This window comes from Miscanthus floridulus, chromosome 3, assembly GCF_019320115.1.
Source record: "Miscanthus floridulus cultivar M001 chromosome 3, ASM1932011v1, whole genome shotgun sequence".
In the NCBI taxonomy this organism is placed as follows: domain Eukaryota; kingdom Viridiplantae; phylum Streptophyta; class Magnoliopsida; order Poales; family Poaceae; genus Miscanthus; species Miscanthus floridulus.
The window spans coordinates 108987594-109131772 of record NC_089582.1 but is presented as its reverse complement, the minus strand read 5'-3'; the positions used below and the strand labels follow the sequence as shown (position 1 = coordinate 109131772).

Genomic DNA, 144179 nt, shown 5'->3' with positions numbered 1-144179 from the left:
ACCATTTCACTGATGTTGGGCCGGCCCGAGGAAATGGCAGCCCAAGAACACGCGCTGGCGTGGCCCAGACAACGGCGCGGCCCACGCTGGGCTCCCGCTTCAGCCGCGGCGCTGACAAGAGGGACCCGCGCGTCAGCGAGACAGGGCAGGGGAGAAGGAACGGCCGGTGGCGCAGTTCGTCGCCGGTGGCTTCTCCGGCGAAGGCAAAGGTGCCAACATGTTCACCTCACCTAAGCGGACCTAGGGGAACCTTCTATTGCAGCTACTGACGCTGCTAGCGGGGGTGGCGATGGCCACGGCGGCGCTCGGCCATGGCACGGCCGGCTCCGGCGAGGCTACGGCGCTACGTCTAGAACGGAAGGCGCTACGAACATCAGCAGTGCACCTAGGATCTAGCGTAAGGCAAAGGAGGGGATGGGAGGGCCATGGTGGCGGTTGTCCGCATGGAGCGACAACGCCGGCGAGGTCCTGCCATGGCTGCGGTGGGGGAAAACGGCGAATACGCCCTTACCGAGGCACGATCGACTCGACGGTGAGGTGGAGATGGTAAAGGGAATCACGGCGAAGCTCTAGGTGAACGGGGCAACGCGTTTTTGCAATGGCATGGAAGCTAGGTGAAGGCGAAGGTGCGGCTGGCAATGGCGGATGGTTGCTTGCTTGGCGCAACGCGCGGTGGAGGCGAAGAAAGGTGAACTGGAGCAGTTGAGTGCGTCGGGCAGGCGCGCGGGGTGCTCAAGACGCGGCTGGCCATGCCAGGGCGTCCACGGCGCGTGGCCAGCATGCTCAGGCGAGCGGCAACGCGCGGCACACACGCGTCATCGCCTTTCTGAACCGGTCGGCCATGATCACTGAAGGTTTTCTGAAAACGCGATTCAGAGTTCATCCAGTCCGACTGACAGGCGAACATTGACACCGATTAACTCCTAAACCGTGACATTTTAGAGGAAACAATGAACATGAAAGTTGTAGCCCGTACTTCCATCTTCAATTTCTATTTAAGTGCCAAGGACTAATTCCTAATGGATACAGAGTAAAATCGAGCCAAAGTCAGCTCCTTCAAACTGTAATTGCAATCAATACTTAGAAAAATTCTTAAGTGAAGAATCAGCCCTGATTTCTAGCTTGTGGGTCCAAATTGAACATGTTGTGCACATTTTCATGAGATGGCCATAAAATAACTTTTGTTCCTTACATAATTCTCTACATCTTTGCTTTAGGTTGCTCTGACATGCAAACATCCTAAACCACACTTTTTAAACAATCAAACAAAAGGGTTCAGGGGTCAAATTTGGTCAACCATGACTTTGGAAACCTAATTAGTCAAAGTGACCAACATGAACAATGTTCCAAAAGACATTTTATGTGTAACTAAGTTACTTACAAGCATTTCTAGCCACACCACGCATTGGTCACACAAGAATCAATCAAGGTATGTACTGAAACAATGAAAAACACAAGAAATGTTACAAATGTTTCATAGTCATGTTTCACACGTTTCATGATCTCGTTGCATAGTATTAACTAACCTTGTTTCACTAAGTGAGTGGCACATGTTGCACTTAAGTGTTGCACACTTTACATTTCATAAAAGAACAACACACATGAAATATACAACATGTTGCAATGTTTCGAAATTATGTTTCATGTGCTATAAGTTCACGAAGGGATGCATGATGCTCATGTTCATGAAATGTAGTGCAAATGTGGAAGCTAAACACCAGGGGTGTTACACCTCGTGGGCTACAGTGGTGCGTGACTTACCAGTGAGAGGAACCCTCGCGACGGGCGCATCGCGAAGGGGGTCAAACCACCGCTCCTTAGCTTTGCCTCCACCGTCTCCCTCACCCGACGAAGAATTTCCTCGTCGGAAAGACCGGAAGCAGACATCCGGATGCCCTCGATTGACTCATCCGGCCTCATCTTGAACAGGCGCCGCTACCGAGCCATCAGCGGCAACACCCTCCGGCGGTGGAAGGCAGCCACGACCACAGCCACAGTAAGGCCATGGTCCCACAGCCTCTCTAGCCCCTCCAGGAGCGGCTGCAGCTTGGGCTGATCCTCCCTCGGGATGCCATACTTCCACCTCTCTGGGCAGCTCCCCATGATCCGCCTGGTGTAGGGGGGAAGTCCACCATCGTCGTTGCGAAGATAGAACCAGCTCGTGTACCATCGACGATTGGTTGACGTGAGTTGGGCCGGGATATAGAGGTGCTGACGGTCCTAGCGCACTTGGAGAGTGCAGCCGCCGACCCTCACCGCCTTCCTCGTGCCCGATGTACCCATCAGCTTGGTGGTATGCCCCGCCTAGAAGAGGTGGAGCCACAGCTCCCAATGGGGAGCAATTCCCAGATACCCCTCGCAGACGGCGACGAAGATGGCCACCTGCACGATGGAATTGGGGTTGAAGTTGTGGAGCTCCACGCCGTAGTAGTGCGGGAGCGCCCGCATGAACTGGTCTGCCAGAAGGCCGAGGCCGCGCTCATGAAAAGACACGAAGCTCACGACATAACCGTCGCGGGGCCTCGGCTCTGGCTCGCCCAACGGAGCGATCCACTCTGGCCTGTTAGGGTCGGTAACCGGACGAAGAAGTCCGCCATCGACGAGCAACTGAAGCATCTCCACGGTGACGTCAGACAGACCCCAAGGGTCTGCCTCGATGATAACGACGTTGCCAGCCATGAGCACGGTGGAGAATTTGACTACGACGATGAGTCTCTCCCCCTCTCTCTCCTTCTATGCCTCGCCCTTCTCCCTTCCTCTTCCCGGTTCTCTCTGCTCTAGCGATGGCTCAAGGGCGGCAAAGGCTAATGCAGGCAAGGTAAGGGGGGGAGGGGCGAGGCTCATCGTGTATTTATGCAGGAAGAGGGTGAAATGGACGGGCGACGAAATCGAGGAAGTTCCCCTCAGATTCGGCGTAGTTAATCTAGATCCGATTTTACCGCCCACGTGCCCACCTTTTCCTCATTAATCATGTGAACAGTTATGTTCCATTCGCTGACACGATGTCATGTCCAACCGCTGTAGCGGCAGGCGTCGTTCTGCCTCCCCGAGAAAATCACCTCAAAAGGTGCGCCTGCCATTGTCGAGCCAATGGGGGAGATATCCCCCCACCCTATTCCTTTCAGACAAAGGAACTAGGCGCCGAGCCTATTACAGTCTAGGGGTTCGAAGGCTAGGTCCCTAAGGGTTTCGACAGCTGCCCCAGGGCAACAGAGTCAGGGATGACCGCGAGTGAGCCCACACGGGGCCAAGGCCCAAGCAAGCGAAACGCTTGGGACGCCCTAAGTCGTGTCCGAGACCAGCAGGGAGGTCTCCGAATGGGATCCCACCGTAGGGAGGCACCGAGCCACTGGGGCCTAGCGAACGGCCCTAGCACCCACTAGAGAAACCCTCTGGTACTCTTGGAGTGCGTCTCTAGACCGCTAGCCAACCTCTAGCAAATGGGGCACGGGCCTCCACTCGGACTTACCCGATAACAGCTCACCGGAAGTGCCACTGCTCGCGCCCATCGAGGGTAGCCTGGTATATTCCAACCCTCCTTCCAAGCAAAAAGGAAGCGCAAGGGTCGTACAAAAAGCCAGGGGAACCTCTGACGGCCCTCTTGCTCCGTGCAGAGGCTAAGGGGCTCTTCCTGCAACCTTGCTGAGACCTTGCGACCTAGGCTCGCACTCGAGGGGGCTCGGCAAAACAACCCCTCCTTTTGAGCAAAAAGGACGCGCGAGGGTCATACAAAAAGCCAGGGGAACTTCTGACGGCCCTCTCGCTCCGTGCAGAGGCTAGGGGGCTCTTCCTGCATATATGCCAAGACCCCGTGACCTAGGCTCGCACCTGAGGGGGGCTCGGCAAACAAACCCTCACGCGCGAGGGGCGTACAAAAATCCAGGGGAACTCCTGATCACCTTCTTGCTTCGTGCAAAGGCTCGGGGGCTCTCCCTGCAATTTTGTCGAGACCCAGTGACCTAGGCTCGCACACGAGTGGGCTCGGCAAACAACCCCTCCATCCGAACGAAAAGGATGTGCGAGGGTCGAACAAAAAAGTCCGGGGGACCCCTGACCGCCCTCTCGCTCCATGCGGAGGCTCAGGGGCTCCTCCTGCACCCAAGACAAAGACAAGCGACCCAAGCCCGCACTTGAAGACTCGAACAAACGCGATAAAGGGCATCGAGCCCGTTACGGTCCAGGGGTTCGAAGGCTGGGCCCCTAAGGGTTTCGACAGCCGCCCCAGGGTAATAGAGTCAGGGACGACTATGGGCGAGCACGTACAGGGCCAAGGCCCAAGCAAGCGAAACACTTGGGATGTCCTAAGTCGTGTCCGAGATTGGCAGGGAGGTCTCCGAATGGGATCCCACCGTAGGGAGGCACCAAGCCACCAGGGCCCAGCGAACGGCCCCGACACCCACTAGAGAAACTCTCTGGTACTCTTGGAGTGTGTCTCTAGACCGCTAGCTGACCCCTAGCGAATGAGGCACGGGCCTCTACTCGGACTTACCCGATAACAGCTCACCGGAAGTGTCATCGCTCGCGCCCACCGAGGGTAGCCTGGCATATTCCACCCCTCCTTCTGAGCGAAAAGGAAGCACGAGGGTCACACAAAAAGTCAGGAGGACTCCTGATCGCCCTCTCGCTCCGTGTAGAGGCTCGGGGGTTCCTGCAATTTTGCCGAGACCCCGCGACCCGAACTCACACTTGTGGGCTCGGCAAATACGATAACATCCCTCGGTCAACATGAGAAAAGACCCTAGAGGAATGAATCCACTTCTCCAGGGCCTCGGGGGCTACACCCGGCGGGTGCGCTCGCACGCACCCACCGAGGCCTCGAAGTACAAAACACTATTCCGCCAGGAGCTACCGCAAGTCAAGCCTCGTCAAAACCTCAAGAAGAGCACTCACGCTCTCCCTGAGGCTCGGGGGCTACTGTCGGGTACCATGAAACGGGGTACCCCAAACGTTTACCGAAAGAATCACTTAAGCCCTATCAAAGACAAAGCCAAAAGGTAAACCATCGGTTGACCTCAGGCATTGGCCGAGCCCACCGGCTCTCTGCCTCACACGGGAGGCCTCGACAGCCTACCAAATCTCCGCCTCACGTGAGGCCTCGCATGGGAGGCCTCAACGAGGAACCAATTCTCCGTCTCGCCCGAGGCCCCGCGCGTAAAGCCTCGAATGAGACAGCGATTCTCCGTATCGCTCGAGGCTGGCTCGGCAACAACCCGTCGCTTCCACCTCGACCAGTCTCCCCGACAGCGCGTCGCATCCCATTAATGCGCCAACTACTCCCGTGATATCAGTCGAACGACAGCTCAACACTGCAGAGTGGCCGATGAGACAAGAAGTCGCATCAATGCCATACCGACCTAGACAGGGCGCGACGGGGATTGCCGGCCACTATGCTCTGGTGCTGTGCCCACGATCAGTGCCTGCACTACACTGTGCCACCTAATCCCCGCCCTAGAGACAACGTGGCATGGGGAGTCAAGTCCGGGTCACCATAGCCTCGGAATCAGCGTATGAGACCAACTACTCCCTCCAAGCCTCGGCAATCTACTTCAGGGTCTCGGCAACCCTAGGATTCACGTCTGCCGAGCCTCCCATGATGGCTCGGCCTCGGCACCAACTGAGCCTCGGCTTCTCACGTAGTCAACACACAGTGACCAGCACGCCGACCGCCACGCCCGCTTCGAGATAACACTGGAGCTCCCACGACGCATAGGATCGGATGTGATCGGCGCGTCGCCCCAGTACTTCAAGGACGAGACCACTCCGTCGCCCATGCCACCACAGTAACAGGCTACAGGGCTCAGACATGCCGCCTTCGTTCGCACGACGCCATGTAGCTAGCGCATGTATCACCCTTGTCTCCCCTTCAACTATAAAAGGGAGGGACCAGGGCCGTTTCTAGGATCGAACACTTACGATTAGGCCTACGCCCACGCGACGAACTCACGCATAAACGCACGGACGAACACACGAGCTTCCCCGCTGCTTAAGATCAACATCTCAAGCAATCCACGCCGCTCCACACGGAGACCTGGGACAAGCTCCCTCTCTCGCCCTGCTTGTAACCCCCTACTACGAGCATTTTGGTGCAAGGAATATAAGATCGAACTCTCAGACTGGACGTAGGGCACCTATTGCCCAAACCAGTATAAACCTTGTGTCTCTTTGCATCACCATCCGGGATTGGAAACACGCAGTACAAATTTACTAGTTGGTTGAGGGCCCGCCGGTCCGAAACACCGGCACATACGTTTGAAGTAGATGAAACGTTAGGAACATACACTTAAAACATACGTGTATAGCCATTGCAACATGTGCAACATCTCGATCTACCTTTGCAACATCCACAGGAAACACATGCAATGTACCTCTAAAATATTTGAAACATTTGAAAGATACATCTGCAACATGTGACGTATCCTGATGTGGCCTCCTCCGCCGTCTGCAGTGGGGCGCCACAGCCATAGCAGATGCGTGAGATGGAGGGCTTCCACGCTAGGGCCTGGTGCTTCTCCTTACATCGGCGGTGCCTGTCAGCGTCGTCGGGCGCAAGCATGCGCGCGACGGCCTCGATGGCCAGCTGGCAGCCGAGGAAGAGGTTCCCAGACGTGGGCACGTCGGTGCCCGAACCGTCAGGTGGAGTGGGCGGGTGAGGAGGAGCAGCAGCAAGGGAGGTCCGGCTGGCATGGGGGCATGAGCAGTGGAGATGGTAGCGGTATATATAGTTTTGGGGAATGAAAGGAAGGGAAAGCCTTGGACGATGGACGACGCAGAGCACGGGAGGTCTCCTTTTCTTATCCTTATTCGACCAATGCACGGTAATAAGAAACTGGTTGGTCCACAGGCCATGCAGTGCAGTTGCAGGCCCAGGAAGCTAGGTCTGTCCGAATGGCCGAACGCCCTGCACACAGCACTACCATTAATTTATGCAGCAGTCCACAGTTAGATCGATGGTTATTTATGTATGGACACATGTCATGAATCCACGGTAGATGCCCACAAATGCATCGTGGGGATAGTCTCCACCCAATTTTCCCCCCAACTCCTGTGAACATCCTCGAGAGTCTGGGCCGTTGAATCTCAAGATGATCCATTTAATCAAACACTTTTAAGGATAATCCCAATCCATGGTATAATATATACTTGGATATCCAAGTTGTCTCGTCTTAAGAAGACTATTACAATATTATTAGAAAAAAAACAACGTACTTCTACGCTGCATGATATCATGTCACTTTATTATATCATCCAATGCTATGACAGTAATTAATTAGTAGCTAGGAGTATTTCATATGTTGTATGTCTAAAAAAGTGGATCGAGACTAAGAGATTGAAATTAATGTTGAATTTTTGCATCTCAGACCAAAGCTGCAACACCATGGTGTCATAGCTTCATTGTCTCTCTTAATTATTTCTTTTTTAGAATTACATGGTACGCATGCACACTAACTCTTGTAAGCACAGGTACACAAATCCTATCTTTATAAGCATCTTCGAAGGAACTGAGCTGATAGATCTCGAGATTCGCGAAGTCACCATGGGCACCCTACCAAGTTGAGAACTTTGAATCTGAGTGGGCAGATTCCACCATAAGAAACCCAACCAGCTAATCTTTGATCTATTCGTCTCTCTTTATTATTTCATTGCCAACTAAACTAAACATCCTACATATATAGCATCTAATAAATGTGTATGGTATAACCTATTGGAAGCAGCCTAGTTACTTTCCCGTCCGTGAATGTGGCTGTCAAGCCGATGACGATGTAATTAATAATAATAATAGTAAAGATTGGAGTACGCTCTACACCACTACCGACTTTACCGTCGTCACACAGCAATAACATAGTGTACAAAAACCATAAAAAAACCTCCGGCTGCTAATAGCAGAGAGTATAAACATATAGTAGTACAATATATATATATATGGGAGAGTATATTTGGTAGCCAATTATAAAATAAGTTATTCTGTAGCCACCTCATTTTACAATAATTTTATATACTAATTTACGATATTGTCAATGCATATTTACGATAGTTGGGTTACTCTACCACATGAGGATATTTACCATAACAATTTCGTAAATTAACATATATATGGCCATGTTCGGCTTGCTAAATCTTGGTTGAAACTGGCTAAAAAACACTGTTCTGATTGAATTATTGTGAAAGAAAAATACTGTTCCGATTGAAAAAACAAGTCGAACAAATCAAATATGAGGTAAGCCAAACGGGCCTATAATAATTATCGTAACTCAACTATATATCGCTTGACCATGAGGAGCCCGTGTCAAACACGGCTCTCAAGTTGGATTTGTCCTCCCAGTATTTAAAGGAAGGATAGCCAATAATCGAGACGACGTTCACCACGTATAGGGGCGGGTGTAGACTATTTATCAAGACAGTTTGGTTAGCTGTCTCTATCCAATCATCGCTATGAATCATATATTTATAAGAGTGGTTGGTATTATCAGCTGCTCTTACAAATTGATTTGTAGAGGTGGTTAGATATTGAGCCATCCCTATAAATCAATTTCTAGAAATCACGAAAAAGAAGAAAAAAAATAGCAATTTTTGCACACTTTACATCGGCCAGCATTCGAACCTACAATCTCTCTCTCACGCGCCATCTACTCTACCACTGCACCTCACATTCACTTGTGTCTATAATCCATTTTGGTTCCCCACATATTATACAAAACAGAGCATACATTGATTGTTTGAGGCTCTAAACTAATTCAAATGAAAAAGTTGTCAACTACAAAGTTTTATAACTTTTCGAGATCTACAACTTTCATTTTGGTAGTTTCTCCATCCGAGGTCACTTATAAAATTTGAATTTTAAATTTGAGAAATTCGAACGTAGTTTTCCATGACAAGATGATTTCAAATGAGAAAGTTATTAACTACAAAGTTTCATAACTTTTCAAGATCTACAACTTTCATTTTTACTGTTTGTCCATCTGAGGTCGTTTAAAAAATTAAAATTTTAAATTTTTGGAAATTCAAACGTAGTTTTACTTGACAAGATGATTTCAAATTAAAAAGTTGTCAACTACCAAATTTTATAACTTTTCGAGATCTACAAGTTTTATTTTGGTTGTTTCTCTCTCCGAGATCGTTTACAAAATTTAATTTTTAGTGTTTAATTTTTAATGGATCTGTCTGCTTCATACCAAGTATTTTAGAAGCGCGTGACAACCAGCATGCATACATGGGTATAGGGGCTAGCTGATGTGACAGGGGTGCATGCACCTGCACCATGCACCGACCGCCTACAGGGCTGCACCTGGACCGGGTCAGACACACAGCGGTAGTACAGGCACCATACTCGCGCGACGTATACAGCTTTTTCGATTTTTAATAACGGGCGTGTATTTATAGGAACGGTTCAATATTGAGCCGCTTTACAAATCTTATTTATAAGGACGATCGGATATAGAGTTACTCCTATAAATCAAGTTATTTATAAGAGCGGCTGATAATACCAGTCATCTCTATAAACTTATTTATAAGGACAACTTATTTGACAACCATCTATAAAGACGGCTCGACCCGTCGCCGTAAAGAAAGAAAACGTTGCCGCAAATCGTTTTTTTAGCAAAGGTTCTCGTCCCGATCTCGATCGATGAGCTAGCTACTAGCTACAGAGTTACACTGTGCCCGGCGTAATCCGTGACATCGTTAATTATTTGGCCTGGCCTGGTGCATGGCCCCGTTTGCGTGCGCTCAAATTCGGATCTGTTTATTTTTTTATTTAGAATAGTTTTTTTTTTCACAAATTTCTTCAGCATTCCTTTAAATTATTCAGATTTCTCCAAAATTCAGACAAACAAACAGACAAAAAGAAGCATACAAGATTGAAATAATTCATTTTTTTCTCCATCCGTTATATATCCACCCCCGCCCCGCCGGTAGCGATGCAAATGCTCGATCCTCAATGGACACTAGTGTCCCTCGTTATGCGCCGGCAGTTGGTCGCTGCCGGCTGTTGCATGCGGCTGCTACGACCGTGGTACGCACCACCACCTGCAGGAGTCGGCACTAGAGCAAGCACAGTAAGGCCTCGTACAGATGCGTATGTATTCATCTTAATTTACGTGTGTTAAAATGAATCGGGGTGAAACTAAACTAAATTCTACTTTATCAAGCACAGTAAGGCCTCATATGGATGCGTATGTATTCATCTTAATTTACGTGTGTTGAAATGAATCGGGGTGAAACTAAACTAAATTCTACTTTATTTCACTATAACACATATAGATTGAGATGGATACACATGTATCTGAACATGGCCTAAAAGTAAAAGGGTGTGGATAGTGAAGAGAAGAAATAGATGTACTCCCTCCATGTCCATAAAGAAAGCCGTTTTGCACGTTGACATGGTCTCAAAAAAAACTTTGATCACTGATTTTTGCTAAAAAAATATTTATAGAATATAGTCAATATATAGTTTTATAGAACTACATTTTAAGATGAATCTACTTACACCACTTTCATATTTTTAAATTTAACCCAAAAGAATTTATTTATAGTCAAAGTTAAAAACATTTGACTTAAAGACAACCTCAAAATGACTTTCTTTATAAACATGGAGGGAGTAGGTTTATATCCGATTTGGGCACAAGAATCAAAATTTTTTATGAAAAATATAAATGAACTATATATTAATAGTGAAGAAGTAACTAATATATATATATATATATATATATATATATATATATATATATATATATATATATATATATATATATGTGTGTGTGTGTGTGTGTGTGTGTGTGTGTGTGAGAGAGAGAGAGAGAGAGAGAGAGAGCGAGCTGAGAGGTACACTATAAAGAATCGTACAGCCAGCGTCCGGCTATTAACGTAGCCTTGATCTTGTATACGCCACCGCTCACTGCCTTGTTACGAGCCTTGCTCTTGTATACGCCACCGCTCACTGCCTCGTGCCTTGTTATGAGCCTTGCTCTTGTATACCCCACCGCTCTCTGCCTTGTTATGACTTGTGTGGCTCGTGCCATCCAATAGCTAGCGTCATACATAGCGTTCCATAGTTTATTATATATTATAATACTATACAAGAGCTGCCTTGTCTTGTCGGTGTGTGTCAGCAGCGAGCCAATGACACACGACCCATCGGCTTTATATGCGCCACCGCGCGCTCATCTATGGCCTCGTTTAGATTGCGAAAAAATTTCAACCCGATAAATAGTACAACTTTCGTCTTATTTGGCAAATATTGTCCAATCGTGCACCAACTAGGCTCAAAAGATTCATCTCGTGATTTCCAACTAAACTGTGTAATTAGTTATTTTTTTACCTACATTTAATACTTCATACAAACGGCTAAAAATTGATGTGATGGAGAGAGAGTGAAAAAACTTGGAATTTGGATGGCATCTAAACAAGGCCTATCTATCTATCAGTACTGAAATCCTGCCCTGGCTCCGGGGAGTGGGGACACCGAAATGGAGAGGCTGTTCGCCACGGAGAAGCACGGAGGCAGGGCGCTCTACAGGCTCCACGCCATCACGGTGTTCCTGGGGATATGCCTGCTGCTCTGCTACAGGGCGGCGCACGTCCCGGCGGCCGGCACCGGCAGGGCGGCGTGGCTGGGGATGCTCGCGGCGGAGCTGTGGTTCGCCTTCTACTGGGTCATCACGCAGTCCGTGCGCTGGTGCCCCATCCGCCGCCGCACCTTCGTGGACAGGCTCGCCGCCAGGTTTGTGTGCATGCATGCATCATATATCATGATCCATGCATATACATATATACTTTCTGTGGATATATGTATCAATATAAGTATCATTGTTGCACGTCCAAGCATTTCTCAGAAGATTAGGAACTTCTTGATGCATCGGTTCATATGTATACACGTACTCCAACAACCAACATGCTGTTTGTGTTAACAAAGGGGGCGTTTAATTAGATCGTTGAGCTAAAAGTAAATTAACCCTCTTGTGACAGTGGATTGAATTAATATAGACCAATCATGGGCTAAAAATTGGTGGACTCTTGACCACGACGTACTAGCTCCATTAGCTCTTATTGTACACTCCGTATTAAGCTAATTGAGTTGATAATGTTTAGACGTCCAAAGTCCATCGATAGTGCTAGGGCGTTGTTGCTGATGTCCTTGCGAACGTACGTGAGAATGATTGCTAACTCGCCATTTGAAAACACTACTAAAAAAACGATTTGTAGCAACACCATCCTTTCTTTGCAGGGGCGGCTTTATATTGAGCCGTCCCTATAAATGATTGCCACATGAGGCGCCCTTACAAATAGATTTATAGGGGCGGCCGATGTTATCAGCCGTCCCTAGAAATGGCCCGATTTGTAGGGGCGGCTCAATATTGAAGTGCCTCTACAAATAGACGCCGAGTATTAAAAATTAAGCACTAAAAATTATTTTTTGCAAACGACTTCGGATGGAGAAACAACCAAAATAAAAGTTGTAGATCTCGAAAAGTTATGAAATTTGTAGTTGACAACTTTTTTATTTGAAATCATCTTGTCAAGCAAAACTACATTTGAATTTTCAAAAATTTGAAATTTGAATTTTTTTTAAACGACCTCGGATGGATAAACAGTAAAAATGAAAGTTGTAGATCTTGAAAAGTTATGAAACTTTGTAATTGATAACTTTCTCATTTGAAATCATCTTGTCATGGAAAACTACGTTCGAATTTCTCAAATTTGAAATTCAAATTTTATAAGTGACCTCGGATGGAGAAACTACCAAAATGAAAGTTGTAGATCTAGAAAAGTTATAAAACTTTGTAGTTGACAACTTTTTCATTTGAATTAGTTAAGGCCTCAAATAATCAATTTATGCTCAATTTTGTATAATATGTGGGGAACCAAAATGAAACGTAGACACAAGTGACCGTGAGATGCAGTGGTAGAGGAGTTTACGTGCGAGCGAGAGGTTATGGGTCTGAAACCCGGCACACGCAAAGTGTGCAAAAATCATGAAAAAATACTACAACGGTAGAGTGAGGGTGTGTGTGGCTGCCGATGGGGATCTCCTCGGATTAAAAAATTACTATTTTTTCTCCTTTTTCGTGATTTTTGAAAATTGATTTGTAGGAACGGCTCAATATCTAGCCGCCCCTACAAACCGCTCCTATAAATCAGTGATTTATAGCCACCCCTTCATAGGAACGGCCGGCAAAACCACCCCTACAAAAGTTACGAGCCATCCCTAAAAAATATTTTCTACATAGTGAAAGTTTGTACCAGAGCATAGCAACAGCTTACCTTGAGTAGTACTTGCTCCGTCGTCCTAAAAACAAATATAACTTTAGGTTTCAACTAAGTCAAAGTTTTTTTTTAAATTGACTAGCTCTGTAAAAAATAATATTAATTTTTATATATCTAAATAGATTCACTATATGAAGTTTATGTACACTCCCTTTGTTTGACTTTGTTTTTCATCGGTCTCTTGCATCTCTAGGACCTAGTATATAACACGTCGAACATATATTAGCGCACATGTTAGTATTGATTGAGTTTTTATCATCTCACCAAAACTTATGCTAAATCATGTATAAGGGCACATGATCCTTACACGTGCATTCTCGTTTCTTGTGGATCCAAACCCGTGACAGTGTGACCCCAAGCCTCGCACAAGCCTTCTACGTGCCACTACATGCATGTTTCTAAATTCTAAGGCGTTGTTTGGCACCCCTCCGAGCGGCTCCGGCTCCACGTGCATACACACTGTGCAACACTAGGGTGAAGCAAAATAGCTCCGACAAAATATAAATGGAAAAGTGGAGAAGCCAAAGGAGCAAGTGTTTTGAGGCTCCAACGACTCCGCTACAACATTATGATGGAGCCGGCCGGGGCCCTTTCAAACATGGCCTAACTGCAGTAGAAAAATTTGCCCTCTATTTTTATTGGAACTATTTCGAAAGACAAGTCTCTTTATGACCTGTCTATAGAAATCATTTTTAGAAGCAGACCTCTATATAAATTATAAACATCAAAAACTCACTTTTAAAAAAATGTTTGGGAGCTTGTAACGAATATAAATGAGCCTAACGAAAATGTTACCAACTATAAAGTTTTAGATTCCACAAAGTTGTATATAATTTAGATATAAAGTTTTGTCCTCATCCAGCTCCATTTGAAAACAAAATATATATGAATTTATTTTAACGGCACATATTTCTAGAGACATGTCGTCCTATGAATTGTCCTAAAATCGATTTCAAAGGATGGTTCAAAAGGTGAAAAAATGAGTGGGGACTATCCCAACCATGTACCCGTGGGTATCCACTATGGATTCATGTCATGTGCCCATACATCCATTTTTTCCTCAGAAGGTGACCGATCTCTATAAATCTCCTATTTCTTTTTTTTATGGGCTATAAATCTCCTATTTCTATTCCAAGGGCAGCTAGAAATTGCGACAGGGTGTGGAAAAACAAATCTGAGGCCCCTCAGAAAACCGTTTACATGTAGTAAAGTTTTTTTTACGCATGTATAGTAAAGTTTGAAACCGTGCTACAGATTGCAGACCACAGGCACCCAGGACCAGATAAGAATAGATAGACCAGGGGCGATTCGATGACATATGCATCAGATTTTTTTGGGTCCATTTTGGTCCTTTGTGCATCATGCGTTGCGTGTACAGCCTATTGAAACGGTTACGATGGCATGGGTTCTACTAACCGAACCAGACCTGTTTGTTTTTTCTTTAAAAAAAAAGAACTGTGCGTTTGTTGTGAATCATGCCATCGTTGGAAGAAAGTAAACAAAGCTATTACTGAACCTTAACACCCGTATCATGTCAATTGGAGCAGATTTGGAGAACGGCTACCCTGTGTGGACATCTTCGTATGCACAGCGGACCCGCAATCGGAGCCACCAAGCCTTGTCGTGGCCACAGTCCTGTCACTCATGGCATACAACTACCCACCTGAGAAGCTACGCGTGTACCTCTCAGACGACGGGGGCTCCATTCTCACTTTCTACGGCATGTGGGAGATCTCCGCCTTCGCAAAGCACTGGCTTCCATTCTGCAGGAGATACAACATTGAGCCACGCTCACCGGCCGCCTACTTTGCGGCGTCGGATAAGCCTCATGATCCACACGCCTTAGAAGAGTGGTCATTGGTCAAAGTATGTGTATTTTTTGAAATTAAACACTTGTATACAGATGACTAGTAGGCAGTAGGAATACATTGGCACTCACACATGTTCGCCATGGCAACTGGTATTCTTTTGGGCAGGACCTCTATGAAGAAATGACAGAGCGAATCGATTCCGCGGCTAGGTTGGGCAAGGTTCCTAAAGAAATCAAAGTAAAACATAAAGGATTTTCAGAGTGGAATACAGGTATTACCTCAAAAGATCACCACCCAATTGTTCAGGTACCATTCCCATCCCTCCTAATTTCGCATTGTTCAGGACGCCAGGCTTTTTATTAAAAAAAACTGTTCCTTTTGCTAGATTCTGATAGATGGGAAGAACAGCAATGCAGTTGACAATGAAGGAAATGTACTGCCAACACTGGTGTACATGGCACGAGAGAAGAGGCCTCAATACCACCATAACTTCAAAGCTGGGGCAATGAACGCTCTGGTATGTTCACTAATCTTACTACATCACTCCATCATCTTAGGTCTAACTTAGCAAATATGCTGTGAACTCCATGCTTCACATTAGCACATACATGTTTGCTTATAATTGCTACTTGAAACAAGTTTGTCGAAACAATTATGATTTTCATTATCACAAATTTTCTAGCTATGATGAAAGTAGCATAAAGGTCAGGACATGCTATCAGCTATCATTGATTCATCTCCTTATTAGGAGAAAAATCATAACATAGAGTTTGTGAATGTGCAATTCAGATCTGTTGGTCCTACTCCTACATATATGGCTATATGAGAACCTACTCATGACGGCCACCAGATATCATAAAGTACAGACTAGGGATTGGAGTCTGACAATTCCCGTAAACAACACAGTGCATATTTCTAAGCTGTGAGCTTTTCATTTGAAATGCAGATAAGGGTGTCATCAGTGATAAGCAATAGCCCTATCATCATGAATGTGGACTGCGATATGTATTCAAACAATAGCGATTCAATTAGAGATGCTATGTGCTTCTTCCTTGATGAAGAAATGGGTCACAAAATCGCATTTGTGCAGTACCCTCAGAACTACAACAATATGACCAAGAACAACATATATGGTAACTCCCTCGATGTCATCAATGAGGTCAGAAAAATATATATATTTCAATACAGTTCTCACATGGCAGAATATGCAGTCATTATGCATGCATTGACTCTAACACTGGTGTTAAATCTTAAGGTGGAGTTGAGCGGTCTGGACACTTGGGGTGGCCCATTATATATTGGCACTGGATGCTTCCATAGAAGGGAGACCCTATGCGGCAGGAGGTTCACCAAAGACTACAAGGAAGACTGGGACAGAGGAATCAAGACAGAGCACTGCATAGACAAGACTGAAGAGAAAGCAAAGTCGTTAGCAACTTGCACCTACGAACATAACACGCAGTGGGGAGATGAGATGGGATTGAAATATGGCTGTCCAGTGGAAGATGTCATCACCGGACTGGCAATACATTGCAGAGGATGGAAGTCGGTCTATAGCAATCCCCCAAGAGCAGGATTTATCGGTGTAGGGCCAACAACACTTGCTCAGACAATACTGCAACACAAGCGATGGAGCGAGGGTAATTTCACTATTTTTGTTTCAAAGTACTGCCCCTTCTTGTTTGGGCATGGAAAAACCAAGTTACCACATCAAATGGGCTACTCAATCTACGGTTTATGGGCACCAAACTCACTGCCTACGTTGTATTATGCTGTCATCCCTTCACTATGCCTACTCAAGGGCACCCCCTTGTTCCCTGAGGTATGTTAATTACATATAACAAGTATTAGTGTATTACTTCAGTTCATGTGAATTTGCATTGAAACTAACATGATCCTCTTAATTATGTATTTCAGATAATGAGCCCGTGGATCGCACCTTTCATATATGTCTCAGTTGTGAAGAATATCTACAGCGCATATGAGGCATTATCATGTGGAGAAACATTGAGAGGATGGTGGAATGGACAAAGGATGTGGATGGTCAAAAGAATAACCTCGTACCTCTACGGCGTCATTGACACCATCAGGAAGGTGTTAGGACTGTCAAAGATGGGGTTTGTAGTTTCACCAAAGGTAAGCGATGAAGATGAATCCAAAAGGTATGAGCAAGAAATCATGGAATTCGGAACGTCGTCGTCGGAATACGTGATCATCGCAACCATTGCACTCCTCAACCTTGTGTGCCTGGTGGGAGGACTATATCAAATCCTGGCAAGTGGCGAGAGTAAAATGGCATTGCATGTATTTTTCCTCCAGGTCATTCTCTGTGGGGTGCTAGTGATCATCAACGTCCCAATCTATGAAGCAATGTTTCTCAGGAAGGACAGAGGGAGAATACCGTTCTCAGTCACACTAGCCTCCATTGGCTTTGTGATGTTGGCCCTCTTTGTGCCATTCTTTTGATTTTGGGGTCCTAAAAAAGGTACAGAGGATATTGATACTACACGATGCAAAAATGTATGCTTGCAGTACGCAAAAACGATGCCTTCAGCTAGCTGTGTCGTGTAAATACTACTCAAACAGATAGAGAGCTCCCAACCGTGTGTGAACATGTATGGGTCAAGACTGAAATGCCCCCAGTCGGATGAACTTTCATCCTACTGATATGATGATCATTAATGACACATATTCACCTCACCGTACCATATATTCTTCGGAAAAGGTGAGCGAGCTACCATGTCGATCGTCAGCACTCACCAACTACGTAGGGCATGTATATAGCAATTGGCAACACCCGTGTAAGAACAAGTATATCAATTGTCTTATAGTCAAACTAGTCGGTAATTTTTACTTATGTGAAGAAAAGAGATAAGAGCTCAGCTTTCATACGAGCAAAACACGAAAACATAAACACTGATGGGTCTGGATAGAAATGCATATGATGAGGAATATATATGAAACAAAATGTAACACATGATATCATATAATAAAAAAACTGTTTATAGATACATAAAAGTTAATTATTATATAGCTTAGCTCTTATAACTTGACTTATAATTAAACACTTGATTTTATTATTGACTTATACCAAGACTCCATTCTCCAAGTGATGCGTTCCTGACTGCTTGTTAGCCCCTTTCGCGCGTCATGCAGGGCGGGCACGGGCGGACGACGAGCAAGCTTACTCCTATGTCCTAACTCCTATGCCCGAACGCTCAGTTGGTGGGCTGTAACGTCAGCCTAACTACCCCCTTCTATCCGCTCAAGAGTGTCTCAAAAAAAATCTCTCATCTAGTCGATCATATCTGTTCGTCTACTCGCTCTTATCCGCTCAGCGCGAGGCACCCGTAGCGTTCTCCACCGCCCAGGTGCGGAGCGGCACAGCCTGCCGCCACCGAGGCGCAGCGCTCGGCCTTGCCAGGCGCGGTGCGTGGCTGCCCTCTCCTAGTCGTGCGGCCACGGCCTCCCAGCTGCGTCATGGAGCCACCGCCGCTGCCGGGCCGTTGCGTCCGATGAACTCCGCACAACAATGAGCCTCCAATCTCCTAAGCACCAAGGAGATGTTGCGCTAAAAGCGCATGTTGTAAATGTTGTATTTGGATGTTTCAAAAGTAGATCGAGAATTGCATACGGGATGCGCGTGGGAAGTAGGAGGGAGCGTGAGCGGTCCCTGCGCGGGCGACGTCCAAGCAGCGCAGGCTCCGATGTGGGCGCATGAAACATAGGCGCGGACGGACTATATCCGAGCAGTGCGGGCCCCATGTGGACATGCGAAACAATGGCGCAGAAACGGACTACAGGCATGGGCGTCCGTTTAGACGTGCCGAGTATATATATCAGTCAGCGACACACGGTCACACGGACCATGACTAGTAGTCCAATCAAGTGGCGAGGCGATTACTACACGGGTGTTCCTCCTCGTCTCTAGCTAGCTTTCCGTTCAATGCGACTGTGTGAGCGAATCTTCCCGTCCAACCGCAGCCGGCGGCCTTGCTCGATCATGACGCTTTTCATTTTCTTTTTCTTTAAATGGCGGGTCCTATATAATGTATGAGCTGATAGTGATATGATAGTGTCATATATACTGCAATAAGACGCCAAACAAGATAAGCATCAGCAATCGAGTGGAGTGGGATCTGTGTATGAACCTCACAGTCACAGTGGACACTATCTTCTTCACCGTCGTTTTCCAAGAAGACGAGTAGTTCGTCTTCTACGCCCCGGCGGCTCGGCCCCCGGCTGCTAACGGTGAAAGGCTTCAGGATAACAGCGATTTCTCTCATGGAAATAGGCGGCTGACGACGCCCTCGGAAGGCAGCGACGCTACTGATTAAAGGGACATTTGGAATAAATATAGAAAGATCATAGTAATTTTAGAGGTATTTTTAATCCTAAAGGAAAATTTCCTTGTCTCTTTGCAACAAAGGATCAAATAAACCCTAAGAAATTCGTTTGGATTCAATGGTATGGAATTTTGGAAAAAAAAAATAGCATGTGGTTCGACCTCAAAGAAACTTTTCTTTGGTCTATCCCTCTTTTGAAATCCCTGTTCGTTTCTTGTGTCGTATCTAAATACCACATTAGAAACTGTCCTATATTTTTAAAATCTTGTATGACTGTAAGTTCCATGCACCTTCAGTTCTACGTATGTTTTTTCTCTCTCTGTGTTTCGAAAATGCTACGTTATAGAGAGCCGCTAAACATGCAAGCAACTATATAAGTCCATAAAACTATGAGTATCTGTTTGCATCTCATTCTCATATTGAAATTCTAAATTCGAGATAGTGAAGGTAGAATCTGAATTCTGTTGGCCCCGGATCTCCCGTACGGGTGAGCCGACCACTCACCGATATTGCCGACCACATATTATGGCTAGAGGTAGAAGAAGAAATGGAGAACAGCCCGCACGCACACACAACCCAAGCATCAGCGTTGGTCGGAGCTCTGCAGAGAAGATGGCAAAACTGAACTCGCTCTCTTTACTGAGTTGCAGTGGAAAGCTATAAATACAACTGTACCCATCTAATCCTAGTACACAGACATGTCAGGCTGCTACAGTAACTAGATGTGACAGCAGGGCTGACTTTGGCGCCTGCTCTGCAGCAGATTACTTTAGAATTCTTCTCCTAATCCTGCTACTAACCCTAAAACCTCCACCATGCCGATCATCTTCTTCAGCTCCATGAACCGAAGACGGTCGAGTGGCTTGGTGAGGACGTCCACGAGTTGCCGACCAGTTTTGATGAACTCGATGACGATCTGTCCTCCATCGACACAGTCCCTGTGGAAGTGAAACTTGATGTCGATGTGCTTGCTTCGGTCGTGGAGAACCGGATTCTTCGCGAGGGTGATGGCGGGCTAGTTGTCCATCATGAGTGCTGGTGGGTGAGCTTTTGCACCGGTCAGCTCGCCTAGTAGCCGATGCAGCCACACAGCTTGGCACGCCGCTGTGGCCGCCGCCACGTACTCTGCCTCGCACGTGGACTTAATTATGGGTTTTGGTGATAATGACCACGCAATTAGAGAACTAATGGGATTTATCGAGATGATAAGCAGGGAATTTATATTCGAGGACGCTACATGAAACGGAGGAGCCCCCAATTATAAATATAGATGGCTTCAAACTCAAAAAAGGTTTAAGATTTTTTTTATATCTTGAATTTGAGTATAGGAAAAGCCGTACTATAAAGGTGGACACAATGCTTAAGCTAATATATGCTAACAAGTGCTTAAACAACCACAAGCATCCTCAGATTCACAGCCAAGACAATCTACACTTCACTATTACCCTTGCTATCTTGCGTCGAGCGGCACTGTCGCACTTAAAGAGAGGCACTAACGCACTTGAGTCGTGGCACAAGGAAGTTAGCGCCCACGCTGACTTCCCCAGATGGCTCGAGACGTATTAAATGGTCTCGTCCGACCCCTTGGTGCGGGCTCCGTCTCGCCCGACCCCAAGATCGTGGGATCCGTCTCGCCCGACCCCAAGATCACAGGATCCGTCTCGCCCGCCCCCTTAGCGCGGGATCCGTCTCGCCCGACCACAAAGTCGCGGGCTCCATCTCGCCCAACCTCAAGGCCGCGAGCTTCGTCTCGTCCGACCCCTTGGGTGCGGTGACCGTTGAGGGTTGGGGTATATATACCTTTCCCTTTCCTCCCCAACGTCTATCTATGATTTAAGTGGCCGTTGGGGGCTAGGGTATATATATATCTTTCCCCTTCCTTCCCAAGTGGAACCTGCCTCTTCTTCCTCACTTGAGCACGTCTAAAGCAGAGCAGGAGCTCTCTCTCTCTCTCATCCTCCATTGTTGACCACAAGCCCTCAGACAAATCCATTGATTTTCCCATCAATCCTTGAGGAAAAAGGGTCTCAAACTCGATTAGAGAGCAGCTCCATTGATTTCCCAACTCTAAAGAGCACTTGGTTCATGTTTTGGCTAGCGGTTGTGCTTGTTACTCTTGGAGCTTGGCTTCTAGCCGGCTAGAGCGTCGCCCGTGGAGCTTATCAACTTGTGTGGCAGCCCTAGGAGTTTTGTAACCATCTCTTGAAGCTAGTAAACTCACCCATCATCTCAAGAGTTAAGTCTCTTGACTTGAGAACGAGGAAGGGTTGGAAAGCTCTAAGCCTTAGTGGCTAACCTCAACAACCTAGAGGTAGGCAAGCCTGGGTGGCGAGCCAAACCATGGGATAAATCATTGTGTCACTTGTGCTTGATTTACATTACTTGCATGACATATTGTCGTTGAGGTGTTTTCTAGGTTTTTTAGTTGATCTACTTGTGTGTTATGTTTCTACCACTTCTAGCTCTTGATCCGTGATTGTCATACTTGCAGTAAGCCAGAAAATTTCTCTCATCTAAGTTTTTCTTTATGGATTTTGAACTGTGACTCAAAGTTGTCTGCAGGTGCGACAGTGCCGCTGTTCTGGTCCGGTAGTGCTGCAGTCCGATAGTGTCACCCTCTAGAGTGGCAGTGCCGTAGGGTGAATTTGATAAAAAGTTTGAGTGTTTGTTTTGACAGGCCTATTCACCTCCCTCTAGGCCAACCAGAGATCCTACAAGTGGTATCAGAGCCGGTTACCTCGTGTGCGCTTCACCACATGAGGCATGGAGCTTGGGGGAGGATCCGGTGTTGTGAATCCCATCAACGTCGATCCAAAGGATGTTGGGCTGCATGACACCAACAGCAGTGAGCTTAGCGCCTCTACAGTGAGCAACTCCATGCTCCCGTAGCTAGAGGCAACCGATGCCAAAAAATCTCAAAATAAAGAAGAAAGGAGAAGAAGAAGGATAGCTAGAAAAGAGAAAAGAGAAGCAAGAGAGAATAAGAGGAAGGAGCAGCAGTGGTTAGAAGAGAAGAAAGGAAGAAAAGAAGAAAGAAGACTCAAGAGAGAAGCTAGAAGAAAAAGAAGAGAAGCAAGAAAGAAGAAGGAACAATAAGCAAAAGCCTCCAATGCATCTTCAAGTGAGCTATGTAGCAGCTCCGAAGATAGTGATGATGATGAGTCCTACCAAGTGCATAGCAAGAAGGACAAGAAAGGGAAGGGCAAGAAGAATGACGACAACAAATATGCCGCCGTATCCTTTAACTATTCTTCTATGTCTATGACTAACCATGATCGCAAGTCTTTCATCAATATGCCCACGGGCAAGTTACCTCATTTTGATAGGACTAACTTTGCCAAGTGGAAGCACTTGATGAGAGCCTATCTTATAGGTCTTCATCCCGACATTTGGGAGGTTGTTTGCAATGGATTTGAGCCACCGGTTGATCCCAAGAATCCAACCATGGAAGAAATGAGAATCATCCACCTCAATAGTCAAGCTACTAGTGTGCTACTTAGTGCCTTGGATGGTGATGAGTACGATAGAGTGATTGGTGTGGATGTTGCCAAGCAAATTTGGGATACTTTGCATCTTGCACATGAAGGGGTTGACAAAGTGAGAAAGGCAAGAATTGATTTATTGATATCCAAGTTCAACCAATTTGTTATCTTGGATGGAGAAGGGCCACAAGAGATGTTTGATAGGTTGATGACAATGGTGGGCAAGATTATAGTCTATGGTTGTGATGAGCTAGATGATCATAAAGTTGTCAAGATTATGTTGGAAGCTTATTCATCTAGAAATGAGACCATACTCACTCTAGTTAGAGACAAGAAAAAGTTTGAGTACTTCACACCAAATAATGTACTTGGGAGGATCTTGACCTTTGACATGCAAAGAGAAGAATCAAATGAGAGGAAGAAACTTAGAGAATTATAAGCAAAGTTAGAGGGCATCAAGATCAAAGATGTAGCTCTCAAGGCCAACAAATCAAGCAAGCAAGGCTCTACAAGCAAGTCCAAGATCAACCAACAAGCTTCAACTAGCAAGCCCAAAGCAAGCAAGCAAGTTCAAGAAAGAGTAGAGACCACATTATCTTCAAGTAAAAGTGAAAATGATGATGATCAATATGAGAAAGTGGATGATGTTGCTCTCTTTATAAAGAGGTATCACAAGGGGCTAAAGAAGCAAGGCTACAAGGTAGTGAAGAGAAGCTTCCCAAATAAGAAAAAGAGGACATGCTACAATTGTGGAAGCACTGATCACTTTATTGCCAAGTGTCCATATGAGATCAAGGACAACTAATACAAGAAGGATAAAAAAGAGGAGAAGACCGACCATAGAAAGAGCAAGAAGTACATAGAAGAGGCTCACATTGGGCATGAATGGGGCTCAACTAAAGAAAGCACAAGTGAAGAGGATGAGAAGGTTGCAACTATTGCTATTCACAAGTCATCCCCTACACCAAGGCTCTTCAATGACATGTCTGATGATGACTACTACTCCCCTCACATTTGTCTCATGGCAAAGGGTGAGAAGGTAAAATCCAAATCGAAGGCCAAATCTCCTCCACCTCCTAGTGATATCTCTAGTAGTGATATTAGTGATAGCTCTAGTGACGATGAATCTAGTGATGAAGAAATAAACATGATAACTAAAAATTTGGATGGAAAGACCAAGTTATTCATCACTAAGCTAATTGAGGATCTAGAGAGTTTCCAAGCCGAGCTATAATCTAGAGAAGAGACTCTTATCCCTTAAGAGGATCTCTACATTGCTAGCAAAGAAGCTCTTGCATTAGAGAGAAGTGAGATGGAATCCTTGCACAAGGCTTTGGCCAAAGAGCAAGAGGACCATGCTATCACAAAGAAAGTAAATAATGCTCTCAAGAAAAAGTATTGTGACTTAGATGAAAAGCACAAAGAACTTGAGATGCAATATAGCATTCTTTGGGATGGCAACTCATATCTCACTAAGGCAAAGGAAACCTCTACTCCCTCCACTAGTCAAGGTTGTGGAAAATGTTTTAATCTTGATTTGAATGCCTATTCCACTAACCTTGCAAACATGGAAGCTATGAGAAAGGAGATTGCTAGGCTCAATGAAGTCATTGGAAAAGAGTGGATAAGTGTGACCCAATCCAATGACAAGAAGGTTGATGAATCAAAAGGGCCACAATTCAAGCAAGGAAGGCATCCCTTAATCAAGCATGGGCTTGGACACACAAAAGGAGCTAAGACAAATGGAAGAAGGATAGTGAATAGCTATGAGTGTGTGCAGTTTGAGAGGAAGGGAAAAATTGGTACATATTAGCCTGCATAGACCATGGCAGTGCAATGTTCTCGAGCAGCAGTGCCGTACCCCGCAAAAATGGGAAGGCTACCAATTTTGTTCCTGATCAAATTAAGCCCAAGAAGAAGGTGTACCAGGAGGAATAGGTTTTCCAGAAGCCTAAGGAACCAGTGTGGGCCTCCAAGAATAAGTATGCCTATCAACCAAAGACTTATGCACCTCGACAAAGCTTGACATCATGATTTGTTTTGAGGAACAACAATAGTGGGAAATTGGTTGCAAAATATGTTGGAAAGAAAATCAACATATATAAGAATACTTCTATTTGGGTTTCTAAGATTCTTGTGACTAACATGCAAGGCCCCAAGTCAAATTGAGGACCTAAATCTAGCAACTAAACTTGTTTTGTAGGCATACTCCTCTGATGGATCAAGTTGGGTGCTTGATAGTGGATGTACAAATCATATGACCGGAGAAAGGAGTATGTTCTCATTATATTCCTTGATGACGCACTCAAATGAAAATATTATCTTTGGAGATAATTCAAAGGGGGATGTGATTAGTCTTAGTAAAGTTGCTATAACCCTTGAGCATTCAATTACAAATGTATTACACGTTGATTTGTTGAGTTACAATTTGTTGTCTGTTTCTCAATTATGTGAGATAGGCTACAATTGTCTCTTTTCGGATAAGTGTGTGGAAGTCTTTAGAAAGGAGGATTCCTATATTATCTTTATGGGTCAATTAAAGAACAAACTTTACTTAGTTGATTTCAACAAAAGTAAAGCTAAGCTTGAGACTTGTTTAGTGGCAAAATCTAGCATGGGTTGGCTTTGGCATCGCCGACTAGCCTATGTTGGGATGAGGAACTTAGCCAAACTTATAAAAGATGAACACATTCTTAGACTAACAAATGTTCACTTTGAGAAAGATAGGATTTGTAATGTTTGTCAAGCCGAAAAGCAAGTTGGAGCACCTCATCCACCAAAGAGCATCATGACCACCAATCGACCATTGGAGCTAATACATATGGATCTCTTTGGACCGGTCGCCTACCTAATTATCGAGGGTAACAAATATGGTCTTATTATTGTTGATGACTATTCCCGTTTCACTTGGGTATTTTTCTTGCATGACAAGTGCCAAGTTCAAGAGAAGGTGAAGATATTTATTAGAAGAGCTCAAAAGGAGTTTAGTCTTCCCATCAAGAAAGTGAGAAGCGACAATGGAACCGAATTCAAGAATACTCTAGTTGAGGAATTTCTTGATGAAGAGGGCATCAAGCATGAGTTTTCAACTCCATACACCCATCAACAAAATGGTGTAGTAGAGAGGAAGAACCGTACACTCATTGAAATGGCAAGGACAATGCTAGATGAGTACAAGACGTCGGACATCTTTTGGTGTGACGCCGTCAACACCGCTTGCCATGCCATCAACCGCCTCTATGTACACAAGAAGTTGAAGAAAGCTTCATATGAGCTTCTAACCAGTAACAAGCCTAAGGTGTCTTACTTTAGAGTGTTTGGGTACAAGTGTTTCATATTTAACAAGAAACCCAAAATCTCTAAGTTTGCACCTAAAGTTGATGAAGGTTTTCTTCTTGGTTATGGATCAAATGAGCATGCCTACCATGTCTTCAACAAAACCTTTGGGAGAGTTGAGGTTGCGGTAGATGTGATATTTGATGAATCTAATGGCTCTCAAGTGGAGGAAGTTGATTCAAGTGTTGTAGTAAAGGAGGATCCACCATGTGAAGCAATCAAGCAATTGGCTATTGGTGATATTAGACCACAAGAAGATAAAGTCACTGAAGTGGTGGTTCCTCAAGTTGCTGCTGACATACCTAATGCTACACTATTGCAAACACCTGCTACAACTCCAGAGCACAGCAATGCCACACTTGAGGGCAGTAGTGCTGCACCTACACAGTCAGTAGCAGCTGATTCGACTCCAGCCCATGGACAAAACTTACAACCCATATTTGAGCAAGATGATGATGAAGATCTAGAAGATGAACAAGAGGCCATTGAGCATCCAAGGCTGAGGCAAATAATACAACATGATCATCCCGTTGATAACATCCTTGGGAGTCATCAAAAAGGGGTAGCAAACTTTTATCAATATTACTCGTTTGTTTCCTCTTTAGAGCCTCTTAAGGTAGAACAAGCACTTGGAGACCTGGATTGGGTGATGGCCATGCAAGAAGAGCTTAATAACTGAAAAAGAAACCAAGTGTGGACTTTGGTGGAACAACCCAATACCAATGTCATTGGTACCAAGTGGGTCTTCCGCAACAAGCAAGATGAGAATGGAGTGGTGACAAGGAACAAGGCAAGGTTGGTTGCTCAAGGTTTCACTCAAGTAGAGAGCTTGGACTTTGAAGAAACATATGCACCAGTGGCAAGACTTGAAGCAATTAGAATGCTTCTAGCCTATGCCGCTCATCACAACTTCAAGCTATATCACATGGATGTGAAGAGTGCATTTCTCAACGGCCCTATTCAAGAACTTATCTATGTTGAGCAAACACCAGGCTTTGAAGATCATAAGTTCCCCAACCACGTCTACAAACTCCAAAAGGCGCTCTATGGGCTTAAGCAAGCACCAAGAGTATGGTATGAACGCCTTAAGGAATTCTTGCTCAAACAAGGCTTTGAAATAGGCAAAGCCGACCCTACCCTTTTCACTCACAAAGTTGGTAAAGATATATTTGTGTGCCAAATATATATCGATGACATAATATTTGGTAGTACTAATCATACTTTTTGTGAGAAATTTAGTAGGATCATGATGAAGAGATTTGAGATGTCCATGATGGGTGAGTTGAAGTTCTTCCTCAGATTTCAAATCAAGCAGGTAAAGGATGGAACTTTTTTAGTCAAATGAAGTACACCCATGATATGCTCAAGAAGTTTGACATGGTGAATGCCAAGCCTATCAAAACTCTCACGCCAACCAATAGACATCTTGATCTCAAAATTGAAGGGAAAGCCATGGATATCAAGGTATATCATTCCATGATCGGCTCTCTACTTTATTTGTGTGCATCTAGGCCCGATATTATACTTAGTGTGTGCATATGTGCTAGATTTCAAGCTAACCCGAAAGAGTGTCACTTGGTGGCCATTAAGAGAATCTTGTGATATTTAGTACACACTCCTAACCTTGGTCTGTGGTATCCTAAGGGCTCTAAGTTTGATCTACTTGGGTATTCGGATTCTGATTACGCCAGTTGCAAAGTAGATAAAAAAGCACTTCGGGGACATGTCAATTCCTTGGACAATCCCTAGTGTCTTAGAGTTCTAAAAAGCAAAATTGTGTAGCCCTTTCCACTGCCGAGGTCGAGTATGTTGCGACCAGTGCATGTTGTGCCCAACTACTTTGGATGAGGCAAACTCGGCAAACTCTTTGTGATTTCGGATATCATTCTACCAAAATCCCATTATTATATGACAAAGAGAGTGCCATTAAGCTTGCAAACAATCCCGTAAGCCACTCTAGAACCAAGCACATAGACATCCGTCATCATTTCTTGAGAGACCATGAAACCAAAGGAGATATCGAAATTCACCATGTGAGCACCGAAAAGCAACTAGCAGATATCTTCACAAAGCCCCTCGATGAGTCAAGATTTTGTGCTTTGTGTAGTGAGCTAAATATACTTGATTCTCGTAACATGGTTTGAATTTAGCATGCCTCTGTTTGATAAACTAGTATCTAGGCAAAAGAGTTGAAAATTTTCATATTGTGCATGAAAATGATTTATAAAAGGCAACTTATGTATCATGATCATGGTCTATATTGATTATTTATTTCTGGTCATGGTATATAGGTGATATGTGTCCATATCTTATACAGAGAGAGTAATATAGATTATAGCTAACTCCCACTATTTTAGGGAGTGCGGTAGTGCCGTGCCTGCCGTGCAGCAGTGCCGCTCTACGGCAGTGCTGGGCTAGGCATGCGGCAGTGCCGCACTTTGAATTTCAATTGAGATTTGACCCAAACGGTTTTACTATGAGGCCCATTTATTCTTCCTCTTATCCTCAGGTCCACGGTAACTTCTCTCCCTCTCTCTTCCCCCCAACGCCGACGCCCGCACCTCTCTCTCCTCTCACGCCCGCGCCATCACCGTCACTTGGCCATGCGTTGCCAGTCTCTAGTAGTGCCACGATAGCTGCTAGCCCTCCCTCAACATCACTGACGGCTGCTACTACCCCTGGCCTGAGTAGTTTTTTCTCTCTCCTCTCCTATCCTTGTTTGAGAAGATGGAGCATGGAGATAATGACTAAAGGGGGAAAAGAAAGATGAATGAGCAAATAGACAAGGATCCACCTCGCCGTGGTCAAGGGAGGTCAATAGTAGCAGGCAGTAGTGCAGCTCCAAGGGGACTTGGTGATAGGGGGAGGCGCGAGCAATACATTGAAGATGAGGAGAGGCTGGAGATGATAGGTTGTACCATTGATGCCATTCCTAACACCCCACAATATCTCTCTGAGTTTGATGGCAGATACATGAGAGATTTTGAGGGTGAGGTCATCATGAGACCTCCAGATGACTCCCACCAGCATGCAGTTGTCAACTATTCCAAGAGTTGGAAACTAGTGGAAGAGGCAAGGGGGATCAATCCCTATGCAGTGCGTAAGGATTTGGGCATTGATTATAGATTCTGGAATGAGTTTCATTCCAACTTTTATGCCACTGCCAGTCTTGCATCCAAGAAAACCAAGATCATCAAGATGTAGTACATTGATTGGGATGAGATGCAGGAGAAGGAGGAGCCTGAGTTTGACAAGGTAATCAAAATTTGTGATAGGTTCTAGCTTTCAGACATCATGGGTTTCCAGTATAACTGGAATGAGGAGGTCATTGCACAGTTTCATGCCACATACTTCTATGACCAGACCTCTGATGAGATTCACTAGATGACTGATGGTTGGCACTACCGAGACGACTTTGTCACTTTCAGCCAGATTCTTGGCTTTGGGGAGGAGCATAGAGGTTACACTTACATTCATGATGAGCCTCGAGCTAAGATCCGTGACATCAGTTACATGTGGAGAGATAGAAGGATTGCATATGGCAAGAGGAGTGGTCTACATTACATCTATTACATCCTCAACAACCTCATCAGGAACACCATCAACCCAAAGGATGGAGCAGCCTCAGATATTAATGGCTATGTGAGAAATGTGTTGGCTAGATTTGCTCTAGATGGGGACAGGTTCAATGTCCCTAGATTCATGTGGACTGAGTTGAGATTTGCAGTGGGGGATGGGAGGAGGGAGCTGCCCTATGCCCCTTACCTCATGTTCATTATTGAGAGGGTCATTGGATTTTATTTTTCGAAGGATGGGATGCACACCTTCTACAAAATTGAGAAGACCTAGCTAGCTACAGCTACTCAGGGAGCGAGGAGCTCTCATGCTCATGTAGACATCCCTGAATCTTCCCGCTCTAGGTCTCACAGAGGAGGCAAGATGAAGAAGTTTGGCAAGTGGTTGAAGGCAATCTTCGGCAAGTGCACCTATGCAGCTAACAGACCATATGAGACACAGCTTGAGCAGTGTCAGTAGCGCAGATAGGACCTTCCACCACTTCCTCCTATTCCACCTCCTCCATAGTATGACCTTCTGAGTCCCTCCAACATAGATTTAGATGAGGAGGAGGAGGAGCAGGGACGAGCAGTAGATTGGGATGAGACCCTGGAGGGATACCGTAAAAGACAGGAGTCGAGACGTTCCACTCGTTCCACTCGCTACACCACCACTACTCACCGTTAGGGCCATGCACGTATTGACTTTGATGATGTTGATGGTGATGGTGGTGCCAGGACTGCTACAGGAGGTGCTAGGGCTACAGGAGATGATGATATTGATTGGACAGACATCCAGGGAGATGACGAGTAGGTGTTGATCTTTCTTCTTTTCTTCTCTTTTTGGTGCTTTATGCCAAAGGGGGAGAAAATTAGAGGGGTCAATAACTTTTTCGACGCCATGGAGGTTGCTGCGTTCGTATCCGTTTAGAATAGTCTTTGTTAGGTGAGAGTTTGAGACTCCATTAGAAACTCTATTTATGTAATAATGCTACTTAAGTACTATATTATATATCTTTATATATATCACATGTTGTGTGGTGTCTGTTCTGATCTATGCTGTTATAGCAAGTGCGGATATGCCGCACCCAACTACAATAGCAAACCATGTTGTGCATAAACTGTCATTTGCATCACGTTTTACATACCTAACATAGTATGCAGCACACCATAGGAGCATGGATGTAGCGGGAGCCCCATCACTTTCACTAACATGTGAATCTTGGCTTATTATGCCAATTTTAGAATTCAATTCTTCATTCACATACTTAGGGGGAGGCTCTACACCCATGGCTCGAAAAGTCTTAGTATTTATTTCATATCTTTTTTAAGCTCTAATCGGGTTGTCATCAATCACCAAAAAGGGGAGATTGAAAGTGCAATCAAGCCTTAATTGTGGGTTTTGGTCATAATGACCACGCAATTAGAGAACTAATGAGATTTATCGAGATAATAAGTAGGGAATTTATATTCGAGGACACTACACAAAACGGAGGAGCCCCCAATTACAAATATAGATGGCTTCAAACTCAAAAGAGGTTTAAGATTCTTTTATATCTTGAATTTGAGTATAGGAAAAGCCGTACTATAAAGAGGGATACAATGCTTAAGCTAATATGTGCTACCAAGTGCTCAAACAACCACAAGCATCCTTAGATTTATAGCCAAAATAGTCTACACTTCACTATTACCCTTGTTGTCTTGCGTGGTGTGGCATTGTCACACTTGAAGAGAGGCACTGACGCACTTGAGTCGTGGTACAAGGAAGTTAGTGCCCATGCTGACTTCCTCGGATGGCTCGAGACGTATTAAACGATCTTGCCCAACCCCTTGGTGCAGGCTCTGTCTCACTCGACCCCAAGGTTGCAGGATCCATCTCTCTTGACCCCTTAGTGCTCGCCCGACCCCAAGGTTGCGGGATCTGTCTCGCCCGACCCCAAGCTGGCGGGATCCATCTCGCCCGACCCCTTAGCGTGGGATCCATCTCACCCGACCCCAAGGTTGTGGGCTCTGTCTCACCCGACCTTGAGGCCATGGGCTTCGTCTCGCCTGACCCCTTGGGTGCGGTGACCGTTGAGGTTTGGGGGTATATATATACCTTTCCCTTTCCTCCCCAATGGCTATCTATGATTTAAGTGACTGTTAGGGGCTGGGGGATATATATACCTTTCCCCTTCCTTCCCAAGTGGAACCTACCTCTTCTTCCTCACTTGTGCATGTCTCAAGCAGAGCAAGGGCTCTCTCTCTCTCTCCCTCCATTGTTGACCTCAAGCCCTCAAGCAAATCCATTGATTTCTCCATCAATCCTTGAGGAAAAAGGGTCCCAAACTCGATTAGAGAGCAGCTCCATTGATTTCCCAACTCTAAAGAGCACTTGGTTCATATTTTGGTTGGCGGTTATGTTTGTTACTCTTGGAGCTTGGCTCCTAGCTAGCTAGAGCATCGCCCGTGGAGCTCGCCAACTTGTGTGGCAGCCCCAGAAGGTTTGTAACCATCACTTGAAGCTAGTAAACTCACCCCTCATCTCAAGAGTTAAGTCTTTTGACTTGAGAACGAGGAAGGGCTAGAAAGCTCTAAGTCTTAGTGGCTAACCTCAACAACGTGGAGGTAGGCAAGCCTTGGTGGCGAGCCGAACCACGGGACAAATTATTGTGTCACTTGTGCTTGATTTATATTACTTGCATGACATATTGTGGTTGAGTTGTTTTCTAGGTTTTTTAGTCGATCTACTTATGTGTGATGTTTCTACCACTTCTAGCTCTTGATCTATGATTGTCATACTTGCAGTAAGCTAGGAAATTTCTCCGATCTAAGTTTTCGTTCATGGATTTTGAACTATGACTCAAAGTTATCTGCAGGTGCGGCAGTGCCGCTATTCTGGTCCGACAGTGCTGCCCTCTAGAGCGATAGTGCCACAGGGTGAATTTGGTAAAAGTTTGAGTGTTTTTTTTGACAGGCCTATTCACCCCCCTCTAGGCCAACCAGAGATCCTACACACCATCCCCTTGATGTAGCACAGTAGTCGCTTCACCATGGCTCAGTGATCCTCTTGGGGATCATCCTTGAAGCGGCTGATGTAGCCCACGACGAACGTAATGTCTGACCTCTTGTTGACTAGGTAGCGTAGACCACCAATGATGCTCTGGTAGAGTGTTGCATCTACCCTCGTCGTGGTACTGGCCTTTGTCAACTTCAGCCGCTCCTCCATCGGAGTCATTCATGGCTTGCACTCAGCCATGCCGCTCTACTCCAATAGCTTCGAGGCATATGTGCTCTGACCAAGTGTGAGTGCCTCCTTCCCCTATCTCACCTCAATGCTAAGGTAGTAGAAGAGCGCACCGAGATCGCTCATTCAAAAACAAGCTACCATCTCGTGCTTGAAGCTATCGATGTCCTCCGCACATGCGTCGGTGATGATCAAGTCATCCACATACACGACGATGATGAGATCCTCCTTCCCCCATCACCGTGTGTAGAGTGTGTGCTCAATTACATACCGCGTGAACCTAAGCTCACCTAGTGTGGCGTCAAGCTTGGCGTTCCATGCTCGCAGGGCCTGCTGCAGCCCGTAGACCACCTTGCATGGTTGGAGCACCCTGTGCTCCGCTCCCTTGATGGCAAAACCTGGAGGTTGCCTAACAAAGGCTGTCTCCACTAGCTCATCATTGAGGAAGGCAAATTTTACATCCAGGTGATGGACGCGCTAGTCCTTCGCTGCTGCCAAAGCCAGTAGCAGTCGGATAGACTCCATGTGTGCTACCGACATAAAGACTTTATCGAAGTCGATGCCCTCACACTGGACAAAGCCTTGGGCGACGAGGCATGCCTTATGCTTAACAATGGCACTGCACTCATCCTACATGACCTTGTACACCCACTTCAGGCCGATCAGACGGCATCCTGGAGGTGGATCAATGAGCTCCCAAGTCTTGTTTTCCTCGATTGCCAGCGGTTAGTCTGACGATGGCGCTGGTATAGCTCCGATACCACTTGTTGGCCCTAGGATCTCCTACATGGGTGAGCCGACCACTCACCGGCATTGCCGACCACACACTATGGCTAGAGGTAGAAGAAGGGAGGGAGAACATAGCGCACACACACAGCACAAGCACTAGTGTTGGCCAGAGCTCTACAGAGGAGATGGCAAAACTAAACTCGTTCTCTTTACTGAGTTGCAGTGGGAAGCTATAAATACAACTCTACCCATCTAATCCTAGTATACAGACATGCTAGGTTGCCATACTGCTATAGTGACTAGATGTGATAGCAGGGCTGACTTTGGAGCTTGCCCCTATCGTTGCTATAGTGCAGCAACAGGGGGCCTTTCAGCGCCTGCCCCTACCGCACGTTCACACATGGGAGAATATCATATTACTTTACAAATTCTATATAAAAGAAATGATGGTTGTTTGGATCTTATTCTCAAACTGATCGTTGCCTTTATGTAGTAAAAATCTCCAAATAGTGGGTTTGGGGCGAAGTGTTTGGATCATATTCCCTTATTTTTTCACATGATTCTCATTTTTCTTAGGAGATCCAAATATATCCTTATTTTTTTCTTCTCCTTATCGTAAAAAAATTCGTAGCTCTCTACTTCATATTCTAGAAAAAAATACACTCAATAGGAATACAAGTTCAATAAGAGCCCACATCATGATACTACCATGAAGGCACCACCCGGCACCCATGCCATGCATTATATATGATGTTGCGCAGTCCTCTTATAGACATGAGAAACAAATGGCTAGCGACCAAGAGAGACGAGGTGAGAGATGGAGCGACTATTTGCTACTGAGAAGCTCGAGGGCAGGGTGCTCTATAGATTCCAAGCCATCACGGTGTTCATGGGGATATGCCACGTTCTCTACTATAGGGCGACACATATCCTAGCGGATGGTTCTGGCATAGGAAGGGCACCATGGCTAGGGATGCTCATGGCGAAGCTGTGGTTTGGCTTCTACTGGGTCCTCATGCAGTCTAGGGGGTTGAATTTTTTATTTTTTAGCCCTTTTGTGAATTTTTTTCACAAATATGCCCCTGGAGGTATGATTTCAAAATATAGACCCTTAGCTTGGCACCATCATTGCTGGCACCGAGCTTACACTTCTAGGTGCCATCGTTGCTAGCGCTGAGGTCTTGGGCTCGATGCAGACGTGGCGGTGACTTGGCAGGCAGCTCGGCGCCATAGATCCTGACTCCAAGCTTGGCACTGTAGATCCTGGCGCCGAGCTTGGCATCGTAGATCTTGGCACCAATATCTATGGCGCCGAGGTGTTGTTTTAACCTGGCCCCCAACCTTTCTGCCTGAGCCTTCTTCCTCTTCTTTCTCCTCCCTCTTAGGTTTTTTCTCTCCCCACTTCGCCCTACCTCACGAATCAGCATATTGGACCTTGGAAACTTTGATTTGATCCATAGATCTTTGAGAGCAAGGTATCATCGCTCCCCTCCTAGTTTTTTGCATCAATTCGGTATATATTAGTTGGATTTTTCAACCTAAGAATCATCATTACTTAGGGTTTCATGCAATTTTTAATATTTGTATTATACAACCGTAGGATGCCAAGGCATGGAAAAGCTAGCAAACCAAGGTAACCTCAGCGCATGTTGTTATGTAATGGGTTCATTGTTATGCATCAAATGGGAAACCCTAGGTTAGGGTTTAATGTTAATTGCGTTCGGTTCTTAGAACAAAATTAGTTGAATTGTAGTTATGGTCAGATGACCGGAAATGCTTTTGACCCATTGCCTCTTCCTAGTGGTGTTCCAGTGCCCATGTGCTTTTGTGGCAATCCTTGCAAGGTAGCCAAGTTCGATGAAGAGGACACGTATAGGCAGAGGTATTGGATGTGTTTCAATTTGCGTTTGAGCCTACACTTTGTCAGCACCGCATTAACAAGATGGTGAGGAATTGATGTTTGTGTCATATGACATCTTGCATGATTTTTTTTGTTTTGTAACAATTGCATTTTTTGTAGACCCCTCCACCGCTCTATGATTTTGAGCAGTGGGTCGACACTGAGATCAAGCCTGAGGACAAGGAATGGATGCAGAAACTATTATGGTGGGAGGTAGAGGATAAGGAGATGATGGAGAAGAGATGCGGAGAGGAGGCTACAAAAAAGGAGCACAAGGAAGAGGAGGAAAGGAGGCATGTTGCTGCATATAGGAAGGAGAGGGAGAAGAAGCTTGAGTGTGCACGCTGAGCAAAAGTAGCGATGGAGGAGAATCTCGATGCTCTAAGAAAGGGAAAGTGGCCTCGTTGCACTTAGTAGTCTCCATGACTTACTAGTTTGATGGTTTATTTATGAACAATGTTGTCTACTGTTGGCACTTACTTCTAGTATTATTGTGTTGTTTAATGTGGCATAGTATTGGACTTTTCATTATGTAGTTGTTTTCATTATTTGTGGTCATAATATTCATTATAATGTTACGGATGTAGTAAAATGTGATCACGTGCTGCAAACACAGCCTAATGAAGTAGGGCATTATATAATTCAACACACAAAACACATGAAATGGCATATGAGAACATGTACCGAACTAGGGTATAGAGTTCCTTCAATTAAACCTAACATGCCTTAGGTAATTAAACCAAACAACAAACACATGGATGTGCCATGTGAATAAGATAGGGTCGTCCTAGTAGTGTGGCCACATAGCAAATTGTGTTGCACCTTCTCCATAGTAGCCTCCCATTGTTGGTGGTGGTGGTGGCTAGGATGACGGCAGAGGCCCCTTATTCTTATGGTTAGGGCAGGTGCAATATGGATCATTGCAGAGTGCCTCTTGTGAATCGGCACCATTGTTGTTGTTGTCCTGTTCGTCGTCCTTGTAACCACTGCTAACTTCCCTTTCTAGATCGAAGATACGGTCCTACAGGTAGTAGATGTACTCCGCATGCGGATAAATAGGTCGAGGATCGACCCACCTAGTGAACCCACAGTTTTCTTTGGCCAAGAAAGACTGTAATAAGTATGTCATGTAAGTTGTATAGAAGAGGAACATATTGAAGAAACAAATAGTAATAGCAATTACCCATGCTCGCGGGCATTTAAAGAAACGATGACCTACATCTATTCCCTTAGTGAACATCTGCACTAGGTAGTCCTCACCATGCATGCATTTTGTCCACTCTTCTTTTCGTTCATCGTATCCTCTCAGTGGTGCCTCTTTGGTGAAATCACTTTTGCTCGCAACTAGGAACCTCTCATAAAGAGCTTCCTCAAAGAAATCGGGACCAAGAGAACCCTCCCACACAATGGTAGTTCCCTTCCCCTTTCCTCTCCCTCTAGATGATCCTCCAGACATTGGTACTGCAACAAAAGAAAATACTAGTTGGGAAGTAAGTAGCAATGCATCCAGCATTGCGTATATATAGGGAGAGGCAGGTTTAGTTGTCATTTCAATGTGTTATAACTGGTCACAAGAAGCCTAATTAGTTTCGCTAAAGAGCCTATTTTAATGGACACTGAAAAGCCTAGATTTGTTTCTAGAAAAGTCTATTCATCATTGACATGATAAATCACTGAAAAGCCTAGATGTTATAGGTGTACTATGTAAGTGAAGTGATAAATCGCTGCTATCATCGTACTCCTCGTCCTTGTAGCTAAAAAGTCTATTTTCATTGTCTGAAAAGCCTAGATTCGTTCGCTGTTACTAAAAAGCCTAGATGCTATAGGTGTACTATGTAAGTGAAGTGATAAATCGCCGTTGTCATCATACTCCTTGTCCTTGTAACTGAAAAGTCTATTTCCATTGTCCGAAAAGCCTAGATTCATTCACTGTTACTAAAAAGCCTAGATGTTATCTGCAAAGTGTCTGTATGATATGATTGTACTATACATGTTCTAATGAATTTACATTTAATCTATGTACTACATTTATGCCTTTTAGCAGTGTAGTATAATTAATGATTCATGGAAAAAATTCATAAGAGTTTCCCTTGTTTCAGGAGCATCCACAGTTACAAACAGAGACATCATTATATAATCTAAACATTTAATCATCTAAAGAGCACAATACAACCACATTGAACATCACAATCAACATAACATGTCCTGCATAGTCCAAATAGTCCACAATGTCCATACAGTCCTAAATAGTTATAGGAAAGTAACTACAAAATCTATAATAGTACATACTAACATCTACCACAAACTCTCACTGCCTCCTAGTCTTACCCTTACCCTTGTAACCAAGAGCGTTGGTACCTGGAGTGTAAGGGTTAGGTGGACGGCATCACCTAGTGCCTGAAGGTTGTGTAGGCTGAGTCAAGGGAGAGTCCTAGAGCCAAGGGGCCAAGCTCCATGTACCTCTGGTCCACATCATCATCATCCTCATCCTCATCCTCGTTCACTATAGGTGCTTAGCTAGAGGAACCTAAGCCTCCTCTACCTACGGAAGGAACATACACGTCTTGTGTCGTGGCTATCCTGCAACCACAATGAGCAGTCACACGGCGTAGCCGATGTGACAGCCTCTATTGTACAAAATTATGTTAACTAAAAGAATCTAACGTATTAATAATATGTTTGAAAGAATATTTTGAATCTTACGTCTAGGAAGCTACATGTGTCGTTGTCCCTGACTCTCGGACGAAAGCGCTCAATGTCTTCAACGGAGCATTTGAGGGTATTGCCCTACAACAAAGTTCTCAGTAATAATACTTCTCAGCAGATAGCAACAGGTTTTGTTTTCTTTTGTACAAGAATCTAATGTATTATAAGGATGCTGTGGCTCGAATGTGGCACTAACTAAAATAGATACCTCTAACGCATAATGTATTGGTATGCAACTTAACATAGAAAAATAAGGCAATTGACTTACCACTCTGTCCAAGATTGGTCCTATCTCCACCTACCTTCCTGTACGAGTAGATTGGTCGTACACCGTGTCTTAATCATCGGAGGACTCGATGTCGGCATAGTCATCTTCTGTCCATTGTAGCCTCAGCCTACAACGTCGCATGTTGGTACCAAGCTTGGTAGCGCCTGAACTCACGGTTCGTGTGTGGCTCGTTGTTTTTGTCCACGTTGTCGTGCAACAGCTCCCATTGCTCAATGTAGTACTGGTGGTGCTTCTCCCAGTCAAAAATCTTTTTGCTCTTCTGATGATTCAACCTACATGTATGTCATCATTACTTGAATCCATGTACATATCACCATATTAATGGAAATGGACCATCACGAGACAATTAAAATAGCAAAACACTTACTTGTGTAAGTCAACGCCAGTCGAGAATGGAGCCGTTGGCCAAAGCTGTCTCACTCCAAATTGGCGTGCAACTCTATCTGGCAGGGGGAACTCGATAGCATACAAATAGATTAGAGGGCACCTCATCCTATAGAAGTCGTCGTCGCACCCACACATGTTGCTCAACTGAAAAGGAAGTGCAGTTATGGCCGCTGAGTAGAACTTGGGAAACCCACGATGAACCTAAAAAGAGATGACATCCAGGCTAGCTCTTTGTAGGAAAGGAGTGTACCTGTTGTCGTACTGCATGTCCAAGAACCCGTTGTGGGTTCTAGGATGAAGGAGCGAAAGGTCCTGCATGGAATAAAACATAGTCTCCCGTTACTTCACGAACACATGTATGCTCACAAAAATTTGAACGAAACATATAGATTATTACCTGCCCCTCCGCTATGAGACATCCTCGGTGGGTTGCCTTGTACGTCGGGTCAAGTAGGTGGAATTGCGCCATCCTATAAAAAAAGTCAATGAAATAGAAATTCAATATACAATGAAATATGAACTTAGAAATGTACAAGTAATTGATACAATTACATGCATAAATTGAGACATGCATAATTAATTAAATGAATACGACAAATATGAAATAATGAAAACAACCAATAGTCGCACCTCACTAATCTGCCAATGGCAAGTGCGTGAATTGTGGCCTAGTCTACCACACTTGCCGCACTCATACTGCTCAGGGTCAGTAAGAAATGGGGTTCCTCTCCCACGCCTCATTCTTCCAGGTATCTAATCCATAACCATCTTGTGCCTTGTCCTCTTCCTTGATCCACGCGTGTTCCAGTGGTAAGCTGGATCCACAATGTACTTTGGCCCATCATATGGAGGCCACTCTCTAGGGTCCCAAAAAGGCATGAAGTGGGGGCTCCATGTGTGCACAAGCGTGTCGACACTGAACTCGTGAGGTATCCTGCTCTCGATATTATAGTTGCAATGCCTAGCTGCTACCACCAAATAGGAACATAGAAAGTGGTACTACCTTGGTTTACCACAAGTGCATGTGAAATCTTGGAGGATAACCATATGCATCCTTGACTCTTGGACCTCACCGTCGAACGTTGTACCACCCCTATGCTTGACCTGATAAGTCCCTGTGGCGTGGTCAAAGCATGTAACCTCATGTGTGTTAGCCCTTTCATTTGCCTTCTCTCCATCACTCCGCAACTTTAATGCATGGGCATGTCTATTGTTGAACCAGGCAAAAAGCTTGTAGAAGGTGAATTGAACGATTGCATTCATGGGCATATCACGTATCCCAAATAGCAACTTATTGAATGAGTCTACCATGTTGCTGCACTGAAACTCGTACCTCCATCCACCGATGTTGTGAGCTCTTGTCTATTTCTCCAAATCCCTCATCAAACCTATGAGCCATTGTCTACCTTCTACATTTGATGTGGTTCTAACCTACTCCAACTTTTTCTAAAAGTACTTGTCCTCAAGCTGTCGAGCAGCCTTCTGGAACAGATCAAAGTTATCCTTCACACCATCCTTCCGAAGTAGATTCTCGGCAAGGTGCCGAGTTCACCAATGATGGTGTGAAGGTGCATACCCCTCTATCTGCTCTTGCATGGCATTAAGTATGCCCTGGTGCCTATCAGATATGATGCTAGCCTCCCTACCAGGCCCAACCACATATATCCGGACTAGCCTCAAGAACCATCCCCAACTGTCATTGTTCTCCTTCTCAACCAAAGCAAATGCCAAAGGAACCAACTTGTTGTTCGTGTCATAGGATATGGCTATAAGAAGTGTGCCCTAGTATTTGCTAATTAAGAACGTACCATCAATGGAGAAGATGGGACAACAGTGCCTAAAGGCCTCGACACACTAAGGGAAGCACCAGAAAGCATGAAAGAATATCTGCCTCCCATCCTTCCATGCATTTGGTTTTGGAATGTACTCATAATACATACCTGGACTCATCGCTTGGATTGCATTGAAAAGTACTGGTAGCTGCTCATACCCATCTTCCTAGTCCCCATATATCATCTTCCACGCTCGCTGCTTAGCCCTCCAAGCTTTACCATAAGTTATCATATAACCTTCATACAACACCTCAATGGTCTTGATAATTGTCCTAACTTTCATGTTGGGTTCTCCCTGCAATATTCTCATCAACCGCTTGGCAATGAGGGTAGATGTCAACTGCTGATGCTTCAATGTCAGCACATGGTCAGCATAATTGTGTGGCCCGGCAACTTTTGTGATCTTCCACTTTCCGGTGACCTTTTGCTTACTTGCACAAACCCTCCATGGGAAGCATTCCTTATCACACACAACTGTGTAACGGCGCTCTGCATATGAATGAAAGACCTTGTAAGGTCTCTTTCGTATCACTACAAATGCCTGCAACCACCTCTTCAATGCAGGGAGGTCCATGAATACCCTCCCATTCTCAATTACCATGTTAGGGCCGGCCTTAGGAACTTCTAGGAGCTCATCATCATGTCCTTCTACACACACCTGATCAGAATGAGCAAGATCGCTGAACTCATGAACTCTTGGATCACGATGGTCAGAAAAGATACACCTCAGCATCTCAACATCACTCTCTGTCAGCTCTCCAACATGAAGATCATCATCAGAATCAAGAGCCCTTGCCATCTCATATGGCTCTGAATCATTCATAATTTCAATACTATTGGAGCCACGGAATCCATCTCCATAGAGCACTTGTGCAGCAACAGTGGGCACATCCACATTATTAGGAATGTCTACTACAACATAAGTAGAAAAATGAGGAAAGAATGAAAAATTGGATATAAGGAATGGGGTAAGCTCCCAATAACCATGCGGAGAAGACACTTACTCGGATGATTCTGTGTCAAAGGGGTCTCATGAGGAGGATCTGCCACAACATCATGAGTCTAATAAGCATCTCCAACTATTATATTAGGGGCAAATTGAGCATCGGGAACCATAGGTGCAACCTCCGCATCCATATTAGGTTCTAGGACAGGAGGGTCAAAGTGTGTCTGCTGACCCATTGATGGGGAAAACCCATGAGGGATGGGATTAACTAACACCCGATGCACAACCATGTCCAAACTTTGGAACTGGCACTTCATAGCCGATCTCACATAGTTCTCCCACTAGTCTGCACACCCAATTGGGATCACCTTCCTAAGGATGTTGGGAGGGGAACCTAGGTGAAGTACACCCTCCACTGCGATGTCATCATCATCATCAGCTCCATGGCAATGTAGCTCCTTCCGAGCCCTTGCAACCAACTCACTAAACGATGGCTTCTCATTAAAAAACACAGGCACACTTTGCATCTCAACAAACTCAACATATCCATAGCGATCTCTTTCCATGGTGCCTCCATGATATATGCTCACTAGATTGTCCATCTAGTTCAAACACATAACGAAACACAAGTCCTTTAGTCCAAATTAGATAATAGATAGTACCTAACAAGTACTTTCTAACTACAAACTAACTAAATAAGATAATAACTACGTATATAGATATAGTGTACTCACCAAATAGCTAGATCCTATTTAGTTAACTAAATATATAACTACCTATCTAAGTAGCTATCTAACTATATCTATGTACATATGTATCTATGTTTCTATCTATCTACATGTCGGTGCGAAAAGTGACCAACTAGTAAATATTTGTCATTTTGCCGTACGTTGTGATCGGATGTGGCCTAGCACTCAATGACACAGGGTTTATACTAGTTCAGGCAACGTGCCCTATGTCCAGTTTGAGTCGGTCGGTGACTTTATTCCTGAGCCTAGGTGCTCGAAGTTTGTTGTGGGCTTACAAATGAGTGGGAATAAGATGGGGGGTACCAGAGGTCTGGTCAGACTCTAGACCGAAGGGCTGAGAGTGATGGGAGCTCCTACGTGTGCTAAGTATTGGAACGAATGCTCTGTGTTGCTTTAGAATGTCTAAAGCTAGCAGAGAGTGAGTTGGAATGATCCATGTGTTGTCTGTTGTTCGTTGAATCGATCGAATCATCCTCTTAGGAGAGGGCGCATCCCCTCTTATAGATGAAGGGGATGACCTTACAAGTGAGAGAGAGAGGTACTATGTGCTACCAAGTCTTGTTGCCCACGCTGTCGGGTACAAGATGGTTTGTCGGCATGTACAATACTGTTGATGCCCTAATGCATGTGGTTGGTTCCATCGTGTTCTTCTGGTATGGAAAATGCCGGCGCCTACCATACTGTAGGATAAATGTCGGCGCCCACAACACTTTTCGTGTCCTAACATGTCTGGAAGGTTGCAAAGTACCTTCTGACATGCCTTGACAGTACTGTCTTGCAGGTGTGTAGCGTATGGTCCTCGGTATTGTAGTTGACTTCTGCGCCTTACATTATCTGCTCCGCCGGATTTCTCGGGTCCTCACCGAGCGGGCGTCCCCGTTCGATCGTTCCTAGTCGGCTCTGACCGTGCCAGTCGGAGAAGAGCCACAGGCAAAGGCTTGGTGTGTTCGGTTGGAGATGCGAGCTAGAGTCGGAAGCGAGTGTTGCCCTTCCTTGGCCAAGCCTTCCGGTCAGAGACGCGGGTCGGAGTTGGAAGCGAGTGTCGCCCCACCTTAGCCAGGCTTTCCGGTCGAAGAGGCAGGTCGGAGTTGGAGGCCTTTCGGTCAGAGACTGGATCACTCTTCTGGCCTACTATTAGGTATCTAGGCCGGCCCAGGAGTTGTGCGTCATCCACAATGTCATCTGCTGGGCTGAGATTTTTGCTGGAAAGCAAGCACATGAGGGACCCCGGGTTTATGAACCTGATAGGAGCCCCTGAGCCCTCGGGTGATTCAGGTAGAGTTGTTTAGGGGATTTTCTTTGTTTTGTCAGTGGGTGCACATGAGCGTACCCTGTGGGTGTAGCCCCCGAGCCTACGTCCGACTAGCGAGTCGGTTGGAGGCTAAATATCTTGGTACTCTTTCCTAGGGCCACAGACTCCTGTGTTTCTGCCATTTGGGGTGTTTGCCCATGTTTGTCTCACCCCGTGTTTTGTGCGGTTGGTTGTTTTCCTGAGTTGGCGTCAGGTGACTTAAGCCCCTGAGCCCCATTGGGTTCGGCAGGGGTTGGTCTAGTTTCATGTGTTACCCCGTCCATAGTTTCCACAACCAGAGGGGCTGAGCTAACATCACTTGCCTTGATGGCTCGAGTGACGTGCTTGATGAGCTCACTAACGGGTGCATCCGAGTGGAATCTAGGTCCGTCATTCATGACGGGGTCGGCATAGCCCTCATGTGGCATTCCACTGTTCCTTAACCCGCCTCCCAGCATATGCCTGGGTCATTTGGAAGATTGACTCAGGTGTCCCGCTGGCCTCCCCTCAAAGGAGATTCTGTGGGCATGGCTCGAGGTTAGGATCAAACAAGAAGGTTGAGATGACCATGTCTGCTTCTGAGCATACTAGGCAAGAGCCGCTGGGGCTCATCCATGTTTTCTCCCCTAGCTCTATTTGATGCGAGGCAACCTCGAGCCCATCATGAGCCAAACTTTGAACCCCGGTCGGTCGTTGCTCATGTTGAATGAGACAACTACCGCTTCGTGACGCAACACGAAACGTTGTGATGCATTAATTGCATATGCGATGCTTTGGATGTATGGGATGAATGAATGATTGTATGAATGAATGTGTGAATGCATGTATGAGAATGGATGAAATGAATGATCATGCATTAGAAAATAACGTAAGAAAGTTTGGTAAAGTTACCTTGATGACTCGAGTGACGGGTTTGAGGAGTCTTTATTAGATATGTCCGAATGGGATCCGTGTTCATCGTTTGTGATGAAGATAGCGTGGTCCACATGGGGCATCCCACTGCTCCTTACCTATCTCTCGATAGTCACCTGAGCCATCCGATCGACTTAGGAAGCCCATTGCTCTATCTTTGATAGGGATCCCATCGTTGGGCCCTTCCAAGTCTGGTTTGGGGAGGTGGAGGGCTGTCCACATGTGGTAGTGGTGGGCCATGCCTAGGCCACATCCCGTCTAACTAGGTGTCATTTCGTTGGGCAGGGCACATCCCATCAGTCAGGACGCATCCCACCGTATCCCATCCGTATTGAATGGGGGAAGGGAGAGGGTTTTTTGCCCCAATCCTTCATCTTTCTCCAACTGCCACATCTCCTCCTTGAATGGGGGAAGGGAGAGGGTTTTTTGCCCCAATCCTTTGCCTTTTCTCCAACTGCCGCATCTCCCCTTAAATAGGGGAAGAGAGAGGGTTTTCATCCCAATCCTTCGCCTATTCTCCAACTACTCCTCCTCCTTCTTCCTTTTCACCAAGCACGTTCATGTGTCGTGGTGGTTCCTAAGTGAGAGAGGGTAAAGTGAGGGAGAGGAGAACTCACAAATCCGTTCGTGAGTGCAAAGCATGATGTCGAGCTAGAGGCCATCCAATGTGGATGAGGCAGTGTTGGCCGCCTTCGCCGAGAAGGGGCTGCTCCCACCAAAGGAGGTGGCGCACTGGAGGGCTCCTACACCAGGGGAAGTCGTTTTGCGACCTTGGGCCAATGAGGTCGTATCCTTTCTCGCCTTCCATGAGCACGGGCTAGGATATCCCACGCACTAGTTCCTACATGGGGTCCTCAATGAGTGGGGCCTAGAGCTGCAGCACCTTAATCTGACTAGGGTGCTGCACATTGCTGGCTTCATCACTGTCTGTGAGGCCTTCCTTAGGATGGAGCCATACGTGGACCTCTTATGGTGGATCTTCACCAGATGAGCTTTGTTGGAGGGGAAGCCGCCCAAGACCGTGTTGGTGGGGGTTTCGCCCTGTAGAACAAGTCGAGGCCATCGGACTCCTACCCCACGTACTCCCCATGCGACTCTAATTGGGGGTGGCATGGGGAGTGGTTCTATATCAAGAACCCAGTGGAGGCGCCATTCCTGCCATTCACCGAAAGGAGGCCGGAGAGGCAGGAGAGTTAGTCATGGGGGGCCTCTAGTTGGCAAAACAAGCTAGAGGTCATCGAGGTAGAGCTCCAAAAGCTGGTGCAGAACAGCCTCAATGGGCTATGGGTGTTCCACACCTTATTTCACCATCGGGTTGCCCCACTAGTGGAGAGGAGGCGGACGATGTGGATGTACTCTGGCCTGATGGATCCTGACCGCGCATCATCAGAGGAGCTAGCGAAGGATGAGGTCTAGAGTCGGCTCGACCGAGTGCTGCAGCTAAGGAACAAGGAGTCCCTCGAAGGAAAGCCCGGACACCTCCACACCATGAACCTATCAACTCTGGTATGCTCCCTTCTCCTTATTTTGTGTTTTTCCCTTTTGCTCTCCTATATTCTAACTTTGAGTCATCTGTTTTCGTAGGGGCTTGCCAGTTACAAATCCAGGCTGCATCTCCTGAGGGGGCTAGAGGGTATGGCTCAGCAAGCTACCCAGAAGGAGGTGGTAGACGGTAGGAAGAAGAAGAGAGCTGAGAAGGCTCATCATCAACACCAAAAGGAGAGGGAGATCACCCGGCGGGTGTGGGCCGAGGAAAATAGGAGTGATGTGGAGGTAGAGCTCGAGTTAGAGGAGCCCATGGAGATGGGTGGTGACATGAGCTCCTTTGAGGATGGAGGAGGCTAGGACATCATCATGACCTCGGTGGAGCATCGTGAGCCTATGGCCGCGTTTGCCATCGGTGGGCAGGACGTGGAGAGGCGCGGTGATGTTCCCGCATCAAGGAAGTACGCCGCTAGCATGGATGCCCCACCGAGCGAGAGGCAAAGTGGATGCGGTCGCCATGGCCTTTAGAGGCATCACTGGCATCGCCCTCCCCTACTCCAAGCGTGGTGGGGCAGGCCGATCGGTCGGAGGAGTGGGCTCACACCCCCACATCTTTGGGGTCGGCACTGGCGCGCAACCCACAATAGGGGGACACCCTGCCAGCTACTCTAGTGGGCACGTCACAAGCCAACGATCGTGGTGGCTCATAGGCTGATTGGGAAATGGCCGTGTCGACTCCCCCCTCGGTCGATGTGAGGGGTGCGGGTCATGACCCATGAGCGGTCCTCGTCCGATGAGCTCATTGCCAGTGGGCTGGGGCTTCAGGGCCCTGCCCCTTGTGTCTAGGTATGTACCCATGTTTCTTTTATCTCATAGTTGAGTTTTTTTAGTGCGACTGACCTATACTTTTTCGACAGTGGCCAGATACTAAGGGGGTTGAGCATCACCCTACCTCCCATGTGGGAGGAGTGGAGGCGGGGTCACGACGAGCAGTGGGGAAAGTAGGCTGGTGATGGTGCGACCTTCCCCTCTGGGGGTTGCGCCCTCTCGGCCGATCGTGAGCTCAGCGGCAGCGGTAGTAGCGGTGATGGCGGCAATCCTGATGGTGACGACAAAGGCTAGGTCGGAGGTGACCCTCATGATCCCTCCCGCACCGGCTATAGCGGAAGAAGGAGGGAGGCCGGGCTCCCTGCCTCGCCTAGTAGAGGGACGCATAGCTCACCCTCCTGGTCAGAGCTAGAGGTGTCAGGGGGTGACATGGCTAGGCCGGAGCTAGAATTTCCACCGGTGGGCCATGGGGTCGAGGCAATGGAGATATCCTCTCCCTATGAGGCGGGCACTAGGGTGGAGCCACCAACGATCCCACCATCATAGGAGCTAGCGGTGATCCGGTCATCAGCTGGGCCTTCCAATGGGTTGGGCGCAACCCATGACCTGGTGTGGCCTAGCCCTGGCGACCCAAGGAAGGCTTGGTTCATCCTTTAGGATGAGGAGGAGGTGCAGCTCTAGGATGTACTTGGGGGGATTGGACTCGTGATGGAGTCTGATCTCACCTAAACCAAGGCGAGGCTCAAGGAGACCTTAGAGCAGGTTGAGTCCGTCCATCAGGCAGTTATGGTTGACCTACCTCATGTTGCAGAGGTAAGTTTTCTATGTTTTTAGTGTTTGTCCTTGACTTCTTGGTCTCTCGCTGGTTGTTTCAGCGTGTTTGCTTCTTGCTTTGTAGGGTTTAGAGGATATGTCGAGCTGCAAGTCCCATTTCCTCCAGGAAGAGCACGCTCGAATGGAGCGGGAGGCCATGATGTCGCAGCGGGTCATCGAGCTCAAGCGCTAGCTGGAGTCCACCCGCCATGAGTCCCAAGACTGGGTGGCTGAGGCGACGGGAGCACGGGTGGCGGAACTGCTCGCGGTGGAATGAGCGACTACCGCCAAGCAGGGACTCAACATGGTGAAGGTCTGGCTAGCGAAGACCGAGGCAGCTGAGGTCTAGCTTGCGAAGACTAAGGTGGCACTCTAGGAGTCTTTGGAGGCTCTAGAGGCAGAGCAGAATGCCCGGCCGGAGGTTGACCAGGAAGTGCTCGTGCTCTGGGGGTGGGCGCTTGGGCTAGAGGAGTCGAACGCCCGACTACTCAAAAAAGCCACCCAGCAAGAGGAAGGGCTCTCCATCCTTGAAGGCACCTAGCTCAGTATGTATTTGTTCCGTCTTTGGTTGATGTCTTGGTTTTTCCTTTTCCTTGCTTCTAAGCTTGTAGTCCTTCTTCCAAAACTAGGTGGAAGGGTTGGATCGCTAGAGCGGGAGCTAGAGACAGCCAAGGTGGTGATTGGTCAGAGTGTGGAGGCACTGGCCATGTACCTTGAAGAGCAACGTGCTCTTGAGCGGGAGCTCAACCAGATCTGCAATGTCGCCCAGGTCATTGTCTCAGAGGTGTTCGGGTCGGTGCTGAACACTAGCACCCCTGTCATCCAGCTGGCAGAGGTCCCAAATGAGGTTCAGGGGCTCATCTCCGACGAGATGTTCTTTAGGATGTCGAGGGTGCTGACCTTAGAGGCGACGCACCACCCGGACCTAGACTTCACTACCATCTACAGCAGGTATGTCGATGGCTACAGCATAGACGCCATCCATGCGCTCAGGGAAAGCTTGCTGCCACATGCACAGTTGGTGGCTGAGCAAGTCTCCATGCAGTGGGTGATGGAGGCTCGTCGTGCGAGCACGGCTGAAGGCGTGCATCAAGAAGACGTCACTCAACCAGTGGATGGAGTGGAGGCTAGGTTAGAAGCGAGCGTCGTCCCACCTCCGACCGAGCCGAACGTCGCCCCATCGGAGAGCGAGCATCCCATATCTTCATCGATCGCGCCATCAGCCGATGCCGCCGGGCTGCCATAGTAGTATTTAGAGTAGAAGTAATTAGCATATATAAAGGATAAGTTTGAGGGGAAGCCTCGTGTGAACAGTTTGTATTAATGAATACATCAATTTTGTTTTGTGATGAATCACTTCGTAAGGGAAAGCTTGTCCCATCAGTTCTTTGTTTTTACCCTAGCATAGCTCTATTTTTTATCCTTTCTTTTTCGCACCTACCTGTTTGACCCATAGGCTACAACCTTAAGAACCCAGGCATGGCCCACGAGGCTCAGTTGCTCATAACCATAGGTCATGGTGGGGTGTGATTAGTTAGGAACTTAAAATAAAGTTGCATAGGGTAATTAAAGGAATGGACTACCCTTTCATTTGGGTAAAAAGTATTTACTATATGATAGCAAAAAGAGAGGTGGTATCGCACCCTCATGGAGCCCCCGAGCGACCTGGGCCAAAAGTGTTTGGGCTGGGGTGCTTGTAGGAGCAAATGTTAAATGAAAGAAAACAGTAAGACCGAATTTTTAAGGGAAAAAACGACGTAACTGTTCAATGTTCCAAGTATTGGTGAGAACATTGCCGTTATCATCCTTTAGTCGGTAGGTGCCCGGTCGGATCACTTCGGTCACCGTATAGGGTCCTTCCTAAGGCAGAGAGAGTTTGTGTTTCTCCTTGGTTGATTGGGTTCTTCAAAGCACGAGGTCTCCGACCTCGAGGATCCTCCCTCTGATCTTTCTTTCATGGTACCTATGGAGAGTTTGTTGGTAGCGAGCGGAGCAGATGACGGTCGTCTTATGAGCCTCCTCGAGTAGGTCGACTATGTCCTACTGAGCCTTCGTGGCTCGGTCATGGTCGAAGTCCTTCACTCTTGGGGCGCCATGGTCGAGGTTGGAGGGCAACACTGCTTTAGCTCCGTAGGCTAGGAAGAAGGGTGTGAACCCTATGGATCAGTTCGGGATTGTTCTAAGGCTCTAGAGGATCGCTGGGACCTCTGCAACCCATCGCTCGACGAACTTGTTGAGTCAGTCAAAGATGTGTGGCTTGAGTCCTTGGAGGACCATGCCATTGGCTCGCTTGACCTGACCATTAGTACATGGATGTCCGACCAAGGCCCAGTCGATCCTGATGCTGTATCTATCATAGAAGTCTAGGAACTTCTTCCTAGTGAAGTTAGTTCTATGGTTAGTGATGATATAGTTAGGAACACCGAACTGGTAGATGATGTCAAGCAAGAACTTGATCGCCTCTTCTGAACGAATGTTGGTGATGGGCTTCGTCTCTATCCACTTGGTGAATTTGTCCACTGCTACGAGTAGGTGAGTGAAGCTGCCCAGGCCCTTTTTGAGGGGTCCTACCATGTTGAGACCCCAGACCACGAATGGCCAGTTGATGGGGATGGTTTGGAGCTCCTATGTTGGCAAATGAGTTTGCCGAGCATAGAACTAGCATCCTTCACACCTGCGGACGACCTCCTCTACATCTCATAGAGCGGTGGGCCAGTAAAAACCTTACCGAAAGGCTTTTCCGACCAACGACCTTGGGGCCATGTGATGTCCATAGATTCTAGCATGGACCTCGAGGAGGAGTTGTTTCCCTTGGTCGATAGGGACGCACTTCATGAGTACTCCCGACGGACTTCATTTGTAAAGTTCGTTACCAAATGCGACGAACATCTTGGCGCGTCGAGCAATCCATCATGCTTCAGTCCTTTCTGGTGAGAGAACCTCCTTGAAGAGCTAGGCGAGTAGTGGAGCTCGCCAATAGGCTTGATCGAGTGCTACCACGGCGACATCGGTGGGCGGCATCATCAGAGAGGGGCCAAGGTCGGAGCCCCCGAGCACTAGGTTGGCATCAGGGTGTGTCTAGATCAGACCTTCCAGGATGCAGGTGGATGGCTCATGAAGGTCATTGATGAAGACCCCATCTGGAGATAGAACCCGCCTTGTAGCCAATTTTGCGAGAAAATCGACAACATTGTTGTCCTTTTGGGGGACATGATGTAGTTTGATCACCTAGAATTTGTCCTTGAGCTTGCACACCTCCTGGTAGCATGCTACCATGAGGAGGCTTTTGCAAGAGGACTCCTTCATGACTTAGTCGACGACCAACTCTAAGTTGCCATAGACGTAGAACCACATAGGGCCGAGCTCGATGGCGATGCGTAGTCCGTTGATGAGGGCCTCATATTCCATGGCGTTGTTTGAGGCCAAAAAGTGGAGGTGGATTGCGTAGTGGAGCCTACTCCTGTCCGGGTAGATCAGAACCACTCCAGCCCCTGAGCCGGGCGCCATTAAAGACCCGTCGAAGTACATCATTTAGTACTCATGGGTGACGTCGAGGGTTGGTAGCTAGACCTTCGTCCATTCGACGACAAAATCCATGAGAGCCTGAGATTTAATAGTGGTACAGGGAATGTTCCTAATGTTGTGGCCCATTAGTTTGAGTGCCCACTTGGAGATCCGTCCTATGGCATCGTGGTTGCAGACGATGTCTCCCAACGAGTATGAAGTGAAGACCAGGATTTCATGGTCGGTGAAGTAGTGTAGAAGCTTCTAGGTCACCATCAGCACGGCGTATAGAAGTTTCTGCACCTAGGGGTACTGAACTTTGGCATCGATGAGTACCTCCCCAACGAAGTACATGGGTCGTTGGACCTTAAGGTGGTGTCCTGGCTCCTCCCTTTCAATGACTAGGGTGGCGCTTATCATGTGGTTGCTTGCTGCTACATAGAGGAGGAGGGGTTCTCCCCGTTTGGGAGCGACGAGGATTGGGGCCGATGTCAGCGACGCTTTGAGGCTCTCCAAAGCCTGCTGTGCTTCCTCAGTCTAGATGAAAGCGTCCATCTTTTTAAGAAGCTTGTAGAGAGGCATGCCATGCTCGCCTAGCCGGGAGATGAACCGACTTAGGGCGGCCAAACAGTCGATGAGCCTTTGTACACCCTTGATGTTGCGTATAGGGCCCATGTTGGAGATGGTTGTGATTTTTTCGGGGTTGGCCTCGATATCGTGTTCAGACATGATGTATCCAAGTAGCTTTCCCTTTAGAACCCCGAAGACACATTTTTTGGGATTTAATTTGACGTTGAACCTTTAGAGGTTCATGAACGTTGCGGCCAAGTTTGTGATCAGGTCAGAAGCTTGAGCCATTTTTACCACTATGTCATCAACATAGACGATGATTGTTGGTTTTGGCTGCTTGCCTTTGTCAGGTTGGTCGAGCAGGTCGATTTGATCGGCAAAGCATTGCTGCATGCACCGTTGATAGGTGGCACCAGCATTCTTTAGACCGAAAGGCATGGTTACATAATAGTATGAACCATACGGGGTGATGAATGAGGTTGTGAGCTAGTCGGACTCTTTCATCGCGATCTGGTGATAGCCTGAGTAGGCATCCAGAAAAGAGAGGATTTCGTATCCTGAGGTGGAGTCGACTATCTGGTCTATGCGTGGCAAAGGAAAATGGTCCTTTGGGCACGCCTTGTTGAAGCCAATATAATCAACACATATTCTCCATTTCTTGGTCTTCTTTTTAACAAGAATAGGATTGGTAAGCCAGTCGGAGTGGTATACCTCCTTGATGAATCCAACCGCCAGGAGTTTGGTGACCTCCTCACCTATGGCCCTGTGCCTCTCATCGTCAAAGCGACGCAGGCGTTGTTTGGCAGGCTTGGAGCCTAGGACGAGGAATAATGCATGCTCAGTGACCTCCCGTGATATGACTGGCATGTCGAAAGGTTTCAATGTGAAGACATCGTGATTGGCGTGTAGAAAGTCGGCGAGCTCGCATTCCTATTTGGCCGGGAGCTAGGTCCCGATCCACATCATCTTTGTTGGGTCGGTGGGGTCGATTCCCACTGCCTTAGTTTCCTTGAGTGGATGGAAGGCAGTCCAGGAGGTTGGCTTGTTGCAGTCTAAGACTGCTGGAGTCGACGAATCTCTGAGCTGAGGGAGCTCAGCTGAGTTGATGATGGCAGTGGCGAGCTCGAAATGCTCGCGGTCGCATGTGTAGGCGTGCGAAAAGGTGCTACCCATGGTGATGATGTCGTTCGGTCCTGGCATCTTCAACTTGAGGTAGGTGTAGTTGGGGATCACCATGAACTTTGCGTAGCATGGTCGCCCCAAGATGGCATGGTAGGACCCCAGAAAGTCCACCACTTCGAAGGTGAGGACCTCTGAGCGGAAGTTGGCTCGGTCACCAAATGTGATGGGCAGGTCAATCTGCCCGAGCGGGTACGCCTGCATTCCTAGGATCATGCCGTGGAAGGGAGAGCTCACTAGGTAGAGCTCTGACCAGGGGACGCGCATGGCGTCGAGGGTGTCGACGTAGAGGATGTTGAGGCTATTGCCTCCGTCCATCAGCACCTTGGTGAGGCGCTTCTTGTGGACAATGGGGTCGATGATGTGCAGGTAGCGACCCGGTTTGGCGACGTGGGAGGATGGTCCCTCTGGTCAAAATTGATCAGAGATTCTAACCAGCTAAGGAAGGAGGGGACGGCTGTTTTGGCGACCCACACCTCTCTATAGCGCACTTTGTGCTAGCGCTTGGAGTAGATAGCGTTAGATCCCTTGAAGATCATGAGGCATTCCTCAGCATCAGGAAAGCCATCCCATCCATGCCCGCCACACCTCCTTTCTTGGCTGCTACCATCTTGCCCTTTCCCTCTTTTGGCCCACCGGCCTATCGTAGAAAGCGCTTGAGGAGTTCATAGTTCTTGTAGAGGTGCTTGATGGGGTAGGCATGGTTGGTGCATAGGCTCTCCATGAGCTTGTTGAAGTGGTTAGGCTAGCCCTGCTGGAGCTGCTTGCCCGTGTGATCAGCCACGAAGACCAACACGGAGTTGGCCAGTCGACGCTGATCCTTTTTGTTCTTTTTACCCCTCCACGTGGAGGGGCCCTTGTCCTAGTCCTCACGCTTTGCCTTGCCCTTGTCTTGGCCTCCACTAAAGACCGCTCCAACTGCATCCTTGCTGGAGGCATGGTTCGTGGCGATGTCAAGCAGGTCACGGGTGGTCTGGGGCTTCAGATAGCCGAGCTTGTGGATTAGGGACTCATAGGTCATCCTAGAGAGGAACATGCTGATGATGTCGGCGTCGATGACATCAGGAAGGGAGTTGCATCATTTTGAGAACCTACGGATGTAATCCCACAGGGACCCGTTGGGCTCCTATCGGTAGCTCTTGAGGTCCTAGAAATTCCTAGGATGGACATACGTCCCCTAGAAGTTCCCGATGAAGATCCTCTTAAGATCCACCCAGTCGCGGATACTGTTAGGTGGGAGGAATTTGAGCCATGCTCGAACATGTTCCCCCATGCAGATGGGGAGGTATTGAATGATGAAGTGGTCATCATCCACTCCTCTGGCTCGACAGGCGAGCTAGAAGTCTTTGAGCCATATTTCGAGGTTCGTCTCCCTGATATATTTGGTGATGTTGGTAGACGGTCGGAAGCGCTATGGGAATGACGCTCTCTGGATGCGTCGGCCAAAGGCCCGTGGTCCTAGGCCATCTAGGCTAGGACTCCGATCATCAGGTCGGTGACCATGCCTAGGGTGCATTTCACCGCTGCCCTCGATGGTCCGGCCGGTGCCCGTGCTGCCCGCTCTCACCGCCCCCTGATGGACGTCATCATCATGCTAGGCCTAGCACCGGTTGTTGATGACGCTGCCAGCGTCTCGATTTGGCCTGAGGCATTTGCGCACAGGTGGTCGGTGTGGAGCGGGTGCCAGGTCAGGCCGTGGCACAGCTGCGACCTCCTGTTCTGCGCTCGATGACTGTAGTGGTGAGCGGATGGAGCGACTCGACCGGTGCGGCCCTATTCCCCTGTGGGGAGAGAGGCTGTGAGTCGGTGTCGCAGCGCGAAGCTCTCTGCCTATTGAACGGCGGCGGTTTCCACCAGCGTCCAGAGGTTTCGGTGAACCGCTTGCTCCTAGGGGTCGACAGGCTCTGGAAGGCTACGCAAAAGCATCGCCGCAGTGGTGATGTTCTAGCCAGCCCGAGCGAACTATGGGGGGATCGTTCCCCCCATCCATGATGTTGCGCTAGACCTGGCAGGCGTGACCCCGAGCGCCGCTTGCCGGGTTACGCGAGTGTGGCGCAGCGTGTTGCACCAAGCACGGCAGCGTAGGTGGTGGCTAGTTCTGCCACCTTTGTCGTAACTCCTTGCCGTGCTCCTATGCACACACGAGGGCCTCCACGCAAGGGTCTAGATCTGGAGGGGTGTGGGTCTATAGAGACTCCTCTACCACCGATGGCTATCTCGGAGTGTTCGCCATAGCGCACTCCCAAGACAGAGGGTGGCTAGGTGCCACGACATCGCCGATGCTGGAGCTGTCGCTCTCAACCTCGTCATCCATGAGGTCATGGAAAGAGGCGGGAGCGTAGCCTGCCATCCCCACGAATTTGGATGTGAGAGGGGTCGGCGTCAGCATCTTTTGGAGCCCTCGGCATGCGCATCCGTGGGGGACGCGAGGCCATAGGGGAACCGGTTGCATGGCAGTCGCGGCAGGGACAAAAGGGTCCCTCCGGAGAGTTGGCGAAAGATAGTAAATAGTGAGTAAATAACAGTATGTATGTTACTCATAGCGGGGTTTGATCCCGGCGTAGGCTCGGAGCGAAGCGCAGGTGCCTCGTCGTTGAAGTCGCCGGGTGTCCCGAAGCTGATGGAGGGCGCTCCTCCTTTGATAGGCATCAGGATAAGTGCCTCCTCGTGGAGGTGAAGCACGCCGAGCCAGTCGGCGATGAAGTCTAGGCTTCCAAAGAGGAAGGCCTGAGATGGCTCAAAGATGAGAGGAACCCACATCCCAACAGGTGGGAGCGTGGGAAACTCCAGCGAGCCAAAGTGAGTCATATCGCTTGAGCCCGTCATGCCGAAGATGGCGGAAAGGTGGGCCATCCGATGACCAAAAGCATGAACGTACGGCGTTCCTCCCCACGGACGGCGCCAATTATCGGTGCGAAAAGTGACCAACTAGTAAATATTTATCGTTTTGCCGTACGTTGTGATCGAATGTGGCCTAGCACTCAATTACACAGGGTTTATACTGGTTCAGGCAATGTGCCTTACGTCTAGTTTGAGTCGGTCGGTGACTTTATTCGTGAGCCTAGGTGCTCGAAGTTTGCTGTGGGGTTACAAACAAGTGGGAATAAGATGGGGGTACCAGAGATCCAGTCGAACTCTGGACCAAAGGGCCGAGAGTGACGAGAGCTCCTACATGCGCTAAGTATTGGAATGTATGCTCTCTATTGCTTTAGAATGTCTAAAGCTAGCAGAGAGTGAGTCGGAATGATCTGTGTGTTGTCTATTGTTAGTTGAATTGATCGAATCATCCTCTTGGGAGAGGGCGCATTCCCTCTTATAGATGAAGGAGACAGCCTTACAAGTGAGAGAGAGAGAGAGGGAGTGTATGCTACCTAGTCTTGTTGCCCACGCTATCGGGTACAAGATGGTTTGTCGGTGCCTACAATACTATTGATGCCCTGATGCATGTGGTTGGTTCCATCGTGTTCTTCTAGTATGGCAAATGTCGGCGCCTACCATACTATAGGATAAATGTCGGTGCCCACAACATTATTCGTGTCCTGACATGTCTGAAAGGTTGCAAAGTGCCCGTCTGACATGCCCTGACAGTACTGTCATGCAGGTGTGCAGGGTACAGTCCTCGGTATTGTGGTTGACTTGTGCGCCTTACCTTATCTGCTTCGCCTGATTTCTTGGGTCCTCACCGAGCGGGTGTCCCCGTTCGGTCATTCCCAGTCGGCTCCGACCGCACCGGTCGGAGAAGAGCCACAGGCAGAGGCTTGGTGTGTTCGGTCGGAGACGCGGGTCGGAGTCAGAAGCGAGCGTCGCCCTTTCTTGGCCAGGCCTTCTGGTCGAAGACGCGGGTCGGAGTCAGAAGCGAGCGTCGCCCCTCCTTAGCCAGGCCTTCCGGTGGAGAGGCGGGTCAGAGTCAGAGGCCTTCTGGTCAGAGACTTGATCGCTCTTTCGGCCTACTGTTAGGTATTTGGGCCAGCTCAGGAGTTGTGCGTCGTCCACAACATCGTCTATTGGGCCTAACTTTTTGCTGGAAAGCAGGCCCATTAGGGACCCCAGGTTTATGAACCCACACTACATATCTATCTCACTAGATCACTAACAAAATTAACTACCTGAGTCATCACATTAACTAGTAAATAACAAATGCCAAAACTACTACACTACAATCAAAGCTAACTAAATACGTACATTGCATATTCACAATTTTTACATGTCTGACGACGGAGTCGTGGACGTCGACGAAGTCGCAGCGGACGCCGGGATCGATGGCCCTAGGACGGAGTCACAGCGGACGCCGGGCGTGGGTGAGGACAACAAGCCAAGCCGGTAGTGGCACGGCCCGGCGCTGCAACGGCCGGGGCCAGTGGTGGCGTGGTCGGGGCCGGCGGTGGTGCACAGCGGGCGCGGGATGGCCGGCGCTCCACGCGGCGAGGCGGGCGCGGCCGGCAAGGCGAGTGCGGGTGGCACGGCGAGTGAGGCCGGGCGCGGGCGGCACGGCACGGCAGCCGCGGGCGGCACCGAGCGGGCACGGTGCGGGCACGGCACGGCGAGCACGGCGCGGGCGCGGTGGCCGCCACAGGCGTGGCCGGCCGAGGGTGGGCGAGGGCGCGGGCACGGGCGCAAGCAGCGGCGGCGGTGCGCTGGTCCGGGGCGCACGAGAGAGAGAGGAGAGAGAAAGGAAGGAAGGGCCCATACGTAAGACAGGCTTGGCGCCAATAACCATGGCGCCAAGCTCGGTGCCAAGATCTATGGCACCAAGCTTGGCACCAAGATCTATGGCGCCAAGCTCGGCGCCAAGATCTACGGTGCCGAGCTGTCTGCCAAGTCATCGCCACGTCTGCGCCTAGCCTAAGACCTCGGCGCCAGCAACGATGGCGCCGAGCTAAGGGTCCAGATTTTGAAATCATATCTCTAGGGTCATATTTGTGAAGAATTTTCAAAAAAAAAAAGAGCTAAAAAATTCAGTCCGCGAGGTGGTCCCCTATCCGCCGCCGAACCTTCAAGGACAGGCTCGCCTCCAGGTTCTTCCTGTTCCTGGAGTCGCACTAGCTACTCAGGCACCCAACATTTTAGGATTTATCTATTTTTTCCGGCGGATCTCATGAGTATTAACATAGAGACTCTCTAGTTAGAATTTTGGGGCTCTATCTTTTTTCTCTAGCACAATATGTATTTAGTTGAAACCTAAGTTTAAATTGTATAAGCTCTTGTTGCATCTTTTTTTGTGACATTATGAGTCTATATTTTTAGCTTTCAACTTTTAATATAATTGTATTGTATAGTTATAATCTATATCAGCTTTCAACTTTTTATCCATGGGTTAAGTTGAAACTAGTACTTATGTATCTTTTATTCAAAATTTTATTTTATTAAAAAATATCCTATATCATAGGCTACCCTTTTGGTTCTTACAATGGCCAGTTCAGCTTGCATGACGATACTCAAGATGTTAAATTGTTATATCAAAGTATTATATGTGTAGTAGTATTGTTTTACAAAACATAGAGTGCTTAAATTAAACTACTAATATTGATATGACATAATATTTCGGTATCATGTAGTATTAATATAACATAAAATGAATTGTTAGTGTTACTGCTATGTGGGTTGTTAAAAGAGTATTTCTTTTGCTTGATAATCTATTAAATTAAATATTTGTCTCTTGGAGCATAGCATTATACTTACTTTTAACTTAACAGTGTATAAGATTAAAATTCAAAAACACATATTGTACTTTATGGATATTAAGTTATTTTCCATAATAGGTTATATTAGTATTTACATGTAGATTTGATGTATTGTTTCTTTATTTTTTATAATGGCTAAGGTGGATAGTTCATATTCAAATTAAGAGGTGTTACTTTATATTATTTTTATATTATTTTTCATAGTGTAATATATATATGGGTAATTTAAATGCAAACTTAGAGTTTGATTTTCATTATATATCTTTCCTAATGACAACGATGGATAAGTTATAAAAAATATTAGGTATTTTATATTAAAATCTTTTATAATGGTAGAATTGGATAATTTAGATCAAATTTAGGGAGTTATTTTAAACTATCTTTCATAATGCAAAGGTGGGTAGTTTAAATGCAAACTTATAGCTATAATGGCTATTATTGGAAATGGTGATTAGAGTCTACCAAATTAGAAGCGAGATGTTTCTGATTATCGTAAGAATTTCTAACTTTTTTCTAGCATATTAACGTAAAGTCTCCGTTGAAGCCTCGAATTAGTACCCATAAGATAGATATTGATAGTTTTCTCTGTAAATTTGATGGAGCTTATGATAGTTTGACTTAGAGCAAAAAAAAAAATCATGCTTTTTAGACATATAGGTAGTACGATATAAAGTGATGCAACAGTCTTTTGTTAATGTACTTCAGTAGTTGTATAAACTTTTGTACTCTACTACTGCCAAAACATATAAAGCTTAAAATTTCCAGAAACGATCACACCGTTTAAAACAGTATGCACAAACTGGGTTCTAATATCTGATCAACAGGTCCGCCCCCCCCCCCCCCCCCCCCCCCCCCCCCCCCCCCCCTGCTCTCCATATAATAACAAAATAACGACACCCGGTAAAGGTACAGCACAGAACGAACGGATCAAGTAGCCTAGATCATAACTGGAATGATTGATTTTTCTTTAAAGTACCTTTCATGCACAATAAATTTGAGTAATTATGCTATACACTGAGATTTAACGAACTGACGAACCGTATCATTTGGCACAGATTTGGAGAACGACTGCCTTGCGTGGACATCTTCGTGTGCACTGCAGACCCACAATCAGAACCACCAAATCTTGTTCGGCTGAGCAAGAAGCCGGCTTATTTTTCAGCTGGGACAGTGTTTTTCTCTCGCAACAAACCAGTATGAACAGTGTTTCCAGCATAAACAGTGATTTTTCCGTCTAGCCGAACAAGCTCAAGTCATCTCCACTGTGCTATCGGTCATGGCATACAACTACCCAGCTGAGAAATTAAACGTCTACCTCTCGGACGATGGAGGCTCGATTCTCACTTTCTATGCTCTATGGGAGGGCCTCCGTGTTCGCAAAGCATTGGCTCCCATTTTGCAAGACATACAAAGTTGAGCCAAGGTCACCAGCTGCTTACTTCTCAGAGTCAGATAAGCCCCGTGATGATCTGTGCACCTTGAAAGAATGGTCATTCGTCAAGGTATGCATATTCAGGACTGAGGTTCCATTGGGCAGGGCCTGTACGAGGAAATGACTAAGCGAATTGATTCAGCTGTTGTGTCAGGCAAAATTCCAGAAGAAATAAAAGCAAAGCATAAAGGATTTTCTGAATGGAATTCAGAAATGACTCCCAAAAATCACGAGCCAATTCTTCAGGTAGCTTTCCTGCCCTCCAAACTGGAGCGTGATTTAATAATTGTGGAGTGAGGAACTTCATAACATTTGAGCCTCCTAATTCTGACAGTTCGCTCGTTTTCTAGATTCCACGTCAATGCAAAATGACAGGGAGGTTAATGTACTACCAACAATGGTATACATGGCACGAGAGAGGAGGCCTCAATACCACCACAACTTCAAAGCTGGGGCAATGAACGCTCTGGTGCTTGCCCTATCTGTCCTTATCTTAGAACTTAACAAACTTCTTTTTAAACTCCCTACTTTACACATTAGTATTTGTTTATTTTCATATGTGCAATAGAAATAAGCAAATAGTTTAAACATATATATATTCTGATTCTGTGATCAGGAAGTTCAATTTATAGTTGAGTAGTACAGGGATGACCAAGGCCATACTACGCTATTATTGTCTCCATCAGAAAATCATAAGATGCAATTGACACAAGGCATAGATTTGTCGTGCCTAGTAGGTCCACGGTGCGCCACATGTTTACACAATTCATAGTGCATGGGACCATGTGAAATAATTTGAATAATGCTTGCACATTTCAAACAACTACTGATGCAGCCACGAACATTGTAGAATAATGCTTGCATATGCACAATAGGTGGGTATTTGTCCTATCTGCTGACACCTCAATAATCCACTAAGCATCAATGAATCAGCAGTGCATCAAAAAATTCCCCAAAGTTGAACTTAAAGGAAATGTTTAAATCTACAGTTCTGCAGCCCTTTATCAAAATATACAGTTCAAAATATGTTGATTTTACCTAGATGTGGGTAAAATACCACAACTGTGAGACATCAGCAGGTGTGGTATGGAGTCTGACAATTATCATAAACAAACTCTCATTACCACCATGCTGGCTAAAATGCTAAATATAAAGTGTACTCCATGAAAGAATATGATGCCTTAACCACGAGTCTAAAAATATGTCAACATTTCTTTTTTTAATTCAGATAAGGGTATCATCAGTGATAAGCAACAGCCCTATCATCATGAATGTGGACTGTGATATGTATTCCAACAACAGTGATTCAATCAGAGATGCGTTATGCTTCTTCCTTGATGAAGAAATGGGTCACAAAATCGGATTTGTACAGTACCCTCAGACCTATAACAATGTGACGAAGAATGACATATATGACAACTCCCTCCGTGTCATCAATCAGGTCAGCAATAGCAATGTGATTTCAACACCTTTCATAAATAGCAATAGCAGTATATGCAACTACTATACATGTCATGACACTAACATAGCTACTTCAGATCTAAAGGAGCTGAGTGATTTCGACAGTGTGGGTGGCCCTCTATATTGTGGCTCCAGATGCTTCCATAGAAGGGAGATCCTATGTGGCAGAAGGTAAACCAAAGAATACAAGGAAGATTGGGACAGAGGAATTAAGAAAAAGACACAAGTCAACATAGATCAGACTGAAGAGAAAGCGAAGTCATTAGCAACCTGCACTTATGAATATAAAACACAGTGGGGAAATGAGATTGACTTGAAATATGATTGTGCAGTAGAAGACATCATCACTGGATTGGCAATACATTGTAGAGGGTAGGGGTCAGTCTTCATGAGCCCATCAAGAGCAGCATTTATCGGTGTAGGTCCAACAACACTTGCTCAGACAATACTGCAACACAAGAGATGGAGCGAGGGTAATTTTTCAATCTTTCTTTCGAAGTACTGTCCCTTCTTCTTTGGACATGGAAATATCAGGTTACTACATCAAATGGCCTACTCAATTCCTGGTTTGTGGGCACCAAACTCACTCCCTACACTATATTATGTTATCATCCCTTCACTTGGCCTTCTCAAGAGCACTCCCCTATTTCCAGAGGTAACATTATATGATATAAGTGTCACTTTAGTTTCATATAATTTGCAGTGAAACTAACACAATGCCCTTAGTCATTCAGATAATGAGTCCATGGGTCATACCTTTCCTATATGTTTCATCGGTGGAGAATATGTACAACCTATATGAAGCATTATTATCCGGAGAAACATTGAAGGGGTGGTGGAATGGACAGAGGATGTGGATAATTAAAAGAATAACCTCATACCTCTATGGTGTCATTGACACAATCAGGAATTTGGTAGGACTGTCAAAGATGGGGTTTGCAGTTACATCAAAGGCCAGCAATAAAGATGAATCGAAAAGGTACGAGCAAGAAATCATGGAATTTGGATCGTCTTCACCAGAATATGTGATCATTGTAACAGTTGCATTACTCAACCATGTGCGCTTGGTGGGAGGGCTATACCAAATCATCACAGGCACATAGTATTCAATATATTTTTCCTCCAGGTCATTCTATGTGGGGTGCTAGTTATCATCAATATCCCAATCTATGAAGCAATGTTCCTCAGGAAAGACACAGGGAGAATTCCATTCTCAGTCACACTAGCTTCCATTGGCTTGGTGATTGTGGCCCTCTTTGTACCAATAATTTGAGGTCACAGAAGAGGCACTGGTGAATTTCTTAAGAGTTCAATTGAATATACTACACATAAAAAAAGATGATGCAAGATATTCACATACTGTCTCATGTAAAAACCCAAACCATCCTAAAACAGCACTACCTTATGTGTTTGTTTTGAGGGGCATTGTCTGTTGCCTCATCATTTCAAAGGTCAAATCAATATGTTTCTCTGTTTTTCTTAAAAGAGTAGATATGTTGATTTTGATTATGTATTGAGCAAATACATAATAAATTAGTGATGCGCATAAGATGGATCAAAAGAAAGACTAATCAGTCTTTTAGACAGTAGAAAAATGCAAAAGTACATAAAGGGAGAAGTCCAAGCTTCATCTTGGAAGTTCCCAACCAAACAAATGGCCTTGCAAGCACTCTTAACTATTTGCCGCTCAATGAGTGTATGATATGTATCAACATTTCAAATGTCTCCAGTAGGATGAAGCTTCGCTTATGGTATGCTCTCATAAAATTCTTTAGATCCTCAAATAAAAAGATTAGCCTTGCTTGCTAATTATTATAATAATCTTTATAAAATGAGAGGATATTAAAAAAAGGAACTTGAGATGAAGATAATCGGATACAAACAACAGTATGTGCCACATAGCTTGCAAAGAGTTTACAGGACATTGTGCATCTTCTGCCGTGGCAAACAAGATACACAACAGTATGTAAGATGTACACAAAATAGCACGTGGCAGTTCTTCAAAATCTCTCACTTGTCACTTGCATCACTAAAAGAATTGGTGCCCGCCTACATGCTACATTTGATTTCTAGTTGCACAAAATCTCCTTCAACTAGAAAATTAGCTGTAAGGCCAGGCATCTCAGTTCACAGTCACTGACAGCAATTATACAACCCAAGTATAGACAATAAATACACACTTTATGATTGCAAACAAGGAATGATATATATAACTTCCATGCTGATAAAAAACCTTGTTTCTTCCACAGTAGTAATGACGACACTTGTCTGGTATTGCCTATAAATAATGTGCACTAGAATAATTTCTAAAATACCATATTTAACTAAATGTATGTATGTTAGGCTACATTTGGAATTTTGGATGAGTGCATCCATCTAGAAATTCTTATCACTACTAACTCTACCATTTGCAGCATTAGACAAAGGTGTCATAGTCATGCTACACTAGGATCAACTAAATAGAGATGCACAGTGGCAGACCATTCAAGCAGGTGTAGTTCTAGTACCTTGGCTTGCAACATACATTTATAACATTACTCATCAGGGCATCCTCAGCATTCTTGTTGTTTATGATGCAACTAATCTGCGTGCCGTACAAGAAGCAATATGGTATGAATTTGACTGCTTTTTTTGTGAAGCCAAAGCACAGTGCTTCTTAATGTAGAATGCGAGAGGAAAACGCAGACAGAGTTTCAAGAATATGTAAGATAAAGATATTGAAGCAGTGACTTGGTGCACTTTAAAATTAGGGCAATACATGTGATTCCATCTCACCTAGTTGTGGCCTTGTGGCAACTCCTATAATATTAGTGCGATGACCGGACAAGGCGTGCAGCAAATGCCCCATCCATAGAGTGCTTAGTTGGATTTGAGCAATAGAAACCTTCATCTGTGATAAATTCTGTAGGAACATACCCACATACACTCTGAGGAGCAAATTCCTACAGCATATCATAAAGTAATTAATATACAGATTTCAAAAAATATAATCATAATAAGATTTTTTATTGGGTATACAAAACATTCTGTATGCAAAAAAGGAACATGATGAAGTGTCAAGGTTGCGGACATGAATCATGATGCAGGAACTCCAATTGCAGGAAAAAAATAATGCTACAGAAAGTTTAAATGTGCACAGTTTTGTGTCCTACACCAGAGTTATATCATTCTTTAGACCTGAAATAGTAGGGCTAGAATATAGTGGGAATGGTTGGTTATGAAGAACTTCCAGTTACTGGAATTAAGAAGTTTATTGATAGTGCTACTGCTACTTCACTTCAGTGGAAAAACAATGCAACACATAATAATAGTATAATACCAACAGTCCCTGAATAGGAAGGACAAACATATTTTTTATCATTCAAGTTGAATATTGAGTTTATAACTTGAACAAAACAAATAGTGCTGATTGTTATGAAAAAAAGTACCGGATGCCTCTGAACAAAAGCAGCAATCCTCTTTTCATTTTCTTCAGGGTCAATTGAACACGTACTGTAGATTAGTATACCACCAGGCTTTACCAAGCTGCAAGTAAAACCCTTGTAAGTAACCTCAGATGTTGTTCAGACAAATTTTCTTGCATGATTTTACAGAGCAAGGGATCTCACATTGATGCCGAATCAAGAAGCTCGTCTTGTAAACACATCAACTCTTCCAAATCTTCCAACTGCCTATTCCAACGTAAGTCCGCCCTCTTAGGAACATTCAAAAAAAAGTAATTTTATAATGCAATAGCTTGTAGCTCCAGATTCAGATTGGTTTAAATGAAAACTGGAAGGATGAAATGTTGGAGATGTACTTGATGAAGAAAGGTACCTTGGAAAGGACTCCCAGCCCAGAGCATGGAGCATCCAACAATACTTTGTCATATTTAGCAGTGGTTTCCTTCTGCAATATATGTCCACATGGGCAAAATTTTCTTATCATATATGTGGACAATCATTAAACATGAATCCATGATGATTACTAGTCATATTTCTAAAATATTTCCATTGGAGCGTTATAAGCAAATCTTCTGTTCTTTTTCTGGGTTTGTGTGAACTTTCATGGGAACTTACAGCATATAGTCGAAGATCAGCATGGATGTCAACGATCATATCATCTAGACCGTGTAACTTTGCTGCATCCATGAGTATTCTCAAGCGACCTTTGTTTATGTCCAGAGCCCATATCTTCCCTGTACCAGAGTACATGATCGTGACAAGTCTCTAAGCTACTATCCATTCGACATATGGAATCCGATCAGAACCACATAAAATGGCAAACGTGTTGGGAAAAGAAAACATTCTGAAATGATTTTTGTGAGATCTATGTACTTGTTGACTTTAAATACAAGCATTTATAAATGCCAGTTTTAGTGAAGGTATCAAGGTCATACAGTTTAACTAGCCATCAGATGCTGCACTAGAACTGCATGGATATAAACTTTATACCTGACAACCACTGGCACATGGATATCAATTACCATATGCCTGAAGGTGGATATAATCAGGCTATCAGCAGTAAGAAGTGGAAAGTGATTCATCCCAAAATTCACTCACATCTTTTTCACAACCAATGGCACATGGATATCAAGAACCATATGCCTGAAGGTGCATATAATCAGGATATCAGCAGAACAAAGTGGAGATGTGAGTGAATGTCGGAATGAATCACTTTACTGCTGATAGCCTGATTATATGCACCTTCAGGCATATGGTAAATGATATCCATGTGCCAGTGGTTATCAAGCTAAGTATATTCGCCAGGTATAAACATTATACCCATGCAGTTTGAGTATAGCATCCGATGGCTAGTTAAACTGTATGATCTTGACACTTTCACTTAAAAGTGGCATTTGTGAATGCTCGTATTCATGAGATAGTAGCAAAACAAGTTTATTACAGTTTGCATTACAACATCATTAGAAAATTAAACCCCTCTGTCCATTCCATTTTCCTACCTTCTCCTGACAACCGTGATGCCATGAAAAGAGTCTTTCCACCAGGTGCAGCACAGCAATCAACAATTGTTTCCCCAGGTTGTGGATCGACCACAAACACTACAAGGCCTGCAATAGGTCTTTCATAACTCAACACAGACTATCAATAAATTCCCCAAATGAAACTGTGTCACTCCCAACTAAACGGAAGTGACTGAATGCCTTTCCACAGCCATGGGCTATTATTCGCTAAGAGCATTTTTTAGTGCAGTAATATCATTTTTAGAAGAAAAAAACATTTTAATGCAGTAATCTTAGAAAAATGTCATTTTAATGCAGTAACGACATTTTGGATAAGGTACATGCTTAGTGATCATGAAATAACTATCGTAACTTGCCTGCACTCTCATCTTGCACAGCACAAATGCCATCTTTCAGTAGTCCAGCTTGTAAGACTGACTATACAAAGAAGAAATTAAATTGTCCAATTATCAAGCATAACAAGAGGCATAATCAAGAAAAATATGAGAAATGAAATCAGTGGTTTGGTAATGGATAAATGATAAAATGATTCTTCTTCAGGGGAAACAGTGAATGCACACAAGGGCCCTTGATTGAATGCAAACGGACTTGCATAATAAATAACAAACTTATCCAACATGATGCAAGGTAAGATATACTGACTCACAGTTATAACAATCAAAATAACATCTAAAGCAATAAGCATAGAACTATCCATTTTTACAATTTTATTTGCTAGAAATCTTAAGTATTTAAGGTTGATTTTTTAATCAGCTCTCAGATCACTTTCCTGGAAATGCAATGAAAGCTGACATCTTATGCACTCTAACATGTTTACTAGGTCTTGAAATGGTAGAAATGTGACATACAGGGAGCTCGTACAGTTGGTGTGTTGGTGGATTTTCTACAATTATGGGATTTATTGATGGATTTTCAGCTGCAGCCAGAGGTTGAGGATAGACACATCTGGAGGCTCTCCTCCAACAGACAATACTCGGCTAAGTCGGCATATGATGGGTTCTTTTTGGGTTCTACTCTCTTTGGACCATGGGAAAGAATCTGGAAATCTTGGGCACCACCTAAGTGTCGCTTCTTTATGTGGCTGGTCGCGCACAACAAGTGCTGGACGGCTGATCGCCTGGCACGTCGCGGGTTGCCTCATCCTGAATATTGTCCTCTCTGTGACCAAGAAGAAGAGACTATTGACCATCTCCTTGTCCATTGTGTGTTCGCAAGAGAATTTTGGTTCAATCTGCTTAGACAGGTCGGTCTTCAGATACTGTCCCCTCAGCCTACAGAGTTGTCCTTCCATGCTTGGTGGGAGAAAGCTAGCAGCAGCACCGCTGATGGGCTGATAAGGCAAGGAGTTAATTCGCTTATTATACTTGGAGCATGGACTATTTGGAACCATCGCAATGGGTGTGTTTTCGATGGATCAGCTCCAAGCTTAGCTGGTGCTCTGATTTTAGCTGGCGAGGACCGCCGCTTGTGGTCTATGGCAGGGGCTCGAGGATTATCTTTCCTGACTGCCCTCCGACCCGGTAGTTAGAGTGTCTAACTCAGTAGTGGTCGTCTTGTGTGTTTATGTCACCGGCGCGAGTGTAATCCTAGAAACTGTTGGGGCGTGTGCGTGTGTGTGTGGTGTGTAAGGTGTTGTTTGGGCTCTTGCCCTTTATTCTCTTCTTAATTTAATGAAGCGCAGCTCTCCTGCGTTTTCGAGAAAAAATATATATATTAAACAAATCACATTTGTTTAAAGAAAAGGTACAGAGGATATGAAAAGATCATGTCAACATATGAAAAGTGTGTACAAATAGTAGAAAGACAAATCTATTCAGCTAATGTACCTGCATCCCTTCCCGAACACAGACAAATTCATCCATAATTGATTCTTCATAATGAACCTACAAAAAAACATCCATTAGATTGCAAAATTGTCATAGAATTGGCATTGAAATGGATACTGAGATAGACCCAACTAGCTCTATATCAAGATTGATATTCTCCAATGTGAACTGAAATTTGGACAAAATCCAAAATTACATATATGAAGTGCAGAAAGTACATGCTATACTCATTCAGTCATTCTTGGTTTTAAGAAATTATACTCGAACTCATACACGACAGAACAGGAGGTAAGAAGATTAATGGAAGCACCTGTAAACTTTCCAATCGTTTTATAAGGTCAGCCCTAGTATAGCCTTTTGATGTGTTCACCCTATGAAGCAAAGTATATAAAGGTCAGTCAACCAGGCGCTTGAAACAGAACATGTGGATTGCGTTATAGAATAACATTGGCTAAAACCTTAGACTGAAATGAGGATCACTGTTATTCCAATTCATCAATCTTAGAGCTTCATCTTTTCCATGAAATCGTATCCATCTTCTCACCATCCACTGCAATGCAGAACACACAATATAGTAAAATTATAATTGGTCATGATCTTCTTTGCATTGTTTTCAGGCAAAGATTTTTAACCAGAAAGAACAAGTATGTTGAACATCCCACAGCTACAAGACCCAGGTAATAGGGATATTGATCTAAAAAATGTAGTTCAAGTGCTAATGCCTTCAGAAATGTGAGTATATTGATTGTAGCGACTTGTCAAGGGCGTTGGCGCCCAAGGTAGCAGGACCCCGGCTATGAAGTTCGTAGCCTGGATCGGTAATGGTGCAGGGTTTATCCCCTGAGCGCCCAATTGTGAGGGAGGTGAGATTGAGAGAGAAAGAGGGGATTAGGGAAATTGGTTGTTATTGCTTGATTCATCCAAGGCTGATTACACGATATAAATAGGCCACTAACCACCTGGAGATAATAATTCTCCTAATTTGTAGCCTCTGATTGCTAGCCTGGCCACTAAAGCCCCTGATTGCTAGCCTAGCCACATGACATCTCTCCCCCCTCGACGAGAAGCTCGTCCTTGAGCTGCTGCAGACCTACTTGACGCGACCTAGGGTTAAGCCTTTTACATCTCGTCTTACCGTTGTTATTTAAAACTAAAATATAAAATAAATTTGAACTGCAACTAAGTCTTCCTGGATCCCATGGAAGGAGCCCAACTGCTGGCTTCATGTGGGATGAAGAGTGGAGGATGTACCAGCCCACTAGTACACTGGACCTGTCCAGCACCAAGGCGGGTGCCAGAACAAATGAGACGGCCACCGCCGTCAGTGCTTGCTGCTGGGTTGCGATGGTCGTTCCCCACACCGGGAGACCGCATACCCAGATCTCTACTTCGGCTGGAGCCGCAGGACGTATAGGCGAGCCCGAGTGGTCGAACGTGCAGGCTGCTATTTGCTGCAGCGACGGGCTGAGCAGCATGCGCATCTTCCGCGCCATCCGCCGGACAAGGAAACCTCGCCCTGCTGCTTGCAGGCGCACCGCTGCCCGCTCCTCCGATGATGGCCACGTGATGGCCCTGGAGATAACAGCGAGACGCTGCTCCCCACGGAGAGACTGCACCCGCCGACGTGCTAGGAGTCCACGTACTACTGCCTGTAGGCGTACTGCCGCCAGGTGTTCATGCTCTGGCTTCTCCATTTGAGCACGGTAGCAGGTGAACTTCTCCAGGATCCCTGACTCATGATACCAGATGGTATGAACCTTATGATCCTTAGATCATTGGGGGTTGGGGGATAACCATTGCCAGGAGGATGGCTGGTGAAGGGGGTGAGATTGAGAGGAGAGAAATTAGGAAATTGGTTTGTTATTGCTTGCTTCATCCAACACTGATTACACGATATAAATAGGCCATTAACCATCTGGAGACAATAATTCTCCTAATTTGTAGCCCCTGATTGCTAGCCTGGCCACTAATGCCCCTGATTGCTACACGACTATCAAGGAAGAACACAGTAAAATTAGATATATAAAAGAAGATAACAAATTCTTAAAAGAAGAGCAGACTTACAACAGGATGAGAATAAATTATAGAAACAGCACGAGCTTGGGCTCGATCATCACCTTCTATCTTTGGAAGAGGAAGAGAGTCTGTTTCCTGTATTATGAAGAGAAACAAAACATGTTGCAACACCATCCTGTTGATCAGGCTGACTAAATCAAGTCTACTGTCCATACCTTTAGCAATACAAGTTTACGCAGAATTGCATTCACCATATTCCCAGCACCAGGCCTTAAAGCTACTTTAGCAAGCCTTACATTCTAAAATTTGGATTTGCAGGATACATTGTTAGATAAGTTTTTCTAAAACAATGATACATATACATGATTGTCTAGTTTAACATTAACATTAGTAGTATAAGTGACAAATATACAATATGTATCTCAAAGAAAGGACATAAAAAGGTTCAAATCCCAATAACAATGATTAGTGTACAAAGTGAATTGATTTCAGATTACTGAAACAGGAACATGACCATTATATATTTTTTTCCTGGAGTCATGTTGAAAGTATATGTATGATCATAATATAAAAAATGTAAGTTGTGCAAAAAAAGACACAAAGAACTTGAAAAGATTCTTCTCACCATTCATCATTATTATCCATGAACACATAATAGATACTGGGCACAGGGGTAAGTGAAACAACTAAAATTTTTTTTTTTTTTTTTGAAGAAACAACTAAATTTGCCATTTGATGTTTGAGTGCAGGCACAAAAGAATGTGAATAATTGGCTAATCACATGTAGTTATCACCAAAATGCAACATAAGCTCGCTGTTAGGGTATAAACATGACAAGAATAAATCAATGAATTGTTAGCTAAATGTCATATTTGTGCTGTTGAACTTACACAAAACACAAGAATTGGGTAATTGGCTAATCACATGTAGTTATCACAAAAAAGCAACAGAATTTACAATAAACTCTCTGTTATGGTATAAACATGACATGAACAAATCAATGAATTGTTAGCTCCATGTCACATCTGTGCTGTGGAACTTACACAAAACAGAATGTAAAGCTCTCAAACTGAAAACAGAAGCTAACGATTTGTTCAAATAAGAGTATAAACCACACAAATAGCTAACTTAATTTCAAAGCATCGGAGAAGGAAAAAGGAAAGAAAGAAAGAAAAATCAACGTACCTCATTAACGGCAGCATAAGCAGGTACATCAAGCTTGAGAATTTCAAAAAAGCCAATTCTCAATATCTGAAATCACAAAGCGCTAGCCTTCTAAGGTTTTACAAGAGTGGAGTTAACTACTATGATGAGTATCCAAGAAAAAATATATATGCTTTAAGGAGAATAGGAGACTAAGAGAGACCTGCAGGAGCAGTGGCTCCATCTCCCTGAAAACCTTCACCTCACTGCATAGCGACATGATTAGATAATCAAGGTAGCGTTTCCAACGCACAGTTCCAGCAACAATGGCGGTAACCTAATAATGTAAGTATAAGAAAATGAAACAGAAGCTTTGAGCCCATTCGTACAGGCATATACAAACCTTGAAACATAGTTACTACTTAATAGCCATTCACACAAACATGTCTGTCATCACAGTACGACACCTTATACATGCTAGTAGTAGTAAGTGAAGACAACAAAAAGAACTGAGAAATGGTTGGCTCTATGTTCATTGAATATTGAAGGGATATATGGTTGCCACTCCAACAAACTTGTTTTTTGTTTGGGACTAAAAGGCTTGTAGCCTTGTAGTTTGTTGTTGAAGATAAATAATTCAAGAGTCCCAGCAATAACCCAAAAGTCTATGCTTTTTGGGATAAATTGAAATCAGACAACAGAAACACAAATAAGTATGTGCTATATGTAACTTTTATTAGTCTTATAGTGTATGCCTTTTGAATAAATAGAAATTTGCAAATAGAACCACCAATTCACCATGTGCAATATATAACTTTTACCAGTCTTATATCCCTGTCCTCCAAATAGCGTGTGCTGAAACCTAGTGTCCTCTCCACATATCCTATCTCTTTCTCTCCAGAATCATTTGCTCTCTCATTCAAAAGGTCTACAAATGCTTTCCCCTTCTCGATTCTTAGCAACCTCACCACTGCAACTGCTTCGAGGACACAGATAACATAAATGACTAAACAAAGCCCCTCTAAATTATTATCATCGCCAAAATTTTTATGAAGAAAACTATATATGAATAGCAAAATTTGAGAACTTTAACTATAACTTTTTACCCGCTCTGTGATGAGAGACGCCCAAATTAATAAATGTATCCTTACTCATCCCTAAGAAGAAAAAATATATATCAAAATATAAAAGTGAGCAACTAAGGTATAGTTATTGAAAAGAACTCTTTACCTGCCCTTTTAGTAAAAACTGCAGGACCAAGGTTTGGAACTCTAGTGATTCCTAAAAAAAATCAGAGATTTTGATTGGTAGCTAGAATCACATTGACATTAAGCTCGGTAAACCCTCTTTTTAGCACAGGTAATAATATCCTTTCCGAGAACAGGTGTCTTCCCTTGTTTCCCAACAAGTCAATAGCAAAACACATCACCAAGCACTATAAAACCCAAAAAAAAAAAACATTTCAATGGGCACTGATGCTGCAGGAGTTTGCAGCACAAGAATTAACAAGGTCTTGCTCCAGCAGTCCCAAAAAGACATGCTCTTTAACTCCAGCAACATGAACTCGTTGGTTAAACAGTGGGACAAATTACAAGATGTTTCAAATGATACGAGAACAAGTAGCAGGCTTAAGATGGTAATTGACCTTACTGTTACCACAAGAGAAGTCCAAAGGCAGTCAAACTCAACAGTCAATAACAACGGTAGCAAGCTAGAAGCATATCCATCACTATCATGAAAGAATTCTATATTACGGAACAAATATTTGTAAAATAATTTACACGCATTCCGGGTGCAGTAATTAGTCACTGAAGGAAATGCATCAGTGCTTCAGTGGACACAGCAAAGAAATTGGAATAATACTGCATCACTAAATGGGTGAAGATTGCACTGGATAAGCACAGGCTTAGAAATTTGATCCTAATTGTTTACTACCACACTTCACATATCTAACTCTAACATTTCATAATCGGTTAACCAGCCAAGCAAATACATGGTGATCGTTAGTACTTTTTACCTGATCGAGCTGCAGCCTCCGCCTCCCTGCTACCGTGCCTCCGTACGTTACTCATCCCTTCCAACAAAAGGAGAAAACTTTAAGCCGATTCATACAAGCAACCCGGACAGTCCTAAATTAACTCACCAAACAGAAGTACAGAACATCTAAGCAGTTACTCCGACTGCCCCTTTACCTGCGCCGCTGGGAGACATCTCCAGACTACGCCTCGAAACCCTGCTCCTCCCTTGAAAACAATCCAACAAAAAAACAATGCTCAAGCTACAGGGCTACACGAGCGCTCGTAGTTAACCAAACAACGAACAATTTACGGGAATCTGGATTACCGCCGGAACCAGGGCTCCTGCGGGCGTTGCCGGAATTCTCGGCGAGGACAATGGTGAGGCATGCGGAAGCGCGTGGGCGGAACAGCGAGACGGCGGTGGCTACCCCCTCCATATGCTTGGGATTTGGGGCGTTGGCGCGGCTAGAGTGTAGGGAGGAAGCAACGAGCCGACGAGGGGTTAACGAAAGGAAAGCGTGGTGGTGACGATAGAAATGCAGCGACGAGATAATGCGAAGGTTAAAATTAGGCCGGCTTTCTCTCCATGGAGGCCCATATGCGAGTGCTTTATTGAGGCCTGTTGTATAAGCCCATCAATAAATTGACATTTCGTTAATTACTTGTTGCCCAAAACCACCGCTTACGCCACGGCGTTCTCCTCGCAGCGGGGCGGTGACGAACTCCTCCTGGCGGGGCCTCCCACAGCCGGCCGATCACCGCCTACGACGCGCTCACGGGCGACGTCGTGGCTGGGTTCCCGGCCGCCAATACGCCGCGGAACGACCTCGCCGTGGCTGTCGGCACCGGCACCACGATTGTTGCACTTCCCACATCTGCCCAGCCATGATTGCCGGCTCGACAGTAAGGATGGCAATGGGACGGATTCGGATCGGGTGGGGTCTCTGGACGGCTAAAATCAAAACCCGAATTGAAAACCCAAATCCGTCCCGAATCCATATTTCAAATCGAAACACGACGGATTATCCAAAATCCAAAAACATTACAACAAATCCCTTATACACTGCGTTGCTGCCGCCCTTAGAGTCCGCCTCCGCCTACATCGTGGTCCTTACGGGACTCGTACTAGGGCCTGGGGCGTCGCACCGCTGCCTGCGTCTTGCCCGCACCTGCTCCGGCTGAGCGCGCGTGCACCACAACGCCTCTAGCGACTGGGCACGCCGGCCCCTGCTCGTCTGCTTACTGTGGCCAGTGGGTGTACAGGTGGTGGCAGGCTCCGAAACCTGCAGCTATTGTTTGCGCGGTGGCGGGTGGTGAGGCCGAGCGTGAGGTGAGGCCGTGAATGAGCGGCCGAGAAAACACAAGCGCCAGCATGCCGATAGCGGATCTGGTGAGTCCGTGGCCAGGGTGAGCAAGCGGCCGAGGAAACACAAGCGCCAGCATGCCGACATACGGATCTGGTGAGTCTGTAACCGGGGTGAGCGAGCGGTCGAGCGTGAGGTAAGGCCGTGAGAGTTATATACCTAGGGTTACCAGATGGGCTGTTAGTGGGCTCTATTCTGTCGGACCCCGATGGTGCTCCACGCGTGAAAACGGTAATCCACCTTGAATCCGTAGGTGCAAAACTGTCCCCAAAACCAAAACCAAAACTGCTGGACTCGAAACCCGCGGATATCCGAATCGAATCCGACCCACTGCCATCCTTACTCGACCCGCCTGCTCCAGTGGTGGCCGCCAGCGCCCATGCACGAGCTGTCCATCCTCGAGCTAGTCGCGCCTCTAGTTGAACTGATCGATCGTCGATGAAGATCTGGGTAGAGAGACTTTGCGACCGGTCGAGCTTTAATTGGATTGTCTAAGCAAGCCTGTAGTTGAACTTGATTACCTATGCAAGTCTTTAAATTTTTGCCATGAAACAAATATTGCGCTGCAACTCTGGTTGTCAGGAACGAGTTTCGGCAGTGTCTCGCTTGCAAGTTGGAACGGTTCCTACATGCCGTGCGGCTGTTGCTCGATGCATCAACTGGTGATGCATGCAGTTACAAGCACCTTCCCTCCTCTCCTGTACCCTGGCCGCGCGCGCGACTGCTGCGTGCACGCTAGCCCAGCTGCTGCGCCGCGAGCGCGACGTGCACGAGCGTTTCCGCAGCGGCTGCAGCCTGCAGGCACAGCGCGCGCCGCGGCGGATTAATTCGCGGCCGCGCGCGCGGACCCCCCCCCCCCCCCCCCCCCCCCCAACTGAATTCACAACAGCCAGAGACATAACGCGCGGTACGGCGTCTCCCCGTCGCTCTCTGCCGTGCCGGATATGGCCGCTGCCGCGGCGCGGGCGCAGGGCCACGTTCTCGGCGCCGTTTCGGGTCGGCGCGCCCCGAGTAAACACGCTTCCCACGTTCTGCTAGGCAGCAGCAGCAGCGGTGGCAGCGAGCCCCCAGGCTTGCCTCAGCTCACCCAGCGCGTTTCGCTTTATTATTTGAGCCGCAGACGTTTGGCTGCCACGCCTCACTGCTAGGCTAGCTCACTCGGACACTCACACACGCCCTCGCGCGCGCACAAGCCAGTGGCGGGCGAGCATCGGAGTCATGTCGTCCATCACGCTGCTTCTCTCCCTCCCGGTGAAGCTAAGCAACTCCACCCACACTTCTCTGATGATTCGGGCGTGCGTGGGCTATCTGCTGGGGCTCCTCCCATCCCATCGCGTGCACGATGGCGTGGCGTGGCAGATGGATGCCTTATTTGGCTTCGCCGAGGCCGATGGCGTCTCTGACTGCTTGGTTTCCTCGGTGCAGGGTTCGTGGCAAGGGGGAGGGCGGACGCCGGCGGCCCGGGCTGGCAATGGAGAGCGGGTGAGGTGGACCTTGGGAGTGATGACAGAAGAGAGAGAGCACAACCCAGCACCAGCGAGGAGAAGCCTCGCTTCTGCGAGGGCCGTGTGCTCTCTGCTCTCACTGTCATCGCCGACAGGCCACCCAACCATGATCTCTCAGTCTCCGTGGGCAGTGGCCATGCAACTAGTAGCTTCTTCTCGTGGGTTATGTGGCTGTGTTCATGTGCATGTGCAATACAATACTTGCGGGTGCTGGTGCAGGTGGACCTGTGGCACGGGCGCCGCCGGGGCGAGGGATGATCAAGACAAGCAGTCAAGCTCCACGGGGCCAGTGAGGAGCGGCGCACACGGCGAGGGGCAGGGACACCTACGTACGACCGGTGGATGTGGCTCTACTCCCACCTGTACAGGCGTTGAGTGCGTGGCGCGGCAGCCACGGCGATCGTTGTGACGACCGACGAGCGCCGACGCCCGTCGGGCCAAGCCCTGCCATTCTCAAAGGCTTCGTCGTCGTCGACCCGCTCGCCACGATGCGGCCGCGGAATAGGCCTACGGAACGCGCCGGAACCTGGACTCAACCATCACTAGACCTCGTCTTCGTTTTGCACGGGAAGACATGGCCGGGGCTGCCTCGTCGCCGGACACCAGATGTCCTGCGTTCCCAGTCCCAGCCCAGGCCGCACGAACACCACACGTACATAATTAACTTCTGGGGAAATACTGTGCAATTCTTCTACCGCAACATTCGCCTTGATCCAAATCATTTTAACATTCCAAGACGTCATTTCTTTGCGTCAAAAATACTCAACAACTATCGATTTCAAGTGTAGTACAAGTTAATTCATGGCATTACATAATGTACATAAAAGTAGCTTAACAGCCATGCTGCTCCCTTGAGCACAGTGCTCAGACAAGATCACTACTCTTGTCAACCAACAGGTTATCTCCTTGCACAGAGAATAGTGCGACGAAGCAAAAGCCTTCGTGAACTAATCGAAACTATGTACAACAACGATCGTTGCCACAGTTGCCTAATGGTACAGGAATGTTGTTATACATATGTGAAACTAGTGAAACCAGCTTATACACATACTGCTGACAGAAGCCAAATGACAATGCCTCACGAAAGGCAGCAGCACACAACCAATAGTTCAGTAAATGGAAGCACATCTGGGACCCATTTTCGAACTAAGAAAGAAACTCATCTGAAACCACGTTGTGGTATGTGGACAGGACAAGCTGCAAAGAACAAGAAAGTAAGCGTTTGCAACTACCAGGATGAATTTAATTCACATGGACAGTGATGGATGGGGGATTACTTTCAGAGAGATCAGATGAGCATTTTCGTGCAAAGATTTTTCTAACGTCCAAAACATAATTGGATAATAAGATGTTTTCCAAGTTTTCTCCCCTGCAAATCAGAGAAGAGACCGTGTCATTAGCAATCTCTCAAGGTAAAATGAGGGGAAGTCAATTAATAAAATGAGAAACGGGCATGACTTAGAGGCCTTGAGTTTCTCTGTTGCATCCGATAATCATTATTAAAGCTAGGAGAATCAATTCGTCAATTATCAATTATGCAAATAAACTCATCCTATGACCCCCGCTCACGCTGAGCTCAACAGCATGGATGATACAAAGGAAGCTCTGTTGTGGCTCCTGAGCTTTGCCATACCGCATCAGGCATCACATCAACATAACATGTAAAGAACAGCAGCTATGTTATTAAGAGATTCTGGAAGTAAGGTAGACACATACCGAGCCCATGAAGGAACCAATTTTCTTCTTCGCCTTGATTCCTCTTTATGTTCAAAATCATCATCCTCATCATCAGAATCTTTATATGGAGTCATTATGTATGACTACAAAAGTTCAACAAACCACAGAGCAGAGAATTCGAAATTAGAACCTTTGCTGACACTGAAGTGAAATAACACTACCTAGCCCAATTGGAGAATCTCCATCATTTTCCCCATCAAAAAATAATCTGCCGTCTTTGTATCCCAGCACTTTCTAAGACTTAAGATCTCGCAAGGTTCTTTCTAAGATAAAGCTAAGTGAAGACTAGAACATACCTCCTCGATACTGTTTGGGATATTTTCCTGACAATGAGATCCAAAAATTTTAGGCCTCTCATCGGTTATCACAACCATTTCATTGTGACTGTTAGTGGCCTTTCCTCCAAGGCCTGTCATTTCATCAACTTTTACCGGGACTTTCACCGCTTCAGCCAAATTCTTCTGCCGCTCCTTATTATCCTGCAACGACTTAAATGCTTAGTAACAAATATTTATCATATTAAGGAACACTTGGTAGACATAAATAATATAGCTTCTACTCACATGAGCTTCTGGATGAGCTTCTTTGTCATTGTTGGCATGCTTTCTTTCCATAGGTCGCGTCTGTTGTTTTCGAGCTTCTTCAATGCATTTCTTTTTTCTCTCCTTTTCCCTCCTTTCCTCCTCATCCCTCTGCCTCTTCCTTGTTGCCACATCAGCACCTCTTTTCTTCTTCTGTTCCTCTTCCTGTTTTTGCTTTAGTTCTTTCTCTTGCTTCAGTTTCTCACGCTCTAATTTTGCTGTTGCTTTGCGCATTTCACGTTCATTTCGTTTCTTTTCTTCAAGACGTTTTGCAGCTTCAGCTGCCTCAAGTGCCTTCACTCTGACATCTTTTTTCACTACAAGACAGAAACCCCATTTGTAGAGGCCTTCTGTGAGCACCACTCAACAAATATTTCTAACTCAAGGATCAGTTGCCTACTAGATTTAGCATAATTTACTTATACTAATACTCCCTCTATCCCAAAATACTACACTTGGACCATTAATCTCTCATAGAGCATACTACCAATTGATACAAAATCAATATCGGTATTAATGATATTCCAAGTAGGAATCTAGTGGTGCAACTCTTGTAGACTAAACATGTTCAAATTTTGAGTAATTATTGGTCAAAACTTGTGAACATTGATTCCACCAATTCCTAGTACGCACTGTATGTTCGAGATGAAATAGTGGAAGTAACAAATGAGACTTACCACATGCAGGTTGCACCTTTGGCTTTACAAGAGGTATAAAAGATGCCACATTAGCAACAATATTGCTAGGCTTAGAGCGCTTGCCAGGATTTGCTTCACTCTGTCTTGTTTCTCTCTTGCTTAATCTGTTATGGAGGGAATGAGACATTTTCCCTCCTTTTTTTAATAAAGAAGCACAACTTTCTTTAGGCTTCTTGTTATCACCATCGTTCCTGAGATCTGGATCATGATTGAGTTCGCTGCTGCAAGTTTCTACAGTCATGTCTGTGTCACCTGTATCCATAATCATACCTATCGAATAAGAGGCAGGATCCCCAATGCTTTGACATAGTCCAGTGATATCCTGAAGTGCTTTTCTTCCAGATTGGCCCTGATTGCCTACAGATCCAGGTAATATCTCTCGGTAATCATTTTCTTCTGCAATGTCACTGTCTTCATCAATTCGGAAGCATAAAAGCTCAGGAATTGAACCCATATGCTCTGAAACAGATCTATTTTTTTCTGAAAGTTTCCCCACGCAATACTTTTCAGCATAAGGGGTCAATGGATTTTCACCATTATCCTGTTTGTTGGCAGTATTTGAGGAACATGACGCTACAACATCAGAAGTAATGAAAGAACCCTTATGTCCCAATCCACTTGAACCAAAAATATCTGTTATTCTGCCATCAATACTTACACTGTGTTGTCTTCCATCATCATTAAACAAACAGTTTGCAGCTTTCCCTGACATAGTTGCCAATAGCTGACGCATGCCACTTACTGTGCTCATCTTATATTTATTAGAGGTATCAGAATTAAATGTACCAAATTGTCTGGAATCATGAACGCTCCCAAATGTACTTTCTTCAGTAGTTGAGCTATCCAATGGAAGAGAAAAATCAAAGCTCTCAAATTGTGGCATTGCATCATTAAATTCCACAGAGTCATCATCCTTTTGCCTTGGGGTAGTATCATCAGATAGCAAATGTCCTGTTAGATCTTCACTTCTAAATTTCTTATCAACTTCCACGCCAGAGCCATAACTTAATTCCTCATGAAACAATGCAACTGGAGCAGATGCCTGTTTACCATGTTGATCCAATGCATAACTCAGGAATATATTTGTTGAATCAGTGCTGAAATAATTTGCTGGATTCAGTGTCACACTCTCAGACAATATTTCATCCATCTGAGGAGCCATCCGCGGATGTTCCACATTGGAATTAGCAACACTTAATCTCTCACCTTGTAAGTAAGTATTTTCCTGCCAACAAAAGAAGAAAAGTTGTCAATGATTTACTAACACAATTAGGAAACAGTAAGCTTGGTTTCAGAAAGAACATTGAAAACACTGCAGCAGTGGCAACAACAACACAGCCTTTTTGTGCCAACTGCCAAGCAAGTTGGGGTAGGCTAGAGCTGAAACCCAACATGAGCCACCGCAAAAAAAAAAGGACAAAAGGACTATATATACTTCCGGTGATCTAAAGACAGCTTGCTGTTCTGGTACATTGATAGCTGATTTCAACATGCTCCTATCCAAGAATGAACATTGCAAAACTCTACCACCTAAAAATGCTAATAAATGAAATTCACCTACCAACAAGTCTAACAATATATTTAAAAATCAGATACTGAACCAATTTGCACTTAGATAAAACTGAAATCATCCAACTCCATAAACTTGCACTTGCAAAAAGAATCCAAAGAATAATCTTTTAAATTAGCATTTTCACAATTTCAAAATGGAGAAGAACTGAAACACTTGATGAAAACACATACCCCTTGACTGCAGAGTTCCATAGAGCTGCTAGCCAATGGAGAACTTGCAGCAACATCAAAAATATTTTCTAACTGTGCTTGATAGTTTTGGAGGTCCATTTCTTCAACTACATTCCTGCTGCTGATACCATTACTAAAATTAGGTGATAAAGCCTTTGCACTAGAAGAGTTACAGAGAGCAACCTCAGATAGGCTGAACCTATCTCTTAGCTTGGGAGAAGAATTCTCATTTTGTTGAACATCACTTGCAACTGACATACTGTGGTTCACTGCATCATTCTTTGTTTCAGACTTGAGAAACATGAAGTGATCAAATCCTGAATTTCTTAGGAAGTAACGACCAGAAGGTTGTGTTTCCACTGAAATTTTTTCTGCAGTTACCACATGGGTGTCAATGCCATCTTGGTGATTTGGAGATAATGGATTTGTGTCTTGAGAATTGGGAAGCACAGTGTCTTGGCGCTTTATTCGTTTTCTTTTGGATGGCATGCCCCCATTAATCTGGAAACCATCTGCAGCTGACTTCTTCTGAGCATGCCCTCTATCCTCTTTGTGCTTGTTGTTCTTGTCACATGATTCTAGCGTACATGGAGACTTCATTTTCTCAATGTTTTCGGCTGTGCATGAATCAGCAATTACTTGCACATCATCCTTAGCATCAGGGGTCTCTTGTTCTTTTCCTGAAAGATTGCAAGTTATATAAGAACATATCATATTGACATTTGCTAAAAAAAAGGAAACGGATAATGATCTACAAGGACAAGGAGCAATCACAATACCTTGTCCCAGTTTTCCATTGTTTTTTCCTGATGAAGCGACAGCATTGTTTTCTGTTACTTGCTTATCTCTGGTTCTAGATGAACTAATCGGGCTAACTTTTGGAACCACAGATTCATTCTTTCTGTTATCAGCAGAACCACCACAGGCTTTGCTGACATGAACATCATCACCCAATTTTCCTGAAGAGCAATTGATTGAGTCAGATACTGGGTCTGCTTGGAGAATCTCATTTTGCATGCCCAGAGGAGGATGGCCCAAGGAAGTTTCCACATCTGAAATACTTCCATTAAATTCCAAAGATGGTCTGACCAATAAATACTGTTCCTGAGATAACTCACTATCTGCAGATTTAGAGGCATTCACAGCAGCAGCACCATTGGAATGTTTGTCGTTACTTTGTGTTCTATAAGACAAGTACCTTGATTGGCAAGCATAAATGGAAATAAAATTATGAGGTGGAAGCAGCTCAGCAGATCTGCCTTGGGAGCATCGGCTATTTGTGTCATCTTTTTGCAAATTTGAAAGGTGATTACAGCCATCCGCCCCTAACAAACTGTTCGGTGATATTCCTGGTGATGTATGAGCCCCAAACCTTGCATCAGCTAGTTGGGTAGGTAGCTGCAAAGGTCCACTGTATGGAGGTGAGACATGAGATTTCGGTTTGTCAGTATCCTCAACAACCTGCATTGTATCATTATCAAGCAGTGAGTTGACCACAGAACAGTTGGTTTCATTACTCTTCAATGTATCTATTTTAAGTGGTTGGCTGACCTTGGGGTATGCTCTTCCCAAAGAATTGGTTTCAGGAATATGTTCTATATTCTTATGAAGTAATGGTTCACCCGTAGAATTCAGTACTTCAGCAGAACACGTCGGAGATGGTTTCTTATTTGGAGAAGGCATACTAAGATCAGGATGGCCACATTCTGAAGTATATTTGTGGTGCTGCTCCACTGATGCACTGTCATGGTTCAAATGTCCTGACCTAACATGATTAAGCAACAACCTTCCCATAGAATGAGGTCCCTGAGAGCTGGTAGAAGATGGGTCTTCACTTGACATATTTGTAAAAGCAAGATCAAGATGGTCACTTTTCAGACCAGATTCCTGTTGCTGACCTGTTTGTTCACTGGAAGGATTCATACAAACTGATTCAGCAACATCAAATTGAAGTATTTTTGGCTCAACCAATAAGTGAGTTTCAGGAATTTGATGGCACACACTATCTGCAGTGTTTGGCTTAGAGAAATCTAGAAGTGGCACACCCGGTGAATCTCTAACAGAACAGTTGTTACTGACCCCGACATCGCTATCAGAACAGATAATCTTGTTCTCTACAATCAGCGGTGGGAAACCATCTAACTTAACTCCTTGGTCTTCAGGATTGTTGTCGCACTTCAAGAAGTCAGTTGACTTCCCTTGAATGGCACAAAAACCACCACCCTGACCTGAACCTGATGTTGTTTCAGCACGGTTTGGGACATCATCACACAGCACGGAAGATGATGATGCAGCAGCTCTGTTTGACCCCACAGTCTTAAGGTTAGACTTATGCATCCCATCTTGCATACCATCACAGCTTCCACTCTTTGCAGCTCGATCTCCTCCATGTAGGCGATCTTCAATATGCTTTTGCCTTGACCTGGAACGCTGAATCCTTGAAAACAATTTGGCTGCAGTGCAAGACTCAGTAAGCTCCTGGGTAAGCGAAGCCTGCTCTTGCTGCTGCTCTTCATGTTGGTTAGTAGTACCCAGAGCAGTGCAACTAGTGCCTTGGTAGGCATCATATCCATTTGGATCCCCCGACTTTGTGGACAAAGTGCTAGGAACAGCTAGAGGCAGAAAGACAGTCCTATTGATGGCTGGTGTTGTAATCTGTCTTCCAGTCAGAACAATTGGTTTGCCATTCAACTCTACACATAAATGGAGTACTTCAATATATATGAGTAAAATGCAAGATAGTAACAGTGCACAAATGGATAACACGAAACAACATTCACAGCATATAAAAGCTAAATATAATGTAGGAACATTCAATAATGGTCAAGGCGCAACACTTAGGTATTTCAATGTTACAAATGTTTATAAGTAGCACTGCAGACCAAAAAAAAAAAGAACAGAGTCATAATTATTTTTTATTTCTGCACTGGGTACGCCCTTTTGTTAGCTGAAAATTATATTACTTGTGGAACCATTGAAATTACAATAGAGTGGCAACAACAAACCATAACGTGTATATTTAGTTATGCTAATATTCAGTTGTAGTCATCATACCAAAAGGCAAAACCCTAGGTTTCTCTAAATCTAAGTAACATCATCCTCATCCGCAGCGCTTCTCTGATGCAAATTACTGCTGTCATGACCATCTTGACACAAATACGAGGGAAAATATAGCCATTTTATTACTAGCCAGCGAATTTTAAGCGTATGGCCTCCTTGCTCCTGAAAACGAACACGCTACACAGACAACTCAACTCAAAGTATCTCGCATTTAACAAACAAGGAGGAGCTAACCAAATTAATTCCCCGCAAACTGTTATCACTAGAACCAAATTCTAGTTAGCTACAACCTTCTATAGGGCAACCTAAGCTCAAATCACCACTACCCACCAACCCTACCAGTGCAGCTACGCGAGCCCAGGTCCGAATCGAAATCAGCCCCAATCGGGCAACACAATCCACACCGCCCCGGCTCAGGAACCCGCCCGAATCACCAGCGCGGAGACGGAAGAGTAAGGGAGGAGTTGGGACACGCACCTTGGGGCAGGGTGGCGGAAGGGATGAGCCATTCCGGGGCCTGGTGACCGGCGGCGAGGAGGTTGCAGGCGAGGATCCTGGAGTAGGAGTCGGCGTGCTGCTGCACCTGCGCGGCCACCCGGTCCCTGCTCTCGAAGGCCTGCATGAACAGGTGCTCCATGGCTGACCAGCTCGGCTCTCGCGGAGGTCGCTGCGGGGCCTAGGGTTTGGGCATGGAGGTGGAAGAGGAACGGCAACGGCTAGCGGGTGTGGAGACGGCGGCGAAAGGCCCGAAAATTTTGAATCGGAATGGGAAGACGGAGGGCGGCTAGGGGGGGATGGGAAGACGGGATCTGTGGGCCGTGGTGCGGGGCGCTGGAGGCCAGGAGGAGCGGCGATTACCGCTTCGGGAGTCAGTGGTCCTACTCGACGGCCTGGATGGCTGGATTTGTGATCTGTCGCGCGGCGCGAGATGGGAATGCCTGGTGGGTCCGTCTACTCCTCCGTGGAGTGGGTCCCACCTGCCAATGTATGCTATGCGACACGCTGCACGACGCAATGTTGACTGAGGCAAACAGTTTCTCCCCAAAAGTTTAAGTGATGTCCATCGAATATTGGACACACAGATTATTAAATATAGACTAAATAAATAATTAATTATAACTATTTTCTAAAAAGAATCTTTTAAGCTTAATTAGTTTATGATTTGACAATAAAATACTATAATAGCATATGTGCTAATAATAGATTAATTAGACTTAATAAATTCATCTTATGGTTTAATAAAGTCTATAATTTATTTTTTATCAGGATCCGAATAGCCCATACGACCGGAAGTGATATCGATAACTTTACACCTGACTAAACACCTGACACGTTAAGTTGTACGGCCCGTCAAGGAGAAAACTTTCCGATTTTTTCACAATCCGGCGTCCCCGATAGGGGATAGCCCAGCCCCACAACCATTACTACTCGTCTCGGGACTTCGGGAGTAGGGAGACACAAAGCACGCCATTGGCGTCCTGCTCGCCATGGAACCCGCCGGGGTCGCGGAGCGCCTTCACGGCAAGACGGTCCTCATCACGGGCGCCACCGGATTCATAGCGAAACGTAACGGCAACGGCTTGAATCTTTACTAGTTTGTTGTTGGAGGGGGGTTCTGCGACCGAAATTTCATGCTTCGTTGGGTTATGAGCTGCAGTTCTTGTAGAGAAGATCCTGCGGCTGCAGCCGCGGGTGAAGCGGCTGTACCTCCTCGTGCGCGCCCCTAACCAGGTTTCTGCAACGGAGCGAGTCCGATCCGTGGTCGTCCTCTTCTCTTCGTTGCTCTGTGTTCATATCTCGCATCGTCTTAGGGACTTTAGCGTATTGTGATTAAGTTGTGTGATTAATTAAGTTTTTTCCTTGGTCCTATTACCTGTCATGTCAGATTATGCAACTTCAGATATTTCTGTCTTTGCGAGAGAAGTACCAAAATCATTTCACTTCATGGTTCTGGGACAAGATCTTCCCGGTGGCAGGAGATGTCTCACTGAACAATTTGGGTATAGGGAATGTTGATCTTGCTGAAGATATAGTGAAAGAAACAAATATCATCATCCACATGGCTGCTGCAGTTAACTTCAGAGAAAGGTTGGTAGAGCAGGCTACTCTCAGATGTGTTCATGTTGCTGCCACTAATCATAACTCATAAGTGCAGATATGATACAGCTTTGGCGATAAACACCATGGGCATGAAGCATATTCTGGAGGTCGCATTGAGATGTGTAAAGCTAGAGCTCGTTCTTCTTGTGTCAACTGGTGAGACCTGAAAATTTTGCATCAGTTTGCTTCCATCAACAAAAAGGGATTTCTTGTTAAATGAGAGAGCTCTTATAAAATTTCAGCTTACGTTAATTCAAAGAAATCAGGAGTCGTGTTGGAGAAGCCACTTCAACAGAACAGGAGTTATGATGGCCAATCAGAATTAGATATTTCAGAAGAAATAGCATTTGCAGAGGCGAAGCTGGAAGAGCTAGTTTGCAGCAGTGCTTCAGAAGATACTATAAGACACACCATGAAGAAGATTGGAACAGAAAGGTCTCACCTCTATATTTTGAATTTTTTATCATCACATGCACAATTCAATCTAAATAGTTTCACTTTCATACATGATGCACCATCCAGAATGATGTCTCAAAATCTCTGTGGTGACTAAACAGGGCTCGGAAGTTTGGATGGATGAACACCTATGTTTTTACAAAGGCAATGGCTGAGATGCTGGCATATGAACACAGATCACGGCTCCCAATCGTCATCGTCCGCCCAACTTCCACAACAAGCACGTTGATGGAGCCTTTTGCTGGATGGATAGAAGGAATCAAGTCAGTTTCTCAGCATCCTGAACCACATGTTCTCACTTGATTGCTTCAAGAACTTCCATTCTGTCATCATAGGCAACTCACTTTCAAATATACTGTGTGAAACCGATGCAGAACAATTGACATATGGGTTACTAACTATGGTAAGGGGCATCTAAAGTTTCTTCCTGGAGATGTCACAACTATCATGGACATAGTACGATACACTCTTCCTGTATTCAGCTTGAAGAATTGAGTTGTAGAGGGAACTAGGTTATCATAGAGGCTACACTAGTTTAAATCATTACAAGTGATTATTTTATATGTATGACTTATAGGTACCTGCAGACATTGTGGTCAATGCGATGCTTTGTATCATCAGTTGCCACCCTCAAGGACCATTAGACTTGATCTACCATATTGGTTCTTCCATGCGCAACCCTCTCAAGATTGGCGATCTGGTACATGCAATGTTCAGATACTTCTTGGAGAGACCATTTGTTAGTGCAGAGGGAGAGGTAATCAAGGTGAAGCAGCTGGTTGTGCCAGCAACTATGGACAGCTTCTATGAACACATGGACATACACTACAAGATGCCTTTGGAGGTTAGTTTTTAATTAAATATAACTTCAGCATTGAATTTTGTGGCTATTTTCTCCCAGAGCATGTCATTATTTTCAGTTGCAGGATATGGTACGCCACGGATTATCTACCGCTGAGGAGCAAGACAGATACAACCATCTCAAGAGAGAGTACAATTTCACAGTGGCTGTTGCAGAAGTGTTCCAATCAGGCACATTCTTCAAGAGGAGGTAGGGTAGAGATAGCTCCAAGAAGGAAACCACGAACCATTTCCTGATTAGGAGCTGTTCCCATTTTTTACCCTTGTTCTGAATTTGCAGGTTTGATGACTCCAACATGCAGAGGCTTATCACGTTTTTGAACGAAAGAGACAGAGAACTGATCCCCTGTGATAGCAAGTTCATTAATTGGAAGAAGTACCTCATGGAAATCCACTTCCCTAGTGTCATGGAATGTGAATCAAGGGAAGCAACAAGGGCAAGGCTTTAAAAGAGTTAACACAAGCTCTGAAAATCAGTCTCATGGAACCTAACTCCCATTTGAAACAAATACTGTTACTGGCCATATAAATTCTAACAAATACTTCACAGCATTGTACAAAATTCACCATGCTACATATCTGCTCACTGTTCTTTTCAAACATTGGATCCGGCATGTTTTTATACTGTGGCAATAAAAACTATGGGTGCATGCCTGTAATGCAGATCTCTATGGTTTCTGTGCTTTTTGCTGTATGCTACAGTAAATCCATCGATTTGTACCCATGCAAAAAGACAAAGCATAATCACATTGCAGACAACGCATATTCATGTGGTATTACAGACCTCCCAGTCTTACACAAGAATCAAGCCAATTTCTTTCGTATTTCAACTGCAGTTTGTCTAGAAATCTGACCTAAAGGTCTTTTTCTCGAAAGTTAATCGTACACAAGAATTGAACCCACTTTTTTCTTGTATCTATGAAGCTGACCTAAAGGCCTTTTCCTCGGAGCGGATGCTGAGGAAGCAGGCGGCCAGGCACCTCTCAGGAATCTTCCCATTCACCTAGATGGAAGTTAGTTTTCTTCCACTCACCCCTCACGTGAGCCTTTTCCTTTTACAATATCAGTGCAATTTTTTTTTACAATATTAGGCTCAAGAGAGAATATGATGTAACAGTGGCTGTTGCAGAGGCATACTGCCCAGTCACGTTATTCAAAGGGAGGTAAGATTGGCATAGCTCCAAGAAGAAAATGTAGGCCATTTCTTTATCGAGAATTGTTCCCATTTTGTGCCCCTGTGCTGCACTTGCAGGTTTGATGACTCCAACACGCAGAACCTTATCGCGATGATGAATGAAAGAGACAGAGATATGATCCCCTGTGACATCAAGTTCATCAATTGGGAGAAGTTATTTATGGAAATTTACATTCCTGGTGTCATGGAATATGAATCAAGGATAGCAAAAGCAACAAGGGCTAGGCTCTAGAAGAATACAGACAAGGTGTGTCAAAGAAACAGAGCCTCCCTAAAATTCCCATTGAACTTCCATTTGAAATGAATCATCTGTCCTGTGTGCAAAAACCGCCATGCTAGAACTCCATTTGTCAGGAATCCACCACATTACTCCACAAAAGTCACCATGTAACAGTACTTTTGGGTAGCATTTGAACCGTGAGATTGAAAAACACACAGGCTCAGTATGCAGAATGTACTCTTTGAACGATGTGTCATGCCAGTCATAATCTACAACGACTGATACCAAGACTTTCCTTAATGCTGCCAGTCAGAAGAGATACATAATCAATATATTGGATCGCACTTAGGCCATGTTTAGTTACGCCTGGAATCGGCGCCGCCAAAATTTTCCTGGTACTGTAGCGCACTGTAGCGTTTTTTTTTTGTATTTGGTAATAATTGTCCGATCGTTGACTAATTAGGCTCAAAACGTTCATCTCGCAAAGTACAACCAAACTGTGTAATTAGTTTTCGATTTCATCAACATTTAATACTACATGCATGTACCGTAAGTTTGATGTGACGGGGAATCTTCTTTTTGCATAGTGCGAAAGTTTGGATTTGGTGAGAACTAAACATGGCCTTAAACCAGCACCCTAACCATGAGTGATCGACAGTTTCGACAACCCATTCTGAAAACTTATGATAGCTCAATCATCTTGCCCACAGATTTGTCAATGCAATGCAAGACATGATCCTGAGTAGTGTAAAAATCTAGTATAAAGCATAAACCGCATAACAGGGTTCCACGAGGTAGACCTGTGATGAGTTTAAACCAGTCAGTCGAGCTGAGAGAGGAAAAAAAATACTGTGGTGCGTACTATATTAAGGGCGCCATGCTTACCATGGTAATGTCGTGTATCATATATTAATCACTGTGTGTGGTCACTTTACAGATAAGCGTCTCCGTTGATGGAGTCTAAAGTATATTCAAATTCAAGGCATGCCACAGATCGAGCATCTCGCGTTGAGATGAGAATATGAGATGATATTCCGCAAGATCCTCTGACATATTAAATTGAGAAAGGCCAAAGAAATGGATGGGTACAGGTACAGCAGGCGCGAGTACTTAAATACTCAAATTCGTTGTCCATGGCAATGCAAGCTGTATAAAATCGACTTCGTTTCTGTACGCATGCATGGAGTTGTGTTGGATGAAAGCTGGCATTGATCAAGCTCTCACATGGACTTTACTCTCTGCGGAAAAAGTTTGATCGATCGTCCTGAGTTTGTGTTGATCTTCTGGGACCCGATGAATGTATGTATACTCCATATGAATCAGGACTTCACTGTTAGCAACCCGATACAGTACGCGCGCGAGAGAGAGTGGAGAATAGGAAGCAAAGCAGGGAAAGAGATGCTAGAAGAAGGTACTAGAAGGTTCCAGAGATACAGCAAAGAGACTTCAGGTAGAAGAGAGGAGGATACATCAAGAACTCCAGGAGGAAGAGGGGAACCAGACGAAGAAGATAGCTTTCTGAATATTCAGCATGGCTTCGATCGTCATGCTGTGCAAACATGGAGACGGCAGCGTCGATCTCAAAACAAACATACATAAGCTGTGTTTTCATCAATCAAATATCCAATTTATTTCACACCGGTGGCCTGGCTGGAGCTACATGGAATGGAACCCAAGCGTCAGAGTGGCATTTCCACACTGACAGCAGAATGCTCAGCTCACTGCTACGTGACGGATTCATATTCAGGATCGATCGACGACTAACTAAAGAAAAACGCTCGCAAGCAAAACACATGCAGGTTGAACATTCCAGGGACATGTACAAGGCGCGTGGTGTCCATGAATGACTTCATGCAAGTACTACTACGTCTTACCAACGCGAGAACGAGAAGAGTACTGACGCGTGAAGCGTACACGGAGGAAACCGGGACGACGACGGTGCGTGGCCGTGGCCTTAGGGGCGCGCGTCGGGCGCCGGGTCAGCCGGCAGGCCGCTGGCCGGGGAGGGGTCGGGGTCGGCGCCGACCGCCGTGTCGTCGAACACCTTGGCGCCGCTGGACCCGGCGCTCGCGGACTCCTTGGCGCCGGGGATGGACTCCACGCCGTTGGCGCAGGCCAGCGGCGCCACCGCGGCGGCGGCCAGGAGAAGGACCGCAAACGCGAGCGCGCGAGACATACGTGCGTCTTCTCGGCCTCTTGGGCTTGGCGATCCAACTGGCTAGCTCGGGTGCGCTAATGCTAGGCTACGGCAGGACACGGGCTGACGGGAGCGAGGAAAGCGGCGGGCTACATATACGCCGGGAGGTGAAGCAGAGGCAGAGCCGCGCGCGCGGTGCGGGGACGTGCGTGCGGGCGCGGTTGGTGGTCGGGGTCGCGCCAGCGGCCTGCCGGAGCGCGCGCATGCCGAGGCGAGCCATCGGATATTTGGATGGGTGAAGTGGGCATGTGCCGGGTGCTCCTTGAAAATGGGCGCGGGCTACCGCGCTAGTATATCAAGTGGAGTATATACGAGTATAGTAGTACTAGAATAGCAAATCCAAATAGAAGAACACTGCTAGCTTTCTAGATGTGCCGTGAGACACAAACATGAGTTTCAGGGTCGTGTGCTCTGGCGAGGCTCAAAAAGGCCTCACCATTCTCATCGAGCATCCCAGACATCTATCTGATCGTGGTCAGATCGAAGATGCGAAGGTTTCACGGATTCTTAAACATAGAGGTAGCATAAAACATTTGACGGAAAGCAGAAAGGCATGCAGCAAGCACACAGGCCATTTGTGCCATGACGAGATTCTTGTGGACTCCCTCTGCAAGCATCGGCCTTCAACCAGACAGTCCTAGTGAGAGAAAACCGGCCGTGCTCTGCTCTCCTCGAGTCCTCTGCCTCTGGCCCTCTGGGTGTGTTGCGCCATTGCGGAGGTAAATTGAGAGGCATAGGGTTCAGGCTGTGGCCTCGCCCTCTCCTGTTTCCAGGCAGTCTTCATTTGCAGTGCTCTTTGTTTGTTGTTTCTGGTACAGGACCAAGAAATCTATGACTACCTTATCCAAAAAAAAAGAATCTATGACTGTGAAAATGCAGAAAGAAAATAATAAAATGCATAAAAATCTTGGAGGGGCCTTCCGGCCTTGTTTAATTCCCAGGAATACAAGGACTAGACAACAATGCGAAGATTTTAGCAGTAGCATTTTGCTGATTATCAATCTGTACAGGGTGTGGTGCCTCATCGATTTTAATATTTATGTTTGGATATAAAATTAATACAGAAGAACTTCCCACACAATCCGTTGTAGTCTAGCTGGTTAGGATACTCGGCTCTCACCCGAGAGACCCGGGTTCGAGTCCCGGCAACGGAAATTTTTCTTTTTGCACTGACAGAACAAAGGCAGTGAGAGACCAGCACTGTAATCGCTCTCCTATCAACACCTTTTTCCACGAATGCATAAGCATTTCAACGCCTAGATTATTGGATTAAACATCATCTCATCTCACCTTCTAAAATTATGCCACTACTTCAATCAAAGTTAAGCTCTTATTCTCAGCTGCTAAAATTATGTCACTGCAGACTGCTTCAATCAAAGTTGGCTCTTATTTAAACTGGCGGAACATGCTCTACTTACACACATTCTATATTGTTATTTATTAGAGTACTTAACACTCATCATCAACATCAAGCACACGTTCTATATAGTCAGATACTTCTGCTAGACTGGTAGCCTTGTGTAAAAGGCTTCTGAAACTCAGTTTTTTTTTTTTTTGTTTCCGCGACACCAAAAACACAGCATTGGACTTCTGCATCTTTAGTGGAGCATCATGGACCTTGCCAGGTTGGTATCAGCCACTCTGTCAAAATCAGAAACAAGGATTAGTGATTAGAACAAGCAAAACGATTTTAGATGAACATAGAATAGATGGCAATCCTGATATGGCATAGGGATCAGCATTTAGCAATAAGGGTGTGTCCAACGGCAATCCAAATCGAGCGAGGAGCATATTATATTCAAAACTGATGAAAGATAACCATGAAAAGAAAAACGCTAGCGAGAGTTCAAGAGGCTAGCTCGCAGCGCACGATCTCCAACCACTTGTGTCACTGCTCTCCCGTCATTCTAGACTATGTGTACTGGAGGCTTCTGGGGGTTTCAATTCAATGTCCAGTAGGTCTTTAGTTTTAAAAACCCTCAAATATGTCCTGCACTGCTATATCATAGAATCAAAAATCATGACTCTACTTTGCTCAATAGTAACATCAGTGTATACTTTTTCTCTCTCTACCAAATATTTTTGACATTCTCAACCACTGCAGCAGCATCTTCGAGATCGTATACTGGCTAGTTTGTTTCTCAGAAGAACACCATTGACTATCTTGTAGCTTAATAGCTTATTGATTACAAGGAGGTTTCAATAGTGCATGCCTGCCTTGCTATGTGATATATGGCTAGTATCGTGTTCATGGTGACAATGGCATGCATAGTTCATAATTAAGGAGATCATAAGCCATATAGTGACCATCTTTGGATCAAAGTCACAGTGGGCATAAAATTCAAGATGTTGACTATTTATAGAAATTTGGTTTAAGTAACAACTCAACAATAGCATAGTAATAGGGTGCACATACCATCTACTGGGCTCGCTCTCCTGGACTTAGAACACGCACCTCATGTTTTTGACCAGTAGATTGTTCCTCTTCCTCATCTTCTGACTCACTAAGCCACCCATAGCAGGGTCGCGTTGGACCAGTTCTTCTAGCAACATTAAGGCCCTGTTTGGTTGAGCTATGGATTTTGGAAAAGCTGCTGTGAGCTGTGGCTTTTCGAAAAGCTGCTGTGGATTGAGGGCTGTGGCTTTTAGAAAAGTCCATTTGGTTGAATAGCTGTGGCTTTTAGAAAACTTCTCACACTGACAGGCGCGCCCCACATGTCATACACACACTGCTTCTTCATCCTCTAGCCACCATGGGGATGGCCGTGCTCGCCGGAGCTGGCCGCACCCACCACGGGGACGTACGAATCCGCTCATGCCTACGCCGGGGAGGGCCGGATCCACTCGCGCCTACGCCGGGAGGGGCGGAGCTTGTCCGCGCCGCGTTGGGGAGGGCCGTGGAGGGGCGGAGCCTCCTGTGCCGCGACGAGGAGGGCCGGAGCCACCTGCGCCACGCGGGGAGGGTTGGGAGGGGCGGAGGGAAGGGCCGAGGGAGGGAGGTGCCGGCCGCCGATGAGGAGCTGAGGGAAGGCCGCGGCCGTCGGGCCTCCCGCGCGCGCGCCCGCCCGAGGCGGCAGCGGCGGAGCTCCCGCACGCCCTGTGCTGGCCGCCGGTGGCAGGGTGGCGCTCGCTCTGGTTGTCGAGGGAGGGAGGTGCCGGCCGCCGAGGAGGAGCTGAGGGAGGGCCGCCGGTGTTGGATTGCCGGCATTCGGGGCTCCCGCGCGCGCGCCCGAGGCGGTAGCGGCGGAGCTCCCGCATACCCCGTGCTGGCCGCCGGAGGCAGGGTGGCGCTCGCTCTGGTCGTCGGGGAACGAGCCTGCGCGCCGGCGAGGTAGCTGGGCAGCGCGGCGCGGAGGAATCGCGGCGGCACGGAGCGGAGGAAGTCGCGGCGGCGGGGAAAAGAACGAACCATTTTCTTCATAATGGATGGCATTGTGGGTAATTTTGATAAAAATGAGGAAGCTACAGCCGGTGAAAGCAGCCTCCCCCCTGTTGTGAAAATTGAACTGGGCAAAAGCTAGCTTTTGGAGAAGCTGTTGGTCTATCCAAACCCCTTTAGTTAGCTTTTTGACTTCTGGAGAAGCTACAGCCGGTTGGAAGTTGAACCAAACACCCCCTAAGTGGCAATGCAGCTTCACGAACAGGTGGTTCAATGAACATAGGGTCTTCCACTTCCTTATCTGCTGACTTAGTCTCTGCGGGTGCCTCATTTGAAATTGATATGGTATCTTGTGGTTCAATGAACATAGGGTCTTCCACTTGCTCGTCTGCTGCTGGTTCTTGGTGCTACAAATGTACAAAACATATTGAATTGAACGCATTAGCAATTTCACAACATGCATATGCATCATCAAATAGATAACATAAATCATAATCATATATTTGACTCGGAGTTTCTGCTTAGAGAAAAATGTCTGTATTATGGCATGACAGTTTGTTTACCGTTCTTTTTTTAGTTTTCTGCATTCTACCAGTGTTGAAATTTATATCATCCTATTTGAGAATTCCACAACATGCATAAGCATGTGTCGATTGGATGACAACAGAAACCGTAATCATAAATTAATGAATAATGACCCAAAGGTCTTTAGGTAGAAGAAACAACAGACTGTCAGTTGGTTAACTTTCAGTTTGCTGCATTGTGCCAGTATCAACTTTGGCATCATCATTGTAGTGTAAGGGACTTAATGGCCCTGAAAACATAGTAATACCGAAAGTCATAGCGATATCCAAGATATATTATTATACAAACACAAAATGATCACTATATTTACTTTAGAATGATATAAAACTTTTCATTTACACTAGTTCACGTTGCATACCTAGGCATTCGAATGTTCATGGACACATACGGAAGTAAGATTGTTGGCTTGAAACAAAAATTAATATGAACTTGAAGTTATTTGGTGGTGAAATCAGTTCTTTCAGAACTACCCACCAACCATATTGATACAATGATGATTTTGTGCGCTTGGAAAGAGATAAAGAGCAGAATAGTTTGTCAAACAAAATGTGGCACAATCCCAGTTAGATATAAAACACCAGAGAAGAAGCCTTGCAGTGGAGGATAGGTGAAGCAGGTTGCTTGTAGCACTTAGGAGTGTGTGCAAGATGTCATATTTTACTAAATGGAAAAAGTCTACTTAACCCCCCACCTATCATAGTTAATCTACTTCACCCCCTCAACTATGAAACCGTCTGTTTTACCCCCTGAACTATCTAAAACCGTCTGTTTTACCTCCTGGGGTGGTTTTCAGCGGCGGGTTGCTACAGTAACACCGGGTTTGCTAAGCAACGGTGGGTTTGCTACAGTACCCGCGGTTTTGGATTTCCCCTTTTTTATTTATTTTCGGTGAATTTTTGAAAAATCATAGTAAATCATAGAAAAATCATAAAATAAAAAATCTAATTTTATTGGACTCCACGTGAGTAGATCTACATAGTGAATATATAATACGGTATACTTTAGTACAAAATTTTTACTGTAGCCTTAGATTAATTGGAAAATCTAATTTTATCTGTAATTAATTGGAATAATTCATAGCTGCAGCTTCTATGGTCCAATTGTGGTGAAATTTTTATGGTACGCTAATTATTGTATGCTTGAATTATAATAAAAATTCCGTACTCATTGGACTATGTATAACTTAGTTATAGATAAATTCTAATTAATTACAGACAAAATTGAATTTTCCAATTAATCTAAGGCTATAGTAAAAATTTTGTACTAAAGTATACCGTATTATATATTCACTATGTAGATCTACTCATGTGGAGTCCAATAAAATTAGATTTTTTATTTTATGATTTTTCTATGATTTTTCAAAAATTCACCGAAAATAAATTAAAAAAGGAAATTCAAAACCACGGGAACTGTAGCAAACCAACTGTCACTGTAGCAAACCCACTGTTACTGTAGCAAACCCTCCGCTGAAAACCGCTTCATAGGGTAAAACAGACGGTTTTAGATAGTTCAGGGGGTAAAACAGACGGTTTCATAGTTGAGGGGGTGAAGTAGACCAACTATGATAGGTGGGGGATTAAGTAGACTTTTTCCTTTACTAAATTGCTCAGTTTATTTTGTCATTCTAGCCACTAATGGCATCTTTTTTTTTTCTCCTGGATTAAGCTACCAACAATTTATTTGGGACTTAAAGGCTTTGTTGTTGTTGTTGTTGTTGTTGTTGGATTAAGCTACCAACCCATTAAGTCTGCACATATGCAATGGTTGTATGAACAACTTCTTTTTAACATGAAAATACACAGGTGTCCTGTGAGGTGTTATGGTGGTGGCTAGGGTTGAGAGGGAGAGAGGGGGCTGGCCGGAGGGCCTTGCCGGAGGGCAAGAGAGAAGGATTTTCCTTCTAATTCCTGCTTGCTTATTCTCATGGTAGCTCACGGTATACATAGCCATTAGGCAGCCCAATCACCACTTAATTCTGTCTCAATCACTCTTGCTAAGCTTCTAAATTTGCACCAGCTAATGGTGCACCCAGGATTGCCCTCAATTTGGCACCAATCTTGCCACTTTCCTGATTTGCTGAGCTTGTCTTCTTTGCTCTACCGGTGAATCTCTTGCCCCACATGACAACATATGCCTCTAACACTACACCCCTCCTGGATAAGCAGCTCATCCTCGAGCTGCAACCTAACCAGCTCATAACAATAACTCAACTCGACACAAACCTAACACTTAAAAACAAGCCTTTTACATCTCGACTCATTTTATGATTCTCGACCTAAAATAGATTGGACTATTTATTTTCGCGGCCTCCTCAATGGAAGGTGGACACCGTCTGAACGCAATAATTGCACACGTATAACCACCTGGATCCCATGGAGCAGTCTGCACATGGGCTGACGTATTGAAGAAACAAGAGCATAGCAGCCCACGCAGCTTGGCCACCACATCCAGCCCGAGCCACAAGCCCAGACCCAGTCCCATCTGAACGGATGAGCTAGGCACAACAACTGCAGCCACGCATCTTGCTGAGGAAAATGGAGCTCCGCCTGTCTGCGCCGTCAGCATGCGCATCACCAAGAAGGCAGCAAGGTGGCCATGCCGCAACACCAACCAGCGGAGGCGCCCCGCAGGCAGTCGATGGCGGAATGCGGCGGCGCTATGCGGTGTGCACCTTCTCCCCGCCGGATGCCTGCTGGTCCATGTAGCACAGGGAAGAGAGGAGGGCTTCCAATGGAGAACAGCGAGGAGGGGTTCGCTTCCCCAACCGCCTCCACCGCAGACTCTAAGCTCGCAGCTCGCGCGGGAAACAACAATACAGCATGTCCGCTGCCTGTCGCCGGAGGGGGGGAACGTATACCCCAGATCCCCAATGTGACGAACAAGATGAAGGTCCTCCGCGTGGCGATGCGCAACTTGGAGAAGCTGTGAAATGGTCTAGGGCTGAATCAGCTGTAGATCGCGCATCTCCTGCACCCGTCTACACGCTAGCAGGCCGCGAGCAGCAGCCTACAGCCGCACCGCCGCCAATACCTGGTGGGCACCTTCATCTTCGAATCTGCCATGGAGACGGTTGTCATCCCAAAGCCTAACCAGCCGCAGGGGAACAACGGCGGCATGGCAGGGCCTAGGCGCGCCCACAGAGAATCTATTGGGCGAGGTTGGCCAGCGCCATGGCGATGGGATCCGACAATGGCGGCGCACCATTGGCTGCTTGTTATGGCGGCGGCTCGGGTTGAGAGGGAGAGGGGGCACTGGCCGAGGGGCTTGCCCACGGCCAAGCAAGAGGGAAGGATTTACCTTCTAATTCTTGTCTGCCTTCTTTGCTCTACGGGTGAATCTCTTGCCCCGCATGACAACATACGCCTCTAACATCACCCCTGCCTCACAAGCAACTCATCCTCGAGCTGCAACCTAACCAGCTCATAACAATAACTTGACTCGACACAAACCTAACACTTAAAAACAAGCATTTTACATCTCGGCTCAGTTTATTATTCTCGACCTGAAATAGATTTGGAATCTTTATTTTGGCGGCCTCCTCGATGGAAGGTGGACACCGTCTGAACGCAATAATCGCACACGTATAGCCACCTGGATGCCATGGAGTAGTCCGCACATGGGCTGAAGTCTTGAAGAAACAAGAGCACAGCAGCCCATGCAGCTTGGCCACCACATCCAGCCCAAGCCACGAACCCAGACCCAGCCCCATCCGAACGGATGAGCTAGGCACAGCAAGTCAGCAACTGAGCTATGCATCTTGCCGAGGAAAATGGAGCTCCGCCTATCTGCTCCATCAGCATTAAGGATGGCAACGGGGCCTCGATCCCCGATACCCGACGGGGAATTCATCCATTAGGGGATCAAAATGGACCAAATTTCCTCCCCGCAGGGAGCTTAACGGGCCAAAAGTCAGCCCTGTCGAGTGAAGCGGGGGTGGGACATTCTACAACTCCCATTCCCCGAAATCCGTCGGGGGCCCAAGAAGATAGGCCAAAAGAAGCCTAGCAAGAGTATTTTCAACCTAATCCCACGGCATTGATATATATACCATGAAACCCAAGCATCATTGCTCCTCTCCCAGACTCCCACCGGTAGCCGCCGCTTTCGCCTTCTCTGTCACCCTTGCGACCACGGAGTCGCGGTTCTCTACCTCCATGCAACTCTGCGATGCGCCAGTGGCCGAGCCCTCAACACCGACGCTACGACGCCCAAGTCCAAGGTGATGTTGTCCTTCTTCCTCCCATGGCGATGCTTGCTCTTGCTTTTGCGGTGTTGCTTCGACCCTCTTTCCCAATCCTCATGCTGATTCCCTTTTCCTCCTCCATCCTCCCCAGATTCTAGTCTTCAGCCCGGCTGCTCCTCCGTCCTTCTCAAATTCAATCTCCTGCGGTCCTCTTCCCCTCAATCCTCTGCTCTGAATGAGCGTGCTTCACTTCGGGGATGTCAGACCTGTCGAGGCCCCGAAACACCAATCGGGGTCAGGGACGGGAGAAAGTCTTCCCCGAGACAGGGATCGGGGCCGGGGAGCGGGGAAAATGAGGGAAATCGAGGATGGGGACGGGGGCGAGGACAGGGACGGTCTGTCACTCCCCGTCGGGGATGTCCCCGTTGCCATCTCTAGTCAGCATGCGCATCACTGAGAAGGCGGCAAAGGTGGTCGAGCCATAATAGTGACCAACGAAGGCGACCCCGCAGCAGCCGATTGCGGAATGCAGCGGCGCTACATGGTGCACACCTGCCCGTGACCCATGCCTTATCCCCACCGGATGCCTACTAGTCCGCACCGCACAGGGAAGAGAGGAGGGCTTCCGATGGAGAACGACGAGGGGTGCGCCGGCAAGCCGTAGGGGAACACCGGCGGCATGGTGGTGGCGGTCGCCGACGGTCGGGATTCCAGGGCCTCTAGGTGCGCCCAAAGAGACGACATCTGCTGGGCGAGGTCGGCCAGCGCCTTGGAGATGGGATCCGGCGGCAGTGTCAGTGGCACCTTCGGCTGCCCTCATCAAAACCTGGCATCTATGATACTGGACGTTATGGTGGCGGATTGGGTTGAGAGGGAGAGGGGGTTGGCCGGAGGCCTTGCCCACGACCGAGCAAGAGAGAAGGCTTTTCCTTCTAATTCCGGCTTGCCTCTAATACGGGTTACAGATAAATAGCCTCCCTGGCTAACCACTCTCTATAATTCCTCTCTTCTTTCCTATTATTCCTTCAACCTTCCAAATTAAACCAATCAGCTAAATAATAAAGACTGAACAGATTTGCCTCTAACTGAGCGTGGCTGTTAGACACTAGGTAGGCCCATGACATACGCCTCTAACATGAGGTCTTGAAAAAAAATATATTATCAGAAGTCCCACACTTAACCCTGGTTAGGTGGGACTTGGACTGGTACCAACGAAGTGATAAGAGCGGATACAATGGGACATCAGGGCATGAATGCTAACGGACAAAAGATGTGTCTTGGTTTGCAGGACGATTCAGACGTCCAAATCTCCTCTTATTCGAATTGCTGAATACTATGGTCTATAATTCACAATTAAAACTAGGTAAAACTGAGCAACCATGGATGATGATGGGTCTTTGAGTAGACATGTTGGGCAAACCATGAATGGGTCTTTCGATAAGGAGAGACCAGGTGGTTTTTGTTTTTCAGAGTATGAGCAGTAATAAACGATCCATATTGGGCATGTTGTTCTGAAATGAGAAAGTGAGAATTTGAGAGAGACAACAAAAAGAAATGAGGAATCACCCAACCTGAGGAGGCTCATCCTCCACTTGCTGGCCATCCTGCTGCTGGTGATAATCCAGCAGCAGCTGCGCGTCCTGCTTCTGCTTCTCCTCTTTCTCAATCTCCAGGAGTCTGTTTTGCACAACCTCGTAGGAGCCTTCCTCCAGTAGGCGCCACACATCACGGCTAGGGCCCCCGTACACCTACAGCCATAGCAGAGAAAAAACCACAACTGATCAATCAACTAGTGCAGTCATTCATTCACACTCGAAATTGAAGCGCCGATCGCCGCAAACACAAGAGAACGCCTTGCAACTGGCTGTTCACGGCACCAAAAAAAAAGGCGGATTTCTAACCCCCGATCGATCCGGGGATAAACAGGAAAGCCAAACCCTATAGTGCCGCCATAGACCGACGCTGCTTCTAGGGGGGGGGGGGGGGGGGGGGGGGGGGGGGGGGGGGGGGGGGGGTGGGGGGGGGGGAGAAGAGACCTAATCGAAAATCACCTTGATGAGACCACCGACGACGGATCTAACTTTGTGTGCGGCGTATCCCATGGCGGCGAAGTGGTCGATGGCCGCGTCGATCCGGCGGTCGCCCTTCCTGGGCCGCCGCACCGGCATTGCTCTCCTTCCCTTCTTTTAGGGTTGTACGAATACGAACGGTCGGTCGTCGGCTGGTTTTTGTTGCGATCGCGTTGCGGTTCGGGGCTTCTTCGGACGATGCGGCAGTGTGCTTCTGCGGGCTTGCTCCGGCGCGTGGGTGGGCGAGCGAGTGCGGGGCCGCGACGAAAGTTCTGACGGGACTCGGGGCGGAAATTCCTGTGCGTTAGGAACAAAAGAAAAAAAAAAGGAAAAAAAAGAAAAAGAAAAAAACTGATAAATGGACCCCACTAGTTAGTGGGTGATCCCACTTTTCAACCAACAGAAATTAAAATTGTTCCATCTCCGTCCCATCCCCCACTTTTGGGTAGCGTTTGGTTGGAGGGACGAGGTGGCATGGGATGGGACGGACCTGGGACGAGCAACGTTTGGTTGAGGGGCGAGCAGGACTGAGGATGTCCCTCGTGCGAATATACCGTGAGATGCGGGATGACCCGTCCCCAAAATTTTCACAGACGGGGCGACCCAGGTGGGATGAGCAGCTCGCTGTGAAGAAGAAAGAAGAGGAGGAGCACTGGTAACCGGTCACGGACGGGGTCGCAGGCGAGTGCTCCGTTGCTGTCACAGACGAGGAAGGATAGCACCTACCTGTGGACGAGATCGATCCACTGCACGAGCTCGCCCCGGCCCCCAGCTCCTCTCTGCCCCCGCACGCGTGCCCAAGCTCCGCTCCAGCCTGTCGTCGTACGAGCTCCGCTCCGGCCCGCCGCCGCATGCGCTCGCGTCGGCCCCCGCTCCGCTCCGATCCGCCGCCGCCCGAGCTGCAGCCCCACCGGCTCACACGTGAGGGCCAGCTGCGGCACAGGTGTGGGATCAAGATGGCGGACAAGAGGGGGTGAATAGTCCTTTCTAAAAATTAAACGCGTCGGCTAACCGAAACAAATATGGAATTAAAACTATCGATCTAGTCAAGACTACACCCCTCTATCTAAGTTCACAAGCATCGTACAAAAGATCCTAATAAAGCAACAAAGGTGTCGGACTAGTAAGAGCACACCTAAACAATTCTAAAACAAGGTCATATAAACCTATGCACTAGTATTTTGCACAACCAAGGGAGCTCCTACACAATCTAGTAAGCAAAAGCACAAAGCTCCTAAGCTCACTAGCAATGCTCAATAACAAGGCTACACAAGCCAAATTAGAGAGCGTAAATTACTTAGCTACACAAACTAAGCAATATGACTAACAAGGTTACTAAAACCAAATTAGCCACGTAAGGGAACTACTTCTATGCTACACAAGCAAGAAGTTAACTAGCTAACTACACAAGTCAACTAATTTCTAGAGCAACTACACAAGCACAAGTATATAAAAGTAAATACAAGCTTGTGTAACGAGGACGCAAACCAACGGGAATACAAGGATGACACAATGATTTTATCCCGAGGTTCACGTGCTTGCCAACACATTAGTCCTCGGTGTGTCAACCACTCACTTGGTGGTTCGGCGGCTAATTGGCATCATCCGCCAAGCCCACACGTTGGGCACCGTAAGAACCTACCCTAAAAGTGAGGGTAGCTCAATGACACGATCAACTAGAGTTGCTCTTCGCAATCCCCGTGGGGTGAGCATAATCCCCCACATAAATCCTCCTCCGAAGCACCACACAACTTCTCGCGTGCTTCAACCGAGTCGCAAGCCACCATGCCGTCTAGGAGGTGGCAACCTCCCAGAGTAACAAGCACCACCGGCTTGCAACTCAGTCACCTAGTGCCACTCGATGCAACCTCATGATGCAATCTCACTAGAATCGCTCAGTCACTCGATCGAACAAACACTATCAAGTAAGAGTGAGTTAGAGGGCTCCCAGGCACCACTACAGAAGCCACCAAGGCTCTAGTGTGCTTAGCGACCGGCCAAAGACCGGCCACCACTTCTATTTATAGCCCTATGGGCTGAACTAGCCGTTACCCTTTCAATGGGCATTCTGCGCACTGATCGAACGCGCAGCTTGTGCATCTAGTCGCTGCTTGACCTCCACGTGTCCCTCTTCAAACGAAGTAGCCATTGGCGCCCAACGGCTAGCTCTGACATGCGCAAACACCACCTGATTGGACGCATAGCTTGAAAACGACTAGACGTAGGTGAGGTAGCGTCAGGTCGAGTCCAGAGAGCTCCCAGAGCCACTGAGGACCGACCGGACACATCCGGTATGCTCGACCGAACACGCCCCTGCATCCGCTCCTTTCTGGGTCAACACCTACGCGCCACATCACCATGACCTGACGCTAAACAGTGATTGCTCAACGTCCGGTCACTGCTATGAGCCAGAGTCCGGTCACCTCTATAATTCTGCACGTGTCTGGCTAGAATACCGGATGCGTTTGGTATAGATATCGAACGCGTCTGGTCATGTTGGAAACTCTGGCGCCTGAGTCAGATACCGGACATGTCCGGTCCACATGTCGGACATGTTCGGTCACCTCATGACTAGCGCTTTCAACTCCTTTTCTTCATTAACTTCTCCTTTGTAAATGTGCTAACACCACCAAGTGTACACCGCCATGTGTATGTGTGTTAGCATTTTCACAATAATTTTTCAAAGGATTAGTCACTCAACTTACCATGCCACTTGATCCTAGCAATGATGCAAAGTTAGATCACTCGAGTGGCAATAGATGACCGATATACAAATAAGTTTGCCCCTCTTGATAGTACGGCCATCTATCCTAAACCCGGTCATGCACTTCTCTACATAACTTTTGACCGGTGAAATAAAATGCCCTACAAATATACCTTTGCCTTGCACATTCCATTCCATCTCCTTCGATGTCGATGCAACACATGCACCAACTAAACACCAGATGATATGATCCACTTCATATCATCACGTGACCGTATTGGTTCATCGATCTTGACTTCACTTACTCTTCACCGTTGCCTTGGTCCATCGGTGCCAAGTCATCACTCAACTTGCCCTTCACTCTTGCAACCGGTCCATCGAGCCAAGTCTTGTCTTGATCTTCTCCACCCTGATCATATGACTCCATATCATGTCTCATATGCAATGAGCTCCTTCATCATATATGTGAGCCTTGTAACAAATCCAAGCCATCTTCGCCGTCATGGCATGAGTTGCTCACACAAGTACCTGTGGACTAATCACCTGTGTATCTCACTCAACCATATATTAGTCCACCTAAGGTTGTTACTCAATTACCAAAATCAAACAAGGACCTTTCAATCTTCCCCTTTTTGATAATTGATGACAACTCTACAAAGATATGGAAATTAAGCTCATTTCAAGCTATCACTTCACACAAGTGTAAATTGTTAACTTGATTTGGATTTTATGCTACTTATCCAACATTTAAACTCTATGTCAAGATTTGGATAAGCACCATAAAACCCGACTTGGTAGTGATAACTCCCCCTACATGTGTGCTCAAATGGTTTGGTTTCAAGTTTGCACACATGCATAAATATGAAATTTGTGGGTGTTACCACTACTAAGTGATGCTAAGGTGTATAAAATAACCTTTGAAGCATGATACCAATTCGGAGTTGCATTTTTAACACCATCCTTAGCATCATGAGTAGCTAGACAACAAAAACACTAGAAACCCCGTGAGATCAACATTATAAGCAAGGTTCTAGTACCACGTGTAAAACACACAAGTCTAGCTACCAACCTATGCATGCTAGTTATCATTTCATTATTCAAGTTCTATAACTAGCATACAACACATAAGCAAGCATATAAAATTTAAAAACTTATGCAATGCAAGCAAGCACATGAATATGCACATCTTAAAATGCAATTAATCAAAGTTCATGAGCTTGCTCCCCCTACTTGTGTGCTTCTCTTATCCAAGAATTTTGATCCTTCTCAATTCCTCAATGTTGCTCCCTCTTTGTCCATATTCATGTCCAAATCTAACTTCCCTTGGTATCTTTGTACTAATCTCTCCTCCTCTGTCATTAATTTCCATAAAAGGTGTGCATCTCTTGATACAAAGGGTTGCATTGGGGTAGATGGTTGACACTTGAATCTTGTATTTTTTTATGAACACCACTACATGTGTTGGAATGACACCACTTGTATAGCTCTTGAGATACCACACATAGGATCTTTGACCTTGTGGGACACCTCCCCCTAAGTCATTACATGGGTCATCCATTTGCTAAACTTGAGCTCTTATATGTGAGGGATGTATTCTTTATTTGATGACCACTTAAAGTTGAGGATCACTTGTGGAACCACCATCTTGTATGATTGATGCCACATGTAGAAATGTGATACCACGTGAAAGAATTTACTAGCATGGAACCACTTGATGGATTTATCAATAAAAACCATTTCTTGAATGTTTGCTATCTTCATGAGTACCACTTATAGGATATCACTTGTAGGTTGATCTAGACACCACTTGTGAATACCACTCGACGAATCAATTGAGTCTAGATACCACTTGAAACAACTAAACTAGATATCCATTTGCATTGTTGTCTTGTGCTTGTACTCTTGTCACTTATTATGAGCTTCTAAGTTGACTTGAACTAAATTGATTTGCCTAAGCTTCCAAGTCCGGTTTGAACCAATGACAAGCTTCTTCACTCCTCTTGCAAGGATTATCTTGCCAATGTTGTACTTGTCACTTGTTAGCAATCCAAAATAAATCAAGTACTTGGGTTTACTAGCTCATGAACAAACTCACATACTACCACTAGATTCAACTAATCATTCAAACAATAGTGGTAGGCTATGAATTTTAAAATTTTCATTTGTTATGCATGATCCTACAAGCATGTACTATATACACTAACTGTATACTAGTAAGGGATGAAATGATCATGCACATTACAATGATACCTTTGCTATGTTGGAGTAGAGGATAGTCATATAGATTCCAATTTATTACTCTAATAGCAATATGAAGTCCAATTCAATAGCTTGGTGAAGACCAATCATCAATATAAAATCCATTCTTGACTCATATGATTTGAAAACCACTAATATGATCAAGTGCACTATCATGAGTTGTGGTTGGCTTGCTTCTTATTTTGATCAATGCTTGCATGAGAGAACTAAGTATGAGAATACCACTTGAATTGTTATGACTAGCTCTCTTTTGGGTGCTGCTTGCTTTTCTTGATCAACCCTTTTGATTTCTTCAACTAAGCATCTCAAATGTTCTTCGGATCACCACTTCCATATTAGTCTTTCAAGTACCACACTTAGTTTACCTACATATAGATAGTAAGCCCCTACACTAGGGAGAAGTGACCTCTCTCCAAGAACCATTCTTGACACTCACTTGAAATAAATTTGTTGATTGATCCAAGTGATGGACTTAACTTGATGAGTAATATTGATTTCTTTTTTAAGTCCTTTTCTTTCTACCAAATGATTTCCAATAGTCACTAGAACTTAAACTTCATCTTCATCTTGAGCTTGGTCTTGATCTTCAAGTTGAGTACCAAATATATGCCAAGTACACTCCATAATCAAATGGCCTTATACTCTTCGCTTGTCATGCTTCTAGCTCATCTCAAAACCAAACTTAGCTACCTCAAACACTTATAAACATGTTTCCAACTTGATAACCTTTCATCAAAGTGACTCTTGATCAATCCAATTATTGTCACTTTTCTGGCAGATTCTGTACCCTTCAAAAAATAATCCATATCTCCCAATGTACAGATCTAAATGCCACGAAATTTGGTGGAGATGTGGTTCACTAAGTCATATAGCAGCTGTAAGAATTTGGGCTTCATTTGACTTCTAGATTCCTACTAGATTTCAATTCTTCCACCACTATTGCATGATAAAAACTGTTGCACTATAGCTGACAAGATCTACTCTAAAACCGAAGCATCTCTTATCCAATTCTCATAAAATTTATACAGTATCTTGTACCATAGGTCTAGAGCATGTATACCAATTTTCAAGCCAATACAAATAGATTTGGTCACTTAAGCATGGATAAATCATAGCTAGCTTAGATTCTCAATTATAGGACATATTTCCTCACATGAGCTATACTTCATGAAATGTGAATCAAACTTAAAATCAACTTGTTTGAATACTTTCATAAGACATATATCCATTCAATCCACTTACTAAAAGTTATCTTATGAATTTATCCAACACAAATCAATCCAAACTTGATTACTAAGCATTTATCCATTCAATCATCTCATAGCAAGCAATATTGCATATATTTCGAATTCAATCAACTCATATGCACCCAAATGAAATGATCAACTAGAGATATACCTTGGTTAGCTCATAAATCATCCAAAAGCAAGCTTTTACTCATATATTTGCAAGCCAACAAATAATTCCAATAAATCACCACGACTTGAATTATAGCACTTGTATGTTATAGCTCTTGGACTTCACTTAACTTGTCATGACATTGGGATAATCATCATCACTTGTCAATACTTGTCTCAAACATATGATCAACAAAATGAATACCACTTGAATCAAGTCTCCAATGCCGATGGTACCTACACACATTCATCCACTTTTTGATGGTACTATTGACGGTAGTTAACAACCAATTTAAACCGTCAATTAAACATGCATAAGGGCATAAATATAATCACCAATGAAGGTTTAGGGGTTTAAACTAATAAATTTCATAAGTTTTGGTGAATCTATGTTTCCAGCAAGGTTTAATTAGAAAACCGCCAAGGAGGACCAAATCATCAAAGGAAAATACAGAGTTCAACTGCGGTATCTGCATGGGAAGACTCTAGAAGGGTCCAGAAGCTACGTCACCGAAGCGGAGGGCTACCCCCTAATAGGTGGGACCGCTCGGCCTACAGGTGGGGCTGCCTAGCCCCCCTAGGCCCACCTATTAGCCAGCTTCATATGTCGGTCTCCCACCGCCTTTGAGCATGCATCTAGGCCGTTGCTTAAGTTGGTTTTGGTCCAAGGGCTCACGTTGGACCCTTAGGGCTATATAATCTAGCCCCTGCCTCCCCTAGGCATTAGAAGTCATCAAGTCATTTGAGAAGATAGAAACCCTAATCTCCTTAGAGCTCCTCCTCCTCCATAGCATAGCTAGTTAGGATAGATCTAGAGGGAGGTAAGCAAGACTTCGCTTGGATTCCCGATCTTGTCAAGAACATGGTTTGGTATAAACTTTGTACCCCTCTCTCTTTTGTTTCTCTATTATTTTTATATGCTAGTTACAATTGTTATGACAATCTCAGTGTTCATCTTATTCATGTTCTTCATTATGATGCTCAACGTCTACTTTGATTATATACTTAGTATAGCTAGTTTATCATTGTGTTTATGCATAAGTTCGTATAGCACACTCTGATGTACACGGGGTGGGTGGTCGACATTGTGTAAGTGTGGTGCTTATACGTTGTTTACCTGTGGATACACCATATATTCTGGGTCATGTGGTAGATCGCGGATGTGACACTCCCATTGAGTCCTTTGTAGTTCACTCCCCGAATATAGGTGCACGTAGGGTCCGATTACGAAGGTAGACCGAGCTCTGCCCTCAATCTTCCTTAGTAATATCCCTTAGGTGTAGATATTATGATGATCTTAGCCATGATTACTAGGTGTAATTGCACTAATCAAATGTATGCTTTGACTTATAATTAAGAATGACTTAGGAATTATTCCTCTAATATTCTACCTGACCATGCTAATGCTATAGAAAGGAATGCTCTGAGTGATTTATTATTATTATTACTTATTATATACATATCTTATCCTATGACTTATCCCTGTTATGAGTAGAACATTGGTTATGGTTTATTTCTCCTTCAATAGTATAAGTTATCAATACATATCCATGCTAGACCTTCCCAGTGGTAAAAATATAAATAACGATACCTAAAATACTCTTGAGTAAAATGCTACAATGGTATATTATCTGTGTGCTTGTGGATACTTTTGTTTCATAGATTTATATATATTCTCTCTTATCACATAATTAATAAAGAACTATTTAGTATTATTCTAGTAGTAATACTATGTAGTACCAACAAATATCTCTGCATCAACACTAGAGATGACAACCTAGTAAAGTTGGGGATATAGGTTTATGATAGGTGGCTAAGTACTTCAAACAAGTAACATGTTAAGAAATACCAACAAACATTTTTGGCGCTGTTGCCGGGGAAGGTAACTAGCAAAGGAAGTATTGATAGACTTATACTTATTGATGTGATAGAAGAAACCATTGACATCTGCTCAAACAGGCTTACCCTTGTTTTCTCTACTTGTGTATCTTATGCAGGGTAATGTATGATCGGTTTTGACCTTTCAACAAACTATGTTGAAGATCCAGAAGCATTAATCAGGAAGACTAGAGCTAAACTCAAGAAAGTCTCAGCGTTAAAGTCGAAAGACAACCATATAAGGCAAAGCTTAACACTAGAATTTGAAGCCATGGCTAATAGGACTCTCCGTGAATTCTCTGCTCCAACTACGGCCAACATCCGTACTGGACCGACAATCAATGTCGGAGATAATGGATTCAAGCTTAAGCCAGCTCTCATCAATATGTTGCAAGCAAACCAGTTTTGTGGAAAGGCACATGAAGATGCGAAATCACATCTCCTACACTTCTTGGAGATCTATAGCTCCTTCACCATCAAAGGAGTAACCTAGGATGCCATACTACTTCACCTTTTCCCATTCTCACTCTTGGGAAAGGCAAAGCAATGGTTCTACGCCAATAAAGATAGAAACACTACATGGGATAACTGCTCCACTACCTTTCTAGCAAAGTTCTTTTCCATAGGCAAGACCAAGGCTCTACGTGGGAGAATTTCAAGCTTTCATCAACAACATGATGAATCTGTCCCTGAGGCATGGGAACGCTTTCAAGATTATATTGCAAAATGTCCTCATCATGGGATAGAGAATTGGCTACTTATGTAGACTTTCTATCATGGGCTGACCAAGAGTACCCGTGAGACTATGGATGCTGCTGCTGGAGGTGCATTTTTTGTCACTCACACTCCCAGTTGCAATAGCTCTCGTGGAGAAGATGGCCTCCAACCAAGGTTGGAATGAAGAACCTCTTCAAACCCACAAGAGAGGTGGAGGTATGCATCAACTCAAGGAAATAGACATGATGTCTGCCAAGATGGATCTATTGATGAAGAAGCTTGAAGATCGAACCAATGAGAAGCAAGAAGTCATGCACATTCATGATTCTCGCATGACATGTGAAGTGTGTGGAAGCACTAGGCATTCAGGGAATAACTATCTTGAGACCCATGAGGATGTGAATTTTGTCAACAACAACAATTACTCTCGTCCTCGGCAAAATAAAGGATGGAACCAGCAATAGTGGCCGAACTACCAAGGTAATTATCAAGGTAACTATCAAGGTAATAATTTTAATAATTTCAATCAACCACCCTTGAGAGAATTAATTGCTAGTCAATCCAAAATTATGGAGGGATTATCTAGAGATGTAGCTTCCAATGATAAAATTCTAGAGAACATAAATAATAGAATGGATAGCTTTACTTCTGCCACTAAGAACTAGCATAGCTTTAATAAAATGATAGAATCACAAATAGCTCAGCTGGCGGCTGTTGTTCCTCCATTCGATAAAGATAAGATTCTAGGGCAACCGAAAGATCTAGAAACTACAAATCTTATCAATATTCACAATGCAACTTACTACTACACAGAGCCATCGATGGGAAGGTGGATAGATTATACCTTGCCTGAGAAGAAGAGCGATCTAGGATGACCTATCATCCCCATCGCCATTGGACCTCATATTTTTCAAGAACTTGTCTATGACTTTGAAGCAAGTGTCAACATCATGTCTAAGGTAATCTATGATCGAATTAATGGAGATACTTTGTTATACACAAATATACATTTACAACTTGCAGATCAGTCACTCTGTTACTCCAAGGGAATTCTTAAAGATGTCATTATTCGAGTGGGACAATCATATGTTCCCATAGACTTTGTGGTTTTAGAAACATGTGGAGATGTAAGGGCACCCATTATTTTAGGCCAACCTTTCCTAAGCACCGCAAAATCCATCATCTACACGGATAGTGCCAAGATTTGTTTCACGATCAAGGACAAAAAGGAGAAGTTTTCTTTCAAGAATCGCATCTTGCAATCTCCTAGTCATCCACAAAAGGCATACCTGCCCGAAGAGACAACAGTGACCAAGAAGAAGAAGAACCAAAGGAGGAAGAACAAAGCTAGGCAACCACATGAAGAGACAGTCAACATGATCAACACACTCCGATCAGAGTACGACCACCTTCTCGCTTCACTATTCCTTGCTAAAAAGGATGATCTAGGTGTACCAATAATCGATTGTACCATTGGGCAAAGAATATTCCACAAGACCTTCTACGACATTGGATTGGGGGTCAACATAATGTTCAAGGTAACATATGAATATTTATTTAGTAACGAACCCTTGTACCCTACATATATGCAGTTGTAGATGGCGGACCAATCAATCCGATTCCTAGAAGGAATAGCAAAGGACATTATGGTAAGAATACATGATCACTATGCCCCTGCTGACTTCATAGTTCTAGACATGGGTGAAGAAGAAGATGATACACCCATCATTCTTGGAAGACCGTTCCTCAACACCACCAACACGATCATCTACGTCAGATCTAGACAAGTCTACTTCTAATTCCCTAGAGAAAAGGTATGCTGTTATTTTAATAGTTACACTACTTATGAGCAGCCAAAGAAGTTCTACTCCAGGAGGAGACATCGATCATCCCAAAACCAGAAGAATCAATCTCCAAAGAATGAATGGGAGTGAAAGCAGCTAGGCCCCTAGGTGGGTTTTGGTGATTAATGACAATGAGTGATTACTGTGACTAACATGTGTTTTGCATATGCAATTAAGTTAGGTCATGGTAATGGCAATTGATTGGGCAATCATGGTTGCCATGCCCCTATGATAGAAATTGTTTTGATTTTCAAAGGATGGACGACAAGGTTAAGGATAGACTAGTTCTAAGTGTCATTTGGAGTTGAAGAGACACTTAGAGTAGTTTAGAACTTCGTTTTTTCTTTAGCCATACTATTAAGGGATGTATGGATGGGTAGCTTGATCTAGGTGAGTCTAGTGGGTTAGGTGTGGTGCACACTTGTTAAATCTAGCACTAGGAAGGTCCTAAAAAGCCCTTAGATCAATTAGAGCAAACTTCATTCACATATGATTGCGAGATGGAAGTGAATGGAGGGTCAAATGCTGACCAGACACTGGTTCCGGTGTGATCAGTTCATTTGATCAAGGTGAAATCATCTAGCATGACCGAATGCTGAGAGGTGAGCAACCGGACACTGGATGCCAGCGTCCGGTCGACTCCAGTAAGGTTCCAGAGAGGGAAAATCATGATCGGACGCGTCCGATCAGTGCTAACTGGACGTTGTCCTGCGTTCGGTCACAACTTAAACACTAGGAGTTGGGGAGAACTGACTAGAGCGTCCGATCACCCCGCAGAGACACATAACGGTTCATTTTGAACATGGATGTATAAATACTTCCTCCATTCATGTGAGGGGGTACTTTTGCCCATTCCAACAGCTAAGAAACACCCTTGAAAGTGTTAAGAAGAGCAAGGTCCTAGTAAGGTGATTGAGATTTGAGAATCCAAAAGAGATCCCTCATTAGTGAAAGCAAGAGTAGCAAAGTGTGCATCCACCCTTCTCATTAGGCTTGTCGTGGTCAAGTGAGAGTTCATGTTTGTTACTCTTGATGATCGCCATCACTTAGATGGCTTGGTGGTGATTGGGAGCTTGGTGATCATCCGGCGGAGCTTATGGATGACCCAACTCAAGTTGTGAGCAGTTGTGGGTGATTTACCGCAACGGAGTGTCAAAGAATCAACCCGTAGAGAGCACTTGATCCTTGCACAGATCAAGGAGGAGCTACACCCTTGCACGGGTGCTCCAACGAGGACTAGTGGGGAGTGGTGACTCTCTGATACCTCGACAAAATATCGCCGCGTTCCTCCTTCTCTCTTTAGTTTGAGCATTTACTTTGAGTAATTCAATTCTTGTCTTTACATTCATAGAATTGCTATGCTAGAGTAGGATTGGAACTTAGGTTGCAAGGCTTTTTGTGAGGTAGAACTTTAGAAACACTTTCTAGGCATAAGGGGTGAAGTGGGCTAGCCGTAGGGTTTAATTATTGCAAAGAAATTTAGAATTAGCCCAATTCACCCCCCCCCCTCTTGGGCATCTTGATCCTTTGAGGGAGGAAGATAAGGAACCTGAAGGAGTTGTAAAAGATGAACCCGCTTCGCCAAAGTCAAGTCCATAGACCAAGTAGGTGTGGAAGGAGAAGGTAACATCATCACAAGAGTCACAAGAGGCGCAATCATCAGAGTCTCCATCGTCGAGACCGGATGATGCACCCATAAAGTAAAGGACTCTTCTCCAGCCAAGTCCTGTCCAGAGGACTTAAAAATCCAAACCCTGGCCATGAGATAACATCGGTAGTTATCCATATTTACTTTTAGCATTGCATAAATTATTTTTCACTTTAGCATATTTACTTTCCTGCATTAGCATTGCATTTAGAAAAAAAAAGAAAAAAATCATTATTGCATTACATCATTGCATCAAAAAAATCCTAAGCCCCATGTGAATAAATCTACGGTGTGTAAACACCCATGAGAATATTCACTGTGGTGGCATAAAAATAAGCATGCATACATATTCCTTTCTGCATTATATAAATAAGAAAATCTAAAAATATATTAGTAGGCATCCTGCTAGAACTTTGGCAATTAGGAAATCTGTCTAAACCTCCAAGAACAATAAATCTCTGAATGGCTGACTGCTAACCTCTTATCTTCATTTATGCCATGAGTTTTTGGTATTCTTGTTGGAGTATTTTGTAGGATGATCAAGAGTAAAGCCCTCCATTCGAAGTACATTTTTCCGTGCCGCTGCTACACCCACTGCATGAGGAAAACAACTTCTGGAAGGATGAGAGAGATTTTAAGAAAGACTATGACAACATCCAGCTTGGGGGAGGAGCATCCCTCATGTATCTAGCTAAGTATTTCTTTCTCTTTTTGGTTTTACTATCTTTGAGTTTTCTATATATTTGCTAAAGTCATAAAAAGATACATAACAAACAACAACAAAATAAAAGTTTATCTTAGCTATATATATATATATATAATAGTAAGGTGTGTGTCTAGTTTTCTATTTTTAAGAGTTAAATAAAAGGACTCTAAGGATAATCTCTTGCAATGGAAATAATGACTAGTTGCTCTATCGTGATTCCTTTCAAGTACCTAGTTTTCAACCTTAAATTTTCCTGAGTTTTGGATACGACTGTTTTGATATAAGAATTTACTCTGAACTTGAAACTCATGGGTAGCATATGCTTGAGCTAAGTCTAGGTAATTGATAGATATGATATGAGAAGGTCCGAGCTGCTATTTATCTTGTTCCAAGTGACACCAAAGTTCTAGAGATTTATCTTTTAAAAACAAAAAAATGCTACATGATGAGTTCCTTATATGATAAAGCTTGAATTCCTACCAGAGCATATATCATATTGAGGCTAGAAAAACTTCCACATATATGCTGCTTACTTTTGCATTGAGTTTTGTCAAGCTTTATTGACCCTTATGAGAGATTTGTCATGCTCTTAAAATCAAGATCACGTACACACCACCTATATATGCACTACTCCTACACTAGGGGTAGGCACAGAAACATGCCTTCCATCTAGATCCACCCAAAAATATTTTACTCCTACACTAGGAGTGAACACAAAAATATGCTTGATAGGTTTTCCATCCACTAAATAAATTGAAAGGTCCTAATATGGCTAGAGGGGAGGGTGAATAGCCTATTTAAAAAATCTACAAATCGACTAGAGCAATTTGATTAGTATGACAAAAAGCTAAATGCAAACTTGCTCTAGCTCTACAAGGGTTGCAAGCCACCTATCCCACAATTCTAGTTGCAATCATAGCTAGACACACAACTTGCTATGATACTACTCACTAAGAGCTCTCAATCTATCTACTCTAAAGAGCTCCACTAAGCAAACTTAAATAGCAAAGCAAGCTCTCAAATCTAATTACACTAAAGAGCTTGCTACAATTAGTTTGCAAGAATATAAATGAGTGAGTAGGATGGTTATACCGCCGTGTAGAGGAATGAATCAATCGCAAGATGATTATGAAACCAATCACCGGGAGAATATCAAATGGCAAGAGACAACCGATTTTTCTCCTGAGGTTCATGTGCTTTCCAACACGCTAGTCCTCATTGTGTCGACCAATACTTGGTGGTTCAGCAGCTAAGAGGTGTTTCACAAACCTCGTCCACACGATTGGACACTGCAAGAACCTACCCACAAGTGAGGTAACTCAATGACACGAGCAATTTACTAGAATTACCTTTCGGCACTCCACCGGGGAAGGTACAACTCCCCTCACAATCACCGGAGACGGCCACAAACAATCACCAACTCATGCCGAGCCTCCACCGCTGCACTAAGCCATCTAGGTGGTGGCAACCACCAAGAGTAACAAGCGAAATCCACAGCGCAACATGAATACCAAGTGCCTCTTGATGCAATCACTCAAGCAATGCACTTGGATTCTCTCCCAATCTCACAAAGATGATGGATCAATGATGGAGATGGGTGGGAGGGTTTTGGCTAAGCTCATAAGGTTGCTATGTCAATGAAAATGTGCAAGAGAGTGAGCTTGAGCTAGCCATGGGGTTTAAATAGAAGCCCCATGAAATAGAGCCATTGGGCTCCATACTGCACTGAACACGGGCCGACCAGACACTCCGGTCATATTGACCGGACACTGAATCTCAGCGTCCGGTCGTGCGATGTGCGCCACGTGTCATCAGCTTCAAACGCCGATCGCCTGATCTCAACAGTCAAGTGATGACCAGACGCGTCAGTTAGAAAGTGACCGGACGCTGGACCTCAGTGTCCGGTCGTTTCCAGTAAGCTCCCAAAGACGCATTTCTTCGACCGGACATGTCCGGTCGCACTTGACCGGACACAGCCAATGTCCGGTCAGTTACCCTAACTTCTGTGCAGTTACGTCAGCTCTGACCGGACGCTACCTTCCAGCGTTTAGTCAGTCAGAGGCCCAGCGTCCGGTCGCATGACCGACGCCAGGTTATCACTGCTACGCTTGACCGGACGCGCCGATCCCCCTAAGACCAACGTCCGATCAGTTGTAAAACAGCGAGACTGGCCCTCTTTTATCTCTATCTCCTTCACCCTTGCTCAAATGTGCCAACCACCAAGTGTATCACCTTGTGCATATGTGTTAGCATATTTTCACAAATATTTTCAAGGGTGTTAGCACTCCACTAGATCCTAAATGCATGTGCAATGAATTAGAGCATCTAGTGGCACTTTGATAACCACATTTCGATATGAGTTTCACTCCTCTTAGTAGTATGGCTATCTATCCTAAATGTGATCACACTCACTAAGTGTCTTGATCACTAAAATAAAATGGCTCCTACATTTTATACCTTTGCCTTGAGCCTTTTGTTTTTCTCTTTGTTCTTTTCCAAGTTCAAGCCTTTGATCATAACCATGCCATCACCATTGTCATGATCTTCGTCATTGCTTCATCACTTGGAGTAGTGCTACCTATCTCATGATCACTTTGATAAACTAGGTTAGCACTTAGGGTTTCATCAATTAACCAAAACCAAACTAGAGCTTTCATAAATGCTCCAAGTTCTTATTGCTATCTCTCAAAAAAAATTGTTGCAGAAAATAAACATGGGGCTATGCAGAAGTTATTCATAAAAAAAGAAAAAAAGAGAGATGAAAAAATGGACAAGTGTCCGAGATATTGAAAACAATGGGTACTCAGATGCTTGCCTGAAAAAAAAGATAAATAAAATAGCCCATGTTTTCTTGCAAAGTTGTTTCCAAGTTTCAAAAGAGAGATATGTTTTTAAGGAGCATAGTAGAATTAGGTTAGCCACCATATATATCAACCATATACATCCATACACATGCACATCTTGATTTAATTGTATGACTCAACTCTCTTTAGATCTGAGGTTTGACTTTATAATATATGTATTACAAGTATGCTCTTTTATGCTTTCTCCACTCCTATGAGCTCCCATAAGCCTTAGATGTAGGAAGAGAAAGACATAACATCACTATTGTCTTGGTGATGATCCATAAATACCATATATATTGAGAGACTTGAGAGTGTCATATAATAGGAAGCTCTAAGTTTTATTTTGAAAATCTATAAAAATTCTGGAGTAATGGTTGAGCAAAGAACTTAAGATATAGTGCTTGACTTGATCATTCTGACTTTCAATTACTCAAGACCTAAGTGAAGGTTGAGAAGCCCCATGGCTGAAGGTAATATGGGTAAGTTTGAAAGTCATATCGATTTATTATAACCCAGAGGAAAATTCTTGTTTGAACGCATGCGTACTTTTGAGAAGTTGCTTCAATATTTTCAAAATCCTTAAACTCTAGATTTAGTTACTAAGTTTAATTTTGCTAAGAGACTAGCAAAAGGTGAGCTTGGGGAGTTGTTGACGGTAGTTAACAACCAATTTAAACCGTCAATTAAACATGCATAAGGGCTATATAATCCCGCCCCTGCCTCCCCCTAGGCATCATAAGTCATCAAGTCATTTGAGAAGACAGAAACCCTAATCTCCTCAGAGCTCCTCCTCCTCCGTAGAATAGCTAGTTAGGATAGATCTAGAGGGAGGCAAGCAGGACTTTGCTTGGATTCCCAATCTTGTCAAGAGCATGGTTTGGTATAAACTTTATACCCCTCTTTTATTTCTCCATTATTTTTATATGCTAGTTACAGTTGTTATGACAATCTCAGTGTTCATCTTATTCATGTTCTTCATTATGATGTTCAACATCTACTTTGATTATATACTTAGTATAGCTAGTTTATCATTGTGTTTATGCATAAGTTCGTATAGCGCACTCTGATGTACACGGGGTGGGTGGTCGACATTGTGTAAGCGTGGTGCTTATACGTTGTTTACCTATGGACACACCATATATTCTCGGTCAAGTGGTAGATCACGGATGTGACACTCCCATTGAGTCCTTTGTAGTTGAAAGGTCCTAATGGCTAGAGGGGGGGTGAATAGCCTAATAAAAATTTCTACAACAACACTTAACAAAATGGTTAGACAATTATGAGGCGAAGCAAGTGTTGCACTAGCCTAATCAAAAAGCAAGCCACCTACCACAATTCTAGTTTAGATAGTATCTATTCACACAATAGCTATGACACTACCCTATGTTAGTGTGCTCTCAAAGGCTAACTAAAGAGCCACACCAACCAAGCAAGCAAGCTCTCACAACTAGCTACACTAAAGAGCTTGTCAACTAGTTTGCGGTAAAGTAAAGAGAGTGATCAAGAAGATTATACCACAGTGTAGATGAAGAAACCAATCAATCGCAAGGATGAATAACAATGAAGACCAATCACCTCGGAATCAATGATGAACACAATGATTTTTACCGAGGTTCACTTGCTTGCCGTCAAGCTAGTCCTCGTTGTGGCAATTCACTCACTTGGAGGTTCACGCGCTAATTGGCTTCACACGCCAAACCCTCAATAGGGTGCCGCACAACCAACACAAGATGAGGATCACACAAGCCACGAGCAATCCACTAGAGTACCTTTTGGCGCTCCGCCGGGGAAAGGTCAAGAACCCCTCACAATCACTACGATCAGAGCCAGAGACAATCACCAACCTCCGCTCAATGATCCTCGCTGCTCCAAGCTGTCTAGGTGGTGGCAACCACCAAGAGTAACAAGCGAAATCCGCAGTGAAACACGAATACCAAGTGCCTCTAGATGCAAACACTCAAGCAATGCACTTGAATTCACTCACAATCTCACTATGATGATGAATCAACGATGGAGATGAGTGAAAGGGCTTTAGCTAAGCTCACAAGGTTGCTATGTCAGGCTACAGCCGGCCATGGGGCTTAAATAGAAGCCCCCATCGAAATAGAGCCGTTATACCACTTCACTAGGCATAACACGGGCTGACCAGATGCTTAGGTCTAACTAACCAGACACTACTCCTCAGCGTCCGGTCGCCCGATAGCGGCCACGTGTCTCCTACGTTCAATAGTGAACATTTGATCTCAACGGTCGAAATGTTGACCGAACGCTCCGACAGAGTTGTCCGGACGCTGGACCATCAGCATCTGGTCGTTTACAGTAAGGGTCCAAAATATGTTTTTGCTGACCGGACGCGTTCGGTCATGCTTGACCGGACACAGCCTAGCGTCCGATGCTTAACCCTAATCACTGTGCCGACTGACAACACAACCGGACGTAGCCCTTCAACGTCCGGTCATGGAGTGACCCAGCGTCCGGTCAGTTGATCGACACCAACATCATTGCGACCAACTCCATTTCACCTCTAACTTCTTCACCCTTGCTCAAATGTGCCAACCACCAAGTGTATCACCTTGTGCACATGTGTTAGCATATTTTCATAAACATTTTCAAGGGTGTTAGTTCTCCACTAGATTCTAAATGCATATGCAATGAGTTAGAGCATCTAGTGGCACTTTGATAACCGCATTCCGATACGAGTTTCACCCCTCTTAATAGTACGGTTATCAAACCTAAATGTGATCACACTCTCTAAGTGTCTTGATCACCAAAACAAAATAGCTCCTACAAGTTATACCTTTGCCTTGAGCTTTTTGTTTTTCTCTTTCTTCTTCTTTTCAAGTTTAAGCCCTTGATCATCGCCATGCCATCACCATTGTCATGCTATGATCTTCATTAGCTTCTCCACTTGAAGTGTGCTACCTATCTCATGATTACTTGATAAACTAGGTTAGCACTTAGGGTTTTATCAATTCACTAAAACCAAACTAGAGCTTTCAGCAGTCCACTCCCCGAATATAGGTGCACGTAAGGTCCGATTACGAAGGTAGAACGAGCTTTGCCCTCAATCTTCCTTAGTAATATCCCTTAGGTGTAGATATGATGATGATCTTAGCCATGATTACTAGGTGTAATTGCACTAATCAAATGTATGCTTTGACTTGTAATTCAGAATGATTTAGGAATTATTTCTCTAATATTCTAGCTGACCATGCTAATGCTATAGAAAGGAGTGCTCTGAGTAATTTATCATTATTATTACTTATTATATACATATCTTATCCTATGACTTATCCCTATTATGAGTAGAACATTGGTTATGGTTTATTTCTCCTTCAATAGTATAAGTTATCAATACATATCCATGCTAGACATTTCTAGTGTTAAAAATATAAATAATGAGACCTGGAATACTCTCGGGTAAAATGCTACAATGGTATATTATCTGTGCGCTTGTGAATACTTTTGGTTCATAGATTTATATATATTCTCTCTAGTCACATAATTAATAAAGAACTACTTAGTATTATTCTAGTAGTAATACTATGTAGTACCAACAATTATCTCTTCATCAACACTAGGGATGACAACGTAGTAAAGTTAGGGATATAGGTTTATGATAGGTGGCTAAGTACTTCAAACAAGTGACGCGTTAAGAAATGTCAACAAGTACCCAAACTAGTTTGGGTCATCCCAAGTTAGGAGCAACATAGTTAGACATAGCCTTAGTATGAATTGCGAGATGTTTTGCAATTGCAATCAATGAGATACCATTGCCATCCTTGATGATGAGGACATGACCTCCATACATATGACCATGCTTGGAGAACCATATGGAGACCAAGGAGATCAGCGAGGGTGTCCAAGTCAAGAAGGAGGTCCGAGGCTAATTCGGTTCGAGTCCCCAAGGTGGAGGCCCAAAGCAACTCAAGTTTGAGTCTGTCTCGGGTTTTAGGACTAGTCTGCCATAAATTGGTCACACAGGACACATCCGGACTCCGTTTTCGATGATCCACATATGGATGGAAAGCTAATTGGATAAGGAAGCCAACCCAATTAGTTTCACATCAAAAGACCTTTGGAAGCAATGGGAATCATTGAAACAAGTCAGCGTTCAGAATCTACCAAGGTACTGCGACACCGTCTTTTGGTCCATTGGACCATGTATCGTGTTTGGGCCCATTAGGGGGTGCGTCCAGGGGGGGTGATGCCCAAGACTCTATAAATAGCAGCTGTCACTCTCCTTAGGGTTTGGGTTTTGTTTAGTTCTTAATTTTCTCGTGAAACAGACATCGTTTTGCTGCAACTGTACCGCCAAGGCTGCTTGCTGTGAACCAGGGCCCCGGTTCTTGATCTTGTTCGCCTGTGGCGATTAGTCCTTTCGAATAAAGACTTGAACTCCTTCTCATTATCATAAGCCTCATATTTATTTGCAATTTCAGATTGCGTTCATCCCGTTCTTGCTTGTGTTCTCGATTCGCTTGTAGGAAAGCCTTCTCGGCGAGGTCAATCGCGTTCGCATGGTTGATAACCAATGGAGCAGTGATGTAACGATTGCGGGGGTCCGAATCAGTCTTGATTCGAAGCCTAGATTGTGAACATTGAGTCTCCACCAATCAATGCTATCATACCTTTCGGAAGATCGGGCTTAGTCTACATCAAGTGGTATCAGAGACCTTGTTGCCCGTTAGGTATAACTTTGTTTTCCCCTTTAGATTGCTACTGTTTTTGTTTTACCTATAGTCCACAAAAAGCCCAAAAAAATATATACTATCACATATCTCTAGTCCTATAGCCCCGCTGTGCCTTTGCAATTTTTTTTAATTTCAGTTTGCTTTATTGAACTATCGTCCCTCGCCGCGTCTTAGTGTTCGTTGTGTTCTGATCTTGTTCTTGGTCTAGTGTCAAGTCTTGATTACTAGTGTGGCTTGCATCAGATTGATCTCTAGTTTTTCTTTGGATCTGAAATAGTCATAGAGTGGGTTGCGTGATTGAGTTTGGTTTGTCTAGCAATTCCTTCTACAGCTTCCTCGGTTAAGTATTTTTCTTCCACGGTAGAAATATCTAAAGTCTAATCTCTTATGTGCGGCACTTTTGTGAGATAAAAAACATAAAACAAAGAAAAAGGCAAAGAGGTGCAAAAACCAAAAGAAGGAAAAAAAGCCGCACCTAAAAAAAGAGAAAGAAAAAATAAAGAAGGAAAAAAAAGTTCAGAAGTGCTTGCATCCTTTTGAGTCCTTGTGCCGGGTTGTATTGTATTGCTTGCCTGAACTAGGTTCAGGATGAGTTTAGGCTACCGACATAGACTAGCTTGGGACTACTTTTCAATCTTGTAATTTCTGAATTAAATTATTACTATTCCTTGCTACTATATTGTGCCTGTCCAAGCTCCACTTTCTTCTAATCAAGTACAGGTTCACCTTGCAACTGTTACACTCAAGCTACAACGGTATCACAGTCACCGACCGATTGCACCGCCTGTTGCTTTGGTAAGAACACTTGTAAGACCGTGGTAAGACACTTGAGAGTTGAGTGCCTTATTTTTCCTTGTCCACAACCTGAACACTTGTAAGACTGTGGTAAGACGCTTGAGAGTTGAGTGCCTTATTTTTCCTTGTCCACAACCTAAGTAGTTGATAGGGATAATACTTTTGTGTTGTCTTTTGCTATCTTCTAACAATGACAGGTTGTTCGTATCCACCAACTTATGATGGTATAGGTGCTGATGAGTACATGGAGTGGGAAATTGCCATCGATAACATATTTGCTACTCGCTTTATATGTCTAAGGAGGAAGGTAAAAAATACAGTTAGTGTTTTGCGACATTCTATTTTATCTTGGTGGGAGTCTTTAGATTCTTTGATAAACCTCAAACTTGGAATGATATGAAACATCTTATGAGAAAAAAATTTGGTAATCTATCTCTTGTAATTAATTCAAATGATGAGGTGCATCAACTAGATCAATCTCTTTTTATTCCTCTTGCTATGCCTAACCTTTTACAGGGCAATGTACAAAAGAGTGAGGATGACGTGATAGAAAAGGAGATGCTCACAGCCTCATGTGAAAATTCAGAACCATCAACTATTACGCCTGCTGAATATGAGAGCAAAGGTAATGCCCACGATGCTAAACTCACGGAAGGTGAGAGTTCTCTTGATGTGCTAAATTTTTCACCAATCATGCTATGATAGAGCAAATTTTAGTGGAGCCTTCGCTTGATTTACCTTTGTCACAAGATGATTTGCTTGATGTTTCTTGTGATGAAGATGACTTGCATGATGATATTTATGTTATACCTATGCAATCATTGAAGAATGATCATGATATATGTGTGCTAAAATTAAGCACTTGTGCTAGAAATAGACTTGTTATTCATAATACTAGTGAAGTTGATGAACTAAAATTCTTGTCTTCTTTAAATACTTTGGGTTACATTGAATTTGTTGTTCCGTGTAATCTTAGTTCTTTAGAGGAGAAACTTTATGCATATGCTGATTTGTCATAGTTCTCTAGACATACATATCATGTTTTTGGTAAATATAACAACCAAGGACAATATTTGATACAACGAGTTTACATTTGTACAAATCTGAATTCTCCTTTTGTTGTACAAATTAATGATCAACTAGAGGATAGTAAAATCAACACTGTTGTTATGCCATATTCCTCTAGTTTTGCTTTTCGAACACAAGTGGAATCTAGAGAAAGGGAGCATATATTTCTTGTTAGTACTAATCGTTTGCAGGATAGTATTGGCAAAGATTGTGTGTATTTTAATCGAGCAGACTACATGTCTATAGGACAAGACATGCTACAAACCTGGACATGTGGTCATATTCTTTCTCACAACATTGTCCATTCCTATTATTTTGGAAACCTCGTTTGTCCTCATGTTGTGCAGGATCGACTTTAAGCAAAATTGACGCCGAGGACGGCTTTTCGTCAAGAAAGGGAGGATGATGAGGACATGACCTCCATACATATGACCATGCTTAGAGAACCATATGGAGACCAAGGAGATCAGCGAGGGTGTCCAAGTCAATAAGGAGGTCCGAGGCTAATTCGGTTTGAGTCCCCAAGGTGGAGGCCCAAAGCAACTCAAGTTCGAGTCTGTCTCGGATTTCAGGACTAGTCTGCCTTAAATTGGTCACCCAGGACACATCCGGACTCTGTTTTCAATGATCCACATATGGATGGAAAGCTAATTGGATAAGGAAGCCAACCCAATTAGTTTCACATCAAAAGACCTCCGTAATCAACGGGAATCATCAAAACAAGTTAGCATACAGAATCTACCAAGGTGCTGCGACACCGTCTTTTGGTCCGTTGGACCGTGTATCGTGTTTGGGCCCATTAGAGGGCGCGTCTAGGGAGGTGATGCCCAAGACTCTATAAATAGCAGCCATCGCTCTCCTTAGGGTTTGGGTTTTGTTTAGTTCTTGATTTCCTCGTGAAACAGACATCGTTTTGCTGCAACTGTGCTGCCAAAGCTGTTTGCTGTGAACCAGGGCCCCAGTTCTTGATCTTGTTCGCCTATGGCGATTAGTCCTTTTGAATAAAGACTTGAACTCCTTCTCATTATCATAAGCCTCATATTTATTTGTAATTTCAGATTGCATTCATCCTGTTCTTGCTTGTGTTCTCAATTCGCTTGCAGGAAAGCCTTCTCGACGAGGTCAATCGTGTTCGCGTGGTTGATAACCAACGGAGCAGTGGTGTAACGGTTGCGGGGGTCCAAATCAGTCTTGGTTCGAAGCCTAGATTGTGAACATTGAGTCTCCATCAATCGATGCTATCATACCTTTTGGAAGATCGGGCCTAGTCTACATCACTTTCTAAGCACATCATGATCATCAATTGAAATGGGCTTAGAATTTTTACCTAGGGGACATGAATGTGCCATGTGTCTCCTTTTCCGGTATGAGTAGCACTTCCTGTTTGATTGAGCCTTTTCTTCCTTGCTCATGTGGTGCTTCTCATTACCTTGCCTCACATGAGTTGCTTGAGTCTTCTTCTCAAGCTTGGTAGGACACTTTGAGGCAAAGTGTCTCGTATCTCCATACTTGAAGCACTTGATGTGAGCATACACCTTCTCATCTTGTGTCTTGCTCATCATCTTGGCATCTTGAATTTGCATTGGATGCCTTACTTTTCCACCCCTTCTTGTCTTCTTCTTCATCATCATCAAGTTATCATCATCTTCATGATTGATCTTGATATGCTCTTGGGTTGTCTTCTCTTTCTCAACTTGTGGCTTTGGTTGAGTCTCTTCTTTTTGCTTCACCAATTGTTTGGTTGGGCACATAGAGGTGAGATGACCCCATGTGCGGCACTTGAAGCATTTGACATGCTTGAGCCTCTCTTCTTCTTTCTTCAACTTGAGCTTCTCTTCATTAGGGCAACCATTTGCAAGATATCCCACTTCATGGCATATGAAGCACATGAAATGAGATAACCTCTTTTGTTCTTGTTTCTTTATCTTTCTTTCTCTTTTTCTTCCCCCCTTGGTCATGCTCTTGTTGAATCCAAGGCCACTCTTGTCATCAAAGTTTCTTTGAGTCTTCATCATATGCTCAAATGTGACTTTTGAGTTGTAGCACCTCTCTAACTTGTTGCTCAATTTCTTCACTTCATTCTTGACCTCATTGTTCTCCTTCAAAAGGTTAGTCTCACAAGACAAGTAGAACAAGCATCTATATGTGAAGAGCATGGTATTTCTAATAAATCATCACAAGAGGTGGATACATGCTTCTTCCCTACATCACAAGAGTTAGTCACATGTAGTAATTGATCACTTAACTCATGTGATGTGCTCTAATTCTTTTTAAGTTTCTTTGAAAACACTTTAATGAGAGAAGCATATTGTTCCAATAATTCCTCATGAGATGCAAGTAGTGTCTCATGAGTCAATTTTAGCTCACCATGTGAAGATTTAAGAACATCAAGTAAGTGCTTATGTTCTTCACATGAGTTCTTTAGAAATGAGTTTTCTTTTTTCAATTTCAATGTTTTAGCTTTCTCATTTTTTAAAGACATGGTCATGCTAGCAAGTCTACTAACAAGCTCATCATATAAATCAACATGGTCAACCACCTTAGCATTAGATACCTTAATGTCACCTTGTGACATGAAGCAATGTGGTGATGTAGGAGAGCTTGTAGTTACATCATGATCATGGTCCGAGCATGAACCATCATCAACACCATCAAGTGTGCTTGAGGTAAAGTCATCATTTGCATCACTCGAGGCATCACCATCAATCTTGTCAAGTGAACTTGTAGTGGATTGATCATCATCATCATCACTTGACCGTGAGATGGAGCAATCTTCCACAACCACCAAATTATGGTCATGCTCGACACACTCATGCATCTTCTCCTTGGGCTCCTCCTTGAACTTTCCATCATCCAATGTGGATGAATCGCCGAAGGTGTTCTCGATTGATTCCCATATCTCACATGTGGTTCCCATGTAGTTTACTTTTTCATCAAATCAAAGCTCAAAGCATCCATTAGATAACAATAAGTATGTGCATCAAGTTCAAAGAGAACTAATTGATCTTTGGTTAGATTTCTATGGTCTAAGACATGAGTGAGACCACTAGTGACAATCCACCAAAACTTAGGTCTCTTTGCATGAAAATGATCAAGCATGTGATTTTTCTAATGTGCAAAGTTTGTGCCATAAAAAATGTGTGTGTGACGATCATCTATCCCACTAGATGCCATCCTCTCGGGTCGGTGAAGACCATAAATGAGAGACCAAGCTCTGATACCACGTGTAGGGTCGAGATAGCGGACTAGGGGGTGAATAGTCCTTTTCTAAAAATTAAACGCGTCGGCTAACCGAAACAAATGCGGAATTAAAACTATTGGTCTAGCCAAGATTACACCCCTCTATTTTAGTTCACCAGCACCTTACAAAGATCCTAATGAAGCAACAAAGGTGCCGGGCTAGCTAGAGCTCACCTAAACAATTCTAGAGCAAGGTCACACAAACCTATGCACTAGTACTTTGCACAACCGAGAGTGCTCCTACACAATCTAGTAAGCAAAAGCACAAAGCTCACTAGCAATTCTCAATAACAAGGCTACACAAGCTAAATTAGAGAGCGCAAATTACTTAGCTACACAAACTAAGCAATGGGACTAACAAAGTTACTCAAACCAAATTAGCCACGTAAGGGAACTACTTCTATGCTACACAAGCAAGAAGGTAACTTGCTAACTACACAAGTCCACTAATTACTAGAGCAACTACACAATTACTAGTATATGAAAGTAAATACAAGCTTGTGTAACGAGGACGCAAACCAACGGGAAGACAAGGATGACACGATGATTTTATCCTGAGGTTCACGTGCTTGCCAACACTCACTTGGTGGTTCGGCAGCTAATTGGCATCACCCGCCAAGCTCGCACGTCGGGCACCGTAAGAACCTACCCCAAAAGTCAGGGTAGCTCAATGACACGCTCAACTAGAGTTGCTCTTTGCAATCCCTACGGGGTGAGCACAATCCCCCTCATAAATCCTCCTCCGGAGCACAGCACAATCTTCTCGCATGCTTCAACAGAGTCGCAAGCCACCAAGTCGTCTAGGAGGTGGCAACCTCCAAGAGTAACAAGCACCACCGGCTTGCAACTCGATCACCTAGTGCCACTCAATGCAATCGCACTAGAATCGCTCACTCACTCGATCGGACGAACACTATCAAGCAAGAGTGAGTTAGAGGGCTCCCAAGCACCACCATAGAAGCCACCAAGGCTCTAGTGTGCTCAGCGACCGGCCAAAGGCCGCCCACCACTTCTATTTATATCCCCATGGGCTGAACTAGACGTTACCCCTTCAATGGGCATTCTGCGCACTGACCGAATGCGTAGCTCATGCATCCAGTCGCAGCTCGACCTCTACATGTCCCTCTTCAAACGAAGTAGCCGTTGGCACCCAACGGCTAGCTTTGACATGCGCGAACACCACCTGATTGGACGCATAGCTTAAAAACAACTGGATGCAGGCGAGGCAGCATCAGGTCGAGTCCAAAGAGCTCCTAGAGCTGCTAAGGACCGACCAAATGCGTCCGGTACGCCCGACCAGATGCGCCCATGCGTCTGCTCCTTTCTGGGTCAACACCTGCGCGCCATGTCACCACGACCTGACGCTAAACAATGATTGCTCAGCGTCCGGTCACTGCTACGAGCTAGAGTCCGGTCACCTCGGCAACTCTGCCAGCGCCTGGCCAGAATACCAGACGCATCCGGTATAGATATTGGATGCGTCCGGCCACATCGGGAACTCTGCCTCCTGAGTCAGATACCGGATGCGTCCGGTCACCCTGTGACCAGCGCTTTCAACTCCTTTTCTTCACTAACTTCTTCTCCTTTGCAAATGTACCAACACCACCAAGTGTACACCGCCATGTTTATGGGTGTTAGCATTTTCACAATTATTTTTTCAAAGGATTAGTCACTCAACTTGCCACCCCACTCGATCTTAGCAACGATGCAAAGTTAGATCACTTGAGTGGTACTAGATGACCGATATGCAAACAAGTTTACCTGTCTTGATAGTACGGCCATCTATCCTAAACCCGATCATGCACTTCTCTACACAACTTTTGATCGTGAAATGAAATGCCCTACAAATATACCTTTGCCTTGCGCATTCTATTCCATCTCCTTTGATGTCGATGCAACACATGCACCAACCAAACACCAGATGATATGATCCACTTCATTTCATCACGTGACCGTATTGGTTCATCGATCTTGACTTCACTTACTCTTCACCATTGCCTTGGTCCATCGGCACCAAGTCATCACTCAACTTGCCCTTCACTCTTGCAACCGGTCCGTCGAGCCAAGTCTTGTCTTGATCTTCTCCACCTTGATCATATGACTCCATGTCATGTCTCATATGTAATGAGCTCCTTTATCATATGTGTGAGCCTTGCAACAAATCCAAGCCATCTTCACCGTCATGGTATTAGTTGCTCACACAAGTACCCGTGGACTAATCACCTGTGTATCTCACTCAACCACATATTAGTCCACTTAAGATTATCACTCAATTACCAAAACCAAACAAGGACCGTTCAACAGGCGAGGCCGAGCCCCAGCCCCGCCACCCACCGCCGCGAGGGCCTCTCTGCCCCTAGCCCTGTCGTGCTGAACTCGCGGTAATGGTGTGCGTGTACGAATAGAGAGATAGAGAGGAGGAGGAAAGAAAAAATATAGGCTGATGGGTGGGCTCCACATGTCAGGTGCCTAATCCCACTTTTTATGTCCCCAAACCAAACATAAAACATAGTTATCCCATCCCTTCTTAACCAAACAGCAAATGGAATCGTCCCGCCTCTGAAAACTGGGTTAGATCCATCCCATCCCACCTTGCCTCTCAACCAAACGCTACCTTGATGTCCCCAGACCAAATAGAAAAGGGAAAGGGTTTGTTCCATCCCTCTTCAACCAAACAGAAATTAAAACTGTTCCGTCTCCGTCCCATCTAGAAATCAGAGTCGGGACCATCCCACCCCAACTTGACTCTCAATCAAACGCTACCCTAGAGTCCTACTTCCGTTCTGGCCTCATAATGGCACGTGACTCGTCCCTCTGGTTTTTTTAGTACTCACTCCCTCTAGAAAAAAACCAGTATTCGACTTAAAATATCTCAAATCTAATTAATTATATATAAAGAATATAAATATTTTTTACATCAAATAAGTATTAGATGTGTTATGATATATATTTTTATAGTACACTCATTTGATGTAAAAAACATTAGTATTTTTATTTTTATATATATTTGGTTAAACTTTGACACTTTAATCAAGAATGCTTTTAGATTTGCATTTTTTAGGACAAACTAGTGAGGGACACGCCCTGCACGTATACGGAACAATAATGTTTGACACTATAATTTGGTATGTATATTATTATATATATAAGAAATACCACAGATATGAAAGAAAAAAACAGATACCATATATTGTTAAAGCGGGGTTAGCTACGAGCTCATGGCATTTTGGCTTTGTGAGTTGTGTGTAAGAGCTCCAGAAAAGGCTCTATGAAGTATGGAGTCTAGATAATCCCCCATAAAATCCACGCAAATTGCAAAGCTAGAAAAATCAGCGTCGCATTGATTTCGAAGAGAAATATAAATGGAATTTGACTATTTGAGAACAGAGGAACAAGAAGGCGGCCTTTTGTGCAGCAGAGGAAAGCAGGGAAGCCTACACAAAACTACCATCGTGAACCAAGCATGCACATGAATGATGACTGATGAATCGCTCGCCGTCTCAGACTCAGACTCTCAGTGGCTCAGAAACACAGAAACGATAAATTCGGGAGTCCTTGATATCAGGAGTCGATACAATTAGTTGCTAAGAACAAGATAACACATCGAAAATCAAACAGAAAGAAAAAAAAAAAAGGGAGAGCAAGAACATATCCACGGACGACCACACATTATTATGGCTTCACTTCAAACGACATTGCTCTCGCTCTTCTTCCATGTCCTGTTCCAAATTCAACCGGACCATTCGTCTTCGGAACCGAGCTAGGACGACGTGCTCGGCCGGCCTCAGTTGGTGGAGTCATCGTCGTCGTCCTCGTTGCCTGACAGGCCATCGACGCCCTGGGGACCAGGGGCACCCACCGGCGCGCTGGGTCCATCGGCCGGCGCGTCGGCAGCGGGGGCGTCGGCGGACTCCTTCGCCTCGGCGGACAGCGGCGCCACGGCCATGGCGACAAAGAGGAGAGCGGCGATGGCGAAGACGACGCTAGCGCGAGCCATGGGTACGTACGGTGCCTAGCTGCTCTCTCGGGTTGGTTGCTTTGCTGGCTGGGTGGCGAGTTTGACGCTTTGGTGCCTCTGCTTGTTGTGGTGCGGTGAGGGACGGGGCGGCGAGGCCAGGTTTATATGTTTGCGGAGGCGGGCTATTTTTGGGCGGGGGGGCTGCCCGTGCGGACACCGTTTGTCGCGCGTGGCGTGGCCTTTGGGCCGGTCGTGGCGCATGGCGCCCAGCGCGATTGTAGCCGTCGGACGAGGTCCAATGTTTGTGCGACCCTTGGGTTTCAGCTGCCTCTGCCTGAGGGAGTGAGGGCAAAATTGGCGTTTGTTGGATCCACGAGGACACAAAAGCAGACTGACTGAGCCGCTATCGCTGTGCAGTCCAGTCGTTGAACAGAAGAAGACGTGCCGTGCCGTGCCATGCCATGCGAAAGTGTAGCTGCAGCACGCACCGATTTGTTGGAACGCGATTGATCATAAAGATCACTTGCATATGGCGCGCAAGCTCAACACAGACTGCTTTTCTGTTTGTCCTCTCGACCAATATATATTATATAACAATATACCGATATATCCAAGGCCCAAAGCTATATACAGCGTGTCGAGATATCCACAAGTAACAGTGAAGTACTCGAATCGACAAACCGGTTATATTTATTAAAACTGTTTGGCTGTTGCTGCTGCTGGCTGTAACTGGTACAATTTTACAGTAACTTGTAAGAATACAGCCTGCAGCAGCCACAGCGGCTGTGAAACAGCCTGTATGGATATAGTAAAGATAGATTGTGTAATCGCTATGGCTGCTCGTGACTTAGTTGAGCATCAGTCTCATAATACAAGGCCTTAGAGCCATGTTGAGGATCAAAAAAGAAAACTCAATCAGGCCTTTTGGATCTCAGTTTTAGGCCTTGTTTGGTTAATTTCATATCCAAAGGGATTGGATCAATGTAACGGTTTCAAAGGGGATTAAAATCGCTCTCCTCTCAATCCTCACCAAACCAAACAAGTTCTTATTGTGATTTAGAATCCATATTTTTTGGTTAAAAGGAGAGAGAGAGGTGAGACAGAGGTGTTTGGATGTCATTTCTATAGTGATTATTGCCTTTCCATAGTAAAAAAACTCGAAATAATAGGTATAGGGTATACCACTACTACAAGAATGATATGTGTATGAGTACCTCAAATCCAAGATGTCCTTGTCGTGTACATTGCTCTCCTGACGTTGCCCTCCTCGTCCTTGCAGGACGTGACAAAGTCCATGGGCATGCTCCTGTTGCCGTCGTACTTGGCCGTCTTCCGAGTGATGGCCTCCAGGAGCACCATACCGAAGCTATACACCTCGCTATTCTCGGTGGAACGACCCGTCTTCAAGTACACCGGGTCTAGGTAACTCATATCCGCCGCCAGGGCAGAGCGGGAGGAGGGTTCCCCCCAAACAGCATAACAAAACTTTTACATAGTACATAATTTAATAATCTACATTTATGTTAGCAAGATATAATAAAAAATTGTCATATATTTTTTTTATATCTTCTAGATAACAAATTCACATAAAAATACAATTAAAATAGAATATTTTGATTTATTTAAACTCTTTTGCCTTACCATATTAGAACGGATTTAATAAAATTTTAGATTTTACTAAATGTGTACTTGCATTTCATGGTATTTTACATTTTACTGAATGTGTACTTAACTAGTAACAAAATCAAAGTTCTAAGTGCAACAAATGCACCTTAAAAAGACCTAAACAGATGAGCTACGATCAGTTCATATATCGATTTTTTTAGTGTTCTCTATATATATATAGGCCATGTTCGGCTTATCTCATATTTGACTTGTTTTTTAAGCCGAAATAATGTTTTTTTCCACAACAATTCAACTAGAACAGTGTTTTTCAATCAGTTTCAGTTAAAATTCAGAACGGGCCATAATTCCTGACTCCACCACTGCCTATGCCAGACGTGCTGACGCTGGATGGGACCACTCCCCAAACCAAATAGCCTGTAAGTTTCGTAAGTAGGCCGGATGAAAACCTCGTAGGCGGATAACTCATTCGACTCAACTTGTAAGTAGCTCGGTATGAATTGGCTTGTCTACATTTTTTAACAAGCTAAACCAGTAGTTTAGCTCGTTTACTTAATGAGCCGGCTAGGCAACAAAAGCTCAGGGAGTGTAGGTATAAAGGTTCCAAATTGCCAAATCTAATACCACGATCAAACAACATAAGGCCGGGAGTCAAGAATTCATAATCATTGTAGACTAACCAGCAACTCTGTCGCACGCGTGCACAGTCGTGACGACTCGTCCTGTGGATCCCTATGACTCGCTCTTGGTCTCCTGATCTCCCTACTCTCTCTCTCCCTCTCAGTCTCTCTCTCAATCTACCCGCAACCGCCACCACAATCCCCTCGTCGGTGTTCCTGTAGGGATAAAGATCCAAGTCTTTTTTTTTCGACCAAAGAATTAAATTACATAATAACTGGGTACATCAACACGCTACAAGCACTATATACTACATATATCCAGAAACTGATTTTCATCTAAATTACACCCACGCTGTGAATAACTCTAAATCTCAAAACCAAACTTATATGACGTTTTGTATGAATGACCGTCAGGCAAACACTCGGCAAAAGGTTTGAGAATATATGTCTAACGAACAACGGCCAACGTTCATGCAGGCAGAGTTGAGAAACTTCTTCTTTCTCGTGTCTTTCTTCTTCTTCTTTCTGCCATCGAAGAATGAGGAAGACTGATCTGAAACTTATTCTCCTCGGTCCTTCATCATGGTTAGATCTAACCACAATAAAACGGAAAAGAGACCAGAGAAAATTATTCCATGGCAGCGACATCATCTCCATGTTGTCGCGCAGATGAAGTTGCTGACGCCGTAATTGTTGTCCTCGTCTTCAAAAGAGCCACCATGGAGAAAATGATTTCACCATGCCCCCTCGTCGTCGTCGGAGAGGAGGAGGAGAAGGAGATAAATCCTCAATACCAAGAAACTTGGCATGCAGAGACCCTAACCCTAAGGACTCGATCTACTAGAAAATTTATTAAAAATGATGGATCCCCACTCCCTCCGGCCCCTAGCAAGACGTTGGAGGGGGACCAGCGGTGGTGGAAGGCAGGGGCGGTGGCGGCGCTAGGGCAGTCGCGAGGGAGAGGCCCATGAAGATCCAAGTCAGCGATGCTCCGGTAGCCATGCTCTGCAACTACCGTTGCCACCTTGGCCCCTTTTTTCTATCCTCGTTGGCGACTTCACCGTTGACTAGAAGAGTGGGACCCGCTTCCTTCATTGATTTAGATTTTTGTTGGTCATTATTTCATTAGGCCGTGGTTTCATGACACAATGACAAGACAGTGGCGACAATGGCACATCGGAGCAAGGTCCCACTGATCTCTCTCTATCTCGACGATGTTTGATTTGGCAACGATAAAAGTCTAGTGGGAGTATGTTCTATTAGATATGTTGTCTTCTCTTCAGATCTTGACAGTTGATGTGATTATCAAGACCAAGGACAGATTTACGGGGGTTGCGGGGTGGGCTCTAGCCCCCTACCTACACGAACACAATGGAGCCCGCCTCTCCCTAAGTGCAAGTTTTGGACAAAGGTGAAGTAAAAAGACGAAAAGAGGGGGGAAGAAGAAGAAAAAGAGGAGGAGGAGAGAGAGAGAGAGAGAGGTGGATGCGCCCTTCCTATGTTGCTGGCTGCGTTCGCCACTGATCTCGGCAAGAAGTTGTTTGGCTTTCGATGCGGCGATTTCAACCTCTTATTTGAGTCTATTCTTCGCCAAGATCTTATTTCTCGAACACTCTAGTTTGATGATGAAGGATCATAAGCATGTGTTCCTTGGTGAGGTCCTACAATTGATGATCTTTCAGTCGGTATTAAATTTTGTTACCAGCAATGAGTGCCTTTTGCCGTCTTCAAGGTCTAATGTGGTGAGAGTGTTTGCATATGACCTTTTCCCTTGCTACCTTTTCCATGTGAGGCTTCGGCTGACTATGAAAAAATCGAAGGAAGAAGACGATTGGATTGACCTTTAATGTACTCTTGTTTTCTTAAAATCATTTTGTATTAAACTATCATATATACTGGCCAATGTTTTTCTTAATTCTCTGACTCAATTCTTTGCTGCATGCATTTCGGAAGCAAAGCTGTGGAAGCTCAGGCTTCCAAAGAAGGATAGACTAATAGCAGATTCATGGTGTAATTTGTTCAATTCGGCAATGTAACATCCACATCGAACTAAACAAACAATGTAATTTTATTATCTGATGACCTGAGAGGTCGAGATCAATGAAAAGTCAGGTGGGGGAAACTCTCCCCTCCCGTTGCCATTAAAAAATGTTTTTCTTAATAAATATTAGATCTTTGAGTGTCTTTATTAAAAAACAACTATAGGGATGTTATCCATTGAACCTGTTTTTGTTGTACGATGACCAAATTTAGTTTTGGACGTCTAAAAAGACACCTTGCTGGAAATACACAAGCCAACTTTATCTTTTCCGCTTCCTCTTCCATTGTTGTTGCTACACATTAGTGCCTGATGCACCACCACCGCACGCTCCATGCATCGCCGTGACCATGCGCACCATGCACCGCCGCTGTCCACCCTACCCACCTCAGGTGTCACCAAGGTTGTCCCTATGCCACTTGGAGCCCAACGCTTCCCATCCGCTACAAGGTGGGCCGCTGTGGGAGATATGACCCCTGGTATCCACAAGACAAGACATGGGCAGCATCATCAGAGTTGGCCCAGCCCACAAGATCAAGGCGTGCACGGCACTGGTTGACGTGCACCGCAAGATATTGTATAGTACCAAATAGGATATTTTCCTTGTAACCTTACCCCTCCAGAGTATATAAGGAGAGGCAGGGGTCCCCTAGTCGACAACTACTACATCTCAATACAATACACCAAAGACACAGGACGTAGGGTATTACGTCGATCAGGCGACCCGAACCTATCTAAATCGTTGTCTCTGCGCCTTGTGTCACCATCCGGTTCCTATCATGCGCACCTCCACCGATCAATCCACCTTTGTGGGATACCCCTCGAAGGACTATCAAGCATCATTTGTCGACAGTTGGTGCCCATCGTGGGTACAATCGAAGGGAGGGAAGGAAGTCCCCGAGCCGCAGGCGAAGGGAGTCCCCAAGCAGCAGCAGGCGGAAGTCCTCGAGCAGCAGCAGGCGGAAGAGAGGCCGACGGCGGAGACCGCGACACCTCCACCTCAAGGAGCGTGGGTCGACCCCAGGGCTACGCCTGGGGGCTCGGGGTCGCCGGTTCATAAAAGTGTACCGGGAGGCCGACACGTAAGTATCCTTGCCTTGGATTTATTTTGCTGTCGTATCTTTATCTCTTTTGGTGATTGACGAGCTAATCTGATGCAGAGCGAGGCCTACGGAGGATTTGAATCTGTTTGGCCAGACCGGCGAGCAGCTAGGGGCTAGTCCCAGTGCGAAAACAATGCCAGCAGACCCCGTCCCGGAGTCCCTGGGTGCTCGACGGCCTGTAGAGGAGTCAACCGCTGCTGCTGATGAACTTGGCGCGGAGAATGGTTGGCGTCGACGGTGGATGAGCCGGCAGCAGTGCCCAGGGAAATGGCGGGAGCTGCCGGACCTTCAGAGGCAGAAGCTAGAGTTGTCGATGTCACGTCGGAGACTAGAGCGGAGAAGCCGGTGGTGCCGGAGGAGCAGACGGCGCTCCCTGAGGCGTCGGAGGGCGTGGTCGGATACGCTGTGCGACCACCGAGCCCCCTGGTGGTGCCCCCAACTACGGAGGAAGAGGACGAGGTGGAAGAAATTGAGCATGAGGAATCACGACCTCAAGCCATCCGAATCCTCCACAAGCGGGGCGACGAAGTGGTGGTCGTTGAGGAGGAAGACACCACCAGGGAGCTCAGGAGGCTGGTTTCTATCACACACACCTCCACCGATCAATCTACCTTCGTGGGATACCCCTCGGAGGACTGCCGAGCATCTTTTGTCGACAGTTGGCGCCTACCGTGGGGCTCGTGCATGCTGATCCCTGGCGAACCAGATGGCGTAACTCAAGATCAACATCCTTCATGGCAACTCGACGGATCGCGTCGACATCCTTCGACAACCATGGCGCGCGTCTTCGTACGTGGATTAACACCACCAAGCTCCGCCTACGTCTGTCCTACTCCAACACGAGATCAACTTCATTCCAGCGGTTAAGCGAGCCACTAAGCGAGCTGCCCGCGTTGCCGACCAGATAACGCCATACGCCGCCGACCAGACGTTCGGTCTAAGGCTAAGTCACGCTTTAATATTCTTCTAAATATTCTCCAATCTTCGTATATCGCCATAATGTTTCTCCGAGCTGTTTTCTCCATGTTTGCTCTCCAAACGATTTTCTTTCATGTATACCATCTTAAATATGACATACAGCTAAGTCTAAGGCAAATCCCCGAACAGTCATGTTGATGCTCGGATGTCCCCAGAGACGGCCCTGTCTCTGGCTCCTCTCTATACGTGCACGAGCGTCTGCCCTCTGCGTTATAGGTGGTCGGCAGCGGCTCCTTAGAGACGCTTTGTTCTTCCTACACGCACACGGGCTCCACGCTCCGCGTTATGGTTAACGGGCTAGCTAGGGCTGGAGACTTAGCTACACACTAATTGGTCGGACGGTTTATATTAAATATAAATACATATTCAAGTGTTCACACCAACTAATCCTGAGATGCATACGCTATTTCATCACCATTGTTGATTCTTCTCCGGACTTCATATATTTTTACATCATGTACTACTCATTCTACATATTTGTATTATAGGATCATCGTTCAGGTGATCGGACCACCTAGTGCTCGGACTTCTCCACCGATCAACTGGTCGGACCGCTAGGTTTATGGACTTCATCGCCGACTAGTTGATCGGACTGTTCGCCGGTCACTTCTACTCAATGCTCACTTCGCCACCGAATAGTTGACCGGACTATTCGTCGCTCGTGCTTCATCGCCAGCTATGCTAAGCTGAGGACTCCCTTGGTGCTCGAACATCGCCAGCTACGTCGGGGACTCCTCGGTGCTCGGACATCGCCAGCTACGTCGAGGACTTCTCGGTGCTCGGACATCGCAAGCTACGTCGGGAACTCCTCGATGCTTGGACATCGCCAGCTACGCTGAGGACTCCTTGGTGCTCGGACATCACCAGCTACGCCGGGGACTCCTCGGTGTTCGGACATTGCCAGCTACGTCGGGGACTCCTTGGTGTTCGGACATCACCAGCTACGCTGGGGACTCCTCAGTGTTTGGATTTTTTGTGCAAGCATCGCCAGCTAAACTGAGGACTCCCTTAGTGGTCGGATCTTGCTAGTCTTATCGGTGTGCTATCAAGCTACTCCATGTTGTTCGGATCAGGGTGCTGATCTTGGGCAGCACGTCTGGGGTCTTGATACGCGCATGTCAGATAACGTCGGCAAGCTTTCAGACTTCTTTTCTTTGACCCTGCTACAAGTTTCATTCTTCATCTTCCAGCAGGCTCGGGGACTAAGTGTCTACACTTCACCTGTCAGTGAATGTAGTGCTTATTTCTTGATTTACCCTCTTTATTGACCGAGTTTAAGTGGCTACACTTCTTCTAAGTGGAAGAATTTTCAAACTTTATCTTGAGTCCCTTACATCCTTCTAGCAAGCTTTACTTGGCTAAGTCCGAGGTCTCCTAACCAGTTAAACTGGTCGGCATTGACCTTCACCGCCCAGGTCACCAGTTAAATTGGCCGGCTTCGACCTTCACCGCCCAGGTCACCAGTTAAATAGGTCGGTTTTGACTTCCACTGCTCGGATTACCAGTTAAACTAATTGGCTTCATGTCAAAGTGCTCAGACTTGTTCAAGACAGTGTTGCTCAAAGGATACAAGGAGCTCGGGGACTAGCTGTGGGGGATATGACCCCCAGTATCCACAAGACAAGACATGGGCCGCACCATCAGAGGTGGCTCAGCCCACAAGATCAAGGCGTGCACGGCACTGGTCGACGTGCACTGCAAGATATTGTATAGTACCAAATAGAATACTTTCCTTGTAACCCTACCCCTCCAGAGTATATAAGAAGAGGCAGGGGTCCCCAAGTCAACAACTACTACATCTCAATACAATACACCAAAGACACAGGACGTAGGGTATTACGTCGATCAGACGGTCCGAACCTGTCTAAATCGTTGTCTCTGCGCCTTGTGTTACCATCCGCTTCCTATCACGCGCGCCTCCACCGATCAATCTACCTTTGTGGGATACCCCTTGGAGAACTGTTGAGCATCTTTTATCGACAGCCGCCCTGGTCGCCATGAGCTCAAAGATCTACGCCTGTGCCGCCCAAAGCCCCGCACTGCACCTGCGCTTAGAGCCGAAGACCCGTGCCCAACCGACGAAGCATCACGACATGGAACGGGGACGAGTCCATCCTCTAGATTTCGTGGGATGGGGCTTCCCCAAAATCTAAAGGGTATGTTTCCCTTTGGAACCGGTCGCGTCCATGCAAACGTTATCAAAATGGGGATCGATCCAGCCCATCCTAAACTCTTATAAAGCAAAACCCCACTTCTTATTTCTCTAGCATCTCCTTAAGCCATGTCAATCACTTCCTGCACCGGCCTCCTCCTTTGCACGAAGAGGACCACATGCATCCTCCATCTTCGTATAGAAGTTTTGTCTAAAAAAAGAAACACATCATCAGTTTAGGAAAACCTATCAATTATTGCTCACGCATCTACCTCCACCTCCACCTCCACCTTCATATTCCCTCCGTCATCCACGCCATCCTCCACGAAAAAAACAGATCGCCGCCTCCTCTTGCCTGCCGCTCAAGTGTTCCACCCTGCCACCATTCCCCAAAACTCTGCCTCCAAGTGCTCCACGCCCCGCCCTTCCCCTCCCCTCCCCTCCCCTCCACTCCACTTTCTTTCTCCTATTGTGTCTGTGTGCTTCTGTCTTCCCACGCCTCAGCGCCCATCCACAGCACGGCCCTTCTCCTCCCCTTCTTGCAGCTACTGCAGTCTCCTCCTATGCATGTGTGGTCCTCTCCTCCGATGCCTGCTCACCTTCCTACGTCGACCCACATGGACGCCCTTTCCCTCCCCTTCTTAGTCCCACTGTTCCTGCGTGCTACCTACGTGTGATTAGGGCTGGATATCGAGCCAGCTTGGCTCGGCTCGGCTCGGCTCGGTTCAGCTCGAGCTAGCTCGTTAGGCTAACGAGCTAGCTCGGCTCGGCTCGTTACCGAGCTTGAGCTTGGCTCGTTTAGCTCGGGAGCTAAAAAAAAAATAGGACACACATGTTTATAATATTTATGCTACATTAATTCTAAAAGGTGACGTCCACCATTATGCAACTATACATGATTAATACATATCAGGTTCATCAAAAGTATCAACCATGCAACATAGCTGGTCCATCCATGATCATGCAGTTCCAACATACTAACTAGTTACTTGCCACCACAAACTTAGGAAAGTCCACAGATTTAATGTCAGCAGCATCATCTTCTTCCTGAAAAATAATCCATAAAATCAACATTTAAATACCACAATAATTATAAAATTAAAATTCATATAAATCAGCTGAAAATAATGATTACATACCAATATAATAGGTGTACACTTCTAGGTCAGCATCATCATCTTCTGAATTCATGGTCATAGGCTGATAGGCCTCAGCTCGTTTCAGCTCGTGAGCAGCTCGTGAGCTGCCTCGAGCTGGCTTGTTAAAATAGCGAGCTAGACTTCTAACTCAACTCGTGAAAAAATTAAAATGAGCCGAGTCGAGCCGAGCTAAGTCGGCCACGATTCAAGCGAGTTGGCGAGCCGCGAGTATTTTGTCCAGCCCTACGTGTGCTGCCTACGCGTGCCAACGCCCTTCCCTTTGAATTCTTTCTGTAACCGAAATCATTATTTGAATTAATTGTTTATGCCTCTTCGTTTCCATGTCTTCTATGTATATTTATATTATTATATGCTACACTCCATGTGGATGTCCCCTCAGATTATCATCCCCATCGCAAGTCCAGGTGCATTTGTGTTCTGTTGTGTCCATATTTCCAATTTCGAAATAATCAAGATCTACGCTCATCAACTATTACCCTCTAATTTTGTGCAGGTTACGTAATACATCCACTAGCTGCATATCTCTTCAGAGTCCATGCATTATAATTGAGCTGTTGGATCTTCAAATCAGGTTCCTCTCGAAAACATATACCATTTGTATATTGTTGTCGTGTGCTATATGATGATAGATTATTTCCTATAATTGCGGATGGTGCTTCGATGGAAATTATTGCCATCGATTTCTTTTAGTTCTGAAGTTTTAACATGCGAACACAAGGTTGACAAGTACCCTTGTGTGTTCGTTTTGTGATGAGTGATTGTCAATGTGATCCACGAAGTAGGTTGAGTGGTGACTAACCCTACCATGGCGAAAGCTATGTGTGCGACATGTCTTTTGGCTTGTGTTGTGCAGGTGTGGAGCTCGGATGTGGTGGTCGACGGCGAGGTGAAGGTCAAGGAGGACGTGCCGTGCCGACAGACCGGGAGCGGTGAAGGACGGACGTGAGGCTTGGACCGAGGGACCCAGAGGCCGGGTGACTAGCCATGGTGGCTGACACTTGGGACATCGACAAGTGCAAGAAGACATGGAGTGACGGTGTTGACCGGGTCAAGACGGCGGACGCGTGAGTCGAGCGAGGCTCAGGAGGACTTGGCGGGCCGGCCGGTCGAGGACGGCGGTGACACGCGTCGGATGGCGGGGGACGCGTATGGAGTACGCTACTCGCGGACGGTTTGATGGTTTGGGCCTCAAAACCATCGGATGGACGGTTTACGGGTTTGGGCCTCAAAACCCGGGCGGAGGTTCCGAGGAGGGACGGACGGCACGTGGCGGCATCGGGGAGTTCGCGTCGAGGCGAAGCTACCGGTGAGAAGGCGCGGTGGCCGTCGGATCAAGATTACACCGGGTTGGACAACAACGCCCTTGGGCTTAGCGGTTCAACTCATTTGTATCCAGGGGCAAAACTGGGAATGTGTAATAGCCCTGTTAAATAGGATGAGGGAGCCCCCATCTTCCTCACCTCCTCCAGTTTTCATTTTCTCCTTTAGGGTTTCTTCCTCTAGTTTGCTTCCATGTATGAGAGAGGTCCACAACTCAAATTGTGACTTGGTTTTGAAGGAATCGGTGGCCGTAACCACCGTATGTCCTCCGGGATTCATGATTTAGTTGTGTTCTTGATGTGATTTTGGTGTTCTTCACGAGCTCCTTTTGTCCCTTCTTGTTTCCCCTCTCGTTTCTTCGATTTGGGACGGTTTTGGTTCGTTCTTGTTGCCTTGGATCGATCAGTGACATGAGTAGAAGCTTTCCACCGAAGGAAATCCACTAATTCCTCACGAGATCGTAGATCCGGGCAATTTTGGTTCTTGACCTATTTCTTGGGGGTTTTCTTCAATTCCTTCGATTCACGGAGTTAGAGTTTGTCTCGGGCTATGATCTTTTAGAGGTTGCCTTTCTACTCGCTTGTGAACTCTTGTGCAAAATTTCAAGTCATTTGGAGTTGATTTGATCAAGTTATGGCTTGATTTAATTTTTTCCCGAGAAACTGCTCGTTCATACCGGACGTGTCCGATATCATACCGGACGTGTCCGATATTTCTCACTTTGGAGTTTTGAGCTAAAATTTTGTGGAGACCTTCCCTTGGTGTCTAAAGAGCTATGGTTAAAATTTCATGATTTTTGGACACCGTTTGATGGGGTTTTGGATTTTTCTCTTTTGGTCAGCTTGCTGCTGAAAATCCTGGACGTGTCCGATATCATACCGGACGTGTCCGGAAAATACCGGACGTGTCCGATATAATACCGGACGTGTCCGATATTTGCAGGAGCAGTGCTGTTTTCTTTTGGGAGTTTGCTCGTTTGAGCTTTGATCTGTGTTCCGTTTGCTCTGTGGTGACCCGCTGTGTTCTGAGGGAGCATCCACCCTTCTCTAGGGTCGTGGTCATCAAGTCTTTCGTGTATGCTTTTTGGGGATTGATGTTGGGACAGTGGTCGAAGATTTCGAAAGAAATTTGAGGCTCCCATTCACCCCCCCCCTCTGGTCGCCGTTTCCGGTCCTTCAATTGGTATCAGAGCCGGTTAAGGATCATTCCACCTTAATCGGTCCGTGATCCACGAAGGCGACATGGAGCGTGGTTCTGGCAAACCACCGCACTTCGATGGGTCAAACTATCCTTATTGGAAGATCCGCATGTCTGCGCATCTCCAGGGGATTGATTGGCTCGTCTGGGAAATTTGCGAGGATGCTACTTACGTTGTGCTCCCTACCGCGGCCCGTACCACCCAGGATCACAAGGATCGGCACAACGCAAATAGCAAAGCTCGCAGTGTGCTTTTCTCGAGTCTTTCGCTTTCTGAGTTCGAGCGTGTCTCCGATTGTACTACAGCTCGAGAGATCTGGGTGAGGCTTCAGAGCTATCACGAGGGGACCGCACAGGTCAAGACCAGACTCTACGAGACGTACAAGCGCGAGTACGAGAACTTCTCTCAGCTTGATGGCGAGTCCATCGATGCCATGTTTTCCCGCTTTCAGACTATCGTCAACAAAATGAAAGCGAACAAGGCCAACCTACCTTATAGTGATCATGAGAGGGCGCTCAAGCTTCTCTATGCCCTTGATCGAAAGGTATGGGATGTGAAGGTGTCGGCGATCATCGAGTCCGCCAACTACGACACCCTCACTGTTGACGAGCTTTTCAGCAAGCTC

General features: G+C 45.3%; 6 protein-coding genes, 2 non-coding genes and 1 pseudogene across 17 annotated transcripts; 4 read left to right on the top strand and 5 right to left on the bottom strand.

The window, feature by feature from the left end:
- Window positions 1–11411: 11411 nt before the first annotated feature.
- On the top strand, window positions 11412–17781 carry LOC136542057 (cellulose synthase-like protein E6). The gene is made up of 7 exons (XM_066534332.1): window positions 11412–11716; window positions 14808–15126; window positions 15237–15377; window positions 15457–15588; window positions 16018–16230; window positions 16327–16893; window positions 16989–17781. Exons 1-7 carry the CDS (start codon window positions 11463–11465, stop codon window positions 17535–17537), a joined length of 2175 nt encoding a protein of 724 aa, XP_066390429.1. The 5' UTR covers window positions 11412–11462; the 3' UTR covers window positions 17538–17781.
- Window positions 17782–60092: 42311 nt separating this feature from the next.
- LOC136542056 (cellulose synthase-like protein E6) lies at window positions 60093–63372 on the top strand (annotated as a pseudogene).
- LOC136542055 (uncharacterized) lies at window positions 60147–75149 on the bottom strand. Of its 7 annotated transcripts, none has more exons than XM_066534325.1 (21): window positions 74001–75148; window positions 73850–73900; window positions 73675–73731; window positions 72888–72938; window positions 72764–72814; window positions 72479–72663; window positions 71881–71994; window positions 71700–71765; window positions 70730–70813; window positions 70563–70649; window positions 68957–69048; window positions 68809–68869; window positions 68499–68555; window positions 67029–67089; window positions 66652–66759; window positions 65768–65886; window positions 65526–65597; window positions 65318–65403; window positions 65138–65234; window positions 64485–64651; window positions 60147–60285 (listed from the first exon to the last, which is right to left on the bottom strand). In XM_066534325.1, the coding sequence occupies exons 1-20, from the start codon at window positions 74110–74112 to the stop codon at window positions 64517–64519; spliced, it is 1746 nt and encodes a 581-aa protein (XP_066390422.1). In that variant the 5' UTR covers window positions 74113–75148; the 3' UTR covers window positions 60147–60285; window positions 64485–64516. The 7 variants fall into 7 exon arrangements, with proteins under 7 accessions (XP_066390422.1, XP_066390423.1, XP_066390421.1 ...); XM_066534326.1 differs by lacking the exon at window positions 60147–60285 and adding an exon at window positions 62012–62157 and having other exon boundaries at window positions 74001–75149; XM_066534324.1 differs by lacking the exon at window positions 60147–60285 and having other exon boundaries at window positions 63699–64651.
- On the bottom strand, window positions 69530–70484 carry LOC136542908 (uncharacterized). The gene has a single exon (XM_066535527.1). It carries the CDS (start codon window positions 70190–70192, stop codon window positions 69530–69532), a length of 663 nt encoding a protein of 220 aa, XP_066391624.1. The 5' UTR covers window positions 70193–70484.
- Window positions 75150–76162: 1013 nt separating the features above from the next.
- On the bottom strand, window positions 76163–85222 carry LOC136542054 (uncharacterized). 2 transcript variants are annotated; one of them, XM_066534323.1, is made up of 10 exons: window positions 84841–85222; window positions 82855–83996; window positions 82083–82764; window positions 81304–81983; window positions 79540–80785; window positions 78845–79179; window positions 78578–78760; window positions 78261–78364; window positions 77822–77913; window positions 76163–77741 (listed from the first exon to the last, which is right to left on the bottom strand). In XM_066534323.1, exons 1-10 carry the CDS (start codon window positions 84998–85000, stop codon window positions 77704–77706), a joined length of 4662 nt encoding a protein of 1553 aa, XP_066390420.1. In that variant the 5' UTR covers window positions 85001–85222; the 3' UTR covers window positions 76163–77703. The 2 variants fall into 2 exon arrangements, with proteins under 2 accessions (XP_066390420.1, XP_066390419.1); XM_066534322.1 differs by having other exon boundaries at window positions 82083–83996.
- Window positions 85223–85747: 525 nt separating this feature from the next.
- LOC136542053 (fatty acyl-CoA reductase 1-like) lies at window positions 85748–88443 on the top strand. 3 transcript variants are annotated; one of them, XM_066534321.1, is made up of 10 exons: window positions 85748–85929; window positions 86021–86094; window positions 86249–86451; window positions 86519–86619; window positions 86706–86898; window positions 87021–87182; window positions 87294–87375; window positions 87497–87763; window positions 87846–87970; window positions 88061–88443. In XM_066534321.1, exons 1-10 carry the CDS (start codon window positions 85851–85853, stop codon window positions 88227–88229), a joined length of 1455 nt encoding a protein of 484 aa, XP_066390418.1. In that variant the 5' UTR covers window positions 85748–85850; the 3' UTR covers window positions 88230–88443. The 3 variants fall into 3 exon arrangements, with proteins under 3 accessions (XP_066390418.1, XP_066390417.1, XP_066390415.1); XM_066534320.1 differs by having other exon boundaries at window positions 86021–86121; XM_066534318.1 differs by having other exon boundaries at window positions 86021–86124.
- Window positions 88444–92473: 4030 nt separating this feature from the next.
- TRNAE-CUC (transfer RNA glutamic acid (anticodon CUC)) lies at window positions 92474–92546 on the top strand. The gene has a single exon. It is a non-coding gene; the product is annotated as a tRNA-Glu (tRNA).
- A 165-nt stretch (window positions 92547–92711) lies between these two features.
- LOC136546426 (uncharacterized) lies at window positions 92712–101867 on the bottom strand. Its single transcript, XM_066538405.1, has 5 exons — window positions 101591–101867; window positions 101111–101287; window positions 94999–95178; window positions 93809–93952; window positions 92712–93033 (listed from the first exon to the last, which is right to left on the bottom strand). Exons 1-4 carry the CDS (start codon window positions 101705–101707, stop codon window positions 93812–93814), a joined length of 615 nt encoding a protein of 204 aa, XP_066394502.1. The 5' UTR covers window positions 101708–101867; the 3' UTR covers window positions 92712–93033; window positions 93809–93811.
- Window positions 101868–110481: 8614 nt separating this feature from the next.
- On the bottom strand, window positions 110482–110590 carry LOC136547831 (small nucleolar RNA R71). The gene has a single exon (XR_010781780.1). It is a non-coding gene; the product is annotated as a small nucleolar RNA R71 (small nucleolar RNA).
- Between the last annotated feature and the right edge of the window lie 33589 nt (window positions 110591–144179).

Coding starts and splice junctions, on each gene's coding strand:
- LOC136542057 (XM_066534332.1), top strand. CDS start 11,463: ATGGAGAGGCTGTTCGCCACGGAGAAGCACGGAGGCAGGGCGCTCTAC. Junction 15,378..15,456: donor ATCACCACCCAATTGTTCAG/GTACCATTCCCA, acceptor TCCTTTTGCTAG/ATTCTGATAGATGGGAAGAA. Junction 16,231..16,326: donor CCCTCGATGTCATCAATGAG/GTCAGAAAAATA, acceptor TTAAATCTTAAG/GTGGAGTTGAGCGGTCTGGA.
- LOC136542908 (XM_066535527.1), bottom strand. CDS start 70,192: ATGGAGAAGCCAGAGCATGAACACCTGGCGGCAGTACGCCTACAGGCA.
- LOC136542055 (XM_066534326.1), bottom strand. CDS start 74,112: ATGGAGGGGGTAGCCACCGCCGTCTCGCTGTTCCGCCCACGCGCTTCC. Junction 70,650..70,729: donor GTAAACTTGTATTGCTAAAG/GTATGGACAGTA, acceptor TTCATAATACAG/GAAACAGACTCTCTTCCTCT. Junction 68,870..68,956: donor GATCCTCATTTCAGTCTAAG/GTTTTAGCCAAT, acceptor TTTGCTTCATAG/GGTGAACACATCAAAAGGCT.
- LOC136542054 (XM_066534322.1), bottom strand. CDS start 85,000: ATGGAGCACCTGTTCATGCAGGCCTTCGAGAGCAGGGACCGGGTGGCC. Junction 80,786..81,303: donor TGGAACTCTGCAGTCAAGGG/GTATGTGTTTTC, acceptor TTTTGTTGGCAG/GAAAATACTTACTTACAAGG. Junction 78,365..78,577: donor TCCCAAACAGTATCGAGGAG/GTATGTTCTAGT, acceptor GAACTTTTGTAG/TCATACATAATGACTCCATA.
- LOC136542053 (XM_066534318.1), top strand. CDS start 85,851: ATGGAACCCGCCGGGGTCGCGGAGCGCCTTCACGGCAAGACGGTCCTC. Junction 85,930..86,020: donor CACCGGATTCATAGCGAAAC/GTAACGGCAACG, acceptor TATGAGCTGCAG/TTCTTGTAGAGAAGATCCTG. Junction 87,764..87,845: donor ACTACAAGATGCCTTTGGAG/GTTAGTTTTTAA, acceptor TTTCAGTTGCAG/GATATGGTACGCCACGGATT.
- LOC136546426 (XM_066538405.1), bottom strand. CDS start 101,707: ATGCCGGTGCGGCGGCCCAGGAAGGGCGACCGCCGGATCGACGCGGCC. Junction 101,288..101,590: donor TCGTCGGTGGTCTCATCAAG/GTGATTTTCGAT, acceptor CTATGGCTGTAG/GTGTACGGGGGCCCTAGCCG. Junction 93,953..94,998: donor TGCCACTTAGGGGGTGTTTG/GTTCAACTTCCA, acceptor TCAACCAAACAG/GGCCTTAATGTTGCTAGAAG.